General features: G+C 37.1%; 4 protein-coding genes and 7 long non-coding RNA genes across 13 annotated transcripts; 6 read left to right on the top strand and 5 right to left on the bottom strand.

Moving 5' to 3' along the window:
- Positions 1 to 6,628: 6,628 nt before the first annotated feature.
- Positions 6,629 to 13,267, bottom strand: LOC129752095 (uncharacterized). Its single transcript, XR_008738850.1, has 3 exons — positions 7,365 to 13,267; positions 7,064 to 7,226; positions 6,629 to 7,001 (listed from the first exon to the last, which is right to left on the bottom strand). It is a non-coding gene; the product is annotated as an uncharacterized LOC129752095 (long non-coding RNA).
- An 8,344-nt stretch (positions 13,268 to 21,611) lies between these two features.
- On the top strand, positions 21,612 to 25,162 carry LOC129737719 (uncharacterized). Its single transcript, XM_055728877.1, has 3 exons — positions 21,612 to 22,395; positions 23,165 to 25,038; positions 25,127 to 25,162. Exons 1-3 carry the CDS (start codon positions 21,612 to 21,614, stop codon positions 25,160 to 25,162), a joined length of 2,694 nt encoding a protein of 897 aa, XP_055584852.1.
- A 10,227-nt stretch (positions 25,163 to 35,389) lies between these two features.
- Positions 35,390 to 37,267, bottom strand: LOC129752064 (uncharacterized). The gene is made up of 2 exons (XR_008738845.1): positions 35,817 to 37,267; positions 35,390 to 35,752 (listed from the first exon to the last, which is right to left on the bottom strand). It is a non-coding gene; the product is annotated as an uncharacterized LOC129752064 (long non-coding RNA).
- On the top strand, positions 36,547 to 42,473 carry LOC129752043 (peptidyl-prolyl cis-trans isomerase-like). The gene is made up of 2 exons (XM_055747836.1): positions 36,547 to 36,774; positions 41,478 to 42,473. The coding sequence occupies exons 1-2, from the start codon at positions 36,562 to 36,564 to the stop codon at positions 41,901 to 41,903; spliced, it is 639 nt and encodes a 212-aa protein (XP_055603811.1). The 5' UTR covers positions 36,547 to 36,561; the 3' UTR covers positions 41,904 to 42,473.
- A 12,686-nt stretch (positions 42,474 to 55,159) lies between these two features.
- On the top strand, positions 55,160 to 55,531 carry LOC129737568 (uncharacterized). Its single transcript, XR_008735471.1, has 2 exons — positions 55,160 to 55,308; positions 55,370 to 55,531. It is a non-coding gene; the product is annotated as an uncharacterized LOC129737568 (long non-coding RNA).
- A 516-nt stretch (positions 55,532 to 56,047) lies between these two features.
- LOC129752176 (uncharacterized) lies at positions 56,048 to 62,205 on the top strand. Of its 2 annotated transcripts, XM_055747968.1 has the most exons (3): positions 56,048 to 56,833; positions 61,895 to 62,062; positions 62,117 to 62,205. In XM_055747968.1, exons 1-2 carry the CDS (start codon positions 56,386 to 56,388, stop codon positions 61,969 to 61,971), a joined length of 525 nt encoding a protein of 174 aa, XP_055603943.1. In that variant the 5' UTR covers positions 56,048 to 56,385; the 3' UTR covers positions 61,972 to 62,062; positions 62,117 to 62,205. The 2 variants fall into 2 exon arrangements, with proteins under 2 accessions (XP_055603943.1, XP_055603949.1); XM_055747974.1 differs by lacking the exons at positions 61,895 to 62,062; positions 62,117 to 62,205 and adding an exon at positions 56,942 to 57,336.
- Positions 62,206 to 62,864: 659 nt separating this feature from the next.
- Positions 62,865 to 63,889, top strand: LOC129737720 (uncharacterized). The gene is made up of 3 exons (XM_055728878.1): positions 62,865 to 62,873; positions 63,162 to 63,609; positions 63,717 to 63,889. Exons 1-3 carry the CDS (start codon positions 62,865 to 62,867, stop codon positions 63,791 to 63,793), a joined length of 534 nt encoding a protein of 177 aa, XP_055584853.1. The 3' UTR covers positions 63,794 to 63,889.
- A 2,593-nt stretch (positions 63,890 to 66,482) lies between these two features.
- On the bottom strand, positions 66,483 to 67,437 carry LOC129752209 (uncharacterized). The gene is made up of 3 exons (XR_008738859.1): positions 67,319 to 67,437; positions 67,014 to 67,265; positions 66,483 to 66,954 (listed from the first exon to the last, which is right to left on the bottom strand). It is a non-coding gene; the product is annotated as an uncharacterized LOC129752209 (long non-coding RNA).
- Positions 67,438 to 86,443: 19,006 nt separating this feature from the next.
- LOC129752193 (uncharacterized) lies at positions 86,444 to 90,538 on the bottom strand. 2 transcript variants are annotated; one of them, XR_008738857.1, is made up of 4 exons: positions 90,317 to 90,538; positions 89,927 to 90,151; positions 89,660 to 89,863; positions 86,444 to 86,728 (listed from the first exon to the last, which is right to left on the bottom strand). It is a non-coding gene; the product is annotated as an uncharacterized LOC129752193 (long non-coding RNA). The 2 variants fall into 2 exon arrangements; XR_008738856.1 differs by lacking the exon at positions 86,444 to 86,728 and having other exon boundaries at positions 89,476 to 89,863; positions 90,317 to 90,534.
- Positions 90,539 to 91,101: 563 nt separating this feature from the next.
- Positions 91,102 to 91,789, top strand: LOC129752190 (uncharacterized). The gene is made up of 2 exons (XR_008738855.1): positions 91,102 to 91,355; positions 91,414 to 91,789. It is a non-coding gene; the product is annotated as an uncharacterized LOC129752190 (long non-coding RNA).
- A 7,153-nt stretch (positions 91,790 to 98,942) lies between these two features.
- LOC129752202 (uncharacterized) lies at positions 98,943 to 99,735 on the bottom strand. The gene is made up of 3 exons (XR_008738858.1): positions 99,490 to 99,735; positions 99,240 to 99,428; positions 98,943 to 99,069 (listed from the first exon to the last, which is right to left on the bottom strand). It is a non-coding gene; the product is annotated as an uncharacterized LOC129752202 (long non-coding RNA).
- Between the last annotated feature and the right edge of the window lie 44,444 nt (positions 99,736 to 144,179).

Here is a 144,179-nt window from a genome sequence, read left to right on the forward strand (position 1 = left end):
TTTGTACTATACTAACCGTACTATATTTATTTTTATTTTACAAATCGCACACTTTTAACTTTTATTATGTTTCTGTTCAACTAGCTTTGTTGATTATGCTAACTAGCCTGTAAATAGTAGAAATAATAAATTGAAACTTTTACACCACATGTTTTCACCAAAATTAACGTACTCTAAAACGCGCGCACTTCCGACATCTAAAACGGTCACGAACAGAAAGAACCAACTCTGCAATGCCGATATGTATCAAGACGTCGGCAAAGATTGCGAGAATTGAGAAAAGGGCGCCGCTCTCCGGGTGGTAACACTTCCCCGTCACGCCAGTGGTTGAGCACGACGCCTATGGATAACCCAGAAAGAGAGTGGCTGTGAGATGACAGATAGGTGGGATGTTAGCCGTTCTATTACTGAGCTACTGTTGTGGTATTTTTCCTAAAGGACAGGGATGACTGGATTTTGTGGCGGAGCCACGCACAAAAATATGTAACATGCGGTTACACTGGTTATGTGAAGACTGTAGACACTAGTGAGAAGTTGAGTAATGCCACTTTGTATCGTAGTCTAGTTGGTGGACTGCTTTATCTGGCCGTAGCTGCCAGACCGGATTTGAGCGTTTGCACCGCTATTTTGGGTCGTAAGTTTGCCGAACCTTCGGAACGTGACTGGACCGCAGCCAAGCGGGTGTTGCGTTATGTGAAGATGACCCGAGAGTATTTCTTGCACCTTGGTGGAGAATCCGACCTTGTATTGTCTGGTTATTCGGATTCTGATTGGGGTGATGACATCGAAACGAGGCGTTCGACGTCTGGTTTTGTGTTTAAGTTTGGCGTCGGAGCTATATCTTGGGCTAGTCGACGTCAATCATGTGTTACCCTATCCTCGATGGAGGCTGAGTACGTGGCACTCAGCGAAGCCTGCCAAGAAGCGCTGTGGCTCCGGCAGCTGCTCAAAGATTTGGACGAGATTCAGCAGCAGCCGACCGTTATCGCCGAGGACAACCAAGGATGCATATCCTTCGTGAAGACGGGCCGAACTAGTCGTCGATCGAAACATATCGACACCAGAGAGAGGTTTGTTGAGGAGTTGTGCGTAAACAAACAATTAGACCTGGTGTACTGCCCGACTGATATGATGGTAGCCGATGCACTGACCAAACCCCTTGGTCCGTGCAAGCTTGAGCGATTCCGCGAGATTATGGGAGTCCGTAAGTAGACGCGAAGAGGCGCGACATTGAGGAGGAGTGTCGAAGTACAATGATTACGCCCTTCGCATACGTTAGTCCAGCTGGTGGTTTATCCCTCGCTGTAAAGTGACTAGAATACATTAAGAGTGTGTATCTTTTCTTACCGCGTTTTTCACACGACAAGTCGCCATCGTTTTGCGTCTTTATAATAAAGTTCTTTTATATTAAACTAACGCGAGTGTTTTCCCCGTATTAATCCGGAATATCCTTTTTCACCAACTTATCCCGCTGATAGTTGATGTGCGTGCGCTCTGCTAGTCGTTCCGCCCATCACCCAATACTAACCTTAGGACTGCTAGCTCCAATCAATGCAATACGTCCGGCGGTTTTGGCTCCTGTCAATTCATGTTGATACCACAGTGGTTCCCCACACACTTGGCCTTTTCGGATGACTTTCTGAGGTATTTTCGTACCCAACTTCCATCAGAAAAACCTGTTATGTATCGAAGACCAAGTTATGTATCGAAAATAGGCAAATTGATGGAAACTGAATTTTACTAACCTCATCTTGATGTTTACATTAGAATGCACCCGAGCATCCAAACGGTGTTCGGATCAGCTAGAGGCTAGAATTCTTATAATTAGCACCCGGAAGCTTTCTGTACGAAAAAAGCTAAAACTATTACGGTTTCGAAACAATCCTGGACGATTCCTACCAACTGCCATTGGCCGCACCCTTAAAAGCATCTTGATGCTTCTCTTCTTCCTTTGCTGGAAGAACCTGTAATACAAAGTTTTTATGGTAGGTAAATCCAAAAACTACAATAACTGTGCTTACCTGAGACAATTGCCTCCGGAGGAATACGTCAACTCCCGAGGAATGACCCTCCTTTCCGGAATAATCGAGAAAACGATTCGGAACTATGAATACACGTCGATCGCGTCCAAAAACAAACAAAATGGCTGGAGAAAAAGTACTCACGCAAAAGTTTTATTGAAAAAACTTTTGAGATGCATACAAAAAAAGAAACGAAAAGTATGCAAACAAAAGAAATTGTCAAAAAACTCTCGGTTGCGTAAAATTAACTTAGGCGGTGAGTTTTTGAATGTTTCCGTGCATAGACTACACAAGTACAAATTCGATGATTCCACGACGATTGTTTGATCTACACACAAAACTTTCGGGGCTCCACTTAGCAAAATTTCGCTGTTACTTCCCGTTAGCAAAAATATTTTTTTACTGTTGAGTTAGCAAAAATCTAAATTTACTTGATTTTAGTAATAAAAAAAGTCATTTTACTTGATTTTAGTAAAACGAAGGTTTTTCAGCCCGCATAAATGAGGATTGTAACCAAACGGTTTCCTTAATAGTAAAGCGATGATTTGATGAAGCGTAAAAAAACGTTTAGCAAACGATTATTCAAACAGTCAAATACCGTGAACGGCCCTAATTCTGCGCAGTTAAGGATTTTTCAAATGTTTTAAGTTATAAAAAATTTACCTTTCTGTGTGATATATATATTAAGCCTATTTGACTATTTGTCCGGTAGCGTGTATAAACAGGAGCTATGCCTTGGGGCGCATGAGTGCAAGTGAGTGTTTGTCTCTAAGTCAACGGTCATTGTACAGTCAACCTTGCTGAAGGTAAGTCTTGTGTCGCATAGAGTTGTTTTTGACATTTCTCACGCACATTAACTGGCGTCTCACTGGCGTGTACGGACGAGAACGGGACAATTAACCTCCAAAAATTCCAGTGCAAAAATCAAGCAGCCGGCCGACGAACACGGTCGTTTTTGAGGTTAATGTTCCCAAAATGAAAAAGTGTTAGTGAAACGCCCTGAATTGCGACACGAATACTACTAGCGGCAAATAGGACTATAGCCGTATGTTGGGTGATTCCACACAGAAAAAAAAATCTGAATCCTTAACGACACTGAAATTGAAAACCTTTATTATTACATGACATGGAACGCGATTTATTTATGTAAATTTACAAAATAAAAACTGTTGAATCCTTAACAGCACTGAATTCTAATGACACAAATATTACTTGACACGGAACGCGATTATTTGATGTAAATTTACATCACATATGATGTACATAAAAAGAAGCATCACATACGACGGAATTTTCAGTGCGAATTAAATATTACACGTCTTAATATTTTACATGTCTTTCAAATTTTACATGTCTGTTGAAGATTACAGACGTGTAATATTCAACTCGCACTGAAAATTCCATCATATGTGATGCTTCTTTTTCGTTACATCATATGTGATATAATTTTACAATTTTTTTTTTGGTCACACGAAATTCTCAACATCACTGAATTGGAAATTTCTCAAAATTACACGACATGAAATATTACAATACACTGAACGTGATAATGTAATGTAAAATTATAAACTGTGAAGAACAAGACCAGACAAATGTGACAAAAACTGTTAAGTCAAGTCGTGCGCCAAAATATTTTCCACGCGCGCGAGTAAGTTAATCGGTGTTGATGATTCCCGGAGATATCCGAAAAGCAGGGATGCGGTTCTGGAAGCGGATCCACGGTGTTCAACATTGAATCCGGTACTTCGCGGAAAAAATAAAAGAAATAAAATATAATGTGTGTTAAAAAAAATTTTGCCGCTTAATATTGCGGAAACTGCACCTATTTAGACTCCTGTGCAAATAATTTCCACGCAGAAATATTTTCGCACTGACGCACACATAGACAACCTGTGTCAGTTTTTCAAATCAGCCGTTGCTCGCTTCTGATTTTCGAATCACATTTCCAAACGGCTTAATCGTTATTGTTTTAGCGAAAATTATTATGAAATGCATCAACAAATGAAAAGAAACGAACAGAAAACAGAATGCATTATGTACATTCGGGTACAAGAATGTAAGTGGAACAAATAAATCATGCATTTCGGGCGTTTTTCGAATTACTGAAATAAGTCAAAAAATAATGGATTCACTGACAATTTTTATTGACACACCAGTCGCAATTGTTTTTAATTCATTTTTATCCACAGATGCAAAGATTATCGATATGTGTCATTGTCTATGTATAGGTCTGTGAGCAGATTTTACTGCGCGCAAATTATTTGCACGGGGGTCTAAATAGGTGCAATCTGCGCAGTTTGTTAAAGACGGCAACGGTGCGTATGAAAGTTGATTTTTCGTAGAAATAATTTGAAGTAACTGAACTCTGATGTCGGTCCTTTTTTCATATAGTCCCTTTTCAACTTTTAGCATATGATAGTTTATATAAACAATGTGATGGTGTTAGTGAGTGCGGAATTGTTATCTGTCAAATCATATTCTCTCAGTAGTCTAAAAATTCATGCAATTGACAATAAAATGAATCATATTAATTATAGATGAGTTTTATTTTTATTAAGAGACGTGAAAATTCCAGTATTGAATCATATTAACAATAAATAAAACAAAACAAATTCCAATTGGAAAGTTTTTCTTCCAACATTCAGTGATTTTATAATTTACATCATTTTTATTTTACACGTTGCTAAATTTTACATCATTTTTTATTTTACACGTTGCAAAATTTTACAGGCGGGTAATTTCCAACTAGCACTGAATATTCCGTCATATATGATGCTTCTTTTTATTTACATCATATGTGATGTAATTTTACAGATTTTTTTGGTAGTGTGCATGTAATTAGTAGAACCTCATACTTTCAATAAATTTTCTCAAAATTTCGTATACAGTTGGGTTAACTAACAAATTTAACGGCAAAAATAATGAGAGCTCAATTTCGGAGCAAAAATGTGGATTATTTACAACATTTGGAAAAAATGCAAGTGGCCCTTATTCTGCGCACTATTTTCTATTTGTTCCTAATTCTGCGCATATGTCCCATATTCTGCGAACCCAAATAAAACCAATATACCATTCCGTACTTGTAAGACAAACATTGAATCTAATTAAAAAGTTTTAAAAACATGTTTTACGCTTAGTAAAGTATTGCAAATTATGAAAAAGGGCCAATTCAAGCCTTGGATCTTTGAACCTTATGTGACACTTTCTTTCACTTTTTCTTACACTTCCTATATGTTGCTTGCAATGCTTTTTCCTGTAGCTCGCTTACCCAATATTTGTTGACCGATCACGTTCTTCGCCGGATCTGGTCAAACTAACTTGTTTCGTTGGTGTGCAGTGCAGACTATTCCGACATACAGAAGAAGTTCCGGCGGGCCACAAAATCGCCCCAGCTGGGGGAACTACGCGCTGCTTCATTTGGTTTAATATCATTCAGTATCAGTTAATCAACGAGTGCGAGTGAGCGGGTGAACCGAGAGAAGCTTCGCGTAGTTCCCCCAGCTGGGGCGATTTTGTGGCTTGCCGGAACTACTTCTATACGTCGGAACAGTCTGTACAGTTGGGACCCAACAATTAACACGCGAACACGAGAGAGAACGCAAATCAAGATTTTCTTTTTTTTTTTGTCAACAAAAGATATAGTTTCGAAGAGATTCCTAAGAAACTCCTAACAACTTTACGGATACACTATCTTCATAAAACTTATTAGAAAACTGTAATTGAAAGTCTTCTAACTTCCTGCATTCAATTCCTTGCAGCTTTAACATCAGTTCACTCCGGTGCTTTTCATTCTGCGCATTAGGAACATAAGTAAACAAATGGTGTCAAATTCTGCGCATTGGTAAAATCATTGTTTTGATTTGAAAAACCATTTTTTTTCTCAAATTTTTTGGCAGTCATGTTCAGAATGATTTTATCTTCCCCGTAGAGGCATTTCAAATGAGAAAATTCTGTTCAACACTGTTTCATTTGATCTTTTTGTTTTTCTAACACTTAAGCTGGACTGCTAACGGCGGCCATTTTTCAACGTTTGCTTCCTACATTTATTTTGATTTTTTCCATTTCTCGCGAACAACTCATCCGATTTCAAAATAATTGGAAGCATTTTGAAGATAAACAGTAACTGAAGAGTTTCAGCTTTTTTCATGGATATTTTGTTCATCACATCTTGAAATATTTCTGTTTGAAAATGAAAATGCGCAGAGTTTGGGACTGCGCAAAATTAGGGCCGGTCACGGTACATTAGTTTAATCGTGAATTCCAAATTCACAGTATTTTTAATATGTCGTTAGGTTATGTAATTGTTAATAACCGTTAAAACACTTGTATGGACGAACTGTTCTACATGCAGTCCATGTTAGGTTTAAAAACCGATTGCTGAAAATGTATTTAGATCATCGGATTGTCATCGTTATAGTTTTTTTCGAGGAGCTCTCATTCCTAAACGCTTACGTCAATGGTTGTGTAACGATTTGACTTTACTTTATTCCAACATTATTCAAACCGTTATAGGAATCGTTCATAAAAAGAGCACGCACACAAACGTAAAATTTTTAATGTACATGGAAGATTTTCGGATAAAAATGAAAAATGTTTTTTAATTGCAACATTTTATTGAATATCGTTTTTTAGCGCCGCTCTATATCGATACGTGGCGAAAAACAACTTGTCCTGGCGCAGCGTTGAAAACGCTGCCAATTACTGGAAGCTGATTCTCTCGCAAGAATTCCAGAGTCTTGTTTGCTCCCTCTTGGCAGTAGCGCGAAATTAATCGCTGATAGGTGACCCGATTCGGTTCAACGCTCTTGGCCTGCAAATCCGCCAGAAATTCCGTTGGCGAGAAGGAATTCTCATTATCCATATACACCCGAAGAAGGGCGTTGTAGTGGGAAATGTCCATTGCTGCGTTCAAGCTGTTTTTCCATTACTCCTGAACCAGAGCTGTACGCACCTCGGGAAGGCCTTCTGGAACTAGGTGGCCTGCAATGAGAATTTTAAAAATTTCTGTTAAGGTGATATTTAAGACACCGCGTTTAACATACCGTAACAACGAATATAACCAGTCAAGATTTAATACGGATTTCCTCCGGAACATCTTTCAGATCTCGGCTTAAAATTCTTCCAGAGCGTTTCACACCTTAATCCAGCCGCTTCAAAGATTGGTCTAGTCCCTGACTGGAACTAGCGGCAGATGTAGAATAACCGCTGGAAAGGAAAAAAATACACTTTTAAAAACAGTGCAATTAAACACTCAGTATAAAAATGAGCAGACAAATCTATTACAGATAAGTCTGTTACGTAAACATTCACTTGCACATAAATGGAAAATTTTCCCGAACTTACCTCACAGCAGTCGCAATGCTGAATAAACTTCGTTCCGTCTCCCGGACTGTGTTGAAAATTATGTTCCGCGCGAATCCGGCGAGATAGCGCACAAATTTGCTGAACCGAAGACCACCGAGAAGACCACACCGATTTTTTCGTGCTTCGCGTTTGACTACCAAAACAAAGTCTACATCAGTGGTGCCAGGTTCAATGTTTTATCAATATTTGTTTAGATATTGAGATGCAACATTTAAAGGTAAATATTTAATCTGATCAGGATGATTGTAGTATGTAATTTAAGAATGTTTTAGGGATCACAAATTAAATAAAATTGTAATTAAGTGCAGATGGATTTGCAAAGAATCACTCGTAATCGTACTTAATTTCATAAAGCTATTTTAAACGCATCGCGGAAAGCGTGAACTAAACCTCGTTTAGTACGATGTATGTGCCTCCAAGATAAATTATTGTCTTCGAAACTCTATAGAGTCGTATCAGAATATAAAAAAATATAAGAGATATTCTCATAACCACTGACTAGTGAACCTTCATATAAGAGAAGCGACATCTGATCCCTCTTAAAATGAAATATGTGGCAACATCGCCGAAATCTTGGACAAAAAAAATCCCAGCACTGTTTTCTGGCTCAATGTTCAAGCTCTAAAGTGAACGCTTTCAATCCAACAAAATAACATTAAACTCGATGACCGAAGGATCGCGATAAACGGTATGAATGACTTGAATTTCGTTAATAATCAGTTAGCTTTCTAACTAGAAACATGATTCACCAAAGCATTAAAAAAAATTGCACCTAATCATAAGTTCATATGACCAGCTAAAAAATTATCTGTTTGAACTATAACAAGAAACGCAATACCTTCCTTGGTTAAGTTTTCAATAAGAAAAGTAAAAGTTCTGCGACAAAATGCTCGGATCGATTGGAATCGATTTTGACAGTTCTTTTGCTCGATTGGAATTTTGTGTTTCAGATGTCACTTCTCTTATATACAGGTTCACTAGTGGAAATCAAGTGGATAAAAATTATATAGTTTTTCACGTAGCCGCTACGTGCAGATTATTTTGGGTGTAGGAATTAAGTTTTGATATATTCACAGACATATTTTCCAGTGTACAAAGTTCATCCCATGATGACTATGCACGGTAAACAAAGTTACTCTGCACAGCAAAAAATTTCTAAAAGTACACGGAATCTAAAACACGAGTGATCTATTTTTTCTTGAGTGTAATTACAAAAAGATGTAATTTTAAACTTCTTTCGATGTATTATTAGTCTATTTCCTAAAATTGAATAGAAATAAACTGTTTTGATTTAATTTTACACTGCATCATGCAAAAATCAACCGGTCAACGAAATTTATATCACAAACAGTGTAAAATTATATCTGTTTGATTTAAAATTGAATGCAAATATTTAAATTGTGCCTTTTTATATTTCAAGTTAGTTTGCGCGTCGGGCACAAAGTAAACAAGTCGGAAAATTATTCGGAAACGAGTCATTCAAAGGCGTAGCTACAGGAGCACTTAAAGAGTCTTTAAAGTAGTAAGTTTATGAGACGTGAAATAAAGAATATGGTTGAAACTGATAAGTTTTCTCTCCATTACAGCAAGGTCAGATTTTTCGCAGCGGCAGATATCCGGCCAGTGATTATCCGGAGAAACTTTTGTCAGAACAATTCGAGTGTGCAGGATGCTGACCGAAAAATTATGATTTCCGGAACCATTCGAGGATGCTGATCATGCTGATTCGAAAAACATCCCCGTGCTGGGAATCATCGGATGCAACAACAATATCAGCCTGACACTTTCCGAATGATTTTTATGTTCAGTTTTGTAAATAAATGTGAATTAAAAATGATACATGCGGCGTATTTATTCAAGACAAAAGCAAAAACCTTAATATTTAGAAAAAATATCATTATTTACGAAAATAAATTTTAAAATTTACTTCCCTGTTTATTTTTACACGACGGCTTTTGTGATCCAATCTCGTGCATTGATTTCGATCTAAATTTACACGCCTCAAAAATTACATCCTCGGAAAAAATACACCGTGATAGAATTTTACATCAAAATCGATGTTCCGTTTTCGTGCATCGTTTTCGATCTAAATTTACACGAATTTTTCTAGCTGTGTGTTCTGTATAAAAATCCATACAGATTAGAGAAAAGTGTCTCCACTTAGTTTTATGTTTGGGCGCTTTACACAGAGCGTGAGCAAAAAGCTTTTACACCAGGGAGGTGGCAATCTAGTTCTTCTTTCGAACAAGAATCTACTTCTTTTTTTCTATCCATCGGGAGAGACGTTTATGGTGTTTTCCTCTCAAAGCAGTACGAAGCCTAAAAAGTCAAAATTTCAACCAATGAGGAATCAGAATGATTGATGTGTTAGTGTGCTATCAACCATACTTCTCTAGCATTTGACATTTAGTTCGGGTCCTTGACAGCAAAATGTCAGGTTTGTTATGGGCCCACAAAATCGTGCACGGACAAAATATTTGACACATTAGTGTGTGAAATTTCACACATTTTGGAAATAAGTAGACCAACACATTAAATGTGTGAAGGTACCGCTGCACACTAATGGGAAAAACCGCTTAAGGAAACGAAATGTGAGCGTTTCACACATTATGCAAAAAGCGTTTAAAACGGTAAAATGTGTGAAAATTTCACTATGTTTCAATCAGGAAGGCTAGTTTAATTGGTTTTCAATTGTTTGGAAATAAAAACATCCAGATATGCAACTTAATTGGTTTTTATTGAAGCAAATATTATTATGTACGCATAGTTAAACGGAAATTGTTGAGCTAAGGGAAAAATGTATGATCTATGTACAAAATCCTAGTTCTCGATGTGCTGTAGGGGGAACAATTCCGTGAACTTTTTCTCCCAGCAAGAGGAGGCAGGATCTGAAATATAAATTGAGGCTTTAGTCGATTTGGTTTTTACATTCAAATACTATCGACTACTTACCATTATTTTTTCATACATTCCTTAAATTGAGACAGCAATTTAGCATGAGAATTTGCACGATGGATGGTTTCTACCACTGATGATTTCTACTTCGTCTCACACAAAGGTAAAGACAAATCTTACACAACGACTTTACTTTTCACACATTTTTTCCTTGATTCGCTAATTCGGATAATGTGTAAATTTGGAATTTGCATGGTGTGTAAAAAACTCACTTCAGCTTGACAGCTCCATATATTTGCTGATAATGTGTGAAACTATTTTGTAAAATGTGTGAAACGATTTATCAGTGTGGGCCCGTAATTTTGATGGTTGTCAAATTCAATGACAAAGGATAGGGATGCCATCTCCCTGTTTTACACATTCGAAAGCTTTCACCCAGTTAGTCAATTCTGTATATTTTGAAGGGATGCCAGCAATTAAGAAATTGTTTTCTCACGAATAAAATAAATTTCAGCAAATTAAAAATGATTTCTCTAAAAAATATTATTAACTCTAATTCTTTATTTATAAAAATACATTTTGAAAAATATAAAACTGCGCATACATACACTGTATCAAAAAATTGTCCGTACAGCACGAACCTTGAAATCCAAACAATCAAAAAGTGCACTTTTTTAGTCAATAAAAATACTACAATTACATCATTCGCTGCAGAAACTACCCGCATGAATCAGTATTATATAGTGACTATTCCCATTATCTTCTTCCCAAGACAACAAAAAGATTACTTCTATAGTTTTGGATTATTAAAGTAAGATAAGGCTTATCATTTTTTCATGACATGGAATCGTTTGGACGCACTTTACGATATATCGAACGGGTCGTTAAGTAGAGTTACCATTCAATTTTTTTGCTTTTTTCTACTCAATCTTCAACGAGTTGACCATACGTGTTATCGTTGTGTTATGATCCGCTCATAAAAAGATGACGTTACAACTTATCGTCAACCAACAATGAAAAGATTCAACCCCATGGTGAGATTTTATACATTTTATTAAATTTCAATTAATTTTCCGGAAAAAAAATATGAAAAGAAATTTGATTTACTAATTTATTTTATTTTACACGATTTTTATTACATGATTCATCATTAAAATACTAACCTTCCGCAATCTGCGGATACACCTTCCGGATGTTCCCAATCCTGCAGCACTTCGGTACCAACTGCGATGGCAGTTCCGATCCATCCTCTTTCGTGTTGCCGCAGCACTGCTGAACCTTCCTTGGCTTCCAGCTTCAGCACTTCAGCTCCGGAACGAAATGCACCATCATTCTTAGCCGTCGGTTTTTTTGTGAGACACTCGATTAAATAAATAAATAAGTCAGTGTACTCACCCTCGTAACACCGGAACCGTTTCTGTTGCCTACCGCACCCATGATGAATCTAGATTCATCAGAACCTGACCAAAATGGTAACACTTTTCCGGGAGATTAATTTTTTTTCACAATTTTTGCCACGCGGGTTATGCTGACAGCAGAAAAAATGTGAGGAGCGTTGCTAAAATATACGATTATTTTTTATGAATATCAACTGAATCATTCATGAATAATTTTGTATCTTATCGGTGCGTTGCCAAATTAATCAATTAATTTCTTGGAAGATTATACGTATCTTTTAACAATGGTTTTTAATTGGTTTCTAGCAAAGGCACATTAGCAATGACCCAAAAGCAATCGAAACTATTAATGTAATCAGAACCAAATGGTTCGCAAGATTCACAGTATGGTTCTTAGCTATGCGGGTAGTCCTTTTTGTAGATCAGTATTAAAAATGTTTATAAATTAAACCCTAAAAATTAGAGATGTACCGAATATTCGGTCGGCCGAATATTCGGCGCCGAATACCGCCGAAAAACCGTTAAGCCGAATATTCGGCTCACCGAATAGTTGAGCTAAGTATTCGGCCGAATAGGCCGAATAGGCCGAATATCTACTACAGACTTGTAAATTTTTCAATTTTTTTTGGATAATTTATAAAATATCCAAAAGTTATGTTGTAAAGGCCACACAATCATTGAAAACTTATGGTTTCAACAATTATTTACTAGGAAGAATGACCTTAAAGGGTTAAATTCCTATAAAAAAGGGAAAACATGGTTTCAGTAAAACATCTAAGGTGTATCCGCGTATCTTTCACTGAAGACCGTGCAGGAGAATACGCGTAATAAACCATACTTTCATTATGGTTTATTACAGATTTTCTGGATATATTCCGGCTTGCTCATCAATAGAGCATTTCCTGAGACAGATAGTGGTAGGGTAGCTTTTTGTTTTTGTTTTGAAAAATGTAAACACCTACTGGTCGCCATTTTGAACTTGGGAGGCTAGCACTGTTCAATTATTTCTTCAAAAGAAATTATTTTTTTCAAATTAACATTACATAACATCAACATTACCTTCAAAGTATTTCATGTCTATAATTATTTAGTTTAAGGTAGTTTAAAAAATTAAGAATTTTGCATAACCATTACTTTTGCACCGCCAATTTGGTTTCGTTACTATCCGACCATTGAACATGCGTAGTGTTGTTGTTATTTTTACCCTACCACCAGCTGCCGAAAATTGTAAACATGAGAAATCAGCTGTTCTGTTGACAAGTCGGGAAATACCTTATCCAGTAAAGAGATTCCAGATTAGTCAAATCTGGCCATTTCCGAGTTTTGCTCGGGTTTATTCAGATTATTTGCTAAATCAAATAAAAACTCAAATTCCTCTTAAAATTTTTTTAAATTTTGTGTTCAATAATGATTTTTCAAAAATTTCAAAATACACATACATTTTGCCCTTTTTAATTTTTTTTTTCAAAAAACGTTCTGAATGCCTGACGGTGTGGATACGTGTGGTTGAAAGTATGTTAAAGATCATCTATTTTTTCAACAACTATTTTGAAGATATCTTGTATATAGAAAGCATTTAAATAATAGCTTAAATTTTTTTTATTAATTCCTGAATAGAATATTCGACCGAATATTCGGCCGAATATTCGCTTGGCCGAATAGTTGAAAAAGTAAATATTCGGTATTCGGCCGTTCGCCGAATACCACTATTCGGTACATCTCTACTAAAAATAATCCAATTCATTTTGTATATAGAAAGTCCCAAAAACGAGGTCAAGAAATTGTCCGTACACTGACCCAAGCAACATTTTAAACTCATAATAGTTTTATAAAAAATATAGGTTGTTGTATAAGGAATTTATAAAGTATTATTTGCTGTGTAACGTAATTTATTAAGATCTCTATATAAATGCCCTTCAAGATAGTATTAGAACCACTATAAAATCTTTTAATAGAACTCTGGTAAATTTTTGCATTAGTTTTATAACCATTAATTTTTTTGGTTTAGTAGGGCACTAAAAAGCAATTATAAAACCTCTCTAGAAAACCAAAATGATTAGGTTTTGAAACCTGCTATAAAGCAATTTCAAAACCTTGCTATAAAATCAAACTTAAATGTCAAAAATGACATAAAAACATCAAGTGTCAACAATCAGCTGGTGACTTGATATGTAAACATTTGAAATTTTCGTGCTTGCCGTCCTGCCGTTGGTCCAGTTAAATTTCCCGGAGAACATGGTCCTTCTAAAGAAAGCCCCTTCCTAGGAACAGAATGAACAAGCTGATATTGTCGGATCTTCCTATATGAAGATGGCTAGTGCAATCTGTTTAGAATTGAAACAAAAGACGCTCAGCGATAAGCTTTTCAAGGCATAGAATTAAAGTTGCAAACTTATCAATGCACAATCAAACTTTTTTTATTATTTCACTCGTAATCATAATTTATTTTTTTCCAAAAAAAAGTGATAAAACTTATGAGTACAATAAACTTAAATATATCTCTTGTATCACCTCCTGCTCTTGGGTTCCTGTTTCGGAAAACATAGAAACCATTTTCAGCTGCTCCTGCTGCTACCGGACGCTATTCTCTGTTCCTTCTTCTGGCGGGATCCGGTTCTTGAAACTGATTCGCACCTCCGAGTTCCGACACATATGTGTTCCCAGTTGAGCTGAATCAGCTGTTGGCGACATTCCGTAGTCCGGAGGCGAAGTTCTAAAAAATTAAATTAATTTATAATTCGGCTAACACTTGAAACATTCAGGCATATTTACCTTTACATTCCATGATGATGAAATGGTTTTGTGCTCCGGTTCCGATCGGCAGTACCCTCCCGAACCATCAACTCAGGAATGCGCAGGGAAAAGAAGTCTTTTTGACAAAATTTTACGCAGGATTTTCTTTCTGCAAATTTTTGTTTTGTTTATTTTTTTACTGTCAACTGCACTGAAAAAATTAACACTTTGGAAGGTCCGTGATCAGATCTTTAGGTTTTGTAGCGGGCCAAACCGATGTTCATGAGAGAAATTGTTCTTTTAATGACTTTCTTCAAGAATACTTTTTCTTATAAATGTTTTTATCAAGTAAAAAAGATATTCCGTCTAAATCGCCATTTTCGAATGAAACAATGAAAAATTTAAAACATGTTCGCATGGAATATCTTTGTTTTTAGTGTCATTTACCAAAAACGGCTTCGAACAAAATACTTTAAACTCAATATTATATCAAATACTGACATGAAGGCCTCAAATATGTTTACTGAAATTAATTGTAACCATCACATTGTTGAGGCAGCCCATAGCCATGTGTCAATTTAGGATGACCATCAGAATTTGATGGCAACTCTGGGTAGAAGTAGAACAGACAAAATAAAAATATAGATCACATTCAACCGCTAAAAGCCAAGCTAGACAGACGTGTGAAGTAATCCAGTGGCCCGTTGAGTTCGGTTTCCGAATATTAGAAGTTCTTGAGAAAATGTGCTTTCTCTGAAATTATTTGAGTTGAGTCAAACAATCATTTGGTTTTTTTATATTTAAATTGGTTCCATTACCGTTTTTACTCCGTTTTTGTAACTACGAACCGTGAGTACTTACTATATTGAATAAGAATTAGTTTTAAGGTTGACATAAAATTAGATAAAAATTAGGTTAGGATTGAAATGACGCCATGATGAGTGGGAGGCAGTCTAATGAAGACCACGGTGGAGGAGACGACTCCGACGACTCCGACATTGAATTTACATTAGCAAATGATACACCGAATCTGAAACGACAAAGAAGTGATGAAAACATGAAGAATGAACAGAAAAAATCTAAAATGGAACACATGACGGAAGAATCAAGTACAAGCACACTAAACGAAGCAGATAATGAGAATAATAAGAGAAAAAATAAAAAAAATCGTAAGAATAATAAAACATCAGATTGGATAAGAAACCCTATTCATAAAACACTTTTTATTGAACCGAATACAGATAACGAAACTGAATCAAAAACAAATAACGAAATCAAACAAAATACAAATAATGAAACAAAGGATAATAACCAAAACAAATCTCCAACGCATTTCATCCACGTGATGGAAATAGCAAAAATTCTCCGAAATATAGAAATTAAAACATATAAAACACTTACACAGGCTGGAAAGGGAAGATTCAAAATAACATTTGAAAAACCCTCCCAAGCAGAACAACTATTGAATTCTAAACTACTTAAAGAAACATATAATTATAAAGTATACATCCCTAAAATGTTTCAATCGTCCTATGGAATCATCAAAGGAATTCCAAAATCTTTGACGGACCAAGAAATAAAAGATAATATCGAATGTAATAAGAAAATCGAAGAAGTCCAAAGAGTTACCAAAATCAAATTTGAAAACGGAAAACCAATTGGTGATCCGATACCAACCCTTGCCGTGAAAATAAAAGTAACCGGAGAAACACTTCCTGAAACGGTCAAAATCTACGGTATAAATGCCAAAGTAGAAGCATACATTTTCCCCCTTAAGCAATGCCAACAGTGTTGGAAATTTGGCCATAAAATCAAATCTTGCAAGAGCAAAATACGTTGTAAGAAATGTGGTCAAGAACATCATTTGAAAGATTGTAACGCTAACGACCAAAACTGTATACATTGTCAAGGCAACCACGAAGCAAACTTTAGAGAATGCCCTGAAAGAATAAGGCAACAAAATATTAACATCACAATGACAACTCAAAAACTCACTTATTCTGAAGCTATAAAATTACACCCTAAGAAATCTCAACAATTCAGACTTCAAATCAATTCCCAGCAAGATTTTCCCAACATTCAACCATCAACTTCAAACCAATTAATAAATCAAATCGCAGGTCCGAGTACAAGTAAAAAAAATATGACCACTTCGAACCCAATAGTAAATCAATCCGCAGGAGCAAGTACAAGTAAAAATAATATGATCATTTCAAACCCAAATAACAAAAATACGGAAATAGAAACATTAACTCATTACCTAAAAACAGAAATAATGAAAGAATTAAAAATGAACCGAGTGTACGATAAAATTAAAGCGATCCAATTAGAAATCAAAGAACAAACGAACAAAAAAACAGGAGACTGGAACTCAGATCTTCTACTTATTAAAATAAATGATGAACTAAATAGTTTGTTTAACCTACCAACACAGCATAATGATGTAGAATTACCGCCAGATAAACTCTTATAAAATTAAAACTATCAATATTTTACGAAATAATGATTTTTTTTTCTCACAATTAAGCTCTTTTGTTTTTATTCAATAAAATTTTCACAATGTTTCTTTTTATAGTTAAAAATGAATACTACAGCGAGAGATATGAAAATAATTCAATACAATATTAATAGTATTAGACCAACCGAGAAAAGAGCGCTATTAAGTCAATTTTTAAAAAATAATCACATAGACATAACTATATTATCAGAAATATGGTTAAAAAATCAAGAAACCTGTAATATACCGGGATATAAATTTCCTAGAGTGACCAGAACCAACGGTTATGGTGGAGTAGGGTTTTTAATCAAAAATGAAATCGCATTTACTGAGCTTACAATGCCAGATTTGACCCCCATAGAAGTTGCTGCAGTTAAATTAATAAATACAATAGAACCTATACAATTAATCTCAATCTATATTCCCCCAGCACCAATTAACAACAGCCAAATTAAAGAACCATTAATCAAACTTTTCAGACACATAGAAACGCAAAATATGAACACAATCTTAGCTGGTGATTTTAATGCACACAGTTCTTTGTGGAATTACGCAGATCATAATTGCTCTAGAGGAGAATTATTAGTGCATATGCTAGATAACACAGATCTGATAGTTATCAACGACGGTTCTGCAACACTCATTAAACCCCCCGATAAAATACCCTCGGCCATTGATCTCACGATGGTGTCCTCAGATATAGCACATAAAATAAATTGGAAAGTACTAGACTACGAAATCTCAGGTAATCACAAAATGATCGAAATAGAAATCATGAACTTTACACCTAACTTCAAGTATACAAACAAACAAATAAACAAAACGAAAGCCATCAAGAAGCTAAACGATAGGAGTTTCGACAAAATCGACACAGCTGACGAGTTGCAAGAATCATTTGAAAAAATAATCAGGGAATCGGAGTTCACTCCCAAAGCTAATAATAACACACCCAAACCATGGTGGACCAGCGAAATTAAAAATCAGCTAGAGGAAAAGAACGAAAAATTAAAAGCCTATTACAGGAATTTAACACTCGATAACTACATTGATTTTAAAAAAAGTAGAGCAAAACTAAAGTATATGATAAGAAAAGAAAAACGGAAATCTTACAAAGAATTGATTGATAAATTGACACCTGAATTACCTTCGAAACAATTGTGGAATTACGTAAAAATGCTGAGCGGAGGCTTTTCCAAAAAAGAAAACATACATCTGTTGAATAATAAAGAACTGACACAAAGTTTTATTGACCTAAATTTTCCAGAGATATCAGAAGACATAAAATATCAAATAAAACCTAAAAACAATACAATAACTATAAATTGGAAAGATGTCAAAAAAATACTGAATCAAAAAAAAGATAGCTCAGCTCCAGGATATGACAAAGTATCGTATCACATCCTAAAACAGCTTGACATTAAGATAATCATTAAAATAACAGAAATACTTAATAAAGTCTTCCAAGAGAATTCAATACCGAATTCATGGAGAACAGTAAAGATTGTCCCAATAAACAAACCAGGAAAAAGTCAATTTGAGCCAATCGGTTATAGACCAATATCGTTAATACAAGTTTTTCTTAAAACCATAAATATTATCATTAAAACCCCACTTGTTCAATTCATGGAAAAAAACAACATCATACCGAAATACTCTTTTGGATTTAAGAAGAAAACATCTGCAGTAAATTGCATCAATGCATTAATTTCCAGAATACAAACGACTAAGCGTAACAACGAAATTGCAGTAGTTACATTTATAGATTTGAGTAAAGCGTTCGATAATGTAGATGTAACTATGCTACTAGAAACGTTAGATGAATATAATTTCCCCGCAGAGATTTGCAACTGGCTATTTGAATACCTCAAACATAGAACTACAGTAGTAACACTAAATGATGGAACAGATATTTACAGGACAACGAACAAGGGATTACCACAAGGGTGCCCCCTGTCACCCATCCTGTTCAATATATATACCGCCAGAATTCACAAGATAATCCAAAATGAAGCTTACTGTTTCCAATACGCGGATGACTTTGCTATGCTGGTCATAGATAAAAGCCCCACTCTCGCGGCTGAAAAAATGAACAATGTGTTAAACAAAATCAAAGAAGCATTCACCCAATTGAAACTTACCATCAATCCAGACAAATCTGCCACAGTATGTTTTACAAATAAATTACAAACCCTAAACATAAATATAGATAACAATACGATTCCTACCGAACCACTCCAGAAATATTTAGGACTTTACATAGATCACAAATTATCTTTTAAAAGACACATAATGGAAACAATAAAGAAAATAAAGAATAAAACTAATATCTTAAAAATGCTTAGTCGTAAAACACATGGAGCACATCCAAAAACTTTACTACAAATAAACCAATCGCTCATAAGATCACAAATAGATTATGCCATAACCATTTATGCTACAGCTTGTGATACAGAAATGAAAAAAATACAAACAGCATACAACACTTCCTTAAAAATTGCAATGAGACTACTAAAATCTACCCCGAATCAGGTACTGCTTAGTGAAACAGGTGAACTACCCATCAAACAAAGAGCTAACTACTTAGCACTTAAAGAAATTAGCAAATCATTTTATTACAGAAATAGCCCAATATTAGATTCAATAATTCCATTAATAAACTCAAATATACATTTCAGGCAAACTTCGTTTTTGGAAAAAACTACAATAGATAACTACTACTTACTTAGTCAAATGTGTACGATAAATAGTACAATAGAAGACAGACCAGCTAATTTAGAAATACATACTAACATTGGAAAAATCAATAAAAAAAACTCCAACATATCAACTTTGAAACAGATAACATTAAACGTAATAAGAGATAAGTACAATGAATTTTATCTAATATATACGGACGGATCAAAAACCGAAGAACATACGGGTTACGGTTTTTACGATGATTACGAAAAGATCTCTAAAAGTTTTAAACTCAACCCAAATTTCACTATAACAAATGCCGAGCTACTAGCCATTCTAGAAGCAATTAAATATGCGGATAATAAAAAATTAAGTAACGTCTGTATTCTCACAGACTCAAAAAGTAGTTGTGAGCTGTTGGAAAACAATAAAACTGACAATTACATCATAAATGAAATAAACAACTTCACAGCAAATGCAAGTTTTCAGAAAGTAGCAATACAATGGATTCCTGGACATTCTAACATCTTAGGGAATGATAGAGCTGACATTGCTGCCAAAATGGCTAAAATGAAAAATTATGTTGAACCCTTCGGTCTTACCTTAGGAGATGCGCTTTTAACACAAAAAAACGAAATAATTAACGAATGGAATAAGAATTACAAAATAATATCCCAAGAAAAAGGAATAAAACACTTCACAATTATGCCTAACATTCATACCAAACCATGGTTTCATAATATGTTTTTCAACACCAACACGACAGTACAAATATCAAGGATAAGAACATTCCATACTGCAACAAAGGATCGTCTCCAAAACTGGGGTCTAATTAGCTCCAACCTGTGCGACCACTGTGGGGTGATCGAAGACCTCGATCATCTCCTTTTTGATTGCACAAAGTTCACCACTCACCGTACAGTCTACCATTTTCTTGAAAATAAAAATAGCTTCCTAAAAATGTTAGAAAGAAAACAATATAGTGAGTATAAACTCTTCGCAGATTATTTGGATGAAGTAAAGATAAATGTTTGAACCTGTAAAGTTAAGATTTTAATATGATTGTTTACTAAACTTCACTCAAATGATATTTTGACCGCGTAACGTATAATAATTATTGTCAATCGACATAAAACTCAACACCATTGGCTTTATGGAACACCCATGGTCCGTGCCAAAATTAAAAAAACGAAAAAAAAAAAAAAATATAGATAGTTTGAGAGCTTACAAATAACCACCTGGTTGAAACGGCTTGCGAGTTCAGAGTACAGTTGAAATCTTTTAACTTATTAGTGGCTTTGATTGTAAAGTGCTTTACCACAAAAAAGTATCATCCTTGGTTAGTAATAATCACTATAATTCATTTTATCACTATAATAATCACAGTAAACATACTTACGAATATAGGATACGATTGATAAGGTTAAACGAGGAGATTAAATTTGGCACGTTTAGGCAATTATTAGCCCAAGGCTGGAAAAGTCAAAATAAGGCAACTGTGAGTATGATACTAAATCAAACAACTAAAAATTACTTACCTAAATACTTACCTGAATACTTACCTGACACAGCTAACATAAATTGCACCAAATGCAATAACTCGCAAGTTAGTTTGATAAGAATATCAAACATAACCTCAAAGAGGTTATAATCATCCATCTATGCAAAATACCTTCTCCGCTGTGCATGATAGACACAATCATTGTAAGTTGTAACAAATCACTATTGAGAGAAGGAAACTAAATCTATAAATTTATACTAGGTTGATTATAAGGCAGTTTGGAGAAGAAGATCAAAAGGATTTGAATTAATTCCTGTCAGTAAAAGCCTAAGGAGAGAAGGTTAACTATAAAATTTGTAAGTAATCTTAGTTTAACAAATATTTAAAAAATTCTAAAACATGTAATACACTTTCAGTTGAGCTGATATATACTGCTACAAAAATTAGTAATCCGTCTCAAATAGATCCGAAATTACCGGAACAATCTCAAAAATTTTATATCGGATTAACGGATCAATACCTTTAAAATGGCATCAAGGCAGGATTTCACAATAACCGCCTGTGAAAAATGTGGCGAAACTTCTACGCAAGACGAAGGCATGGTAGGATGCAATGGTTGTGCTGGATGGTTCCACTATCGCTGCGTTGGAGTCACAGACGAAGTGAAAAAGCAAAAAAAGTGGTTCTGTCCGAGCGAAGCGTGCCAACAATTGTTCTACAAATTTCAAAGAAAGCAAGAAGCCGGGAGAAAGGGTGCTTTGAAGAAAACAGAAGGTTCTGACAAATCAAGCACAACTTCTGAACAAAGAATGAGTCTTTGGAGCGAAAATAAAGATGAAACGATCAGAATGCAGGACACTAATCAGTCTGTCAGAGAAGAAACACATGAGACTGAAAAACGACACGCTTTGGAAAAACAGGATATGGAAATCGAGGCAATGACAAGGCAGTATGAACTGGAAGCAGAATTACGGGAACGAAAGCTTAAGTTAGAGGAGCAGATGTTGAAAAAAGCTTTAAATGATAAACGGATGTATTTAGAGAAAGCCAAGAAAATGCGTGAATCCTATCAATCCCAAATGGATGCCATGGATAAGGAGTTAGCTGAGCTGAGTATCGGATCTAAGACCGGAATGGCGAAGGGCGGTTGTAGTAAAACTTCGACACCTGTCGGGAAATCTAATGTACACATCAGCAAAAATTCGTCTAAGCTTCCAAAGCGTGGAAGCTCCGATAAAGATACGTCATCGGATTTAGAAAGTAGCACGACTGATAGTATCATGGATAGCTCCTTCTCCGATTCAACAGATAGTGCTTCTGTTAGCTCTTTATGCAGTTCAAAAGATGCTTCACGATACCTTGGAACAAATCGAGACGGGCCAACAAAAACTCAGTTGACGGCAAGGAACGGGCTAACACGAAAATTACCGTCATTTTCTGGCAAGCCAGAAGAATGGCCTCTGTTTATGAGTAGCTACACATCTTCAACTGAAGCGTGTGGTTACAATAATATTGAAAACTTAATTCGTCTGCAGGAAAGTATAAAAGGTCCTGCATTAGAACAAGTACGGGGGATGCTTCTATATCCTAAAACCGTTCCAAAAGTGTTGAAGAAACTTCGACAGTTATATGGTCGTCCTGAATTATTATTACAACACTATGTTGACAAGATTCGTAGTTTAGAATCACCGAAGGCAGAAAGGTTGAATTCTTATATCCCTTTCGGAAATGCCGTGGAACAGCTTTGCGACCATTTGGAAGCCGCTGAATTGAAAACCCATTTAATGAACCCCACGTTGATCCAGGATCTCGTGGCAAGTCGATATTTGTTTCGCAGATTTCCGCCACGATTTTGGAAACGAATTTAGCAAAGGTGCGAAGATTGACTACAGACTTTCTCTTTTTGTAACGAGCCCATTCTCTTTTGTTGATGGCTGTAATGTAGGAGATTGTCAAGAGCGTCACCATTCCTTGCTACATTCATCAGATGGTCCAATCGTATCTTTAAATACACACTTTCCAAACTCTCCAAATATAATGTTTCGAATAATTCCCGTAAGTTTACGTTTTCGCGGAAAAGTCGTGAACACGCTTGCATTCCTTGATGAAGGAGCGTCAGTCACCCTGATCGAGAATTGTCTCGCAAAAAGACTAAACTTAGTTGGCCAGCTGGACCCACTCACCATCAAATGGACGGCAGATGTAACACGAACCGAGAAAGATTCTATTCGAGCAGATATGCAAATATCATCAAAGGCGAACAGTGACGGTTGGATGCTACGAGGTGTTCGAACGGTGTCTCAACTACTTCTACCAATGCAAACTTTGAACGCTGAGGAACTTAAAATGCATTATCCGTTCCTAACTGAAGTACCAGTTCAATCTTTCTCTGGAGAAAGGCCAGGACTCCTCATCGGACTGAATAATTTGGATGTGATCGCCCCCCTGGAGACTAAATTAGGAAACGTCGGTGACCCTATTGCAGTGCGGTCCAAATTAGGTTGGTCGATTTACGGCCCAATCGGAGAAGCTATAACATGTTCGACTAGTGGTTATGTAGGAATCCATGTAGAACCTACTAACCAAGAAATACATGATTTACTTAAATTGTATTACTCTGTAGATGAGTCTGTTGAGTCAATATCAGCTGAATCAAAAGAAGACCAGAGAGCGCGTCGTATATTGGAAACGACCACGATGAGAATCGGTGACCGTTTCGAAACCGGGCTTCTGTGGAATACAGATAGCCCCTGGTTTCCAAACAGTTACGGTATGGCGTTTGGTCGCATGCAGGAACTTGAACGGCGACTAATAAATAAGCCTCAATTGTACGGTAATGTTTGTTCACAAATCGAACAATACTTACAAAAGGGCTACGCCCACATAGCGACAGATGAAGAGCTGTCGGAAACCAACTCCCACCAAACGTGGTACTTACCGTTGAATGTGGTTTTGAATAAAAAGAAGCCCGATAAAGTTCGTTTAGTTTGGGACGCGGCAGCCTCGGTTAAAGGGGTTTCTCTGAATTCTCAACTATTGAAAGGTCCAGATATGACGGTGTCCTTGCCGGCTGTCATCAGTCGTTTCCGGGAGCGCCGAGTCGCCTTTGGAGCCGACCTTAAGGAGATGTATCATCAAATCCGAATAAGGACGGAAGATAGGCAAGTACAAAGGTTTCTTTTCCGCACAGATCGCTCCAAGCCTCCCACGACTTATGTGATGGATGTAGCCACCTTTGGAGCAACATGCTCCCCGTGTTCGGCTCAATATGTAAAAAACCTTAACGCTAGTGAATTCGCGACCGAGTATCCCAAGGCATCGGCTGCAATCGTGAATAATCATTATGTTGATGATTACTTTGACAGCGTAGACACTGTAGAACAAGCGATTGAATTAGCCACTCAGGTACGATATATTCATATCAAGGGCGGGTTTGAGATTCGGAACTGGGTCTCAAATTCAAGAGAGTTGCTTATCAAAATAGGCGAGCCAAATGCGATCCAAAGTATTCAAATCAGCCGAAACAAAGAGACCAACAATGAACGAGTCTTAGGAATCATCTGGAACCCGCACGATGATATGTTTTCTTTTTCCACTACTCATAGAGACGAAGTTAGCAAATACTTACATGGAGATTCACGACCGACTAAACGTATCGTCCTCAGTTGCGTCATGGGATTTTTTGATCCGTTGGGCTTACTCTCACCATTCACTGTCTTGGGAAAGATGCTTATTCAGGACCTGTGGCGCACTGGCTGCGAATGGGACGAACAAATAGATGATGATTCATATGCCAAGTGGAAAAAATGGATCAGCATGATGTCCCAAGTTGAAAATGTTCGAATCGACCGTTGTTATCTTGGTAGTTTACATTCTAAAGATATCGAATCTCTGCAGTTGCATGTGTTTACGGACGCCAGTGAACACGCGTACGGCTGCGCAGTCTACCTTCGGGTAAAATGGTCTACTGGCATAAAGGTTTCTCTGGTGATGTCGAGCGCAAAAGTTGCTCCATTAAAACGTATATCTGTACCACGACTAGAGCTCATGGCAGCTGTTCGTGGAGCTAAAGTTTTGAAATCCGTTTTACAAAATCACACTCTGAATGCTGAAAAATGTTTTCTGTGGACCGACTCTAGGACAGTTCTTAGCTGGATCCGATCCGAGGCACGGAACTATCAACAGTTCGTATCTTTTCGTATTGCTGAAATACAAGAGCTTACAAATGTATCGGACTGGCGATGGGTTCCCACTAAGCAAAATATCGCTGATATACTTACAAAATGGGGCACTGGATTCTCCTTGGAGACCGATTGCTCTTCGTATCGAGGGCCTACTTTCTTATACGACCAGGAAAATCAATGGCCAGAACAAGTCAATCCGCCACTAAACATTTCCGAAGAAATTAAACCGTGTTTTTTGCTCTATCATGATAGCGATGTAAGATACCCACTTATCCCCGTGAACAACATGTCCACTTGGAACAAAATATTACGTGTAACCGCCACAGTTTATAGATATGTTCACAATTTAAAAAGAAAGAAGTTTGGAGAACCTTTGCGTTGCGCGAAAGTTGACATAACACTCAAAGAAAAATATCAGGTAAATTTTAGTCGTGTTCAATGCCCGCTTCAGACCGACGAAATACGAAAGGCGGAATCAATCTTATGGAAGCAGGCTCAGTATGATGCGTTTTCTGATGAGATACGTATTTTGGAGAAAATTCCAGGATGTCACAACGGTGAAATCAAATATCGCTTACCGACATCAAGTAAATTATTCAAGTTAACACCAACACTCGATGAAGAAGGTGTCTTGCGCGTAAAGGGAAGGATGGAAAAAGCAAAACACTTAAGCTTTGATACACGTTTTCCGATCATATTACCTCGTGATCATGTTATTACTCTGCGACTCTTACAACAATATCATGAGAAATTTGGACATGCCAATCGTGAAACTATATTTAACGAAATCCAACAAAAATTCTGCATCTCAGGTCTACGTCGTGCTATTCGACTGATCGCCAAGAGCTGCATGTGGTGTAAAGTTCACCGCTGCATTCCCCAGACACCAATAATGGCACCGTTACCAATACAGCGCGTATCCCCCCAGATTGGACCGTTTCAAGCCGTTGGAGTGGACTATCTCGGTCCTATTGAAGTCACGGTCGGACGACGTACTGAAAAAAGATGGGTGGCAGTTTTCACTTGCCTATCGGTGAGAGCGATACACTTGGAACTGGTCTATGGTCTTTCAACCCAATCGTGTCTCATGGCAATTCGCAGATTCATCTGCAAACAAGGTATTCCGACTGATTTCTTTTCCGACAATGGGACCAATTTCACGGGAGCCTGGAATGAGATGCAAAAGGAAATCAACTATAGATGTGCTGAAGCATTCTCGAGCTCTCGAACAAAATGGCATTTCAATCCTCCTGGTACCCCTCATATGGGAGGCATCTGGGAAAGGATGGTGCGCTCAGTAAAGGAATCAATGAAAGTACTAAATGGTGGAAGAAAGCTCACCGATGAGATTTTGTGGACAACACTATCTGAGGTACAGGACATGATTAATCTTCGACCTCTGACGTACAAAACACAAGAAGTGTTGGAAGAAGAAGCATTAACTCCTAATCATTTTTTGAGAACAGTCAAAGCGGACGATTTCAAAGCCGAACATGAGACTGAACTAGCAGATGCATTGAGGAGCATTTTTCGGAGGTCGCAGTACTTGGCAGATAAAGCATGGCAACGTTGGTTAAAGGAATATCTTCCAACGATAAATCGGCGTACGAAGTGGTTTCAGGAACAGAGGGCGATTAAGAAAAACGATCTCGTGTATGTCGTGTCTGGTAAGGATAGGAAGCAGTGGACCCGAGGAATCGTGGAGGACTTAATTGAGGGACCGGATGGAAAAACTCGACAGGCTCTCATTAGAACTGCAAGTGGCGTAAACCGTCGGAGCGTAGTGAACCTAGCTGTGCTGGAGTTAGAAGGATAAGGTAAAACCGGACCGGGGGTTGGCCGGAGTTACGGGTGGGGGGTGTTGAGGCAGCCCATAGCCATGTGTCAATTTAGGATGACCATCAGAATTTGATGGCAACTCTGGGTAGAAGTAGAACAGACAAAATAAAAATATAGATAGTTTGAGAGCTTACAAATAACCACCTGGTTGAAACGGCTTGCGAGTTCAGAGTACAGTTGAAATCTTTTAACTTATTAGTGGCTTTGATTGTAAAGTGCTTTACCACAAAAAAGTATCATCCACGGTTAGTAATAATCACTATAATTCATTTTATCACTATAATAATCACAGTAAACATACTTACGAATATAGGATACGATTGATAAGGTTAAACGAGGAGATTAAATTTGGCACGTTTAGGCAATTATTACACACTCATTTGGGGGAACACTTGAACAGTTGTAAAATTGACCCATTATTGCGAACCTCCAGGATCTGTCAAATAAGGGGTCATTTTTTTACTTCAATATTACACATTTTTTGGAAAAGCCCGAGTACGCTTCAAGACGGGTAGTTTTCAATCTTGTGAAAATATCGCCGTCACCTGAGAAGCAAATGTTGTTGGCAACGTCGGATTGTAGTAAGTGTTATTTTTTAATGTTTTGTGTTCTGATTTAATAAAATAAGTTTTCATTTACAGGGCCGGACATGGAAATATGGCAGAAACTTTCGAACGTTCATTGCTGGCAAGAGGAAAGTGGAAATGATGCAAAAAAAATGGCAATTTAAGATCTCCTGAAAAAATACGATTCATCTAATTGGTTTGAATTTCTTGCAGATTTCACCATCCTGTTGCCTGCGATGTTTTGCTGCTGCAGTTTAAATTTCATCTTTAAAAAAGTGTTTAAAAGTGTTTAAATATTTGTGATTATTGAATAAAATATTTTATATTTGATAAATCCAACTTGCTCTCGATTTTACTTTTTTGCATGCAACATTTCATGTCACACAAAAAACTGCTCACATCCCCACCGAGTGGACGCGTTTGAAATAATGTGTAAATTTGACACGACGATATGACGTACAGCCCATGTACCCTATAAAGGGTACAAGGCCTGTACACCAAAAAGGAGTTAACCCAGTCTTATCCGATAACGGGTCAAAACTACACTATAAGGGGTTGCGCCAGATGAGTGTGTAGCCCAAGGCTGGAAAAGTCAAAATAAGGCAACTGTGAGTAGGATACTAAATCAAACAACTAAAAATTACTTACCTAAATACTTACCTGAATACTTACCTGACACAGCTAACATAAATTGCACCAAATGCAATAACTCGCAAGTTAGTTTGATAAGAATATCAAACATAACCTCAAAGAGGTTATAATCATCCATCTATGCAAAATACCTTCTCCGCTGTGCATGATAGACACAATCATTGTAAGTTGTAACAAATCACTATTGAGAGAAGGAAACTAAATCTATAAATTTATACTAGGTTGATTATAAGGCAGTTTGGAGAAGAAGATCAAAAGGATTTGAATTAATTCCTGTCAGTAAAAGCCTAAGGAGAGAAGGTTAACTATAAAATTTGTAAGTAATCTTACCCAAGCAACATTTTAAACTCCTGATGGTTTTATAGACAAGTTTGAGAGTTTTATAATGAGATTGCAAAAGTCTTGATAGCTGTGAAGCGTATTTCGACAAGACCATTACAAAAACTATCCTTAGGGTATCTATACAACGATTATAAAACCTATTTAAAAACCCCCAATCAATTTTGAGAATATTTTTATCTTCCGTGTATATAGCGGTTTTGAAAACCGCTATAAAGCAATTTCAAAACCTCGCTATAAAACCCTGTCAAAATGCCATGAAACGTCAAGTGTCAACAGATCGAGAAACAGAAGAAGAACAAGAAGAAGAAAAAGGAAAATATCAACAAATTATGTTTCTCAGAAGGCAACGAAAATTTTGTGTCCGGTTTTTACAATCAAAAGGTACTTTTCGTATTGCTCGATAATCCTTCTATGTTGTATCTAATCTTTATTTTTTCAGCTGCAGGTAGTATCCACAATTCAGCGGAAGTGTCCCGATGCTTGACGTGAGTAACACAAGTGGAAAACCATCCTGTATATACCGTCCGAGCTGCTTCATGGCGGTGGCTGAGGGAGTGTTTACCGGAAGGATGGTTTTTCCTCGAGCGATATACCCGGAAGAACCGTCGTATAAGGTGTTGGAGTTGCTGCGTTGCTGTGACAAAGGAAGTCGAAATGATCCGCCAACGAATCCCCAGAGTGATTTTGTGATTGTGATTTTTCTGTTCGAATCCGGTTTAACAAGTGTTTGTGTTGTGTGGTGTAGGTGTAGTGAGTCAAATGAATTATATAACAATAAAAAGTAAATTGCAATCTGCTTTTTCTTTTATATGGAATCATGAATTTTTAAAAGAAAATTTGCTTTGATTACTATGTTTTAAGACAAACTTCCTATAATAGCATTTTTCAAGACAAGCTTGACGTGTTAAATAGTTTCTACAAGTCAAATAGGTGTTTAAGATGGAACGCCATATTTTTTTATAAAAATCGAGCATTTTATTTTGTAAAAAATCGCATGAAAACCAAAAATTAACACTTTATTTGTATTAAAATTCTATTAAATTATCATATATACACAACATGGGCATCTATAGAGGAATCTTAATATGTTTTTGGATGATTTTTATCGTAAATTCATGCATTTAAATCTTTTATTATGCAAAACTATACTGGCGCACGTATTTTTGACAAGTTTCTCGAGAAATCAACCGATAAAATTCGATGCGCATCAAATTTATGCCAGTAAATATCGAAATACATCAAAGTTGTTAATATTTTCTTGAATATTTTACTATTCATGACCAAATGGCACCATCTTATCACGCGAGTAGTTCGACCAGAATATTTTTTCTTGAACTTTTCAATTTTAAAACCACTGCTCGGAAAATAAACATTCACGCCGAAATTTTTTCACTCGAAGTAAAACTTGACAACTCAAAGAAACCCTCAATAAGGTTGTATAAAGTACTTGAAATTTGTTCTTCAGAACCTCCTGTAGGTGGGCCTTTTCACTCTGATAAGTGTTTTGTAAATGTTTTAATGTGGTTTATATAGCTCGCAACTGTTTTATAACGAAGTTTCATAGCGGGCTTGCAGATAAGTATAAAACTAAAATTGTTACTTGGGTTAGTTTAACAAATATTTAAAAAATTCTAAAACATGTAATACACTTTCAGTTGAGCTGATATATACTGCTACAAAAATTAGTAATCCGTCTCAAATAGATCCGAAATTACCGGAACACACATATTTCAAATTTTATTTATTAAACTTTTCTATTTCTCGAAATTATCCGGGCGCTCGATTTATTTGAGAGTTTTTTGAAAAATAAATCGATAAAATTTCAAGCGCAGCAATTTTATCCATGAGGTAAGCGAAAACTCGATAATAATTTTCAAGGGAATCACAGGTCATTTTTAAGTCTTGGTCGAAAAAAAGAAGGCTCAGTTAGATTTCAACGAAGTCAGATTATTTTATTTTAATAAATACTTTTTAGAACCTTTTTCGGATAATAATATTTCATGAACAATTTTGTTTTCTGCAACAAGAATTGGTTCTCTAGAACGAGCTCTCGGAAAAGCACTTTTCAGTGAAAATGGTTTTATAAGATCCTTGTAAGATTCACTTCAGAACCTCCTGTAGGTGGGCCTTTTTACTCTTATAGCTGTTATATAAATGTTTTAATGGGGTTTATATAACTAAACGTTGTTTTATAACATGGTTTTGAAGTGCCCTTCCAGATCCTTTTAAAACTCAAATTGTTACTTGGGTGAGGCCTTTGTCGAATATTAGTCAAGCAAACAGTTATATGTCAGTCTGTCAATCGCAGAAACGTGAATTGAGTCTCAGCAAAGACAATTTCCAGTGGTCTGAGCGATAAATACAGTAAAATGAACTTTATTTAGCATAAATCAATAGATTTCAACAATTTGTGGGTTAAATTAACAGGAAAAATGTCTGCTCCTCAAAAAAAAATACCCGTTGACATCCGGAAACTAATTGTTGACCTGAAGAATGACGGTAAAAGCTTGTCCGAAATTCATTTATTTACTTGTCTTCGAATTACGCATAGAATAGTAAAACGGACATGATCGTCGGTTCAGTATGTCCTTCAGAACTTAAAGAAGACTAACTGCCTGGAGACTAATCGTATAAGCTGATGGTTGGTTTGATCGTATTTTCGGGTCAGAACCAAACAATCATATTTATATTCCTGTAGACGCGTAACATGACTGATAAATCTTTATATTTTTCTCCATGAATGAATGTTAAGTTTCCGGTGCCATCTGCGCTGAAAGCATACCACACCATAACATGGTCACCACCGTGCTTAACTGTCAGTCACAAATGTTTCGGATCCAATTCAGTATTTGAATTACGCCATACTCTTACATGTCCGTCAGACCCAAAAATATTAAATTAGCTTTCGTCAGTGAATATGACGTTCTGCCAGAACTCTTCCGGTTCCAGGACATATTTTTGAGCGTATTCCAGCCGCTTTTTCTTATTTTTAGCAGATATAAACGGCTTCTTCAGAGCAACACTACCTCGGTATTTTTTCTCATGAAGTATGTTCCGTACCGTTTGAGGATTAACCTGTATGTTTTCAAAATTCTTCAGACTGTCTGCTAGTTTCGGGGCACTGATTTTAGGATTCTGACTGATTTCTCTGACAATGATGCGATGGTGACGATCCGTAAGCTTCTGTTTGCGGCCTCTTCCTGGAGTGGTCTCCAGGGAGTTAATCTTCTTAAAATTCTGAAGGACATACTGAACCGACTACGTGGCCGTTTTACAATACCTGCAATTTCGGACAAGCTTTTACCGTCATTCTTCAGGTCAGCAATCAGTTTCCTGATCTCAACGGTATTTTTTGTGAGGAGCAGACATTTTCTTGTTAATTTTTGTGGATTTAATTAAAAGAAAAATGTCTTCTTTTCACAAAAAAAATACCCGTTGACATCCGGAAACACGAAAACCTACTGATTTATGCTAGATAAAGTTCATTTTACCGTATTTATCGCTCAGACCACTGGAAATTGTCTTTTCTGAGATTCAACTCACGTTTCTGTGTTCGACAGACTGACATATAACCACAGAGAACAGAGTTCGAGCTGGAGCTCAACACGTGTGTTTGAATACCAACCTAAGTTTCAAACCAAATGCGTAAGTGGACTAACATACATAAGATGTCGCTACCGGTACACCTATTTTTGTTTTCATTTTTTCGACACGCTTAGAAATTAATACTCATAGCTTATCTCAAAGGAGGCAAGTGCAATGTATTTGTATTTGTATTTTGTATTTTACTTCATCTGACAGTATTGTCTACATGAATTTAGGAACTAGTTGTAACTCTACGTTATATAAAACAATATTCATTTATTAAAAAGTCGCAAGACGACTTAGCTGGCTGTACAACAGTAACACAAATTTTGGTGCAATAAATTTTAAAACATCATGATTTAAAAAAAATGCAAATCATATTTCAATCACAATTGAACGCTGTCATATGCCCCATATTGTTCAAACAATTTTGGCGCTGAAATGAAAGTTGAATTCCAAGTGTTAAAGTATGTGTTGGGATTTTACTATCAGTTAACAGTTTTCTAGAACAGAAAATGTGAACATAAATGTTATAATTGTAAACTATGGCTCGATATTCTGGTTGATGTTACCTGAGATCGATAGATGAGAACTTGTAACTCAGGGTTAGTAATCAGTAGAAATGATTAAAGTTATTAACCCTCATCCGCATTAGTTTTCATTACCCTAATCAGCACTAGGAGTGTCAATTTGACACTACAAGCTCGAATCGTTATAACTTTTGGCGTGTTCAACCGATTTAAACAAAACTTATATCAATAGAAACCTTGTAACGTCAGTAAAATATGTTTAGAACATTATATATAGCTAAAGTTACTAGTTTTCTCGTTATTCAGCATGAAAGAAAAAAAATCCGAAAAAACATGCCTCACGAAAACTGCTGTAGTTCATATGTTACACGTCCAAAAAAATATTTGCCTTATGCATATGAAAGCTGAAGTTAATGCCTACATTATGAAGACAAGAAATATTTTTTTAAATTTTTTTTAATGAAATGGTCACAAAAAGTTCAAAAAAGTGGTCTAAAAAACCTACTTTTCATTCGATTGCTAGTAAACACTGTTTGAGCGATGGTAGAGTTTTGAAAAAAAATATGAATACAAAATCTATTAAAATTCCAACATTTTGCTGTCTTTAGATTTTTGATGCTACAAAAATTGAATTTACTGGAATTTTTCAAAGTTCACTACTTTGCGCGATTTTTTTACAAATTGAAATTTCATCTGTTCTTGTGGTCCACCGTCAGGTTGTACCCGGATTATCAGTGCTTTTACTTTGTTTGGACCAATCAAGAGTATATTCATTGGAAAGCAAATTTAATCTACATTCTAGTAAGGTGCTACAATTCACGCTGTGAGATTTCACAAAAATATGAAAATTATAAACGTAAAATCATTCCTGAATTTCTAGAACTACAAGCAGCGGTCCAGCGAAACGTGTTTGTTTGCTCTCCGAGTAGGTACGGTGGGTGGTGATTTGGTCAGAGAGCCAAGCCGACAGACGAAGAAATGCACGACACGCATCATTATTTCGACTCTCGGCTTGGCTCTCTGCCCGAATCACCACCCACCGTACCTACTCGGAGAGCAAACAAACACGTTTCGCTGGACCGCTGCTTTTAGTTCTAGAAATTCGGGAATGATTTTACGTTTATAATTTTCATATTTTTGTGAAATCTCACAGCGTGAATTGTAGCACCTTACTAGAATGTAGATTAAATTTGATTTCCAATGAATATACTCTTGATTGGTCCAAACAAAGTAAAAGCACTGATAATCCGGGTACAACCTGACAGTGGACCACGAAAACAGATGAAATTTCATTTTAAAAAAAAATCGCGCAAAGTAGTGAACTTTGAAGAATTCCAGTAAATTCAATTTTTGTTGCATCAAAAATCTAAAGACAGCAAAATGTTGGAATTTTAATAGATTTTGTATTCATGTTTTTTTCAAAACTCTACCATCGCTCAAACAGTATTTACTAGCAATCGAATGAAAAGTAGGTTTTTTAGACCACTTTTTTGAACTTTTTGTGACCATTTCATTAAAAAAAATTTAATAAAATATTTCTTGTCTTCATGATGTAGGCATTAACTTCAGCTTTCATATGCATAAGGCAAATATTTTTTTGGACGTGTAACATATGAACTACAGCAGTTTTCGTGAGGCATGTTTTTTCGGATTTTTTTTCTTTCATGCTGAATAACGAGAAAACTTGTAACTTTAGCTGTATATAAAGTTCTAAACATATTTTACTGACATTACAAGGTTTCTATTGATATAAGTTTTATATGAAGTTCATAATAATTCAAACGACTTAAATAGATTTTACTTTTGGAGTGTCAAAATGACACTCTAAGTCGGAAAAGGGAGTTTTTTTGTCCAGGCTTCCAGGGTTCGTCCATAAATAAAGTAAAGATGCAATATTGAAGAAATTTTGAATTCATTTAGGGTCCCCGAAGAAATTTTTGTATTTTGAAGCTTCTGAAAAAAGTTACAAGCCTTCAAACTTGCAATAGTGTCAAAATGACACTCTAATGCGGATGAGGGTTAATAAACATGAGTTAAAAGATAACATCAACCGGAATACCGACCCATAATTAACAATTATAACATTTATGTTCACATTCTCTGTTCTAGAAATCTATTTACTGACAGACATACTTTAAAACTTGGAATTCATCTTTCAATTTAGCGCCAATATTGATTGAACAATATGGGGCATATGTTGGGACATATGACAGCGATTAAAGGATTATTGAAATATGATTTGCATTTTTTTAAATCAAGATGTTCTTAAAATTTATTACACAAAAAGTTGTGTTACTCTCATACATTGCAATGGCCTCATTTGAGATAAGCTATGAGTATTAATTTCTAAGCGTGTCGAAAAAATGGAAAAATATGTGTACTGGTAGCGACATCTTATGGATGTTAGTCCACTTACGAATTTGGTTTGAAACTTAGGTGGGTATTCTCACACACGATTTCAACAAATTTTTGTTCGGGGCCCGATGTCTGTTCTCTGTGATATAACTGTTTACTTGACTATTATTTGACAAAGGCCTCAGTGTACGGACAATTTCTTGACGTCGTTTTTGGGACTTTCTATACAAAATGAATTGGATTATTTTTAAGGTTTAATTTAAAAACATTTTTAATACTGATCTACAAAAAGGACTAGTTTCTGCAGCGAATGATGTAATTGTAGTATTTTTATTGACTAAAAAAGTGCACTTTTTGATTGTTTGGATTTCGAAGTACGTGCTGTACGGACAATTTTTTGATACAGTGTAATACCTGTCAAGAATCTTTAGAAGAACTCGATAGTGTCGTTTTGTTCTACCGTGGCTTGTTTGGTACCGAGCATAAGAGACCACAGTCCAATTCCGAACAAAAATAAAAGGAAGCTTGCCGGATCTATTTTTTACTTTCTCTCCAGGCAGCGTCCACTCTTGCTCCTTCATACTTGATAATCTAAACCGTTTGAGGTTGGTATCACCTGGAAGTGGATTTTTTAAAAGATTTTTAAATCTTATGGTAAACTAAAAACAAAACAAAAATACCTTGATCGGACCGGTACTTCGTCCAGAGACACGGGGACTGCAATTTTTCTGCTGGTGAAAGTTCGTCCAGCTTTGCTTGGTGACATGCTAGGTTCGTTTGTCCGGAGCCTTATGCTCCGTCCATCCGCTGACCACCGACGGAACCACCATCGTATCGTAGGAATAGCACCAGGAGCTGCTCCACTGGCTGCTCCCATTGGAGCAGCACCTGGAGGTCCACATCCGGATGGAGGTACACTGAAATAGATGCCCTCCGTCGACCACCAGACCAGCAATTTGTTCTTGTCAGGCTTTGACTGGCATCCCTTTTGACTATACCATTCCAGCAACAACAACTTTTTATACAGAAATGTGTAAACGATGTCAATTATTTAGTCATTTCTGTATTTTGGCAACCCAAATTTGATTTGGGGTTATACATATTTTGAGCATCAGAGGGTTAGTTACAACCAAGGTGTAATTACAATACATTTTATGAGTTGCTGAGTTTTTCCGTGTGGGCGATGGGCGCGCTCGCAGTCCCGGTATACGATTTCTCGTGTGATAAACCGAGAGAGAAATAGCCTTCACTCCGATTTCACTCCGATTAGCTGTCATTCTTATGGAAATCTGTGTAAGAGTAAAGAGCAAGCTTTATTCTTTTTAGCAGGCCCAATCCCAATAGATTCATCATGGTTCATCCTATCGATATGCGTTCATTTTCAGAGTTTGCGTTTCTAAAGTTTGCGATTGGCTGCTTCCTCAAATGGCTCTCGGATTCATCACTCGCTTACCGGCAGTCTTCGCTAGCAGGAGCATCGTCAGCCATTGCAGTGCATATCGGACAGTTCCGTCGTTTTCCGGAGGTTATTTAGTGCAGCAAGTGTGCAATTACGCCAAAAAAGTTAACATGGGTCTGCCGCGTTGTTTCTTCGATCTGACTGCTGATGGAAGTCCACTTGGAAGGGTTGTAATCGAGGTAAGTCTTTAGAGTTAATCATGCCTGGAATGGAAAATTCTAGAAATCGGTTTATTTGTATTTGCGTTACGTGTCTTAAAGTTTCTTAAAAATGATTTTCAATTTCGAATTATTCTTATGCCGGTTGAATTAATCATCGACCTTGCCCCTAAGAACTTGATGAAAGGTCAAATATTGCACAGTGCTTCTTCGCTGGAAGACGGGGTGAAAAATCGATAAATTTTGCTTCTGTATTTTTCACTGTTAGTACACCTTTTTAATTTGATCCTTGCTCCCAATATTAGAGACTTTTACCGATCCAAGCTCAGATTCGTAGTTCCAAATTCTAAGACTAGAAACTCACACCCACAGCTGGACTAAAGCAAAGCTCTAAATTTGTCGAATATGTATTAACTTATTTGGCAACTGCGTCTAGTACATAAATAAAATTTTAAAGAAACCATCATAAATCTTTCTTATTTTTCGCAAAATGGCTTGCATAAAAATTTTCTAATAAACGTTATGAATTGATTAGATTTATTTGAATATTCCGAGCCCCGATAAATGGATGCCGCTGTGGTAGTTGGATAAATTGTCTGTGGATTGTGTTGTCCTCAGTTTTTGCACATGAGTTAGTGTGAGTAAGATTTGCTCTTCGAAACATGCGCATGGGTACATGTATTCCCTGTATTCCGTATACATTCTTGATTAGATCTCACTCGGGAGCAATTTTATCGGTTCGCTGGCTGGAGCGCAGAGATGTGCTGCTTCAGTTATAAGCAGTAGTTTTTACAAACGGTCATGATATGAGTTAGCCATTCCTATAACCAGGTAACAAGTTTTACTTAATTATATTAATTGATTTAATCGCGATTGGAACCGCAAATTATCAAAAATAATGAATTTAATTCTTTCAAAAAAATCATTTTTAGGTATTACGAGGGTTTAATGCGCAAAATACAGGGAAAACTTGAAATCTTCTAGAAAAAATTTCAATCAACCATGGCGAATTCTCAGTTTCGGAAAATTTGGTGGTTAAAAAACTAAACTCAAAAACTTTTAGTATTCTACTACTATTCCGCTTATTTATTTGTACTGTTGAAATAGTTTTTAATCATAATGTGTGTAGATATTCAGATAGCCTGGTCTTAAAACCTTTTAAAATTTTGTGATCGATTTTGGACATTAATGTTGAGTAAACTGACGTTACGAACAAAAAAAATGTTTTAATGCTTTGGCTCTTGCTGGTCAGCTTATTCCCTCCCAACCACAGTGTACAAAGAGTGATCGGTTGACTAATAAGGTCAAAAGAGGATTGAATCATAAACAAATGTAAACTGGGTTTAGTCTGTGGTCGCCTATTGTTTTATGAGAAGGTCAGTAATTTAAAGGTAATTCAAAGGACTTTCTAAATTGTTGTTTCGTTTGTTATGATAATAATATTTTTTCAGGTTTTATTTCCGACACATTATCAGCATGATGGCATTCGTGTTTAGGTAATAATGTATTGAATCAATCAAGTTTTCTTTACCCTGGGTAATAGAGTTTGATGATTTGAAGTCTTAATGTGCTGTACCTGTTCTGTAGGTATGTATGTTCAGTACTTAAAAGCTATCCGGCAAACTACGACATCAAGGAAAAGTGTCCTAATCAACGGCGCTTCATGCTGGAACTCCCTGCCTTTATCGAGAAGGCAGGCTAGTTCACTGGCTGCTTCCAAAACGGCCTTGAACCGAGTTTAGCTGATAAGTTTGTTTTTCTTTTAGTTATTAAAACAAAAAGTAAGATATTTTTAAGAATAATTAAAAATAACAATATAACAATTGTTGTTTCCCATAACCTGACTATAAAGTTAATTGAAACTAACAGGCTGCGTTGAAGTTGATAATCAATAAATTACAAATTTCAAATGTAGAAAAGAAGCAATTTAGTAACGGTATTCAAGCGGGTTTTTGTTTTCTTCAAATTTCAACTCCGGTGTCAAGTTCTAATGTTCAGATTGTATGTCTTGTTAATATCAACATGACTGTTAGTAAATGTGCGATACTTAACACTAAACATACCGACACTTTGTATATACCTATTCATACCGCGAGCGGTCAAATGACGGCAAACACCGTTTTCGCTAAAACTCCCTTGTTTCTCAACCGATTTCTACCAAATTTATAGTTTTGAAAAGCTTATAATTCGACTCAAATATGTTTCTCAGACAATTTTCAGCTACAATCAATAACTTGAAGGTTATTTACAGTACAAGAAAAATGTTATGAAAAAACATGCTTCAGGACAAAGGTTGTAAATCAGTTATTAAGGGCTCGAAAAAAATTTCACTTAGTGCCTGAGAAAGCTGAAGTTAGAAGCTTTATGTTGCACATATGGAAAAAAAAATTTAAAAATTTTCTAAGATCATGGCCACAAAAAATGTAAAAAAGTTGTGTAAAACCCGTACTTTTCAATCAATCAACTGCCAAAGCTGTTCCTGTTACAGTAGAAAATTTTGAAAAAGTGAATTGAAAAGTAGACGTAATTTGTCACATTTTGGCATCTTTAGATTTTTAAAATACTAAATACATAATTTTTGACGGCTTTTCAAAGGTAGTTATTTTGCGAACTTTTTATGAATCTGGATTTTCTGAGACAATCCCTACACCCAAATTCAGCTTTGCACTGGATTTTGAGTACGTTAACGTATAGTTTAGGCAATAAAACTATATGCAAAAGAAAGCAAATTTCATGCCGGTTCTAGTGATGTAACTGCATTGGCGGTGCAATGCTTTACAAAAATATAATAAATATATTTCTGAAAGTAAAACTATAAAATTTGAGCTAATGCTTGTTTGTTTTTTCGTTTCTTTTCATCCGTCTTCGTGTGCAAAATAGCTTTGAGATATTACCACCCACTGCGCCCGTCTGCCAAGCAAGAATTTTTGCTGTCTTCTCAAAATTCAGAAACTAGTTCACTGTTTTATTTGTCATATTTTTGCCAAGCATTGCACCGCCAATGCAGTTACACCACTAAAACCAGTATGAAATAAGCTTTCTTTTGCATATAGTTTTATTGCCTAAACCTTACGTTAACGTACTCAAAATCCAGTGCAAAGCTGAGCTTAGGTGTAGGAATTGTCTTAGAAATTCCAAATTGATAAAAAGTTCGAAAAACAGCTACCTTTGAAAAGTCGTCATAAATTATGTACTTCGTATTTCAAAAAATCTAAAGATGCCAAAATGTGACAAATTACGTCTACTTTTCAATTCACTTTTTCAAAATTTTCTACTGTAACAGGAACAGCTTTGGCGGTTGATTGATTGAAAAGTACGGGTTTTACACAACTTTTTTACATTTTTTGTAGCCATGATCTTAGAAAATTTTCAAAAAAATTTTCCATATGTGTAACGACAACGAATTTTTACTGCCATACTTATCAGCAGCGGCTGTTAAGGCACAGGTTCCATGCCGGGTGGCCGATAAATATTGGAAAATAAGGTAATGGTTGAAAGCCGCAGTCACGAGAGCTGATCCGAATCCGAATCCGGATTGGAAAAACTGACAATCTACACCGAAGCGGTCGAAACTGTTCTTTTGATGGTCCACTGAGAAGCCGCCGGTGTGGTTGCTCAAAATTTCACCCGCTGAGAGGAAGAGGGAAGATTTGAAATAAAATTTGAAATAAAAATATGCTTAAAAATTCTTTATCAAAAGTATGTTTTTTTCTCAGTTCCCAAAAAAAACTATTCTAAACCACTTATATTTCTTAACCGTCTAGCTTCACAATCTTTTTTCTGTAATTGCTCGTATTCGTCAGTCGATAAAAGGAATACGATCGAAAAAAACGAGAATGCAAAATTCCCGGCCATTCAGTTTGTGTTTTAAAGCACAACAATTTACAACAAAGTTGAACTCCCAACAATTTAGTTATTTTGAAATAATTTTGTTTTCTACAACCGGCATTAAGCTTCAATAATTGCTTTAAACGTTCATGGTTCGCACCATCAGGCTTGCGTTCGACAGTCCATAGAAAAAATACGTTCGATCGAAAACGGGAATGCAATGTTTTGTTCGTACGAACGATGTTCGAAAGATCGAACTGTTTTCATTCGTTCGAACGAAAACAAGAATACGAAATTGCCTAACTTTCGAACGAATGTCATTCGATCGAAAACAAGAATAAGGGTGATAGCTTCTAACTTCAGCTTTCTCAGGCACTAAGTGAAATTTTTTTCGAGCACTTAATAACTGATTTACAACTTTTTTCCTGAAGCATGTTTTTTTCATAAAATTTTTCTTGTACTGTAAATAACTTTAAAGTTATTGATTGTAGCTGAAAATTGTCTGAGAAACATATTTGAGTCGAATTATAAGCTTTTCAAAACTATAAATTTGGTAGAAATCGGTTGAGAAACAAGGGAGTTTTAGCGAAAACGGTGTTTGCCGTCATTTGACCGCTCGCGGTATGAATAGGTATACCACATACGTTATTCGAAAACCGTAACACTTAAAAAAAATTTAAAAACGCAAAAATACTTGCATTTCAAAAACAAAAATAGTCCTGTCGTTAAATTTGCGAAAAAACAATTAAATAAGGCGTAATCATCGTTTAAAGTTCAAAAACCGTCATTTGACCGCCTCCGGTACGTTTAGTGTTAATGAAGAGTTGCAGCAACAGCAAACACTGAAACATATCCTTTGAAAAAGCGATAATATTTATGCTTATCTTAATTTTCAGCTTCGTTCCGATGTGACTCCGAAGACGTGCGAAAACTTTCGTGCTTTGTGCACCGGAGAGAAGGGATTCGGCTACAAGGGCTCCACATTCCACCGTGTGATTCCCAATTTCATGTGCCAGGGAGGTGATTTCCAAAACCACAACGGAACCGGAGGAAAGTCCATTTATGGCAATAAGTTCGAGGATGAGAACTTCACCCTAAAGCACACGGGACCCGGTATTATGTCGATGGCTAATGCTGGCCCCAATACAAACGGTTCTCAATTCTTTATCACCACTGTGAAAACTTCGTGGTTGGATGACCGCCACGTTGTTTTCGGAAGCGTTGTTGAGGGAATGGATGTCATTCGAAAGGTTGAGTCCTGTGGAAACCAATCGGGCAAGACCAGCAAGCAGATTGTTGTTGCTAACTGTGGACAGCTGTAATTTTTTAACCCCACTAATAGTTAAAATGAAATTCCCTTGCACATGATCATGAAAAATTGTAATTTTCATCCATTCGATTTTTGATTTTCCTTTGTTACGTATTTAACAAGAGTTAAATTTTGTTTATTATGAATAGGCAGGACACTAATTGCAAACTCGTACAATCTAAATGCATTTCGTTTTTTGAATTGATAAAAAATAATTCACCGGAAATTCCCATGTAACTGTTAGCGTGCTGCAAAACAAAAAAATAACGAAACCAATCGTTCCAAAAATAAATGTGTAAGACTGCGTTCTCTATCGCGGTTGTTCTATTTTATAATTGAACAAGAAAGTCCCGTATTTTCTATCACCATTGGATTACTTTGCCCTCTTCAATAGTGGTGTGTAAGAAAGAACTGACAGGATGCTACTCGCTGTAGGGTTGAGATGTGGTGACGTAAGATTTTAGACTGTTCTTTGGAAAATCGTTCGTATCCAAGCGTGAATCTACTAAGCTTTTAGCTCTAAATGGTAACAATTTAGCAATAAAACAAGAAAAAGTCCAATAAACTATCGTTTAAACCAAAAGCGTTAATGATTTGAAGAGAAATGTCTTATTGCCAGTGCCCTTGGTCACTATCTGCGAAATCCAGAAATCGTCGAAAGAAACCCAAATCAAGAAATCTCATTTAAGCTACCATAGAATAAAGACAAACTTTGGCCATTATCTCGCGTCGCGCATGAGGTGATGAAAGTCGAGTCACTCTAGTCACTGGTTTCCAGCTGGGGGAGGAAGACTGAAATTTGCTGTAAGGTACACCGGGGTAAGTAGGGACGCGGGGTAAGTGGAGACGGTGGCTATTAAAACAATACTGTGAACTACTTTTTCAAACTTTTAATGCAGAATGTTAAATTTACTTGTAATCTATCCAATAACTGTAAAATAGATACTGTTTCGACAATTGCGGATGTTTACGGTGACTTTTTGTAAATTTTCTACTTTTAACTACGATGTGGAGTTGATGTGCATCGCAAATTTCTCGTAAACTAGCTGGCTCTTGACGAAAAACTCTACATTGAAACAATCCTTACATTCGTAACAACCAGTTAGGAAAAGAAACGACGGTTAAAAATTTAGAAAAAAGGGTTTATTTACAAAAATCTAAAATTTTGCTTGATGTTTACACATTTTTTTCAATTTTCTCTCCTTCATTCAATACAATTTAGCTTTATTTAGCACTAGCTGATTTTACCCGGCCTTGCTCGGGTTCACATAAAACATAAATCAAAATGAGTCATTTGACTTTTTGAAATTTTGTAAGCTTTTTGTTCATCATCATAACCAATTAGACCATGTTTGGCCATGTAAGCTATGTGAGTTTTGTTAGTCTTCTTAAAGTTTTAATTGGGATTATTAGAAAAAATTATCGTTTTCATATTATTGAACTAATAGTTTTTAGGTTTGCTAATGGAAATTTGAACTAATTTCCCTTGAATGCTTATCCTTTCTATCACAAAAAAACATTTCAATCTAAGGTTTCCAGGTTGCCCGGATTTATCCGGTCCGGCCTGGTTTCCCGGATTTTGTTGCAAAAAGCCCGGAAACGTAACTTAAACTGAGATTTAATTATTAAAATTTTTCATTTTTACGTTCAAATAGAAGTTTTAAATGGCAAGTTTTAGAAATAATCATAACTTGTGTTTGGAAGCTTGATATACAATTTAAAATCTGCTGATGTGGTTTGTTGAAAAAAAAGTATTGCAAGTATATTTCTCGTTATTTTAACTGAATAATTCCGCGGTTTGACCAAGTTTGCCTTGATATTTGAACATTTTGAAATCAAATGCTGGATTTTGCCAGGTTTTTCGATAAAATTGGCTGGATATGTCCGGATACGATACGTTCGGAAAAAAATTCTGGCAACCTTATTTTCCACCCACCATTTTAGGAAGCTTGAATTGCATTACCCTTTTTTTAATCATCAAATGATAAATTTTTTTTTAATCTTTTCTATGTGTTATCTAGTGAAAATCCAAAGTATTAAGCTTGTAAAAAAATGTAAACACCTCTTTTCAAGATCTCCCCGTAGAATGGAAAACCTATTTAAGCTTTATTTCTAAATAGATTTCCGCTGAAACCTTATAAAATACTTCCTCTGCATGTTTTCAATGTGTTTTTTTAGTTTTCTTATAATTGGATGGTAGAATCGAACACATCGATGATCGGTTTTTTTAGTTTTCTTATAATTGGATGGTAGAATCGAACATCATCGATGATCGATGATCGTACGTGTTAAGCATGTAGTCGATTGTTGTGTCACCCGATCAAGCCGCAAAATAATTTATGTTTTATACGCGTTTCTCTTGGGACAATACATTCGTTTCTTGTACTACCCGAACCGTCGAGCTGTGGCGCGACCGTGGAAAGCGGATTTCCGGCCGTATATCAGAGATCTCTGCGGAATTTTCCTGTTTGGTGCAAACAAATCTCCTGATCCTTCTTTCCCGCTTCTTCAAGCTTCAGTAACGCAGTCGGCAGTGGTCCCAGTTTGCCAGACTATCATACTTAACTAAAAACAACTTGGATCGTCTGTTGTACCTTGGTGCATTGACAGACGGTCTGGCCCGAGGTAAAAGCACCAATTTCGCAAGCAATCAGTTTAGTACCTTAGCGCCTTTAACTGCAGTGTGGGCCCAGGTCAAAGCGCAAATTACCCAGCACCGTTGGTGGCTGAAGAGTTGTTCCCTGGCAAACTGGTTATACTTTCTATGACCATTCACTAATTATACAACGTCAGTTAGTGTAGCTACGTATATGTATCATGAGTAACGAAGATATCTGCCAAGTCTGCAGTCAGACAAATCCACCCTCAAAAGGAAAACGTTCATCTAAAACAAGCAAAGTCAATTGGATCTGTTGTGATAGTTGCTTGAAGTGGTTCCACTACCAATGTGTTGGAATCAAAGAATCCATGGTTGATGCAATTCAAAATTTCTGGTTCTTCTGCAAACCATGTTCGATTCAAGGAAACTTGATTGCCAAGCCTTCTGTCGATATCGTTACCCAGACCGACTGTTCATCTGATGACATCAAGCACCTCCAAACTAAAATCGACGAAATTAACGTTAGTTTGGCGAAGCTCCAGACTGAGGTTGAAACCACTAAACTGACCAACATAAAACAAGTGGACTCTCTCAGAAACAAAGTCAACAAAGTGAAGCAAATCGACGAACAACTGAACGAACATCGAAAATATGTTAGCGATATAGGCAACAAAATCGAAATGATCGAGGTCGGAGCCAAACTGCTTAACACTTATTCGCACGACATCAACTCGCACAGACTGGCACTCAACAAAATCCCTTACCAACAGGGAGAAAATGTGCACACCATCGTTGGACAAGTCCTAAATTTCCTAGACGCCACGCAAGAGGCGTCTCACGTAACTAGCTGCTTTCGAATAAAAGTAAATACATCCAAATGGTCTGACAGAACTCTGACACCGACGATAGTTATCGTGTTCAACAGCAGAGAGTCGAGGAAAAATGTGTTACGGAAATACTTTGAAAAATTCCACAGTGCTCGCCTCAGTCAACTCAATGTAGGCATATCACTAGAGTATCGTTTCACCTTAAATGAGATGCTTTCTGTCGGTACCTTTCGTATTAGAAACCTAGCGCTACGACTAAAGCAACAGAAAAACCTACGCTCAGTTTTTGTAAGAGACGACAAAGTATCTGTTCTCCTTCCAAACCACACCAAGTATACACCTGTGGAAAATATACCATCTCTCTTAGAACTCGTTAGGAACGACACCTGCTTGGACGAATCCATATTTTACGACGCAAGATCATCCAATGAGTCTACATCTTCGTTTGTTTAATAATCCTGCTGCACTACTACTACTGACGTTTCCCATTATACCATGCCACAAGTACAGAATAACCTACGTATAGGCAGGGAAGCAAATCCAACTGATCTGATACTGATAACTGATTTATCCCTAGTGTTACAATTAGCGATAAATATGAGAAAGCGATTGCTTCTCATCTGTTTCCATTGACGATAAAGATAACTCGCTACACGTTATTTTGTCTCCGACGGTCCACCAACAGATGAAAAAATTTCGAAATGCTCCCACTGAAGCAAACCGGCTGAATCGATTATAACATCAGCAGAAAAGGCTAACTGAAATAGTTAAATAGATATGTGGTAAATTTTGAAATCTCGGGCGTAACGTCTAAAGAAGGCGCTCGTCGCGATGATTAATCAATGTTTGAAGGTTCTGGTAACTAGTAATAGTTAAAACAAATTAGTGATGATTAACGGCACGAGTACCGCGAGAAATGAGTTTCGCTCCGATTAAGACTTGCGAACCCTCTAGTGAAAGGGTTTGACTTGTAGATGACGGAAAAAAAGCGTCGCAAGAGCGCTAGTACAAGCTACTAGTGTTAGTACCGCGAGAAATCACTTTAGCTCCGATTTCAACTTTCGACCGGTCAAGTGAAAGGGTTTGACTTGTAGGTGACGGAAAAAAGCGTCGCGAGATCGCTAGTACAAGCTACTAGTGTTAGTACCGCGAGAAATCACTTTAGCTCCGATTTCAATTTTCGACCGGTCAAGTGGAAGGGTTTGACTTGTAGATGACGAAAAAAAGTGTCGCGAGATCGCTAGTACAAGCTACTAGTGTTAGTACCGCGAGCAATCAGTTTAGCTCCGATTTCAACTTTCGACCGGTCAAGTAAAAGGGTTTGACTTGTAGGTGACGAAAAAAAGTGTCGCGAGTTCGCTAGTACAAGATACTAGTGTTAGTACCGCGAGAAATTAGTTTAGCTCCGATTTCAATTTTCGACCGGTCAAGTGGAAGGGTTTGACTTGTAAATGGCGAGAAATAGTTATGCGAGTTCGCTAGTACAAGCTACTAGTGTTAGTACCACGAGAAGTTTCTCGTTGTAATCGGAGTTAGTTTAAACTAGTTAGTTTAGCTCCGATTTCAACTTTCAACCGGTCAAGTGAAAGGCTTTGACTTCTAGGTGACGAAAATTTGAAACGCGAGTTCGATTGACCAAGATACTAGTGTCATTACTAGTAGGAATAATCTACTAGTACTAGTTGTACAAGCTTGTATCAAGAAACTGCTCAAATAAATTCTCATCAATTTCTTCCCTTTTAATAATCGGGTCGCAACTATCGTCGAGCTAACCTATTTTCTGTCGGTTTTAACTCTAGTAGCTTGTACTAGCGGATTCACGACACTAGATGTCGTCCCTACAAGTCAAATCCTTTCACGAGAGGGGTCGAAAGTTGAGATCGGAGCTAAACTGATTTCTCGCGGTACTAACACTAGTAGCTTGTACTAGCGATCTCGCGACACTTTTTTTCGTCATCTACAAGTCAAACCCTTTCACTAGAGGGGTCGCAAGTTGAAATCGGAGTTAAACTAATTTCTCGCGGTACTAACACTAGTAGCTTGTACTAGAGATCTCGTGACACTTTTTTTCGTCATCTACAAGTCAAACCCTTTCACTAGAGGGGTCGCAAGTTGAAATCGGAGCTAAACTAATTTCTCGCGGTACTAACACTAGTAGCTTGTACTAGCGATCTCGCGACACCTTTTTTCGTCATCTACAAGTCAAACCCTTCCACTTGACCGGTCGAAAATTGAAATCGGAGCTAAACTAATTTCTCGCGGTACTAACACTAGTAGCTTGTACTAGCGATCTCGTGACACTTTTTTTCGTCATCTACAAGTCAAACCCTTTCACTTGACCGGTTGAAAGTTGAAATCGGAGCTAAACTAATTTCTCGCGGTACTAACACTAGTAGCTTGTACTAGAGATCTCGTGACACTTTTTTTCGTCATCTACAAGTCAAACCCTTCCACTAGAGGGGTCGCAAGTTGAAATCGGAGCTAAACTAATTTCTCGCGGTACTAACACTAGGAGCTTGTACTAGCGATCTCGCGACACTTTTTTTCGTCATCTACAAGTCAAACCCTTCCACTTGACCGGTCGAAAATTGAAATCGGAGCTAAACTTATTTCTCGCGGTACTAACACTAGTAGCTTGTACTAGCGATCTCGCGACACTTTTTTTCGTCATCTACAAGTCAAACCCTTTCACTTGACTGGTCGCATGTTGAATTCGGAGCTAAACTGATTGCTCGCGGTACTAACACTAGTAGCTTGTACTAGCGATCTCGCGACACTTTTTTTCGTCATCTACAAGTCAAACCCTTTCACTAGAGGGGTCGCAAGTTGAAATCGGAGCTAAACTAATTTCTCGCGGTACTAACACTAGTAGCTTGTACTAGCGATCTCGCGACACCTTTTTTCGTCATCTACAAGTCAAACCCTTCCACTTGACCGGTCGAAAATTGAAATCGGAGCTAAACTAATTTCTCGCGGTACTAACACTAGTAGCTTGTACTAGCGATCTCGTGACACTTCGGTATCAAATTTTGAATACGGCGAATGCGCCAAGACCTTTGTTTTGAGAAAAACGCATTCCAAGTTTCAGAAAATAAAATCAATTTCCTATTTAGCTGCGTACAATCATTTTCCTAAAGAAGTCGCTAAAATGCTTTCAAATTGGTTTAATTTCAACACTCGATCGATAAATATAGCTTTTCCGTACTAATTACCACAAAAAATTAATAAATATAACTGTGGGCCCTTTTACCACAGACTGGTGCTCTCATTTTGTTCATTCGCCAAATTGGAGTGCCCTTTTGAATTGCAGAATGACTATTCGCCTTTTGGATCACTCTTTAAAGAAGCAATATTCAAGCAAATTTCGGCTTGAAAGCGGGTCCAAATGATCACGTTAACACATTAGCACATTCAACGATCTTATAAATACTGATGTGTGCATCTCCTCGTCCTGGAAATTTTTTTTTCGAAAACTTCAATGCCCTTTTTCCATCTCGAAATAACTATTGGCCCTTTTGTTCGCGACGAAATTTTGAGGGGAAATGGGCGAATGAACTGTGGGATTACACACTCATAAAAAAAGCTATTCGCCTTATTTAAAAAATTAAATTTAACTTCACTAAAATAAGAAAAATTGATAGGAGATCATATTTTCGGATGTAAAATGAATAGTTTAACGCATTTATGTGATTATCTGGATTTGTTTACAGTTGGCGCATTCGCCGTATTCAAAATTCGATACCGACTTTTTTTCGTCATCTACAAGTCAAACCCTTCCACTTGACTGGTCGCAAGTTGAATTCGGAGCTAAACTAATTTCTCGCGGTACTAACACTAGTAGCTTGTACTAGCGATCTCGCGACACTTTTTTTCGTCACCTACAAGTCAAACCCTTTTACTAGACGGGTCGCAAATTACAGTCGGAGGTTTAATGAACGAAACCATCTATTGAATTAAACAAATAAATCTGAATGCAAAAAATGACCAATCTTTTCTTGTTACTACTTGCGAGGAAGGGAGAACCCGCATAAATAAGAATTGTAACCATACGATTTGTGAAATAATCAAACGACGATTTGATTAAGCGTAAAAAAATTTTTAGCAAACGATTATTCAAACTGTGGAAAACATTGGTTGAAGTGTGAATTCCGAATTCACAGTCTTTTTAATATGTCGTTAGGTTATGTAATTGTTAAAAACCGTTCAAACACTTATATGGAGAAACTGTTCTACAAACAGTTGAGATAATGTAAACAAGCCGCGACCAGAAACGTTTTTTCTGCATTGAACTGTTATTTCTATAGTTTTCCTTAAAGTTCTCTTGTATCTAAACATTTATAGTTAAAGTTATGAAAAGATTTCACAAATCGTTCTTCCAACGTTACAAAAACGGTATTCGGAACCGTGTGTGAATAAATCACTCACACATATACAAATGTTTTTAGAGTTTAAGAATTCCAATAAATAAAAAAACTTCTTTTCTCTATTTACAAATATTTTATTCACATTTTTCAGCTTATTACATAGTCGAATGCCACAAGAAGATCTCTCAAATGGTGTTTCCGTAACATTTGTGGCAGCAAAGATGAAAAAAAAAAATGAAATTATTGGTGCTTCCGCCCACGCTTCCAGGGCCGAGATACCTACCTTGTAGGCACCGTCGTACTGGGTCGCTTCCTCGCCTAGCAGGAACACCTTCTCGTCCCGCTCCATCTCTTCGTCCAGGGCCGAGTTGAGGGCATCGCGGACGGTGAGCTGCTGAGCCGAAAGGACTTTCGAGGTCGAGATCGAACGACGCCCGATTCCTCGCAGAACACTGGAAGCCAGCATCATTTTCACCGATCCAAAGAGATTTTACAGAACAAACCACACGACACGGCGACAGAAAACTGCTAAAAAGTGCGCTCTCCGAAACTACCATAAGCACAAGTGCCTTATCACGAAAAGGGAATACCGCAAACTGAACTCTGCTTATAAGAAAGCCAGCAAACGTTGCTACCTAACTTATCTGAACCGGTTACAGCGAAATTTCAAAAGCAGACCGAAGTCGTTCTGGAAGTATGTCAAAAACCAGCGAAAAGAATCCGGACTCCCGTCCCACATGTACCTGGACGACGATATTGCTAGCACTGACTCTGGAATCTGTAATCTGTTCGCTGAGAAATTTTCGAACATTTTCACAAGCGGGTCCATCTCTGCAGAACAACTGACCAGGGCTGTGAGTAATGTCTCACCTCTAGGCTCTTCTCTAAATGGTATTCTCGTCGACGATGCAGCTATCTTAAAAGCAACCGCCAAACTCAAAAACTCTACTTCTAAGGGCCCGGATGGAATACCAGCCACTTTTTTGAAACGGTTTATGCCGCATCTGCTAATACCTATCAGGCAAATATTTCAAGCATCGCTGGACGGCGCAATCTTCCCCGCTTTGTGGAAAGAAGCATATATGTTTCCTGTTTACAAAAAGGGAGATAAGAAGGATATTAACAACTACCGTGGTATCTCAGCTCTGTGTGCTACTGCAAAACTGTTTGAGCTGGTTGTGTTGGATCCCATTTTTTCATTCTGCAAGCACCACTTTTCAAACGATCAGCACGGTTTCATGCCTAAACGATCAACTACCACAAATTTACTGACGTTCACATCTTTTGTACAAGAAAGCTATGCCAGGAAGACCCAAACCCATGCTATTTATACAGATCTGTCTGCTGCATTTGATAAAGTAAACCACGAGATTGCTCTAGCAAAGCTAGGTCGCTTGGGCTTCTGTGGACCATTACTGGAGTGGTTTCGGAGTTACTTAACGGGACGAAAGTTGTCCGTTCATACTGGAGAATCCTTCTCGAGACAGTTTCTTGGCTCTTCCGGAGTGCCGCAAGGAAGCCATTTAGGACCAATAATTTTTGTCATCTATTTTAATGATGTTCTGTCGCTTCTCGATGGCCCAAAACTCGCTTATGCAGATGATTTGAAACTGTATCACACCATCAATGATAGAGACGACATCGATTTCCTGCAACGGCAGTTCACCATTTTTGCTGACTGGTGCGACAACAACTGTCTACCGCTAAATCGCAGTAAATGCTCGATCATCACTTTTTCTCGCAAGCGACACCCTCTTTATGCTGAGTACATTCTCGGGGATGAAACAATTTCTCGGGTTGACCAAATCAATGATCTGGGTATTATTCTCGATCAACGGCTTGAGTTTAAGACTCACACGAACTACGTTGTAGACAAAGCCTCCAGAAATCTTGGTTTCTTGTTTCGCGTGGCTAAAGAATTTAAAGATGTGTACTGCTTAAAAAGCTTATATTGCAGCATAGTCCGTTCCGTTCTTGAGTATGCCTCAGCTGTCTGGTGCCCTTACTACCAGAATGGAGTTGAACGATTCGAGGCTGTCCAGCGGCGCTTCATATGCCCTTCGACACCTGAACTGGCAAGATCCTTTTCGTTTGCCCAGTTATGAGAATCGTTGCCGCCTGATAGACTTAGACACGCTTCAAGTCCGAAGAAACGCTACACGTGCTTTGGTCGTTGCGGATCTCCTTACATCGAGGATTGACTGTCCCTCGCTGCTGGAAGCTATTCCTCTCAACGTGCTGTTACATTCGATTTTTACTGTAACGTTTTATTTGATATGATATCAGCAATATTGGCAACTTTGTTTAAAAACCCATCCCCACGCAGAGAAAAATGAGCGTGAATGAAGATTCACCCATTCAAACGCAAAAATAACAAGCGTGTATTAAAAAATGAGGGGAGTAAAATCAGCTAACCGTGGGAGAAGCTGTCACCGCAATTTCCGGGGAATTTTTCGAGGCGAGAGCGCGCGAGTAAGGTGCGGTGCAGCATCACGATCAGTTTTTTGTCTGGACCAGGAAAAAGGGTCCCTTCGTGTGTGCAGTTCCGGTATTTTAAAAAAACGCGAGTTTTCACCCAAACACTTCCGACCGATTCTTTAACTTTAATCCCCGATGAAGAGATGTCCGTCATCAAGGAGACGATGGAACTGAGGACGGCCGCTATCAAGAGCGGAGTCAGCACCGATGGCTCTTTGGTCCGTTCAAAGTTGACCAACCGGTTGGTGTGGCGAAACCGCGAGGTGGACGAGAACGACATCGGCTCCTCATACCTGAGCATGATGGGTGGTATTGGTGATGGCGGTCTCGCGATGGTCAACCCGGAACCCGTTCCGATTCCGGAGAAAGACGTTCGATTCTCGGCGCGCTCCAGAGCAGCGAAATGCCGGAACTCGTCGAACCAGCAGCAAAGCAACAACAACAACAGCAACAACATCCCGCACGGCAAGATCGTGCGTTGCACGACAACAACATCTCCAGCAACAACATCCGACCCGCGACAACATCTGCCATGGGAAGTGCTGCACCAACAGCAGGAAAACAACAACATCGGGCGCTATCCTGGCGTGGCTGGGAAATCCCAATGTAAGTACACGCACATGGGCGGGGAAGTGTGGGTTTTAATCAAACTGTTGCCCCAATGTAAACTCTACCAAACTTAATGATAAATATTTTATTTTGGGCTACCAAAAGCCACAAACCCATTATAATAAATGGCGCCCAACTAAATCGAACCATTTTAGCTTATTAGTTCGATTGAGTTTTAAGGACTTTTCAATTGTCCAGTTATAATTATTATTGATTATGAATCAATAATTGTATGTAATCATTTTTTATCGCTTTTTAATAGATATCATATCATGTTGCTGCTTCGTTTTAGTATCGTTTGTTCTTTCGATACTAGCTATCTAAATACTGGTTTGGGATCCGAAATATACGAAATAATGTTATGTCAACAAACACATCATGAATGCCAAGCATCCAACATTGAAAGTTCAGCTATGTCCACTACCCAAGGTAGTCAACAAGGTCGTCTCCGGCACAAAAACACGCAAAGCGTTATCACCACGATCCACTGCGAGGCGAAGCGACTCCTGCAGAGCCGTCCAGGGGACATTCGTTAGCCTCAGCAGTTCACATTCGAATCAAGACCGAACTAAAAATGATTTTTGACAACTTTACCGATTATGACTTACCCGATCATGTCTACCGATTTTGACACCACCGATTTTGAATATCCCGATTGCGACAACACCGATTTTGACGACACTGATTTTGACTTCTACCGATTTTGACTTTCCCGATCATGTCTACCGATTTTGACACCACCGATTTTGAATATCCCGATTGTGACAACACCGATTTTGTCGACACTGATTTTGACTTCTACCAATTTTGACCACTACCGATTATGTTTACGGATCATGCACAATTGTAAGGGGATTACCAAGAAAAAAAAAATCCAAAGGAACGCGATCTGGAGGCGCGGTAAAACCTCTATTCCGGGCTCTTGGTAGTTTAGAGGACTAAATCCCTCTTTACCCTGATCTTCTGTGTCAAACTCCAAACCAGATAAAACAAATTACTAAAATTAAAATTGTAATAGTTCTGCTTTGTTAGATCTTTTCATTATTTATTGAATGATAATAGATCTTGATTTTCGTTTGCTGCTTTTGAAATATTTGTTAATTTCAGGATTCGAAGGAGTTTCTTTCTGCCATTATGATGGTGAAGATCGACACCTTTGCCAAAATTCGTTGGCGTATAGTTTTGTTGATTAGTTTAAGTTTCTGTATGGATTTTTGCCAAGATTCGTTGGCGTTGAGATCTAGTTTATTGTTATGATTATTTTGTGGTTTATTTTAGATATATTCACCCGTGCACGGTGAAACATTATCGAGGTCTGCTCGATACATCCGTCGATCAATCTCCTTCGAACTCCTTGTGGCGTTTTAGGAATTTTTCATGGATCCTTATTCATGATCCATGAAAAATTCTACCAAAGCAGCAATGCCCGCATACTAAAAAACTATATCTCAAACAGTTTATACGATACATCTACGATTTCAGAAATAGTGATTGTCCATGTAAACGCAGATGTTCTGTTGAACTTTACTTCGACAACGATAAGAACTAAACATGAACGTTCATGATAAAAGGTGATGGTATCTGGAAAGGTGATAGATTGGTATGAACGATTTCCTGCAATTTACCTTTAATCGTAGAAATGATCTTGAACCTTTATCCATACCGTCCATTCTTTCTGTCATACACACATAAAAACGAACAAAACGCCGGTCAAAGATGCCAGATGGTTTTACACGGATATCAGTACACATTTAAGATTTCTGTTATATTCTGATACGAGTCTAACTCATTTGTTCGTTATTCGTTGCTTATGTTTTTTTAGTAGTCACAGGCTCGCAAGGCCCGCAGCTAACCCCACTATCTCGCAGGAGGACCGTCGTGATGTTGCTGTTTTGGGTCCCGAACACCACCAGGACGTTGTTGCACTCCGCACGCCGCCCCTAACATGGAGAACAGACGCGTACGAGTCTAACTCAATAGAGTATATGTACTATAGTTTCAATGATACTCATTAAACTTTGAAGCTACATATTTTAACAACGGCTTAAGTGACTTCATATAAGATAAATATGAGCGTAAATAAAAACGTTTTTTGTTTTAAGCAAGGACTATGGTAGTTTTTTTATGAGGTCACCATATAGATGCAAACATGCGACATAGAAACAGTTCGCGTTTGCGTTGTGTATAACACCATCGATTCAAAACTTTCATTGGAATTAAACGAAATTTCTAAATTGAATTATTAGTATATTTTCATTTTCATAACATTCATTAGTTACTATTCTTTTCTTGAACAAACAAAACTGCTTCTGTAATTTATTTATTAATAATTTTGTTTCTCAATATCTGTGCAAAATATTGATAAAACATTGAACTTGGCACCACTGTCACATACTCGTTTGTTTTGTTTGCTACGCCGGAAAATTTTCACCTCAGCCTCGCTCGCCGCGATCGATTTTCTTTTAGGAAATCGAGGAGATGCAATCGGCACGACGGTACCGGGACATTATAGGAATTAAAATTCCAATGACATTGTACCAGGTATGTAGAAATTATAATAATTTTCAAAACAAATCCTAAGATCCCGTTTCTCATGTTTTAGGTAGCGCTGCCGGAACCCCCAGTTTTACTCCGCGCATGGATTGCTTGCCCCGGAAAGTGCTGCTGAGCGAAATGAGGAGGAGGATGCAGCATAAGAATGTAAATCTTGGGCAAGTTAGTTTGTGATATTAATAAGTGATTCAATAAATTAATGAAATTGAAATGTTTCTCCAATCTTATCCGAAAAATTCCCATATGCATGAAACAAAATTTTGCGTTTGTGTGCGTGCTCTCTCAGCGAACAGTTCCTAAAACGGTTTGCTTAGCGTTGGAATAAAGTAAAGTCAAATTATTACGGAACTTTCAACTTAAACGTTTAGGTTTGCCAGCTTCTCAAAATAACCATAACGGTTACAGCTTGATGATCTCAAAACGTTTTGCACAATTGGTTCTTGAACCTTAACCGAACTGTTTGTACGACAGTTCTTCCATACAAGTGTTTTAACAGTTTTTAACAATTACATAACCTAACGACATATTAAAAATACTGTGAATTTGAAATTCACGTTTCAACTAATGCATTTCACAGCTCGAATAATCGTTTGGTAAACGTTTTTTTACGCTTCATCAAATCGTCGTTTGACTATTTAAGAAATCGTGTGGTTACAATCCTCATCTATGCGGGTGTTGTGTTACATTCGATTTTTACTGTAACGTTTTATTTGATATGATATCAGCGATATTGGCAACTTTGTTTAAAAACCCATCCCCACGCAGAGAAAAATGAGCGTGAATGAAGATTCACCCATTCAAACGCAAAAATAACAAGCGTGTATTAAAAAATACTCTGAGGGGAGTAAAATCAGCTAACCGTGGGAGAAGCTGTCACCGCAATTTCCGGGGAATTTTTCGAGGCGAGAGCGCGCGAGTAAGGTGCGGTGCAGCATCACGATCAGTTTTTTGTCTGGACCAGGAAAAAGGGTCCCTTCGTGTGTGCAGTTCCGGTATTTAAAAAAAACGCGAGTTTTCACCCAAACACTTCCGACCGATTCTTTAACTTTAATCCCCGATGAAGAGATGTCCGTCATCAAGGAGACGATGGAACTGAGGACGGCCGCTATCAAGAGCGGAGTTAGCACCGATGGCTCTTTGGTCCGTTCAAAGTTGACCAACCGGTTGGTGTGGCGAAACCGCGAGGTGGACGAGAACGACATCGGCTCCTCATACCTGAGCATGATGGGTGGTATTGGTGATGGCGGTCTCGCGATGGTCAACCCGGAACCCGTTCCGATTCCGGAGAAAGACGTTCGATTCTCGGCGCGCTCCAGAGCAGCGAAATGCCGGAACTCGTCGAACCAGCAGCAAAGCAACAACAACAACAGCAACAACATCCCGCACGGCAAGATCGTGCGTTGCACGACAACAACATCCGACCCGCGACAACATCTGCCATGGGAAGTGCTGCACCAACAGCAGGAAAACAACAACATCGGGCGCTATCCTGGCGTGGCTGGGAAATCCCAATGTAAGTACACGCACATGGGCGGGGAAGTGTGGGTTTTAATCAAACTGTTGCCCCAATGTAAACTCTACCAAACTTAATGATAAATATTTTATTTCGGGCTACCAAAAGCCACAAACCCATTATAATAGTGCGACCGCGAGGATTGAGAAACCAGAATCTGCAACTCTATGTTCCCGTTCGGCTGAATAATTATGGGGCTAACAGCGCTCTTATAGGCATCCTAAAAACCTTCAACCGTTTTTCGGAGTACTTTGACTTCGGCGTTCCCAGAAATGTTTTCCGTAGAAAAATATTGGACAAGTCAAGATTTACTTAGATGTTCTTAGATTTTATGTCAATTTATATATGTAACCTATAATTAAGTTATCATTAGGATCTAAATTTGATCCGTTGATTTTTATACAATAAACAACAAAATGATAAGACACAAGACACAACGCGGAACGGAGGCACCGGCGATGAAGATGAGCTCCGGGGCCCAAAGGGCCAGTTTGAGGCCATATTTGCGGGTTTCTGTAAAGAAAAAATAAAGTTATTACTTATTGTAGTAGAAAATTTATGTTTTTCAAAATAACTTACTGCTTTAAGTCCCGATTTATCGTGAGTTTTCCCGGCGCGGCGTATTCTTTTTCTTTTTCTTCACTTTTATTTGACAGATTTTGGCAGCGGTGCCAAACATTCTGGTTTTTTATGTTCGCGCTATATTTTTTTTTAACAACTTTGAATTTTATAGTTTTAGGTGGTTTTAGTATGAAAATTGCTGTGAAAATATAGGAGTTTTATTTATTTCAGCCTGAGATTCTACTGGCTTTGAATTTGAAATTAGAATCAATTTCACCGACATCAGTTTAAATACTGTTTGTTATTAATTGAGTGAACAGAAAAATCTAATAAAAACATTTTCATAAATGAATGCTTATTTTCTTCATGTTAAATCATCTGGCATCTCTAACCATCATTTCAGTCATTTTTTGACGTGAGTAAGGCAGAAGGCATGAACGCTTAGGATAACGGTTTGAGATCAATTTTACGATTCTGATAAATTTGAAATAAATCGTTCGTATTATTCATTCACCTTTTCAGATACCGTCACTTTTATACATGAACGTTCATGTTTCGTTCTTATCGTTGTCGAAGTAAAGTTCAGTATTATAGCTACGTTTACTGAGATAATCACCTTTTCTGGGTCCGTAGATGTATCGTATGGACTGTTTGTGATACAGTTTTTTACTATGCGGGAACTTATCCTTAACGTTACACTTACCGATAAGTTTGAATCGGAATGCAAAACTAATCGAGAGCAAATTTGTTAATGATGAGTATGAGTACAGTACACTGGTTGATGAAAATCTCCTTCACGGGTGTTTTCATCGGCAAGTTCTAAGGCCGATGACATAGTGAATACGATGCGATGCGATGCGGTGAATGCGGTTCAATGCGGTGAACCACATTTGATGAAAATGTATGTGAATCGCTTAAACCTGACATACTCAACGCGGCGAAGGAGATATCAATTTGTTCCGCCGCTCGAGTTCGCATAGGCTGCGTCCGTAAATTTTCCGCCAATTCGCATCGCATCGCATTCACTATGTCATCGGCCTAACGAAAGATAACGATTTTTTTATTCCCTGCGTATAGGTCACCTTAATGTAAGAGGACTGGAACATAACATAGACGGCGTTAAACTGATTCTAGAAAAAACCCAATACCATTTTTTTTGCTGTGACCGAAACTAAATTGAAGCAATCGTCCCCCTCTGGACCTTTGAGAATCCCATCATACGATTTTATAAAGCACTCTCTGCCTGCAGAGAGAGGCCGTAGAAGCAGAACATGTGGCGGAGTCGGCTTATATGTGAAAAAAGGATTGAAAGCGTCTCCAGTTCTTAAATCGGAATTCGATCCCAACCTTCCTATTGCATCAAGAATAGAATTCCTCGTAGTACGTGCTCAAATCAATACCATCCAGATCGGAGTAGTAGTTTTCTATAACCCATCGAGCTGCAATCAACATTTCGGCAAATGCTACGAAGAGCTACTTTTGAAGACAGCAGATTTTGGCTTTGATCGTCTCTACATTGCAGGAGATTTTAACATCAATGTCGAATCACTCCAGCCTTCCACCAATCTGTCTGCTCTAAATCGGATCAATTCGTGCTTCAACCTTACTATACTTCCGACAGAACCCACCAGAGTGACTGACACTTCTTCAACCACCATCGACTTGCTAATAACTGATACGCCACAACATGTCTTCAAATCGAAGACAATCGTTTGCACTGTCTCCGATCACAATATAGATCTTCTGTCAGACATTAGAATGCCGCAACTCGTGCCGCAAGTGATACGTGTGAGAAACTTCCATAACATCGACCAGTCCCGGCTCCAAGCAGACTTTGAAATGTTAGATTTGGCTCCAATAATAGCTGCACCTGATCCGGATACCAAAACTTCGTCATTAGCCTCCTATCTTCAAGCACTTTTGGATCGTCACGCACCGGAAAGAACCATGGTTGTTCGCGACAAGCGTATAACGAGAGCCCCGACACACTTCCGTTTCGTTAGCGGATGGCTTAAGCGCCACTTCCTTACGGAAGACCACCCACCTAGTCTTGGTTTGCCCAGCTGAATGAGACTCGGACGTGAGTTCCTTTTTTGGTTCCCTATTTTGGGAAAGAAGCAGAAGGGTCTCTGAAAAGGGATCCGTACTTCGGCTTCGAATTCGAATCCGCCCCGAAAACGAGAACAGCCCGCAAAATCACGGAAAGGGGGATTATTCGTTGTTCGCTAAAAAGTTGAACTAGAGAAGTCTGAAAACTAACGGACGAATTCCCACCCTCTTAACTTGATCAGGAATGAGAAAAGACCAGGTTGGATTCGCAGCCAATCACCGCAGTAAACGAATAAAAAGCAACAACGAATAACCTGTGACCCCCTTCCCAATGCCCCAATTATGTCATCATCCCTCTAGTGTTTCCGGTCCAAAATACCTGAGACGATTTAGTTAGGTACATTCATTGGATCCTTTTTATTTCGGACTCTACTGTCGTGTGTTCGTTTACAATATTGTGTGTCTGTTTCGATTTTCTGCTGTTAGTGCTGGTGGAGACGCTTGGTTTTTCATTCCTTTACGGTGCGCTCGATCGTCGAAATTTTCCCCATACAAATGGTTTGAATTTTCTTTGCGGGGGTGGAAATAGGCTACTTTTCCGGCTCGCCAGTCCAAATTGCATCGATTGCGCGTAAAATTATCGTCATAGGACGAAGTTTGCAAATTGCAACTTAAGCGGCTATAGTTGCATGCCGTTCATAAAAAATGTACATGTACATGAGCGAACCATCGCTAATAAACAAAGTTGGCCATAGGTGAGTACTCACGTTATTTCCTTATACTCACGGGGGTTTTTGGTTTCCCCGGTTCTGCTGCCAAGTGCGATGAACCTACGATGAGCTCTCCAGGCAGGTGTGCTGGTGACGAGCTATCGATGAAAATGATGAATCCATATGATTATGGCTGAACGCGTGGTTGGATCTAATGTGATCCCATGCGTTCAGCAAAACTTTTTGCCGAGGTCTCCCAGCTTCCACAGCTGGTCGAAGATTTCGTCGTATTGCAAATTTCTGCGGGGGCGACGCGATCGCTGCTGAACGAAATTCTGTCAGGAATATTCGTTTCCAAAAAAGGGAAAGTCCCGCTGAATTACCTGTAGCACTTCTGCGCGCGAGCTCCAGGAATGACGTTTCGTCCCGGTGGTTTGCAGATGGCTTTAGAAGTTTTCGGGTGCCTTGGCGTGTTACTGGTTCGTCACGGTGCGACCAACGGTCGATGTAGCGGCTGCTGGAGGAAGCTGTAGTGGGTTTCTCGAACCTGTCGCAAGAAACAAACGGGGTTTCACGAGTCGTTCGGCGAACTAGCGTTTCACACCTTACCTGACTGAGTCAGCACTTTTCATACGCTTTTTAGCACTACACTTCCCTGCGCTATTTTAACTTTAACTGCGAGCTAAGCGGAAAACACAAAAAGGGCTAATTAATAACCAGAACACTGGTTCACGGATCACAGGTGGAAAAAATTATCACGCGAATTTTACGATCTTCACCCAACTGAACTTCAAGATTAAGTGGTTCAGGAAGTCGCATTTGAAAACAGCCTTCTTGATCTACACTCAGGCAAATTCTTATTATAATTTTCATAAGATGCGTCTTATGAACCGCTTTTTAGAGTGTAAAATTGTTTTTCATAAGAGTCTTATGAAATTCTTTCAGTTTTCATAATAATATCGTATGAAAAATAGAAGAAACGGCATTGTGAAAAAATAATGAACACATTCACTCATTCTATCAGTAATTTTGCCATCGTCGCGTCGTACGGAGTTATTGAGTTTTTTTTTTTGATAGTTAGAAGTGATTTTCTAAATGGTAAGTTTGAGTAATAGTTTATTTTTTATGACGCTGAAAATTTGTGAATTAAAATACTTTTTCATTCACTTACTTTTCAGAAAATCACCGGCAAAATGCACAAGGTCAAAGGACCGGATGAGGAAGAAGAATGGTGTTGGATGGAACCGGGTGATTATGTGCGTATGTGTGTGACCATGGTATAGTTTCGATCAAATATGCCGAAAAAATAAAATAAAAGTTTTATCTATCAAATTTCTTGAACTATTTTCATTAAACATGACATTTCCTTTTATAAGGATGGTAAAGTGTCGTTAATAAAACTTAAAAAAAAATGACATTTCCTGTTTTCATAAGACTCTCTTATGAAAAACAACAAAAGCTCATTGGAGAAGGTGTTCATCTGAAGAATTCATTCGCGTCGTAAGACAATCTTATGAATTTCAATGATTTCTCTTATGGCGCCACTTCATAAGAGAATCTTATGGCATACTTAATAGTATTTTTCTGAGTGTAGTTCAACTTCGTACCGGAACTACCCGATACGAAGACCTAATCGAGAAGTTAAACAAACAACTCTCTTTTCCGCGATTTTACAATGCAGCCTTGTCTTCCCCTTCCAAACCCGAGTCCAAATACCAAACTTTTTCCCTTCCAAACCTAGGTGCACAAAGGCATCCCGAAAGAGGTCATTCACCTGGCGCACATCAAGCTTGCAGTCGGTGGTCATCTGGAAGATGACTCTCTAAACCAGGGGTGAGCAACCTTTTGAAGCAACGGGCCACTTTTAATTTAAAATTCTTTCGGCGGGCCGCATTAACATAAAATTAAGGTAAAATTAAGGTAATGTCGTGAGACGGAATACTATGTAAATAAATAAAATAAGGTAATAATAGTTTGCAGTGCTTTACGTAATGTTTTTAAACGGCAAATATTGACAAACAACTTAAAAGGGATAAATAGAACGAATTAATGTACTTGCATAAACATTTTTTAGATTAAAGGTGATTAAACCAGCCGAAATTTAATAGGTTTATTACCAAATCATGATAATTTTTCAATTATTCAAATGTTTTAATAGATTTGAAATGTTTAGCGAATATTCTTTTTTACAAAAAGGAAACATCATTTACTTCCCTTTTATTTATTGAAAACGTAAAATTTTGAAAGCCTTTCTACACGGAGAAAAAAGACGACAGTTGTTACAATTATTTCAGCTTGTTATACCAATAATCGAAATGCAGTTGATTTTTTCGCATTCAACTACTTATATATAATAGATTCAACGACAAACTTCTAATTGTTCTTACGCAATCAACTATCAATATAATGCATTCAACTGTATGATTTATTTTATGCATTCAACTATAAATACAATAGATTCAACAATAAGCTGCTAATTGACCTTATGCAAACAACTATGAATATAATAGATTCAACTGTAATGGTATAATTGTTTCAATTGTAATGGTATAATTGATTCAACTGTAGATATGATAGATTTAACTACAATTGTATAACTGATTTTAGGCATTCAACTATAAATATAATAGATTCAAATGTAGCGGTATAATTTATTTAACTGTAAATATGATAGATTCAACTGTAGTGGTATAATTGATTCAATTGCAAATATGATAGATGTAAGTACAATTGTATAATTGATTTTAGGCACTCAACAATAAATATTATTCCAATTATTTGATTTTTTTGCATTCAACTATATAAGCAAAATAGATTCAACTACAAACAAAAATTGGCAAATTTTTATTTAAAATTTTTTTAATCATCGAGATTTTAACAAACATTTTAACTTCCGTGTTTATGCGTGTGTACATTTGGCAAAAAAAAAAATAAAAACGGAAAACAATTAGCGATTTCGTCGAAGGAAAAAACTAATTCCTGTACGGTTGCTAGTATTTCGCCAGCAGTCCAGCAGTGGTAAAAAGAACAACCGGTTTTCCTCAAAACGGTTCCTGGCGGCGATCAATGGTGGAAGTGCTGTTGCTGGAGTCCCGCAAGCAATTCCTGGAATCGCACCGGTCAATGCGCTTTTCAGCAAACCAAAAAGCCGTTTCCTGTACTTGTTCCTGTCTGCGGTCGTAGTGCTGATGCTCGACCAGAAGTTCCTGACATCTTTCTTAGCCGCTATTCGGCTGCCGGCAAAACTGTTTCCGGCATCGAAATCGATAAGAGAACCGATGGGGGAACGCAAGTCTTCCATATTTTCCTCAATAACAGCGGCTTTAGTGCCTGTGGCGTGCATCCTGGGAAATTCATTTTCATCGGAAAAAAACGACGAAGGCCCGATGGGAAGACGAAACTCACCGGCCGAGCTGCGAAATGCTAAGAATTCCCATAGGAAACTCAAAAGAATTGGTAAGTTTTTCTTGCCATTTTGAAAAGCATTTTGTTCTAAAAAAAAAGTTTTTGCTTTAAGCATCGAAATAACGAAAAATGTATGTACTGTGTGTTTGTTCTTCCAGGGAATTTTTTCCAAAGTGTTCCAAAGCTGAATCTACAACAGCGGAAGGCTATGCTTGCTGTTGGTTCGGAAAATTAGCGGCAGATTAGCGGCTGGAAGAAAGAATTGCTTTGAACAAGCTGTGGTAACCTACGCAACACAAAATACCGATCATCATGTCCTTTTACGAAATGGTAAGTTCCACAAATGATTTAACTTCCAATTATAATTATAAATTTGTATGCTTCATTTGATTAGATGTTATAGGCTATTAATTTCATTTTCTGACCTCCTCTCCCAGGTCAATTTCCAGCGGATGCAGCAGCTTACCAATGTTTTAAATGGAATCCTCAGGACGCCTTCAGTTAACAGCGGTACGGTACCAATCAGCAGAAGCTTGAAAGGATAACAATCTGTTAGGCAGACCTATAAGAACAGCATGAATTGGACAGGTAATCAAAATTTAACGACAGCACCGGGTTGGATAATATTTGTGATTTTAAAATTTCAGGATCGTGGCGGCTTCAAAGAATCACACAGGCTGATCCGAAACCGATGGCCAACTTTAAGCTGCTGGACGAAACTAAAATATAATTCGAAATATCGAAAGTATTGGAATTGGTTGTGAGAATGTGATTTTTTTAAATAAAGTATAAGAATGAAACAAAATGGAAAAAGCTTATTAGGAAAATAGAAGAATAAAATTAAATATATGAGGAGAATCTAAAATATATATAGTTGAGCTCATTTATTGAATCATAGGAATAAAATTGAATCTATAATATTTATTGTAGAATCAATCATATTGTTCTAGTTGAATCTATCATATTTACAATTGAATCAATTATACCATTACAATTGAATCTACTATATTCATAGTTGATTGCGTAAGGTCAATCAGCAATTTGTAGTTGAATTTATTATATTTATAGTTGAGTGCACAAAATCAATCATACAGCTATATTTGAATGTATCATCTTTATATTTGAGCACACAAAATCAATCAGATTATCTATTATATCTATAGTTCAAAGTTTAATATTTATAGTTAGCCGAGAATTAATCAGAAATATGATTGAATATAAGTGGGTTATTGTTGAATATACTATACTTTATTCTCCGTGTATGGTTTGTATCTTTTTGATCCGTTTTCTGAGAAAAACTCTTTTTTGTTCGAACTGATGCGATGGTATTTTTCGCCATCACTTCCATTTAATAGTTTCATCACGTTTCATGCAGCTTAACCAAAGCGATTTTTTTTGCCCATTTTCAAAAAGTTTTCTCACAATTCATTCAAATTTTGTCGTAAAGCCTCAATTTTTTTTTAAACGGTGATTTTTTTAATCATTGCATTGAGACGTTGAGCAAGGTCATGAACAATTCATAATTTCACAAATTTTTAATCAGATTTGTTACTGTTACTGTTACTGTTTTCAGTGTACTGTTCACATTTTTGATTCGATTTTTTTTACAGATTTCATAAATTTTATTAATTCAATTAAGATACCTCTGGCATAGGCTTTCTAAGGCTGAATCAAGCAAATTGTATGGCTTTGGTAATGTGGATTGCTTATTTTGAAGTAAAATTAATCATTTAAATCAATGTTTGACATAGTTTGCCTATGAAATTTCTTTAAATAGCATCACACATACACAGCAAGAAAAAATCGTGTAAATTTAGATCGAAAACGATGCACGAAAACGGAACATCAATTTTGATATAAAATTCTACCACGGTGTATTTTTCTCAACAATGTAATTTTTGAGGCGTGTAAATTTAGATCGAAAACAATGCACGAAAACGGATGACATAAACCGTCGTGTAAAAATACACAATGATGTAAATTTCAAAACATACAGTGAGGGGCAAAATAAAGTGTCCAAACTATTTTTTTTCAATTTCTTTTATTTTTCTGGTTAAAATTCAACGAAAACACATAGTAATCATTTTTAAAATATTGTTTATTATGTTCTTTTCAATTTTTGTTAATGTTGCGCTGGAAAAAAAAAGAAAGTTTTTCTGATAGATAAAAAACAGTTAGTATTCCAAAAAAACAGGGGCAAAATAAAGTGTCCAGATCAGTACAGCTTCAAAAAATTCAAACTGAAGGCAAACAGGAACGATTTAATAATGGGTATGGCCTCCTTCAGCCTTCAACACCTCCTACAAGTGCTTCGGTACACACTTAGAAAAATCCGTGTATTTTTACATGCAAGAGCATGGGTAGAAGGGAATCGGGTATTTACATGTAATGATACAGCTCATCATATGCAATGGAACAGCTTATCGCATGTAATACTACTAGATACAAAGTTAGAAAACATCCGCGTAACTTTACATGTCAAAGCATGGGTAGAAAAGAATCGCGTATTTACTTGTAATGACACTGGACAAAAAATGTAATTATACTTGAAATGTATGAATACCTTTTATGCGTTTTCAGAGAAGCGCATGTCGAGTTTGTTTATATGAAATTTACATTTTCAGCCTCAATTCACATGCAAATCAATTTGAAGTCATTTTTGGAACCGTCAACCCAGATAGATGAGTGCAACAACAACAACAACCGTGAAACCGCGAAAAATAGGATTCTGAAAAAAAAACATTCAACTGACCTTTGTGACTTTCATTAAAAATAGTTCAGGCTCAGCATTCGAGACACCATACAATGGATTGAAGGATTCATCATCGAATAAAAAACTGCATTTAAACATAAACATCCAATTTATTTAACGTGGTTAATTTTCTTTTTCAAACATCATTTCATCACTTAACATGCATTGAAATTAAAAATTAATTCTACATTATTCAGATTCTCAATAGTTTATTTTTTCTTTTCGTTGACGACGTTCTTTTTTCATGATTATTTATAGTCAATAGGACGTGCAAAGGGAACGGTAAAATAAGTGGATGAATTAACAAGATAAAGGGTTTTCATTCATGCAAAATTATTACTCAATGGACCAAAAATACATTCTCAATTGTATTAAAAGTTGAAAGAAAAAAATCATGAACATCCACAAAAATAACACAAATAAAAAAATTAAAATCAAAACACTCACAAGAAGGGACTAAGAATAAGTAGTACTGCTGTCCCCAACTGAGCCAGTAGACATTCCGGTGGCAAACTGTATTTTGAACAGAAAAATGCCGGCGCTTTACCGTATCAATAATAAACTCAATAAGCCGTTCACGATGGATGCGTATCTTCCGGTCTTCGGTAATCATATTCCAGATGGTAGATAGATTCGGAATAAACCTATTGAGAAAATCGAAATATTAGTTGTTTAAATATGAGATTAGTTGTAGTACACTTACTGCTGTTTAAATTGTTGTCTTCTATGGTTTGCGGATCAGAAAAAGGGCCGAACAATGACGGCCTCCATGACTGCGGGAATTTAAGTCCTGGATGTATCTTTCGAGCATAACCAATTCACAGCAAGTGAGTTCGGGATCAACCACCAACCCTCTGATTTCACCACCGCCGTTGAGCATACCACTGGCACTTATGATAAAACTCATTCTCGAACTGGCCACCGGGGAGTACACAATCTAATGAAATGAGTTTTTCTGCAAATAGAAGAACAATTAAAACAAATTCAAGTGAACACTTTAAAACTCACTTTTGCCGATGTCCGCGAGTTCGAGCCCAAGAGTAAACATCGAACACAGTTGTACCGGATAGTTTTTCAATAACGATCCGCCAACTGCAACGTTGATAAAGTCGCGAATGCCATAAAGATGGTAAAACGACTATAATCGAAAAAAAAAAAAAAAAGAAAACTTTAAAACTCACCGAAAACAAAACCTCGACTAGTTAGCTATCGAAACACCTCCCGGTTATCAGCACAGCACTAGTACCTATATGTATTCCAAAATAGCTTTATTTTATCTAGCTAAACACTTTGTTTTTCTTTCCAATGTTATTTGGTCGATTTCTTTTTTTCTTTTTTCTCTGCATTTTAAACCAGGTAGGTTTATTCCATTTATAGCGTTTATAGTCATCTTAAATCTTCTCGAATCATTATATACCACAGGGATGCAAAGTGCCACAGATTTTCAAATTTTAACAAAAGTTTTTTTTTTATTATGAAGCAAATAGTTCGTAGATACAATTTCTTTCTACTTGAAAAATTACATAGGTCTTACAGAGTTTCCGAGCTGAATAGAATTATTTTTTTCAATATTAAATAGAAATTAAATAATGTTTCCATTTTCTAATTTCTTTCTAGTTCAAACTCAAGATGGTTGGAATTTTCATTCTCATCATTTTTATCGATTTAGAGCTTCAAATTTTTGGAAAACAATTTATGATGGAAATCTCGTAAAACAAAAACTACACTACATAAACACTTAAAAACAATTAATTCTACATATTATACACTTGACGACCTCTGGCTCTGAGTCTCAAGTTATTGTCGATAGTTTAAACCGTTGTTTTATTCTATAAACTAGATACTTACTTACTTACATTCTTACTTCCGATAATATCCGTAATCCGTAATTTTGTCTTGGTCAGGGATAAGTGCGAAGGTTGCAGTTTCGAACCTTCGCAGAGTCTGCGACTCCGGCATATTTGAATTGTAGTTAGCCAAAATTAGTAAACTCAAGTTGGAACATATTGGTCTTAGCCGTCCCATTGCGGACAAGCAAATAAAAAAAGACAAACTGACATTTAGCGGCGCTTCGCTTTTATCTGCTTTTATCATTCTCTTCGTCACCATGCATATTCGCAAGAAGTTGAGAGGGTGGGTCAGGAAGGTTAGTCGAAAATGCCTGAAAAGGCCAACAAAAAGCTTAGCAATAATCTTTTTCTACCATATATTACGTATTTAATAGTTAAGGATTTTAAAAAGGAGGAATAAAGAACGTTGTGTTCGTTGGCTTGCAAAAAGAATACGAACATTTTTACTAGTGATTATCGATATGTGGAAATTCTTGAGTTGACCCAAATGAGGTAACAATTTCGACCTTGGGAGGAATACCGATTCATTCTGTTTTAGCGTTATCGTTTTCCCTTTCTTCCTTAAATACAAAAATTGCTTGTTATGCAAGTAAGTAAAGCAAATTGACATTTTAATACTTTTTAAAATCGTGTGTTAAATGTGAGATATTCATAGTTTTCTTTCGAAACTGCCAAAACGTTTGTGAAAATTGAATTAGATAAAAAAGGCTGCAGGTTGAATTTGTCAAACCAATTTGGAGTAGATATTTATATTTTTCCATTTTTCATTGCAGTTCTATTACAGAATCTATTTGAAAACATCTAGGTACTATGAATATTTTTTGCAGTATTGCTATTCTGTAATCTCATTATCAAAAATCAATCACACTCACCATTTCACCCTGTAACAGCGGATATAACTTAAGTTGTTGTAATCGGTAATCAACATTGTCGATAGAAGAATAAGTAGTGCCGATCATTGCTGCAATTTTATCATCTTATAGAATTCGATTTTTCCCAAGGAAAGTGGAATAGCCTCTATAAATTTTATATCAATTCGTTCTGCGAAATGTAAAATTTGATGTTTTCTGAAAAAATTACTTCAACAACAAACACTCCAATTATTTCAACTTGATCAACCAAACCCCTAAAAAAAATAGAATTTGGTTAAACAACGTGATGCAGACATTTATCAATCAAACTCGACAAATAAACCAAAATACCTATTTAGTCCAGAGACATTAAAAATATCCATCTTTGGAGAAAATTGCAAACGTTAGACTGAATTCATTTTCACTCATATGATTTTGTTAACTTATTTTTACATCTTCGAAGACAAAGTTTCATGTCATTCAAAACATAGATTTTTATTGACGACTTAGTTTCAGCTTACTGGTATTAAAAATGTTTTGAATTAGTGGTGTATGTTAGTGGGTTTGCTGTTTTAATATAAAACGATATGAATATAATTCTTGTTATGGTCTGAAATGCTATTAGGTCTTTTAAAAACACTCGTTTACATTTAGTACTTTTTTTGCGTCTAGCTCGTTTGAATTTAGAAATTTGTTGGTGTGTCATTATCACTTAGATAACCACTGATTGAAATTAATCAATATTTACCAAAAATTTGTCAGATTTCAAATTCAACGTGGAATTCCAAATGGATATTTGAAAAACTTTTTTTTAACTTACTTTGTATGGGGAAGGGTTATGGTAGACTACAACACTATATTTTTTCTTGATTCAGGACAATAGAAGGATTTGTTTTTTTACTAAACCCTGGAGACAAAAGTCTAATTTTAAGAAAGAAGTAACTTACTCTTTTTCACTGCTAACCAAACAAACTGCGATGTTCTTGTTTCACATTTAAAAAATTGTGCTTTTATGATTTTCTTCGGGGACTTCACTGCAAAATGTTGCTGAAAATTATTGGACTGCACTTTAGCCCAAATGAATAGTATATTATATTAACAGAAAACTCTTCTACCTTCTTCTTCGATATGAAGTTAAACATACGGTCGATTTTTTTTTGTAAATAGAAGGTTCCGGATGAATTTTCAAATTTCATTCATTCGATTCCAAAAATATTTTTTCACAACAGATACCAGTTTTCGCAATTCAACCAAACAACTTTGAATTGAGCAAGAATTGCACTTTCAAATACACTTCGAAGTATTTATTCACAGAGTAAAACTGCCTCATGATTCGATAACAAATGACTGATTTTGTCAAATCAAGGCTTTTAATGGTTTGACATGTAATTTTTTTATGTAATGGCGTGTAAATAAGCTTGCATGTAATGGAATATCATATAGCTTTTAGTTAATTGTAATCGTACTTGCCTACGCATGTGTCCAGTGTGGATCAAGAAAATTTACATGATTTTGCTAGAAATGCTCGTAAGATGCACAAAAAATGTAAACTCACGTGTAAAGTACTATTACTTTTTCTTAACTGTGTAGATTTACATTACACAACAAAACAAATATGAACGGAGGTTTACATGAGACAAACTTAAAAATTACATGAAAACACCCGATTCCTTTCTACCCATGTTCTTACATGTGAGGCTACATGGATTTTCGAAACTGGAAATGTTTGTTCGTGTTTTTTACATGTCTTTGCGAGCGACTTTTATTTCAGAGTTGAAAAATGCAAAATTCCTTGCAACGTAACATTACATTTTTTTTTCTGTGTATACTTTCAACAAGGTTGTGCAAGTGTTGTGGGTCGAGTTCCTCCCACGCATGCTCCATGGCATCAAAATAAGTATTTTTGATTTGTCACACCAGTCTTATCAATCAGAGCATCGAGGATGGCCCACAGATTTTCGATGGGGTTCAGATCAGGGCCCTTATTCTGCGCCTCGAGTGACGTGACGATAGTAGAGTCACCCAAGTCACTCTACACACAACGAAAAAAATCTGTAAAATCACATCACATGTGATGTAAATAAAAAGAAGCATCATATATGCCGGAGTTTTCAGTGCTAGTTGGAAATTACACGCCAGTGAAATGTTGCAACGTGTAAAATAAAAAATGATGTAAAATATGGCAACATGTAAAATAAAAATGATGTAAATTATAAAACCACTGAATATTGGAAGAAAAACTTTCCAATTGGAATCTGTTTTGTTTTATTTATTGGTATTTTTGATTCAATAATGGAATTATCTCATGTCATAAAAAAAATAAAACCTTTTTGTAATTAATTTAGTTTATTTCATTTGGTGACAATGATTTTTATAATCTCACATTTTTTTATATTAGGAGTCACATTCACACTTTTATTTTTTCTCGAAGATCGGATCCAAAGTTGAATAACTTGGAGCTGCTTCCAGAACCGCTTCCTGCTTCACGAAGATCTCTGGGAACTTTAATCACGGGAAAACTGCTTAAAAAATACTTTTTGGTGCACGACTTTGACTTGACACTTTGTTTAAATTTGTCTGATCCTATTAAATTGAAATTCAATGTCCTCATCACATTCCATGTCGTGTAATTTTAAGAAATTTCTATTTCCATTACATCACATCTGATGTAACAAAAACGAAGCATCACATATGATGGGATTTTCAGTGCGAATTGAATATTCCACGTCTGTAAACTTCAAAAGACGTGTAAAATTTAAAGACATGTAAAATATTAAAGACGTGTAATAAATTCGCACTGAAAATTCCGTCGTATGTGATGCTTCTTTTTATTTACATCATATGTGATGTAAATTTACATCAAATAATCGCGTTCCGTGTCAAGTAATATTTGTGTCATACGAATTCAGTGCTGTTAAGGATTCAACTTTTTTTAATTTGTAAATTTACATCAATAAATCGAGTTCCACGTCATGTAATGATACAGGTTTTCAATTTCAGTGTTGTTAAGGATTCAGATTTTTTTTCTGTGAGGCATTCAACTTTGTGAGGCAGGTAAGGTATACCTACCAAAACCAAAAAAATCTGTAAAATTACATCACATATGATGTAAATAAAAAGAAGCATCATATATGACGGAATTTTCAGTGCGAGTTGAAAATTACACGTCGTTTAAAATTAAAACAAATGTATTATTTGACTCGCATGGAAAATTCAGACAAACATGACGCGTTGTTTCATTACATCATATCTGATGTAATTTTATAGATTTATTTCTCTATACACACTACCAAAAAAATCTGTAAAATCACATCACATGTGATGTAAATAAAAAGAAGCATCATATATGACAGAATTTTCAGTGGTAGTTGGAAATTACACGCCAGCAAAATTTTGCAACGTGTAAAATTAAAATGATGTAAAATTTTGCAACGTGTAAAATAAAAAGGATGTAAATTATAAAATCACTGAATATTGGAAGAAAAACTTTCCAATTGGAATTTGTTTTGTTTTATTTATTGTTAATATGATTCAATAAGGGAATTTTCTCATATCTTAATAAAAATGAAATTTTTCTATATTTAATATAATTCATTTTATTTCCCAAATTTCATTAGGAGTCACATTCATATACTGTTATTTTCTTCCCCATAGTACCGGATCCAAAGTTAAGTTACGTGGAGCCGCTTCCAGAACCGCATCCGTGCTTCTCAGAGATCTCCGGGATCGACAAAATCGATAAACTTATTCGCCGGGAATCTGCTTAAACGAAATACTTTGGTGCACGATTAGACTAACACTTTGTTTACATTTGTCTGTTCCTGTTTTTGACAGTCTTTAATTTTACATGACATTATCACGTTCAGTGTATTGTAATATTGATTAAATTCAAATTCAATGTCCTTATCACATTCCATGTCGTGTAATTTTAAGAAATTTCTATTTCAGTGTTGTTTAGAGTTCTGTGTGACCGAAAATATCAGTATAATTACATCACATATGATGTAACGAAAAAGAAGCATCACATATGATGGGATTTTCAGTTCGAGTTGAATATTCCACGTCTGTAAACTTCGAAAGACGTGTAAAATTTGAAGACATGTAAAATATTAAAGACGTGTAATATTTAATTCGCACTGAAAGTTCCATCATATGTGATGCTTCTTTTTATTTACATCTTATGTGATGTAAATTTACATTAAATAATCGCGTTCCGTGTCAAGTAATATTTGTGTCATACGAATTCAGTGCTGTTAAGGATTCAACTTTTTTTTAATTCGTAAATTTACATTAATAAATCGCGTTCCACGTCATGTAATAATAAAGGTTTTCAATTTCAGTGTTGTTAAGGATTCAGATTTTTTTTCTGTGTACACACAACGAAAAAAATCTGTAAAATCACATCACATGTGATGTAAATAAAAAGAAGCATCATATATGACGGAATTTTCAGTGCTAGTTGGAAATTACTCGCCAGTAAAATTTTGCAACGTGTAAAATAAAAGTGATGTAAAATTTTGCAACGTGTAAAATCAAAATGATGTAAATTATAAAATCACTGAATACTGGAATAAAAACTTTCCAATTGGAATTTGTTTTATTTAATTTATCGTTAATATGATTCAATAATGGAATTTTCTCATTTCCTAATAAAAAATAAAATCTTTCTATAATTAATATAATTCATTTTATTAAACGGCAAAATTTTTTATCTCACAAATTTTGTTTGTCTTTAGGAGTTACATCCATACTTTTCTTTTCTTCCCTGAAGTACCAGATCCTAAATTTAATAACGTGGAGCCACTTCCAGATCCGCATCAAAGATCTCCAGCAACCAGCAAGATCGATAAACTCACTCGCGGGAAAACTGCTGGTGCACGACTTGACTTAACACTTTGTTGACATTTGTGTGTGCCTGTTTTTGACAGTCTGTATTTTTACATGACATTAACGCGTTCAGTGTTTTAAAATATTCATTGGATATTAATTCAATGTCCTATAACATTCCATGTCGTGTAATTTTAAGAAATTTCTATCTCAGTGCTGTTAAGAATTCTGTGTGACCAGAAAAAAGTTGTAAAATTACATCACATATGATGTAAATAAAAAAAAACATCACATATGACGGAATTTTCTGTACGAGTTGAATATTACACGCCTGTAAACATCTACAGGCGTGTGGAATTTGAAAGACATGTAAAATATTAAAGACGTGTAATATTCAATTCGCACTGAAAATTCCATCATATGTGATGCTTCTTTTTATTTACATCATATGTGATGTAAATTTCCATCAAATAATCGCGTTCCGTGTCAAGTAATATTTATGCCATTGAAATTCAGTGCTGTTAAGGATTCAATCTTGTTTTAGTCTGTAAATTTACATTAATAAATCGCGTTCTATGTCATGTAACATTCAAGATTTCCAATTTCAGTGTTGTTAAGGATTCAGAATTTTTTTCTGTGTATTCCAGTAGTCGGTTTAGGTGAGGATTGTCACTTAAGATGAACTTTGTGAGTTCTTACCCTATTCTCGTAGTCACCGTGGGTGAGAATCGTCGCATTCGGGTGACAATTTTAGGTGACAATTGTCGGTACCTTTTCAGGTGGTGACGGGATAAAAATTTAAAGGAAAATTTATGCAAAACGAAATAATTAGGCTCTAAACGTTTAATTACACTAAAGTGTGATAGTTTAAGAATCAATCATAACAAAAATCACTTCAATTTTTGATTTTTTCAATCATTTGTGCAACAACAAAAAATTACTAGGTAGAAGTTGGAAATAAATTGAAACATATAAAATTGAAAAAGGTTATAATTTCATTTTATACAACTTTATTTACATGCAACGAGTTTAAAATAACACATTTTTTGCACTTCACTTCATCTTATCCAATTCCCGTCGCGGGGGGATTTTTCACTTTCACCCGGTAATGTTGTTTTCGAACAAATTAATGTTACAGCTTTGAAGTCCTGTACTGAACCATTGTTTATCGACGTCGAGGTGTCGTATCCCATGTGTTGATCTGTATGCAAAGGACCAGTTTATTGGGGCAGCAGCCGTCGATTTCCGCTATCTTGTTGGATGTTTTTTTCCAAGCCGCTCCAGGAACCAAACATATTAGACCAAATTCTGTCCGATTCGCTATATTCGCAGCTCCAAAAGTTATTCCAGCTGCTTGCTTAAACCTTGCAATCCGTTAGTGACCGTTTGCGTACCGAAATTTGGACATTTTGATTTTAAATTTAATTTTAACATTTGGAATCGCGAACGAAATAAAATAAACCGAGCAAATTTGACACATGAGTTCATTCGGTCGCTCACCTAGAGTGAACCTCTGTCACTTTAACCGGATCGACTCCGGGAATAAGGTGACAAATCTCACGGTGACTCCGAGGTGAGGTGACAATCATCACGTCACGCGCGGCGCAGAATAAGGGCCCAGGGCTTTGTGGGGGCCATTCAAGGGGTTTGATGCGGCGGGAACGGAAAAATGACTTCGTTAGATTCGCCGTATGCTTCGGATCGTTATCCTGCTGTAAAACGAAGCGCTCTTCGAGGCCTGTCTTGATGAGGAATACCTCGAGGTTTTTCCGCAGGATATTGCAATATGACTCAGCTGTCATAATTCCGTAAATTTTTACCAAATTGCCCACCCCACCCTAAGAAAAGCACCCCCACACCATCACGTTACTTCCTCCGTTGCTCCGTGCTCGATATCAATCGAAAACGCTTACTGAAGAAGATAGTAAGTTGCTATCGAAATACCGGTATCTGAACTTTTCATTTACCGTGGTTGAATTAAAAGGAATCTTTCGATTGCTTTGAAACATTGTTGTGGGCCGACGAATCCAAATTTGAGCTATTCAACCGGAAGAAGCAGGATCATATGTGGCGCAAGTCGGGTAAGGAGCTCCAAGACCGCCATATCCAAGGAACAGTCAAGCACGGAGGAAGTAACGTGATGGTGTGAGGGTGCTTTTCTTGGGGTGGGGTGGGCAATTTGGTAAAAATTTACGGAATTATGACAGCTGAGTCATATTGCAATATCCTGCGGAAAAACCTCGAGGTATCCCTCATCAAGACAGGCCTCGAAGAGCGCTTCGTTTTACAGCAGGATAACGATCCGAAGCATACGGCGAATCTAACGAAGTCATTTTTCCGTTCCCGCCGCATCAAACCCCTTGAATGGCCCCCACAAAGCCCTGATCTGAACCCCATCGAAAATCTGTGGGCCATCCTCGATGCTCTGATTGATAAGACTGGTGTGACAAATTAAAAATACTTATTTTGATGCCATGGAGCATGCGTGGGAGGAACTCGACCCACAACACTTGCACAACCTTGTTGAAAGTATACCGAAGCACTTGTAGGAGGTGTTGAAGGCTGAAGGAGGCCATACCCATTATTAAATCGTTCTTGTTTGCCTTCAGTTTGAATTTTTTGAAGCTGTACTGATCTGGACACTTTATTTTGCCCCTGTTTTTTTGGAATACCAACTGTTTTTTATCTATCAGAAAAACTTTCTTTTTTTTTTTCAGCGCAACATTAACAAAAATTGAAAAGAACATAATAAACAATATTTTAAAAATGATTACGATGTGTTTTCGTTGAATTTTAACCAGAAAAATAAAAGAAATTGAAAAAAAATAATTTGGACACTTTATTTTGCCCCTCACTGTATTAGCGTTTATTATACAAATCTTTTTAAAATAATCAGACTTTGGGAATTGTTTATGAATAAATACGCCACATGTGTCATTTTATTTAACATGTATTGCCGATACACTGCAAACTCAAAAAACGCACACCATCACTGGCAGCTGGAATTGTGGTTGTGTCCGATGATCCCCTACAGGGCGATGTTTTGCCGATCAGCGTCAGGCAGCATTCTTGAATCCTTCCGGAACAGCATAGTAATCGGAATCCCCTAAACATTAGAAACATTCAACATTGATTCGGCTTTTGATCCATTTATAAAACAGCAATTCCTGCAATCGAAAGAGAATTTGAAGTTCCATTTTTTTCATTTCGTCTATAACTATAACCTACCATTTTTTAATTCAATTCTAGAAGGAATTTGGTTCGGTTTTTATACTAAATTAACTGCGGAAGCGATTTTTTTTCTTGTCGCACAATAAACCACCATCTCGGATAAAAACATAACAATTTATGCCGCGAAAAAAAGGAAAACAATGGATCTGTCGTGTTTTACATTGTTTTCGATGTAATTTTATATTACTTACTTACTTAATGATCCCGCGCCGATCCTCCGGTGCATAGGGCCGTGGTAAAAGACCTCCACTGTTGACGATCCGGAGCCAGCGTCTTCACCTGGTCCCAGTCAAGATTCTCGTCGACAGTTCGGATTTCAGCGGCTAGGCTTCGCCGCCACGAATTTCTGGGTCTGCCTCTTCTTCGATGACCTTCTGGATTCCAATCTAGCGCCTTTCTGCAAATCTCGTTTTCATCTTTTCGCAGCGTGTGCCCAATCCATCTCCACTTACGTTCCCGAATCTCGATTTCTAGCGCCCTTTGATGACACCGGCGATGTAATTCCTCATTCGAGATCCAGTTGCCAGGCCACCAAGCGCGGATGATATTCCGCAGGCAGCGGTTTACAAATACTTGCAGTTTTCGCGTCGTCACCGCATATGTGCACCAAGTTTCGCACCCGTACAGCAATACGGATTTGACGTTTGAGTTGAAGATTCGGATTTTAGTTCGTAGAGAGATCTGGCGTGACCGCCAGATGTTTCGGAGACTCGCAAACGCAAATCGGGCCTTTCTGATCCGGGTTTCGATGTCTTTCCTGGTACCACCATCAGGCGTTATCTGGCTACCAAGATACTGGAAGCACTCCACTTTCTCAACTTGTTGCCCAGCTACCATGAAACTGGAGGGATTTTCTGTGTTGATCTCCATCGACTTGGTCTTTCCAACATTGACTTTGAGACCTGCTGCCTTGGAACTTTCGGTGAGGTCGTCGAGTTTGCTCTGCATATCTGGTTGTGTTTGGGCTAGCAAAACAATATCGTCAGCCAGGTCAAGGTCGTTCAGTTGCTCCATTGTTGAAGGATTCCACGGCAATCCTCGGTTCGGTGCACAGTCAATCGATCCAATCAGAATCTCATCCATTACGATTAGAAAAAGTAGCGGTGATAGAATACATCCTTGTCTCACTCCAGCAGTTACCGGGATTGGTTCGGACAAGACACCGTCGTGCAAGACCTTGCACGAAAATGCCTCATACTGTGCTTCGATGAGATGGACTAGTTTCTCTGGGACCCCTCGTCGCCTTAGAGCCGCCCAGATGTTTTCATGGTTAAGTCGGTCGAATGCTTTTTCGAAATCAACGAACACCAGCAGAAGAGAGTCCTGGAATTCGTTGATTTGTTCCAGTATGATTCGTAGCGTTGTGATGTGGTCCACACATGATCGTCCGGATCGGAATCCAGCTTGTTGCCGTCGGAGTGTAGCATCTATTTTCTCCTGGATCCTGTTCAGAATCACTTTGCAGAGTACTTTGAGGGTTGTACAGATCAACGTTATGCCTCGCCAGTTACCGCACTCTGTCAGGTCTCCTTTCTTCGGGACCTTTACAAGGATACCCTGCATCCAGTCGGCCGGGAATGTTGCAGTATCCCAGATGTCAGCGAAAAGACGGTGCAACATTTGTGCTGATAGGGCAGGGTCGGCTTTCAGCATTTCAGCAGGGATGCAATCGATCCCAGGTGCTTTGTTGGATTTCATGTTTTTGATTTATAATTTTATATTGAGATATATTTTTTAGATCAGGGCGTGTAAATATAGATCATACAAATTTAAGTTTATACCAATGATTCAAAAATAGATCAAAAAGAGTGTAAAATTACATAAGTTTTGAATTACACTGGTCAAAAAGTAGATCACTCGTATTTTAGATTGCGTATACTTTTAGAAATTTTTTGCTGTGTAACACAAGACAACAACATTCAAAATTTTTCGAGGTTCAAGGAATATCATAACTGCAGTTATTAGCAGTCAAAATCATGATTTTGACTTAATCAGGGGTGCTGAATCCAAATATTTTATTAGTTTTTTTGTCAGCGTTTCGAGAAAATGTTTGAAAATAATTAAAAATTAGTTATTCAATTTGTGATTTTTGAAAAAAAAAAACTGTGAAATTCAAATACTCATTGACTCAATGATCAACTTTCCCAAAGACTGTGAGTAATTTCGAATTCTGAGAAAAAAGTTATGGAAAAATTAAACAATATTGAATCTTTGATATTTTTAAAACCGTGAGTCAAATCGTCTCGTAGTCTTCAACAAAGTTGTTGAATGAATTTAAAAATTTTCACATGCCATATCACGGATACTAGAAGTGAATGACGAAATCTGTAAAATGTTTTGAATTCAGGACGCCAAAATCTTACCAAATCAGTTATTGAAACAGAGATACCAAAAGTGATGTTCTCCTGTGATTGAATCACAGAATTACAGATATTGTTATTGTCGAGAAATCAAAGTTTCGCTGAGTCATGTCGATAAGAAATCTATAATCATTCACCCAGTCTTTATTATAAAACGTTCCCTATTTTCTGTCATTAATCAAGAACAACAATATTTGACTTCATAATGCAATTTTAACAACTTTGCTTAAAACGAAAAATAATTACTTAACTTACTCCGTTTTTCCAATAAATAATATTTCATCTATGCCTTCGAAAGAACTCAATAAAAAGCTTAAATCCTACAAAAAGTCAACAATCTGAATGATTATGGGACAAACAAGTGACGTGCATATCAAGTTATTGATACATATACATATCATTATTTGGTTTATTAGGGACTGCTATTTTATGATAATTAATAATCTAAAGTAGAAAAAAAAATTCGTTAAATAAATTTAATTTGAAATAAGCTTCGCGGGCCGCACGAACATGTCTCGAGGGCCGCGTGTTGCTCACCCCTGCTCTAAACCATACTTTCTACTCCAAAAATGTGTCGGGTGATCGAATACATCTACAGGCGCGCTTTGATTTTAATGATGCTCAAGTTAATGATTGTTTTAGGGTGGTACCTGGCGGGAGGATTTATTCACTCAACTTTCTTCGTTGATTTTACTCTTTGAAATCTTTATTTGAATTTTATGTTCTAAGTGGAGGTATTTAATGAATAATTATTTTTATTCTTATTGTTTCAGTTTATTTAGTTTCTAATTGGCTCTCAAATAATTAATTTAAATGTTATAAAGGAATTTCTGTTGTTGGTTCTACTAATTGATAGTGTACCCGTTACAAGCGTACGCCGTGGATAACACATGAAATTTTAAGAGCAGTCAAAACCCGTGACATGGCATACTCACTTTACTCGAGGAATCCAAATCGTATACGAGGAAATGCAGAATGGGCCGACTTTGTAAGGAAACGCGACAAAGCCAAATCTCTCATAACAGCAGCCAAAAACAGGTATTCAGAACAATTTTTCGACCCAAGCCTCCCGGCGAAAAAACTATGGAGCAATCTCAAACGAGAGGGTATTCATAACACCACTAAGAATACCTGTAACAGCAATGAACTGCATGCCAACCAACTCAACACATTCTTTGCACATGGTCATCAACAACTCTCCAATACTTCTAACGATCCTCTACCATTGCAACAGCATACTGAGGGAGACATAAGGCTCCCTCAGTAGGTAGTAGAGTAGGCTTTCGCCTACTTCTGTGGATGAAATTTGCAGAAAAATATTTGAAATTGATTCGAATGCCACTGGTTGCGACAGAATACCTATTTCATTTATTAAGATGCTCTGCCCGTTCATACTCAGCATACTGCATCACATCTTCAACAGCATAATTGAGGCCAATACTTTTCCAGCGTCATGGAAAAAAGCTATTGTCACACCAATTGCCAAGGTTCCCAACCCAACACAGCCGAAAGATTTTAGACCAATAAGCGTCCTACCTGCCGTTTCAAAGGTGTTAGAAAAGATTATGATGTCACAAATCACGCAACATCTGTGCAACAACGAACACTCCTTGCTTGCTTCCTGTCAATCAGGCTACCGTAAGAACTACAGTACCACCACGGCCCTATGTAAAGTTACTCACGACATATATAGCAAGTTCGATGATAACAACTGTACAGTGATGGTTCTAGTGGACTTTTTACTAGCATTCAGCTGTGTAGACCATCATAAACTAGAGCAGAAGCTGATGAACGAATTTCTTTTCTCACAACCTGCATGTGACCTCATCCAGTCTTTTCTTGGCCAACGAAGTCAGGTGGTACACTGCAATGGTAGTTTGTCCACCGAATGCCAACTTAACGATGGTACTCCACAAGGGTCATGTCTAAGCGCTCTCCTGTTCAGTCTCTACATCAACAGTCTGCCCTCGTCTTTGAAATGCCACTACCAACTGTATGCAGACGATCTTCAAATCTACATTTCCGGACCAGTAACTGAAGTAGATAGTCTGGTAAATACTATTAACGAAGACCTACAATCAATTAAGGTATGGGCAAATACGAACAAGTTGTATCCCAACCCGAAAAAAAACCCAAGCAATCATCTTCTGCAAAACCGGACAAATAAGCCCAAACAGTTCCATGCCATTACAGCAAAACGGTTATGGAATGGTACGCAACGAACGGGGTCAGCGTAATACCGAAGGACCTCAACCCCCCCAACTGCCCCCAGTTCCGGCCGGTAGAGAAATACTGGGCAATCACGAAGCGGAGGCTTAAGGCAAAGGGAAAACTTGTTAGGAACATGACTCAAATGAAGAACTGGTGGAATCAAATCGCCAAAACGGTGGACGGAAAGGGTGTGCGCCGCCTAATGTGCCGTATTACGGGGAAAGTACGAGAATTTCTTCGAAACAGCAATGAATAATTTTTTTAATTTTTTTTTATGAAAGAGTAAAGAAAATGCTACATTTGTATGAAAAACAAATTATGAATTCGTTAATAAATGACTGAAATACACGCAATTGTTTGTGTTCCAATATTAAATGAAGCAGACTTTAGACAACATCTTAAAAATCTCTTTTGCAACGTTTGTTTTTCATGCCACTAATATTTCATTTAAAGTTTTAAACTGTTTATAAACAATGATCCTAAATCATGACTAAAAGATTATGTATGAAGAAAACTGAAATGAAATTGATTCAGTGTTGAAAGCAAAATATGCAAAATATGAGTTGAAATCAACTGTAGGAATCTGTGAAACGCATTAAACATCGGTCCTGTTCACACTCAGACAACAACGAAATAAGAATGGGACTGATGTTTAATGCGTTTCACAGATTCCTACAGTTGATTTCTACCGATGGCACTCGAATCAATCCTTCCTAAGACAAAATAAATACACGCCAAACAAGTATAAAGACCGGAAGAGCCCCTCAGACCAGCGTGTCCTTACGAGACTTCGTATAGGGCACACCAGGCTCACTCACTCACACTTGTTTGACAAAAGTCCTGCACCGATTTGTCAATTCTGTGGTGTACAAATCACAGTTCAACACATCTCAACTGATTGCTACGGATACAAGGAGGCTCGAGAGGAACACAACATAAAAGGAACTGTTTTCGAAATTTAAAAAAACGAAGAATCCAGCGAAAAATCTCTTCTAGACTTTTTGAAAAAATGTAACATTTACAAAACTCTGTAAAGTCCATACACAGTAAACGAAAATTACCGAGTTCGGTAATATTTTTACCGAAATCCTAACATGTGTAAATCGTTAAACCGTTCGGTAATTTTTTTTCATGTCAGAGGAGTGACAGCTGTCAAATATTACAGACCTTTTTCGGTGAAAAAATACCGAAACTCGATTGATCATATCTAAGATCATCTGTCAAATTTTTGACAGTTGTCAACGTGATAGCTCATTATATTACCGAACAACGGTGTTGTACAACCGAAATACCTGTTATTATTGCCGAAAGGCCGGTAATGTTTAACCAGAAAACTATGAAGCTCGGTAGTATATACACAGTAAACGAAAATTACCGAGTTCGGTAATTATTTTACCGAAATCCTAACATGTGGAGATCGTTAAACTGTTCGGTAATTTTCTATGGCTGAGAAGTGACAGCTGTCAAATATTACGGACCTTTTTCGGTAAAAAATAACCAAAACTCGGCTGATCATCTGTCAAAATATTGACAGTTGTCAACATGACAGCTCGTTATATAACCGACCAATCGGTATTGTTGAACCGAAAGGACTTTAATTAATACCGAAAGGCTGGTTATTTTTAACTGAAAAACTAAAAAGCTCGGTTATATAAACCGAACAACTGGTAGACTTAACCGTAAAACCTGTAATGATTACCGAAATACCTAAAACTATTACCGAAATACTTGAAATTTTTTACCGAAACACCTGTAATTATTATCGAAATACTGATAATTTTTACCGAAAAAACTGTAAAAGTTCGGTAATATTTACCGAACAATCGGAAGAGTTTACCGAAGTATCTGTAATTTAAACCAAAAAACCGGTCAGTTTTACCAGATAAATTCAAAAAGTTCGGTAATGTTTACCGAAAAACTGGTAACTTTCACAAAATTGCTCCAATTTTTACCGAAAATTCGGTAGTTTTCACCGAAAAATTGATTTTTTTCGCCGAAATATCTGTTATTACCGCAATGCCGATAATATTTACCAAAAACTAAATTTTTCACTAATTTTTACCGAAAACCGCAAAACGTTCCGTAGATTGGTGTACGTAATCAGCATACTACACGAGATGATTTGAGTCTCGAATATCATCTCATGTAATATGCTGTGCATCATAAGCTGAAACTAGCAAACGTTTTGCGGTTTTCGTTAAAAATTACCGAAAAAAATATTTTTTGCTAAATACTATCGCATTTCTAGAGGACGCCTTAATAGCAGAGGCTCAATCTACAAATAAAAATGAGGAGCTGGATCAAATTATTTTAACTTTATTTTCTGTGTTATGGCAACATGGTACCGTCTCGTGGCTTTTCAAGGATCCCCTCCTCCACATTCTGTGGACAATGGCCATCTGCCACAGGTGACTGGAGGAAGGTTGTCACAGCCACGGGACCTGGAAGTAAAATTAATTTTTTACTAAAGTGCGGAAAATAAACTCATCTGATGTACCTTTACTGGAGCTGCGATCAAATTAGCAATCCATTCCATGCGAAGCGCCGCGGTGCTGGCGATGTCCCAAATCCGATCGTCTATGTGCGTTCAAGTGCATGCATGGAGGCCATCGAAGCAAAAATAAAAACTGCTGCTTCATTGCTCAAAGCACGCGAAACCGAAAATGCCGAGCAATGGCGACGACTGGCCGGTTAAAAGACACCCATCACACTCGAGCACACGAAAGTAGTCGAAACGATTAATTTCGGTTGCAAGAATGAGAAGGAAGACCCGGAGTGCGAAAAATGACAATCGAATTTTGACGTTCGTCTTGTTTGCAGTTTGATTTCGGTGATTTTTTACCGAAAATTGATGGCATTGAGATTTGTTTACATTAAAATATAAGAACTTCGGTAAGTCAAGAGCCGATTTACTGAACTCGGTAAAAACTAAACGTCAAATTGATCAATTACCGAAAATTTTCTAATTACAGAGCTAGTTCTGTAAAATAAATTACCGAACTCGGTAATTTTAGTTTACTGTGTACGGAACAACCGATAGAATTAACCGAAATACCTTTATAAATTACCGAAAACCTGAAATTATTACCGAAACACCTGTAATTATTACCGAATGATCTAAAACTATTACCGAAATACCGTTATTTTTTTTTTACCGAAAAACTGTAAAAGTTCGGTATTATTTACGAACGACCGGTATAACCCAACAAACATTTTTTGCTGAACAACCGCTGAAACATTGTTTAGTTCTAATTTTAAATCAGCTATCTTGCTGAAAGAAGGCAACCCAAATTTAGAGAGAAGCTGCTGTTCAGCCCTTAAACATCGAGATCTGGAGAAATTAATCAGCCAAGATGACATGAAACCACATGAAACGTCAATTGACGGAGCAACAAAAAAAAAAACAAAAAGAATGTTGACCGATGTATGTCCGATGTTTGCCAGCTACTTTTCCCCTCACGTGTTATTTTTTCTTCATTTAAACTCGTCTCGAACTTTGAACCTACGACTTGTTAGTCTCATGCCGCAGAAGGCAGAACCAACCATGCATTCTGCGAAGGAACAGAAAACTGTCGCTCTTAAGCGACCAAAATATTTCTCAACCAAGGTCAATTTCAAATGAAGAAATTGAAATTGCTTTGAGAATATAATGTAAATTTCCCGGCAAGGCCATTTTATCATGCCAAATGAGAAATTCCGAATCATTAGACGATTCAAAAGATAATTATTTTGATTCGTCATGACATGAATAACAACAATAACAAGTTTGATATTGCTGAAAGACGCTTTCGAAGCTACCCTTATACAGCTGACGGCTGTCAAATTTGAAGGTGTCAAAAATGGTTGGACAAAGGCTGAACGAGTTATTCTTCAGCCAATTTTCCCCTACTTTCTATTGGCTGAAATAAAACTTCCTTATACGCTGAAACAGCGCTGAAATATTTCTTTCTTCAGCCAGAAAGCTGAAACAGCAATCAGCACTTCAAAACAGCATACAATCAGAGAATTGGCGTTTTTAATCAGCAAAAATGTTTGTTGGGAATTTACCGAAATACCTGTAACTATTACCGAAATGCCGGTAAACATTCTCTAAATGCCGGTAAATATTACCGAAATTTCGGTAATTTTTTTCCGAAATTTCGGTAATTATTACCGAAATACCGGTAATATTTACCGAAAACTGAAAATTTCCGGTTATTTTTACAGAAACCCGTAAAACGTTCGGCAATTTCAGCTTATGATGCACAGCACATTACATGAGATGATTCGAGTCTCCATAAAACACATTCAATCGAGACATTTTAATTCTGAAGAACACATAAGGACCAGGCTCCATTCGATCGATGTTTTCACCTCAAACAAAAGTGTCATCTCGAAATTTTCGACTCGTGTACTTCATGCCGTCCGACAAGAAATGACACAAGTCGAAAATTTTGTTTCAGAAGACATCTCCGCTTTATGCGAAAACATCAATTTGACATAGCCTCTATGTGTTCCTTAGAATTGAAATTTTCTCGCTTGAAGTATCTTCTGGGGACTTGAATCATCTCAAATTATGCGATGTGCATCCTTAGCTGAAATTACTGAACGTTTTCCAGGGTTCGGTAAAAAATCCCGAACATTTTAAATACAGCTACTCATCGTTTGTTTTTTGTTATTCAGGATTTCAGCATTTAATGGAACTTCTTTCAAGAAGGTCGATAACGTTCGCGTAACATTCTATAACGCACCATTAAGATACCATACTTCTTTTATATTTATTGGTTATATAAATTAATGGAATGGAATTGGATATAATAAATACTAATGCGCAACTATTATTCACTATTTTTCAATACTTTGGTATGAAGTTTTATTATGCAATAATAAAAAAGTTCGGCAAACATCAATACGACTGGCGTTTACAAAACAGTACTGAATGTGCCTGTACCCGAGTGGCGCATTGGTAGTAAAACAAAATGAACTTCGTCAATCAAAACAACAATTTTGTTATTTAATGTTTGAATGTTTGAACGAATCCACCAGATTTAAGGTGAACCATAGAGCGTGTTGATAAATCCTTCCGCTTTGAGACACACGGGTTTTTACCTATAAATATTTAAAATAACTTTGATTAGCATAGCAAAAAAAATGTATGAAGAGTTCTACCTGAAGCTCGTCAAACTCGAAACCCCCGAATTCATAACATTTTTACCATCTTCGGAGCAATTCATTCATGAAATTTCATGAAACTTTCCATCTGTAGCAACGCGAATTTCTCCATCAAATAGGAAATATACCATCTTCTAGTCAAAATCTATAACTAAGTACTAGGCCGTGTAAAATTCGAACTGAAAAATTTCCTTGGTAGGCCAGTCAAACGAACTCAGGTGCTGATGTTAAGAATTTCTGATTCAGATTTTATTCCAGTCGATTCACCAGAAGTGTAAGCATCTGGATTCCTAAAATTGGTAGACACATAAACCCAAGCTGGGTTTCAAATTCATCTTGTGATAGTAAGACGTGTAAAAGTGTTTTTTTTTCGGGTGGAACTCTTTCTACACCGGCCATGCTGTTTGAGGAAGTCTGTTGGAAATGGAATTACAATAAGTATGCGATGAGTACCTAAAATTATCAGAACATATTTAATTCATTGATTTTTCAGATGATTGTTTTGTTTATTTAAGACTAGAATATTTGGTTTTGGGTGAAGCTCGGCGGTTTTTTTTTAGAATAATTCAATTTTTAAAAATATTAAATTTTTGTTGATTCAACAACTTACCGAGTAAGTCTGACTTCATATCCTTAAGTGCGACAGCCGACAACATAGTGCAGAGGATGTGCGAAGACGCCAACACTTGGCGCGTGGTCAGCGATGGGTTCACCCGGATCATGACTGCCCTGCAGAGGAGTTGGAACCAGCACCAGTCCGCGATCGGTGTAGGGTGACTCCTTCGTCGGGGAGCACCTGAGTAGTGTGCGTCCGACCCTGGCAGTAAAGCATACAAAGATAAGACTATACCTTCTGCGTATGCCGAGCTGCTAGGTACGTCGCGCGTCTGTGTGTAGGATACCTCCAACGTTATCGTCGTGGAGTATCCGAGTCGAACGCGCCCTCTACGATGGAGGCTGTGGGGATAAGACTATACCTTCTTCGCAGTCGAATTCGTAGGGGGAAGAGTATTCACGTCGCGGAATACTCTCGGGTAGAGTGGTCTCACGTCGCCGCCGGATGAGCCACTCGAGTCGGGTAGGATGACATCACCGTCGGGATTCATCTGAGTCGTAAGCGTCTAAGACCCGTACGTGTGCTGTGACAGGCGCGAGTCCAGGATAAGCTGCTCTCGATTCGGCACACGGACGGGCAAAGAGGAGAGGGCCTCGAGCCAAGCCAGGCGGAGCCAAGACCTCAAGTCGTTAGAGGCGAGGTCGTTGGTCTCTTGCAGTGGTCTCGAACAGAGGCGGAGCGCACGTTTTTTCGTGGGAACCAAGCTAGTCTCGATTTGCGAGTAAAGGCCGGATCTCAAGTCGTTAGAGGCGAGGTCCTTAGTCTTGAATCGTAATAAGAGGCAGGGTATATATGCTGGAGTTTGACTCGAACTGGAGTTTGCCGAAGAGCGCTTAAGCGCGGACTTGGTCTCCCATCTTGGGTACAGCCTTCGTTGCAGGCCCGGATGGGAATTATGGCCAGAGGCCCCAGGTGGACTTTATGGCGTAGGGGTACATAGTATCATGAGTCGTCCAATTGCACCCATGGACCCAGAGTAGCATACTGGGGGGACTCGGTCGCTCGCCGTGCCTTGGAATGCAATCCGTAAAAAGGATTTACCACCTGGGTGATCAACTAATAAAAAAAAAAATATCCTTAAGTGTGGTCCAATTTCTCTATTTATTCCAAGTGTTCGATCTGCGATTTGTTTGAGAAAAGGTTGATGATGATAGTAGTTGAGAGAGACAGACACATGAGATGTGCTTACATAAGGGGATTCAGCAATTTTTCACTTTCTCAGCCGGATGTATCATAGTCCGCTTACTAAGGTTTCTTCGTTCTGTTGTTTTTGTTTCCGGATGACTATGATGTACTGATTCTGCATATTGATAGCTTAGTTTTCCCGTTCGATCTGGTTCTCCATCTCATTTCATATTTCACCAGGTTTCTAAGTTTTCTATGATTTTGGTTCCGAAGTATGTGCCGAAATTTCAGCAATCGTATGCCCCAGTGTTGTTACGGTCACTAGAAAAAGATTGACGCATATTAATAATCACTTTTCGGTATAAGAAACGGCCGATGACCTACGAATATGATCAATGTCGGGTGATATCCTTACAGATTCTTGTTTTTTCAATACTTCCGTTCGCTGATCTGAAATTAATAAGATAAGATATTTTTCACAAGACGGAAAAACTAAAGCAAATACTCACAACACAGCCGCCGCCACGGAACAACCGTCCGACACCTAAAATAACTGGTGCAGGCCATCGAGCATCGAACGATTCTTCGACGCTGCCTTTTAAAAACCGGAGCTGCTTTTCCCGACGGGTCTTAGCTGTTTCCTACGGCCGATAGGCCGCCTTGACGACGGTTACAGATTTTGTACTGATTCACTCCGTAAAGCCTAGTCCACACTAGGAGACGGCTCGTCTCGAGACGGTCTCAGCGTCTCCCATTTTCTTCGGGAGACACTGAGACCGTCTCAGGTTTCCAACAACAACAACAGACAACAAAGTTCGTCTCATAACAAAAATCGCAGTTCATGTTGCCTAGTGTGGACTAGGCTTAACAAAACAGAACCGATCCGAAAAAAAAACAAAACAATAATAAAAATAAACAATCTGTTCTTCTGACGTTCCTCAACTGGGATGCCAGTACACTTGAGTTACGCTATTGAAAATTATTGGACGGCACAAAATTTAGCAACACATAATTTATTTTCGACCTAGAAAATTACAGTAAATATCATGCTTCATTTTGTTACACGACATTTGCTGTAATATTCTATGATGTTCTGTTTCCTTTCCGAAAAATCAATTGAAAATTACCTGTATTTTGGATTACAGGTTGTTTTGTTTTACAGGCAATCGATTTCAATGACATGTAATAGTCATTATTTTTTTCTGTGTAGCCGTAAACGAGCCCTGATTTCATTTCCAGTAAATCTAAAAGAATCGTATCCGGGCTCCATCACAAAAACGAAAAAAGTCGCTGCTTTCCACTTCCGGGACCATCTGCAGGTGATTTTGGCCCTGGAAAGAATCATTTATACTATTTAAAAACACTTCAACCATAATAAAATACTTAAAACTTACATGTTTCCGCACACTTTGGCAAAACCAAAACACACATTTATTCGGGAAGAATAAACGGAAAATACGAACGCCGCCCAATCACTTCCAAATCAGTTCACCAATGAAGCTGGTACTGAGATATTTCTGTTATTGATGATGGTGGTGTGGTGATGATTGCCCGAATGATAATGCATGTTGCGGCCGCAACTATTTTAATTCCCATTCCGGTAGTAGTGTCGTTCTGCTCTGGAAGAAACGGAAATGCAAGTTGATTAAAGGAAAAAAAGTGCGGATGTTTGGTGATTCAGACTGTGCACTTTGCTCCAGCTGGACGAATCCTATTGCGCAAGTGTGACGGCTTTGCTGATTTTAGTGAGGGTGATGAGGCACCATTAACCATTTCATACTTACCATTAATTTGACGCTAAAATAAATAAACAAAACGCAAAACATTTAAACGCACACGCGAACCGACGAACATGGCGACCCTTGCTTGCTAAATAATTTGGCGGAAGGCTTCTCGAGCAAACGATTGAACACGGTTGCAAAAGCGAGAAGGGGAATGAGAAAAACTGCCATCGAATTTTGACGTTTGTCTCGAAAGAGAGGGTAGTTTCAGTTTTACTTTACAGTTTTCGGCGTTTTTTACCGAAAATATATTGCGAAATGATTTGTTTACATATAAATTATCGAGCTTCGGCAATTCTAGATGTGGATTAATGAAGATCTGTAAAAATAGACGTCAGTTCATTCAATTACCGAAAATTTTCGTATTACAGAACTGTTTCTGTAAAATAAATTACCGAACTCGGTAATTTTCGTTTACTGTGTAACATTAAGATACGAATGCCATACAGATGGTAAAGTGTCTCAAATAAAATTATAATAATACAGTTGATTTCAACTCATATTTTGCTTCCAACACTCAATTTCATTTTAGTTTTCTTCATACATAATCTTTTAGTCATGATTTAGGAAGACTATTTGTTTTCTTTATATTTCTCATTCACTATACACCTACCACCATCTGTCTCAGAAAATACTCTATTGACCTCGACCGATTTTTACCAGGTCGAAACGAATCCTGCTGCCGAGCTGGATTGGTTTCGACTAGTTTCTACTTGCTTCATTGAACAACAATCTGACTAGTCCCGCAGGCCCTTTTAAAACCTTGAGCAAACGATTCCGCGCGTAGGGTTGGGTTTGAGCGAAAAATTTTGCGCGTAGGGCTGCGTTATATACCAAAAATTGAGGTCTCAAAAGTTAACGTGCATCTGCAAGCCAGCTGATTGCACCGATAGCACACATACGCGAGCACAAAATAATAAACAAATAATTCCTCCGTCTATACAACACACGGTTGAGGCAGGCCTGGAATAATTTCTAAGTTTCCAACGGCCATTTTGCTACCAGCCTTTTCGACAGCAGCATCGTGCAAAAGCTGTTGAAGGTAATTTTTTAGTTATTGCTGATAAATATTATTTATTAAACCTCATTTTCTATTTCAGTTTCCGAAAAATCATGCAGAGCAAATGCTGATGCACGCCCCGAAACGAAAATTGGTGGCAAAGGAGGCTTTGGCGAAGAATTTTTCCATGTGTCGATCTGGTGCGGAAGAGTACGAGGAGCTGGAATTTAGCGGCAACAATTTCCGCTACGATACGTTCAACCGAATACCTCTACTATGGAAAAGAACCGAAGGTTCGGACGGAAGCGGCATGCAGTTCAAGCATCAACCGTTCCTCGCTAGCGGTGTGCTTAAATGTGCTGGGATATTCAATTTTTTTCATTGTGACAAAATATATGGAAACTGTGCACAGGGAAATGATTATATTGTATAAAGTTGATGAAAAAGTTTTGAAATAAATAAAAGATGTTCAGAAATTCTAATTTTTTTTTTTTGAAAATCATATTTTAATTAAACCGTGTCAAAATAGCACGCACACACATACACGAATGCACTAACACATACGCAAGTAGAAATCACACCAATACAATCGAACCATGACAGATGTCAACGAGAGCTGTCATTTTGAACCGGGACAACCATTTCAAGTAGAATCGGTTTAATGCTTGAATTCAATGGGAGGAATGCTTGAAGAATGCTTCGAATCCAAGCATTCTTCCTAGCATTCCAAGCATTCATTTTGTTAAGCGGGGTCCAAAACATTGGCTCGTTGAACATCTACCAGTTGACAGAAACCAGTTGAAACGGTTGAAACCGATTTTTACCAACCGTTGAACGAAGGTCTTGTTCATCTGTAAGACACTGTTGAACGCAATGAAATGGCAAAAGATTGGTTGAAAAATGTGTGTTTCATGTCGTCAATAAAAGCTCTTAGCGTTTGCTTTTAATTTTCGGCATGTGCGGTGACGATTGGCCAGGATGCTCCGAGCAATAGAGCACCAACCGAGGCGAGTGAAATTCTGTGCAAATAATGATTTCAGTCAGAATCAGGTACAATCTCCCGACAAACCAAGGTCCAAGGAAAGCGCAACAGACTCCTAGATGAACTGAAAACAATTTTTTTCTGGTGTAAAGGATATTTCTCTTTCGTTGTCGGATGCTGACTTCGGCTCACTGGTCAAAGAACATGCGCAGCATATTCGCGAGATCTCTTCCTTTTTTCTAGCAAACGAGTGAAAATGAGTTACCAAACGAAAGCGAGAGTGATGCTGGATGCTGCTGTTTATTTCTTTGTCTATAAGATGCCAGCTTCTAAATTCGTATTCCAGGTTGAATGTTCATGGTCAAATGGCATGGTCAAATGTTTCCCTGGAAACGAAACTATTGGTTTGAACACAATTTGTAGGTGTTTTATAAAAGAAACAATAAAATTTAAATCCTTATGCACATAATAGTGCTAAGAGAAATATAAGGTTAACCAAATATAGAAGTTCCTTTCTGAAAACCAACCAGATGGACAGAAAAGAGACCGTAAAATTGAAACTAGACATACTTATGCACCTTTGGGAATCCATTATATGTGCAGCGTTTTGTCTTATTGTGTATCCAGTTCAGGATTCTTGATTTTCAGTCCAAATAATCAAAAGAAATCAGAAATGAAAAGCTGCTTTGAAATCCTGGTTCAAATTTGGTTTTACATTTCATAAGTATCAAATTTAAATCATGTTTTTCGAGATCATATGTATTTTCAATATTTTGATAATAGTTTTTCGAATATAAAAAAAAAGACATTTGGTTCTATATTCAAATTCGAAGTTCTTAAACTTAATTCTTTCACAAAATTCAAAAATTTAAAGCTTTGAAATGGCAATCCAAAATTGAAAAATTAGATTCAGATCTTTGTAAATTTATATTTTAATTTTGATTCACAATCAGGTTCAAAATTTAGAACCGAAATGCAGATTCAAAATTCAGAAAAAAGTTTAACTATTAAATATATTTTACAATTAACATAAATTGTTGGGAAATTGAAAAGATCGCATGAACTTCCCGTTGTTAAGCAACTTAACAATGAAAAAATCCACTTTTTTCCATGCATTCTGAAACACAAAACCATGAAATGTATTGCTTTAATATCGTTTAAATTTTTCAAGGAAAACTGTGGAATTCATTGTTTTTCAAGGGATTTTCATTGTTTCAACAACAATGAACATAATTGTAAATTCATAGAGCATAAAAATATTTGGGATTTTGAATTTTCATGGTTTTATAGTGTTAATTATTTCTATCAAGAGTATAAATTCAATTAAAACACATTTTTTGTGTTTAGTTTACTTTATTAAAAAAAACATTATTATAAACAAACGATTTTACATTAATCTATATAAGGCTATGATCATTTAGTATCCGGGCAATTTCAAACCTCTGTATTTTAAAAACTATTGATTTGATCGAAAAACTTTCTATGAAGGAAATTAAGGTGTTATTATGATATTTAATGTAAAAATATTGAAAAAATAATTTATCGTTGATGACAAGAAATACTCTTACTTTATGATAAAATTTAATTTTTATCTTTGCACACTTTTTTCAGCCATGTATTGATCTATTATTTTTACCACAGAAGCTAAACCTTTTCAAAATCATGATATTTTACACAAATTTATCTATAAAAATCAATTGGAATCTGGTTGGAACCTTTTCATGAGTAGGCATCTCGAAGAATATGACCTCTTAAATTCGGGTTTAACATAAATTTCTTGGCCCATCAGAACACATCTGTCACATTGCGTAAAACCCGGTTGCACAGATTGCGATCCATGGAACTGCTAATTTTTAGTTAATTCCCGGGTGTCCACTTGACAGGCAACACTTTTTGCCTGTCGGAAACGGATTTACTGCATAGTTAAGAGGTCTGCATTCAGTTGTCCCCAATAACCATAAATTTGTTCCTATAGTTGAGATCAAGAGTTCCACTCTGATGCTTGGTGTGAATTTCGTAAGCATCCTAGACTAGCTCCTTACTCGCTAAATTTGAAATACTCAGAGCCCGGCTACCTTTTACTCAGACGTCGCCACATGTATGAAGCAGCCGACGGCTGATCTTAATGAACTCAGAAATCAGCGGAAAGATTACTCAGACGGCAGGAAATTCGCCACTCAGAGAACTCGAGTGCTTGAAGGCGACAACTGAGTAAATGTTGAACAGTTTGTGCGAGGCGGTTGAACTTGGTTGGTTTTGTGCAGCAAAAACTTGAAATTTTACATGGTGAATATATTGATTTTAAAGGTAATTTGTAGATGTTGATACGGTTTTATTTATATTACAGAATTCTGCGACGAAGTGATGATGGTCCAAATAGATTTGCCATCTAGTACGGCATAATGGGTCCCGGCCCGGGAGACGAAACCCGACGGGCAAAAAAAATTCAAAAAGTTTGCGGGTTTTTTTTAAATAAAGGAATGAACAATATTTTGACTTTTATTATTCATCAATCAACAAATCCATCATTTGTCTGAATAATAATACAGGTTTTAGTTATTCTAGCATGAAAAAAGCGGCCAAAAACCGCTTCAGAATTATTCGCGCATTCTGAGTAACCATGACTCAGTTGTCGCGAAAAGGGCTATTAGTCAGTTCTGAGTAAAGGCCGTTTAGTCAGAACTGAGTAGGTGCGGTTTTGGCGACAACTGAGTAACCGCCACTCTGAACTGAGTAGCTGAAAGTTAGCGAGTATACTTCTCAACCATCTGGACCAAAAAAAAATTCAGAAAAAGAAACAGTTTATGAGTATTCAAGTCAAAAAGAATGAACTTCCGAGGCACAAAGTGCGTAAAAGGAGCAAATTTGTGCAAAATTATTTTTACTATGGCTTTTTGCACCGAAAATATCTCAAACACACGTTAACGTAAAAATTTGAAAAAAATAGTCAAGATAGTCCTTTTCATAACCATCACAACGCTGCTAAAGTTTTGCATATCCGAGCTCTATATAGTAACCTAGCTAGCACCGAAATGAAGTGCCCGGATACTAAATGATCATAGCCTTATATAAAAAGCAATTATCTGTATGTTTGTTTGTTTGTTTGTTTGTTTGTCCTCTATAGACTCAGCCGCCTTAAGAGCTAGAGATCTGAAATTTGGCATGGATGCTCATTAGGACCAGGAATGATGAAAAATGTTTTTAGATTTTTGGACGACCCCTTCTGAAGGGGGTCGTCTATACGAGACAAATATTGTTTTCACGTTATTGACGTTATTTTCCGTCGGATTGTGATGAAAATTTGCACATGAGTGTTTTGAGAGACGAGCAACCGGTTACAGTTATGAAATTTAGTGTCAGGGGTCGGCCAAAGGGGTCGTCCTTATTCACTGATTAATGTTTTTGCGATATTGACGTTATTATACATCGGATTGTGATGAAAATTTGCACATGAGTGTTTTGGGAGACGAGCAATCCATTACAGTTATCAAATTTAGGGTTAGGGGTCGGCAAAAGGGGTCGTCCATATCCACTGATTAATGTTTTTGCGATATTGGCTTTATTTTACACTGGATTGTGATGAAAATTTGCACATGAGTGTTTTGAGAGACGAGCAATCGATTTTAGGGTCAGGGGTCGGCAAAAGGGGTCGTCCATATCCACTGATTAATGTTTTTGCGATATTGGCGTTTTTATAGATCGTATTGTGATGAAAATTAGCACATGAGTGTTTTGAGGGAAGAGCAATCGATTTCAAGTTTCGAATTGCGGATCAGAAGTCGGCTGAAGGAGTCGTCCATACCCAACTTTAATGTTTTTGCGATTTTGACGTTATTCTACATTGGATTGAGATCAAAATATCCGCATAGGAGTTTTGAGGGACGCTCTTTTGCTTTCAGGTTTCAAATCTTGACTCAGATGTCGGCAAAAGGGGTTATTATCTGTTCACTGTTTTTACGATATTCTCTTGATTGAGCATAGAATTGTAATCAAAATTGACACATGGGAGTTTAACAGAAAAGATAACTGATTTCAGGAGTCAAGTTTTGAATCGTGGTAAAAAAATGCCGTCCATGTTAGTTGTTCACTGTTTTAGCGATATTGTCGTGATCATGCATCGGATTGAGATGAAAATGTTCAGATGAGGTTTATAAACTATGAGCAGTTGACTCCAGGTAGCATGTTCCGTGTCAAGGGTCGGCGAAAGGGGCGTCTATATTCACTGTTCACTGTTTGCAAGTTCCTGACGTTATTTCACATATAATTTGAAAAAAAAAATGGCACAAGGGAGTTGTGAGGAACGTAAAATTGGTTTTAATTATCGAATTTCGAGCCACGGGACAGAAAAAGAGGGTTTCATTGAAAGTTCAGTGTTTTGTGCAATAATTTTGTTCGAGGCAGTTAATTGATACCAATTTAAGTGTGAAGATCAAGCAAAAGAGTCGTGCACATAAACAAATAGGACATGTTTCTGCCATAATGTCTAGATTTTGCAACCGATCGAGAAGAAAACACTCTCACATAAATTTTAATAAAAATCCAATCAACCGTTTAATTTGAATTTCAAGTAATTGTAATAATAGCGACTTTAAACACTGTTGATTTTTTTCCCAAAAATTGTTGAAAGAATGTTTCGAACTCATTTTCTAAACTCATTTTGACGTACCAATGATTTAAAGCGAAACGAAGTTCGTACGGGATCAGCTAGTCTATATATATAAAAAGCAATTTCTGTATGTTTGTTTGTCCTCTATAGACTCAGCCGTTTTAAGAGTTAGAGGTCTGAAATTTGGCATGGGTGGTCATTAGGGCCAGGAATGATAAAACTGTTTTCAGATTTTCGGATGACCCCAATTGATTTCAGGTGTCAAATTTTGTGTAAGGGGTCAGCCAAAGGGGTCGTCCATACTAAATGTTCGCTTTTTTGCGATATTGTCGTTATTATACATCGGATTCAGACGAAAATTTGTACACGAGAGTTTTGAGAGACGAGCAATGGACTTCAGGTATTAAATTCAGTGTGAGGGGCCGGCAAAGGGGGTCGTCCATATAACCCTTCCATTATTTTTGCAATATCGGATTCGTTTCAGTCCAGCTGTACTGCTGCCAGCTGTGAAATTTACAAACAGAGTGAGCTCAAGTGTACACAAAGTGAGCATATTTATGAGGTTTTTCAAACAGTTATTTCAATAGTTTAAAAAGGTTTTTTTGGTACGTTTCTTCTACAAGTTCGTTGTTTAACGTAAGTAGATTCAAATTTCGTATAGTTTGTAAAATTTTTTCCAACGATCTAGTTACAGATGATTAAAATAAAATGCATGTTTAATTCATCGCTTTATGGAACCCCACAGAAAACATTATTTTATGGGGAATTTTTGCTTAGACCCTCCCCGTTTTTTTCACTAAAAGTTAATAGAGATATAACTAGTTGCAAAACGATTTTTGGTAGAATTTTGAAATTTGAAACTACCTATTTTTTTTTACATATAAAAATCACTGATTTTATTGACCAAAACAAGCATATTAGAACAAAACGAATTCTCTAGCGGAACCGCTTTGATCGTTCTGGAATGTAAATAAAGATCAAACGACCTAGAGTGTAATCTAATTTATTTACTTTAACAGTTTTGCAGAAGCCAAAAAATTCAATAAAGTGTTTTTAAGCTCAAAGATACATGCAGTTCGAGTAAGCGAATAACGACTATCTGCAAACGGAAGGCTACAGTTTGTGTTGTCTATGCACTAAGTTCATTCGGTTACAATTTGGTTATTTCATAAGATCTCATTTCCGAACACTTAATAAGTTTAAAAAAAGTTATAATAGTTATCAGGAATGAATGGAAAAAAAGTTCAGAAATTAAACATACTTTTATTTGAGAACGTTATTTTATCACATCTGATAATCAATTTAACAAGGCCTCACAATATGTTGGGCAAAAAAATTATGAAAAAAAAAATCAAACTATCGGTTCAATATTAAATTACTCATAAATGAGATTCGTTTTTAAATTTGACATCAAGTATAACAAATAAGCATGTCTAAGATTTGTTGATATTATTGTTTTAAAATTATTTAATAATTTAGACATGAAAAGTACATTGTTTGAGTGAAGTATATAGTTTAATATTAAAGTAATAATAATTTTGTATGATGAATGCTGATTTTTTTTATTAATTAACTTACCTTTGTGCATTTTTTCAATTGAATCAATCCAAAAATAACAAAGAAAACCAAAAAAAATTAGTCAACTTTCAAGTCGATTTGCCATACCTTGACGGCTTAACACAACCAAAACTCGCTCATATGTGATTATTCAACTATTTTTTATGAATGTTAAGTTGAAAAAAATTTAACACTGACCATTTTTCATTGATAAATTCACTTTTAAAAAAGCTTGTTTTTCAATACCATTTGAAAGCACTGACTTCAATCACATAATACTCACCTTGAGAACACATTTCAAAAAATAAAAAAGCAAAAAAAGAATCTTGAATAGTTTCTCGATCTTTCCCTTTCACCAGTTTTTGTGCAAATTCGGCAGGTGTTTCAAAATTTCACATTTAAAAGTGTTGATTCCATGCATCATTTGTTTACAATTTCCTTCACTCTGTTCAGCTGTCAAAATCCAGTGCGTCCGACCCCATGAGCTAGATGTAGAGGTGTGGATGAACTCGGTTTGCCGTGGTATAGGTGATCGAAAAAACGTAAACATTGTGTGTATTACAGTGATGACGTCATAACATCATCGGGGCTGCAGTGCGTAATACAGTTTACTGAAAAAGTTGTCAAATTAACATGATTAAAGTACTATAATACTGAAGATAGTGAACGCTCGTATAAAAGGTGAAACATATATCCTTGTTGAGTGAATTTCCCATCTCAAAATGAGTATTGAATGGCTTTTTTCAGCGTGATTCGGTTGTTACAGAACGTTTTTTTTTACCGTGGATTGTTCCGTCGTCGTTGAATAACCATCTTAGAAGATCCTTTATTGTAATCGAGGGCGATGACTTCAACTGATCCCCAAGTTTGCATTTCTCTGTAGAAGTTCTTCGACCACTTGCTTCCGGTTCCTCACTTAAGCTCTGATGGATCGAGCAGACTCAGTTGGAGGGCACGAACGGATGGCAAGCTGAGAGAAAAAACGAAACATAAAGAATATTGCGATAATGGCCTAAGTTAGAAATACTTACCAGATTTTATAAGAACCCTCTTTGCGTTTTCCATATAAACATTGACAAACTCCGTCAATTCGGAATGCTGGGAGCACACGTATATGCCGGATCCATCCTTACGGCCACAGAACGCGAGCCATTTTTTGCGTACCGCGGGTTCCTTCGGTAGCTGATGAAAACTCACTGCTCTATTTTGCTTCTTAGCGTCGACCTGCGAAATTTTGCAGGATTTTATGCAGCACTTGGTCATTTTTTCATTAAACAAAAGTTATCTAAATCAAAAACTCTTCCGTAATTGCAACCCAAACAACTCTTATGACGTCATCAATGCGAATCAGACCGCATTGCACGCACACCAGTCTGAAGATACTGATGTATTTGTGACAGCATCAAAATATCTCCGCACCTTATGTAAAGCTCATGGCGCCCGACACCCATTGGAATGAAAATTTGCACACGGTAGTTTTCAGGGACGGACAATCGATTTCAGATGTCAAATGTTTTGCAAGGGGTTGACGAAAGATGTCGTCCTAATAATTTAATTTTTCACTGTTTTTAGCAATATTGACGTAATAATACAATGGATTGCTTTGAAAATTTGCACACGGGAGTATTGAGGGAAGAGCAATCGGTGGTCGTCCAATACTTTTGCAATTATAAATTAACAATGAATTAGGAAGTGCATCTGGAAAATGCTTGGCAATCGACTTTTATACAAACTGTTCATGACATATTAAAAGTTGAAAGCGAAACGGAGTTCGTATGGGATCAGCTAGTTATAAATAAAAAATTAATAGGAAAAAGATGTTTAACACTATTTTTTTGATCCATGTCAGTGGATATCATCTAAAACTTACCTGCTTTTTGGTCAGTTCCAGAAGCTGGAGGCATGATTATCGGAGGCCGTATTTTCTCGAGGTGAAATTTCATGCCAATGTTTTTACGTAATACCTGAAAGGGGATATTGTTTTTCTTCATTACTTGCCGTTTGATTTTAAAATAAATTAATTTAAAACCTGAGACATTGCTAGGCAATGGTTGATCAACGGGGGCTATTTCCTCCAGCCAGGAGGATCGACACTTTACCTGCTGGTTCAAACCCGGCCAGTTGAATTCCACTTGAATTCACGGATTTCTCCGGTTCCGCTCCTCTGTTCTGTTTTTGTTTTGTTCTTCCGAACAAAATGGCGCGCTCGCATAGTAACTATACGAAAAATTGTAATTGCGTAAAAAGAGCAGAAATTAACCAATGGTCGATATGGTTCAGATTTTAATTTTACCATAAAGTACATAGTAACAAAAATAATCACAAGAAAATTATTGAAATACCGTGCGTCTGATATTTTCGAGCACCATGAAGTATTTTGAAATAACGATATACTCCACGGTGACTTAAAAAACTATGGTGGTTTCAAAATTTAATGTAGTTGACAGAGATTTAGATATTACAATGAATTTTATTGTAAAGGTGAAAATCATTGTTCGGTTATATTAATACCATGGTCTTTGCTATTCGGGTTAACACATTGCGAACCAAATACGAGATATTTCGTTTTTTCTATTGCCAACAGTGTGTTACACTTCGAAGTATAACTCGAATGGACTGGATTTGAGTGTTAAACTTTATTGGACAAAATTGAACACAGCGTTTGCCTTAACTTGAAAATTCTAAGGTTTCTGAGATATAGAATGCCGAATTTTGGTGTTTCTGGTCATAGATTTCATGGCGGTCTTTAATGTGTTAAGGTTGCTTGTCGGATCAATTTCCAGTTTTAAATTTCTTAACCCTCATCCGCATTAGAGTGTCATTTTGACACTAATGCAAATTTGAAGGCTTGTAACTTTTTTCAGAAGCTTCAGAATACAAAAATTTCTTCGGGGATCCTAAATGAATTCAAAAGTTCTTTAATATTGCATCTTTACTTTTTTTATGGACGAACCCTGGAAGCCTGGACAAAAAACTCCCTTTTCCGACTTAGAGTGTCAATTTGACACTCCAAAAGTAAAATCTATCTAAGTCGTTTGAATTATAATTAATTTCATATAAATCATATGTCAATAGAAACCTTGTAATGTCAGTAAAATATGTTTAGAACATTATATATAGCTAAAGCTTCTAGTTTTCTCGTTATTCAGCATGAAAGAATAAAAAATCCGAAAAAACATGCCTCAGGAAAACTGCTGTTGTTTATATATCACACGTCCAAAAAAAATATTTGTTTTATGCATATGAAAGCTGAAGTTAATGTCTACATCATGAAGCCAAGAAATATTTTAAAAATTTTTTTTTTAATGAAATGGTCACAAAAAGTTCAAAAAAGTGGTCTGAAAAAACCTACTTATCATTCGATTGCTATTAAAAACTGTTTGAGCGCTGGTAGAGCTTTTGTAAAAATATCATTACAAATTTTATTCTAATTCTGATATTTTGTTGTCTTTAGATTTTTGATGCAACAAAAATTGAATTTACTGGAATTTTGCAAAGTTGACTACTTTGCGCGATTTTTTCACAAGTTGAAATTTCATCTGTGTTTGTGGTCCACCGTCAGGTTGTACCCGGATTTTCAGTGCTTTTGCTTTGTTTGGACCAATCAAAAGTATATTCATTGGAAAGCAAATTTTTTTAATTTCGCTGGACGTTCTGCTTGTGGTTCTAGAAATTCAGGAATTATTTTACGTTTATAATTTTCATATTTTTCTGAAATCTCACAGCGTGAATTGTCGCACCTCACTAGAATGTAGATTAAATTTGCTTTCCAATGAATATACTTTTGATTGGTCCAAACAAAGTAAAAGCACTGAAAATCCGGGTACAACCTGACGGTGGACCACAAACACAGATGAAATTTCAACTTGTGAAAAAATCGCGCAAAGCAGTCAACTTTTCATAATTCCAGAAAACTCAATTTTTGTTGCATCAAAAATCTAAAGACAACAAAATGTCAGAATTAGAATAAAATTTGTAATGATATTTTTACAAAAGCTCTACCACCGCTCAAACAGTTTTTACTAGCAACCCAAGCAACCAAAAGTCACATATTTACTTGAATGAAGGCATTGAAAGTTACATATTGGCTGACAAAGCGAATCAACTGCCCAATTCCCTTAAGTGAAATTTATGTACTCATTAATGAACTTGAAAGTTGCAAAAGTGATTAATATGTACGTTGTATGTGATTTGTTTTGCCCAATTCTCATTAGTGAACTATATGTGCTCATTAACGAACTTGAAAGCTGCAAAAGTTATCTATACGTACGTTATACGGGACTTAAGTCACATAAAAGGCACAAAAGTGCCCAATACGGGATTTGGTCAGTCACATAAAGGGCACAAAAGTGCTCAAACGGGATTTGATAAGTCACAAAAAGTGCATTGATGTGCTTTCAAAATCAAATCACCTCTTCGAGTTTTAGTTTCAGTTAGAACAACATCTAGGCGTGGTCTCGTGGTAGCGTGTTCGATTCTCAACACGAAGGTCGGGGTTCGATCCCCAAGCAGGGCAAGTTTTTTTTTCAATAAGTAATTTTGTACATGAGTGACCATTCTGATGCGATATATGTGGGAAATGTAGGAAAGAAGCAATTGAACAATTTGTCGAGTTTGGAATCCAGCGCGTGGCATCATGGCGGTACCGGTTCAGAACACAGTAAATAATCAAAAGAAGGTGATATGAACCGAAGCCAACGGTTCAGTTGAGATAGAGAGAAATTTTTTTGCTCATTTTGCGATTTTTTGGAAGCTGAATTAAGAGGCTGCTGGAAGCTGAATAGAAGATCATTAAACTTGTTTTGGAACTTGAAAGTATCAATAAGAACTTAATTTTTGAGCTGCATAGAACGTACTTCATATCAATGATGGGGCTGAGTAAGCGTTTTTGTACCTGTTTTATGAGACTTTTGGTTACTTGGGAATCTAATGAAAAGTAGGTTTTCAGACCACTTTTTTGAACTTTTTGTGACCCTTTCATTAAAAAAAAATTAAAAACAAATTTCTTGGCTCCATGATGTAGACATTACTTTAGATTTCATATGCATAAGCCACATTTTTTTTTGGACCTGTAGTATATGAACAACAGCAGTTTTCCTGAGGCATATTTTTCGGATTTTTTTTCTTTCATGCTGAATAACGAGAAAACTAGTAGCTCAAGCTATATAAGTTACGGTGGGACCTGACGCGCACCGAAGGAAGCGCACCCGAATTTCTGATTCAGCTGGGACACGCCAGACCCCGCGAGGCACTCAGGTGTCAACCACCAACGTGTGTAAAAATGGATAGTTTTCTGTTGTATCAAAAAGCAAGTGAAATAAAGTTAGTTCTACTCTAGGTTTGTAACGAGCTTGTTGTTCCTTTTTTAAAAACACCGAAATCCCCACCCGGACATAACTGGCACCCGAAAGTCGGGACCTCTGCTGCCGCAACAGGATAAGTCTCTAATTTTAGCACTAATTATCTGCCCTTTATTTTAGATAGACGAAGCTGTTTTAGTCACCCATCAATTGGAACAAAATTGATGCGGGATGTGTTCAACGAAAGTCTTGTCACCGGTAGATTCCCTGATTGTCTAAAAATAGCCAAAGTTGTGCCAATACACAAAACAGGGTCTAAATTCGACGTAAACGTTAAGATCTACAATCTTTTAGTACATTACGATGTGTTTTGAAATCGCTGAAGCGCTGTAGAAAGCATTTAGTAAAATATATTAACGATTTTCAAAGAGAAGTTTATCAAATTGCGCAAATTTTCGCACTATCAGCCAATGTGGATTTTATTTTTGGTATTCAGAGAAATCATTACCATATAAAACTAGCGTGGAACTCGGTGGAACTCGGAGCAGTTTTAAGATTTAAAATCTAGTATTTTTTTCACAAATATCACTTTTTTAGACACTTGTTTTTACAACATTTGCTTCGGTCAGGAGTAAATGGTGTATATCAACGTGTTGACAGCTCTGGTTTCAAAATGGTCATAGATCCTTTACTCAAATTGAGTTTGTAATCCAACGAAAACTTATTATCTCAAGTTTTTTTTTTGTTAAATAGAGCAAAAATTGGCCTGCCACCAGCTACTGAAAGCTGAAAGCTACTTTACTTTTCGAGTTAAATCACTTTCACGTGTTACAGATATCATTTATATAATAATGTACTAGAACCGATTCTATTGATAAATTCGAAACGGAAAACCGGTTAAATAATCTAATTATTTCTTACTAGCTGATTTTACCCGGCCTTGCTCGGGTTCACATATATTAATCGAAATGACTCGTTTGACTTTTTGAAATTTTGAAAGCTTTTTGTTCATCATCATAACAAATTGGACCATGTTTGGCCATGTGAGCTTTGTAAGTTTTGTTAGTCGTCTTATAGTTTTAATTGGGATTATTAGCAAAGTTTATGCTTATTCATTCTATCACGAAAAACATTTCAATCTAAGGTTACCAGGTTGCCCGGATTTATTCGGATTTGCTAGAACATTTGAATCAAAACTTGAAGAAAGTCCGGTCTGGCCCGGTTTCCCGGATTTTGTTGCAAAAAGCCCGGATTTATTCACATCATTTTTAAAACGTAACATAAACTGAGATTTTATAATTATTATAATTTTTCCATTTTTACGTTCAAAAAGAAATTTTAAATGGCAAGTTTTAGAAATAATCATGACTCGTGTTTGGAAGTTTGCTATACAATTTAAAATCAGCTGATGCGGTTTGTTGAAAACAAATATTGCAAGTATATTTTTCGTCATTTTTAATGAATAATTCCGCGGTTTCCGATCAATTTGGCTGGCTGGATTTGTCCGGTCCCGATACGGCAATTCTGGCAACCTTATTTTACACCCACCATTTTTTAGGAAGCTTGAATTGAATTACCTTTTTTTCATCAAATGATAACATTTTTTGTATCTTTTCCATGGATTATCTAGTGAAAATCCAATGTATTAAGCTTGTAAACAAATGTTAACGACCTCTTTTCAAGATCTTCCCGTAGAATGGAATACCTATTTCAGTTTTATTTTGAACTTAGAAATTTCTAAATAGATTTCCGCTGAAACCTCATAAAAGACTTCCTCTGCATGTTTTCAATGAGCTTTTGAAGTTCTTATAATTAGATGGTGGAATTGAACACATCGATGATTAATAATAAATTAAAATTAAAAAAATTACAAATGAAATTGTACAAAACTAAAAATTTCAGATAAAATTATTAAAAGTCTCGTGCGTTGGATTTCGTTTTAATTTTTTGCATAAAATGAACGTTTAATTGTCTAATTCTATTGTAAATTAAATTCCTACACGGCAATCGAAGTGTTGAGATCGCAACCTTGAACTTACAACCTTCAGTTTTATTAATTGTTTCCCTATGAGAAGTTCCGAAAATACGAAAATGATTGGTTCCCAAAAGCTGGAACATTAGTTATCAGCCCAAATAGTTATTCAACTGAAGAAGTCAATTCATAATGAACACGAACTAATGTATCCATACTTTACACACTGCATATTCTCGTAGATTCTCAACCACTGTTCTTCTCAATATTTATCTAACAGGCGAGTAGTTTTTTCTATCCTAAATGAAGGCTCATTATTGCAATCAAATGCCTCGCATCGGTACCACGTGCTTTGAACAGGAGAAGGAAAAAACACCCGCCAAAATTTCTCCTTTCAAATTTTTTATGCTCAGCAAGCTTTGATTTGCTTTCCAGTATACGTGAACTTTGGATGGTCGTTTCTAATGCCTGGCCCATGGTGATGGTGAAAACAATCCCGCCAAAGGAAACGAAAATCGGTTGACAAATGGGTGCCATGACTTTCGGTTCGTGGGAATAAAAATGTAAGTTGTATGGGAGGGTCCCTTTTCTTACGTGGGAGGGGCTCAAAACTATTACCTCGACCTTTCTCATATCCGTTTTCATCACTGTACCAAATTTCAAGCTGATCGGTTAAGCGGTGTGGATTTGTATAAGGTGCATATATAAGCTAAGAATTCATGGATCAGGGAATTCTTTTTAAAAAAGGAGAACTCGACTGCACGACTTGGAGATTAAACTAGAACTAACTTTATTCCTATTCTCTACAGAGTTTAGAACCTCAATCTAATGCGCACTATTACTGGGATTCCGGGAAGTCCGATCTGCTGGGAATAGAGATGTTGTTGAAATTGTCACGTCGCTCGGTATCGTGTTATGCTGGAACGGTGGGAACATAATTGTTGATGTTGGGTCCTCGGCTATGGCTTGGTTGCTAACTACTCCATCCCCTAAAGAAGCACGGCCCGTGCGTCCTTTAATGAATGCTGTTATCGCGTTACGCTGTCGATAGACTAAAACAGTTATGATTATCGAGACAAAAATGATGAATGCTGCAGTTGATGAGAAATGCTGTAATTTTAGTGATTCCAGGTGTTGTCGGTTTTGGATGTGCATTTCATGTAAATATGAAGTGTTGTAATATCGCTCCAGGTGAGTTTCATCTATTTGATATGTTTCGAGTGGTGAAATGACTGGATGCTTGAAGGTTAGTTCAAGGTTTTCGAACAGCCTGTCTTGAATAATCACTGAACAATTGTGAAAGATTATCAAATAGTTTCCTTTTAGTTCTTTATGGTTTATACCGCAAGTGCTACTCATAACCACATTTTGTAGTGTGGCTTTGACTACTAGTGTTCCGTAAGTCAAGAGTTTTAATTCTGTAGCAGGCGGCGTTTCTTTGAAGGGACATTTTCCACTTCGTCCGCGAACTAAAGGTGCAATGCACAAATCGTTAGTAATATTCGAAAGTTCATTTCTTTTGTAAATATAGACTTTGGCTATTGGTTCGAGTTCAGTCAGTATAGCAAATGTAATATTTGCATTAATGAGAACTGTATGGTATCCGATGTTAACAGTTTTGTTCTGAATAGGCAATTGTTCGATAATCATTCGCTCGTATATGATGGGAGATACTCTGGGGATGTCAATACTGATGATAAGATGATGTCCATGGTAGAATGCTGTCACGGAGAGGTAATTGTACGCATCTTCTAAACTATCCAATCTAACATCTACCTGTTTTAATTGATCTGCAATAATTTTTAATTCATTAATTGATAAAAGTTGTCGGTTAACAATATTAAGTTTGGCAAGTGCTATTCCATTTTCTATAGTTCTTAAAGTTTGCAATACAAGATCTAACTGGAAAAGAATCGAAATTTTAGCATTTTCTGTTACTAGATAGCCTTTTTGCGTGTTGATCTTGTGGATAAGATTCTGATGTTTTTTAACTTCATCACTTAATTTTTTCAGAGAATTTTGAAACTCTAAGTTAATTATGATCTGTTTATTGTTTTCACTCATTAATTTGGTTTCAGATCGTTTAATAGCATCAATATTATAATCGATTTGTCGCAAGTCATCTGCGTCTAAATTACCTGTGAGGAATTTTATAGCACTGCCTAGTGTTTCAATTGATCGTTTATTTCTGTATGCATCCGGGAGAAGGGTTTTATAAACATTTTTAACTTCCTTAAGTCTAATATGAATGATTTGAGAAAAATCTCCTGTCGAACTATTAATTTTGAGTATAACTTGATCCAAAATGTCAATGGTAGCTCCTAACTCTTTAAGATCAACTGTATGAAATAGTCGGTTATATCCTTCCAGAATTCTACCTTCTCCTGCACTGAGAGTCAGTGCTCCTGGGTTGTTAGTTATATCGTGTAGTTGTATGAATTTGGGAAAGGATAAGGGCAGGAAAATCATAATGATGATGATGAGTAGGGTAAGTGAGCCCTATTTTGGCATGGTCCTTTTCTTGGCATGCCAACATGTCTATTAATGTTTTTCAGGTCCAAATTGAGCTTAAAAAATTTTAAATATATTTTCATGGCGAAGAGAATAATTTATTTCAAATCTGTGCATACCGAATTTTTTGATTGTTTGTACTTTGATAAAGAAGTTAATTTTTTTCGATCTGCATCCGACGAAATTATGTTGGAAATCACCGTATGAAGATCAGATGAACTCACCTTTCTAGTGCAACTGTTAAATTCACATGCGATTGCAAACGCGGACATTCATTTGAAAAATTTGCAATAAATACTCATGCTTACAGTTAAACTCGGCAAAAAATAAAAAAATACTAGAAAGACTTAAGAGTAAATATTTATTTAGGTTTTGAATAAAAATTTAAAACTAATTTTGTTCCTTTTCTTGGCATGCAATTTCAATCGAAATACACCACCAGTGTTGGAAGCTGGAAAAAATACCTGTTCATTAAAGAGGTATTTTTGGGCTGATGTTTTCCCTAAAACTTTATTGAAAACTACGCACAAATGATTTCATACTAATTGGGTTGTATGATAAGACCGTTGCTATCAACTTAAGCTTCGAAATAAGTTGGAGAACATAAGTGATTCGACTAACTAAATGTCATATCCGTGCATTGAAAATGCAAAAATCACTATTTGGGAACCATGAGTCGAAGGTACATTGGTATGCGTGCGAACAGCATTTGCATTGCAGTCTGCCGAGCAAAAGCCACGTGGTCTCCTACAGAACACAGTGGTTCGAAACATTAAAAAAACTAAATTAAATTAAGCATCTCACAAAATTGTTAGATCGATGGCAATTTATGACTTTAGTATATAAAATACATAATTAATTGAGTTTTGGAATCGTTTTCTATTGCTGCTATACCTACTCAGATTTAATTTTTTGCATTTTTGTTCTAATTTTATTCATGGAAACAGAAGTTGGAAGTTCAGGAAAATATCGTTTGCTTTCCAATTATTCCTTAAAATATTTGATGTGAGTCGAATTTGAAAAAAAAGATTTAGCAAGGTTTACATTCTAACATCTATTTGGCGTGTCAAACCACTGCGCAACGCGCCGGGCATTCGAGATGGCTCTTGCTAGAAGCTCATAATCTATGCTAACAAATTCAAAAGGGCAAAATTTTAAAATACCATTCAAGGAATTTTTCAATTTCTTACTTTATGAATCCAAGCTCCACAATATGAAGACAGTTGTTTGGTAGTGAAAATAACCCTATGTGTCGCAATCGCATTGCGGAATTTCTGGACTTGCGACTTTTTGAAATGAAAGCTTATTTTGTGCTTCCCTTTTATCCAAATTTCATCAATGTTTTCAAAAGCCTTTTCGTTGTATGAGTGAAGCCCGGTGTTCCATCGTCGCATAGAACTTTACGCTCAGCTGACGTCATTCTGTCAGTAGCCTTATATTCAGAATAGCCAACGATTCTGTTAACTGTCAGTTGAGCATTGTTGGTAAAGACCTATTGCACATTGCTGGTGGCCAAGAATGGGCTTATAGAAACGGCAAACAAATGGTACGGCGGCCAAGTAATTGGAGCACCTCAGTAAGTATTTTACATGCATTTTGCTCACATTCATGAAAGTTCCATAGTGAAAACATATTTTTTTCGAACTTTAAGCAAGTTAGCAAGTAAATTCTTCAAAGGATGTTATATGGTGCACTCAACAGGAAGGTTGGAATGATGAAAAAAAGGGTAAACCATGCCTTAGGTGCCAAGGTCGGGTACATTTACCCTAGTTCCATCCTGAAAATAAAAATCTATTAGTTTATAGTCTTTTAATATTTTCTTTATGGATCTCCCGTCCAGACCTATCGAGGATTGCTCTTCCTTTATCTTCAATAGCTTTGGTCGGTTGATACTTTTCTTTAGTCTTTTGCTTGATTCCTTGAATCTTTTTAAAGACTATGTCATCAATATCTATGTGAGGTTTCCCTTCTCTACCCTTGTTATGGTAGTCTAAATTTTTCTTTTGTGTTTTTTCATTTGCCAAAATTACCTCGTCATAGAATTTGTGTCGTTCCTCTAGCATTTCATTAATGTTAAGAGGCCGTTCGTGCCCATCTTTGATTCCATAAAAGATTTCGCGGGGTTTCAGTCCAGTTGCTGAATGAATCGTATTGTTGTATAGCGTAGAAGCTATCCGGAAAATTTCTTTGTTAGTTAGATCCGCATATTGGGGTTTTATGCATCGAAAAATTTCAGCCAGTGTTGAATGAAATCTTTCGACCATACCATTGCTTTCACTATGGTTTGCAGGCACGAAATGCATCTCGACATTCATATTATTTGCTAGACCTCTTATTTCAACTGAGCGTAAAGCGGGTTCATTGTCACAAACGATTAATCCGGGTGTTCCATATATCGAGAAAAGTTTAAGTAACCCTTTTCTTATATCAGTAATAGTTCTGGATTTGATAGGAATTATTATGCCAAATCTTGAAAATTTATCTATTGCTGTTAGAAATATCAAAGGTTGACTCAAAAAGATGTCGATATGAATTATTTCGAACGGCTTTTTAGTATTTGGTGTCGTTCCGAAATAAATTTTGTAAGGATGGCGGTCATATTTATTTTTATTGCAAACTTCACAAAGTTTTATAAATTGTCTAATTCTAAATTTCATTCTTGGGAAAAAGAATCTATTAGAAATTTGTTTATTATTCTCCCAAATCCCTCTATGAGAAGATTCGTGTGTTTGTTCAATTATTGTGTTTTGTTCTTCGGCGGTTTGTAAGTCGATTAACATTTTTTGTGAAATGTAAATTTTGAATTCTTTAGCCCTATTGAAATGATTTTTGTAAACTATCTGAATAAGGCCTAATAGTTTCTCAGGGCAATAATTACAATTAGTCTTTCTTAGATCCATATGGTTTTTAAACATAGAGAAAATTACGGGAACACCAAAGACAAGTCTGGTAATTGTCCTTCTGTAGACCCGGGGAAAAATTTCCTCATAGTCATCTGGTGCATCTGGGCCTATCTTCAACACGATTTGGTTATTGAAAGTGTTTACTGCCCGCTCTGTACAGGGAATAAATTCCGAATCATCAGTATCTGCTGAGTGTACAGTTGCATCGTCAGATGATATTACCTCATTGGCATTAAGTTCGTGGTTTACTCGCGACAGACTATCTGCAACGACGTTTTGTTTACCAGGTCGATAGCGGATTTCATAGTCAAATTCGCCTAGAGCAAGTCGCCAATGAACTAGCCGGTTGTTTGTATCTTTCAGATTAAGCCCGTATGTAAGTGGCTTATGATCTGTATACAAAATAAATTTACGGCCGTACAAATACGGGCGAAAGTATTTGCATGCCCATACAACAGCCAGTAGTTCTTTCTCTATGGCTGAGTATTTTTCTTCACTTTTGTTTAGGGTCCTTGAAGCAAAAGCGATGGGTTTATCGTTGCCAATGGTCCCTTGAGAGAGCACAGCGCCAATTGCAAAATTGGAAGCGTCTGTGGTCAGAATAAATTGCTTAGTGAAGTCGGGGTATTGCAGAATGTTGCTGCTTGAAAGAATATTTTTGCATCGCTCGAAGGCGTCAACGAAATCTTTTGAATGTTTGATTTCCTCGCCTTTCCTTAGAGCGTTAGTAAGAGGCTTCGCTATCTTGGCGGAATCTCTTATAAATTTACGGTAGTATCCTAGTATGCCTAGGAAACCACGTAATTGCTTTTCATTTGAGGGCAATGGCCACTCTTTGATGATTTGAATTTTATCCGGGTTTGGCCTAACACCGTCGGAGGTGACGATGTGCCCTAAAAACGCAACTTCCTTTTTAAGGAATTCGCTTTTATCTAACTGAATTTTCAAATTATATTTTTCAAGTGTAGCAAAGATTTTTGCTAGGTTGTCTATGTGTTCAGTTAGACTGGTTGAAAAGATGATGATGTCATCCATGTACACCAAGCAGATGACACCAATATGCTCCCTAAGCACATTGTCCATAACGCGTTGGAAAGTGGAAGGGGCATTTTTTAACCCAAAAGGCATTCTAAGAAATTCATAGTGTCCATTCTCGACACTGAATGCGGTTTTTGGAATGTCTTTTTTCTCAATTTCCACCTGATGAAAGCCAGAGGCTAAGTCCAGTGTAGTAAAATACATACACCTTCCTAGCTTATCCAGAATATCGGTGATATTGGGAATTGGATATCGATCGTCTACCGTCTTCTCATTCAATTTACGGTAGTCGATCACCAAACGCCACTTTTTAATTCCAGAAGCATCCAATTTCTTAGGAACAATCCACACAGGGGACGTCCATGGGCTACTAGAATGTTGTATGATGCCTTGCTCGAGCATTTTCGAAATCTGACGCTGCACCTCTTCTCGGTGATAAAAGGGGTAGCGGTACGATTTCGTATGAATCGGCAACTCATCTTTTGTTATGATGTTATGTTTAATCGCACTTGTGAAGGTCAATTTATCGCCTTCCAAGAAGAAAACATCTTCATGCTGATGAATCAGTTTTAAGAGCTTGTTTCGTTCATCACTATTCAAATGTGATATTCGAATTTGCTCATAAAGAGATTTTGGTAATCGTGATTTTTTATCACCAGGTGTACTTGTTTCAAAATTATTAATTTCAGGTATCACTAGTTGTTGATCTAAATTTATTTTACAACACTCATCAGAGTAATTAGTAATTACTACACGAGCTTGGTTGTCTTTAGCATTGTACAGTCCAGAATGAATAATGACGTTCTACTGCACAAATAAATCATTTTCAAGATAAAAATCGCCATCATTTGTTTCTATAGAAAGACCAATAATTTTAGTTTCATGGGAATTTAAAATAACATTTTTTATATCTGGATACTTTCGATACATCTTAATCCTTGTATTGAAAATTTCTAATTCATTTGATTCCGTTAAAATGTTAGCTTGATAAGTTTTTAATGTTTCGTATCCAATTAAGCCATCAAAAAACGGATGGAAATTGAATACATAGAATGTAGATTTTTCAATTTGATCAAGTTGAGGAAACGGGTTAAATTTCACATATCTGTCTATTTTGTGTTTTCCACTGATGTTCCGAACATTTAATGGGGTTGTAACTTTGCAATTATCGTAATTCACGTGTTTTGGATCTATGTAATTTTTGTTGGCTCCCGTGTCGATTAAAAATCGGAGAGGGCCTTTGGTTGTCTCAATTAGAACGTATGGAACAAAGTTGTTTACGTTTGTTGCGATGCAAACGCGACCGTCTGAAAATTTAAATCTTCAATCTCGTCACTGTTAGTAGTGGCTGAGGCTGATGCATGTGAGGCTTCTTCTGTAGGTTGTTTGGTAATTTGATCAGATTTGTGGTTGTTGATTTGTTTGTGTATAATCGTCCAATGTAGGATAGCCGTAACAATAATCAGGGTAAAATTGCTGAGGGTAGTACATTTCTTCACATTCTTCTATTTGATAATGCGGCCTGTTTATGTAATTTATTGCGCGCGATCTCAACGATGGATCAATGTCCATAGGTGTTGGCTTAGGTTGGGGAGTAAACTTTGGAGCAAAAACGTTTTTATTTCCGAATTGGTTACCGGTTGATTGGAATGTATTTTGAGGTTTTTGGAAATTGAATGAATTGGATGTTGGTTTGAATTGGAATGGTTTGAACTGGTACGGTTGTGGTTTGGGTGCAAAGTTTTGGAAATAGTTAAAATTTTGTCTTGGAGGGTTTTGAGGAAAGTGTAGACGCTGTGGAAAAGCGTTTCGGTTTTGAATGGGTGGAAATGTTGGAAAAGATTTGGGGCTATGAATTGGAAGTGTTGGGAAATTTCGTGGGGATTTATGCGGGATTGGTGGTGGATCGGATTTGTCTGTGGGTTTCACATAATGATAATTGGATTCTTCTATGCACATTCTCAAGGCTTCCTTTAAGGTGCTCGGAGTTTGCGCTCTTATTATGTGTCCTAAAGGTTCCTTTAGTTTAGATAAAAAGACTTTGAGTCCCATTTGCTGAAATAACAAATTCTTTGCGGTTTTTACCTGGGCATTTTGCTCTGTTATGTTAAGGAGGTTTACCAGTGACGAAATGATGTAGGAAATATCACTGTAGAATGTTTCTACATCAGATGTTTGTTTGGTTGCGAACAGATCCCTAAGCAAAGAACATTCATCCCTGCGGTCACTATAATGGGTAATCAAATTGGATTTAATTTCATACCAACTCAAGGACGTGCCATAGAGTTCGAGAACATTATCAGCGTCACCTATGATTTTAGTGCTAATGGCTTGGATCCAGACTGTATGAATTGGTGTACCACGCACTTTGTCAATCATTGGCATTAGATTATCGATTGATCGAATGAAGGAATTCAATTTGATTTTGTTTCCGTCAAAACAGGGCAAATCTCGAATAATTTGCGGGGTTTGTAATGTTTTGAGGATAGATTCTGCGGGATTTACTGATCCAAAATGATTGTTATTACTAGCGGTTGCTGCTTGTTCAGATGCAGCCTGATCAGCTGCTGCCTGGGCTGCGACTGCTGCCTCGGCGGCTGCTGCTTGGGCTTCCGCAACTGCTGCTTGAACAGCGGCATTTTCGCGTGCCTGTTGCTCTGCCGTAATTTGGGCTAACTCGGCTCGTGCGTTTTGCACAGCTTCAGCGGCACCTTGCGCTTCGACTTTGAGCTGATGAATTTGCTCATTTTTAGAGGCTAATTCTTGCTTTAGGTACGCAAGTTGCTGTTGGAACTGTTCCATCTTTTTTTTTTATTATCACTATCACTTTTTTAAACAAAAAATCACTTGTTAGTATTTTTTACACTTTGTCATCAAAATTGTTAATTAGGGGTAAAAATAAAATTACTTACGTTACGTCCAAGCTTGTTGAAACTGCCGATGTCCACTCGGTTTTCCTAATTTCCCTAACAAACGATTTTCACTCTTAACTAATTTCGCGATTTACGTTCACGGAAACGATTTATGGTTCAACGGAATTTTTCTCGGTTTAAAACACAAGTCCACGATATGCGCTCGCGGATGCTCGATTGCGGTTAAAAACACTTAGAAAAATATCCGGACGACTGCGCCAGCTAAGAATTCATGGATCAGGGAATTCTTTTTAAAAAAGGAGAACTCGACTGCACGACTTGGAGATTAAACTAGAACTAACTTTATTCCTATTCTCTACAGAGTTTAGAACCTCAATCTAATGCGCACTATTACTGGGATTCCGGGAAGTCCGATCTGCTGGGAATAGAGATGTTGTTGAAATTGTCACGTCGCTCGGTATCGTGTTATGCTGGAACGGTGGGAACATAATTGTTGATGTTGGGTCCTCGGCTATGGCTTGGTTGCTAACTTATATATATATATATATATACAATAGACTAGTTCACTTTTCGGCTTTTTTCGCTGATCACAACGCCACTTACAGGGTTTGATCCTCATTCATTTTCAAGTACTCTGGCCAAATTTGAGCTCATTTGAGTAAGTTTCCAGCGTGCGCTAGGAGTTTTATTGAAAAAAGTTCATTTTTCTGGAAAATTTCCGTAGATGTGTTCTAGCAAGCTGTTGTTAATATAAAGTGATAATTTTATAGTGCTCGGTGATTGGTATGACAAGCATTCGTATGGACCTGTGTTAGATAATTGACTAAATCAAACTGAAAAAAATTAAAAATTCATAAACTACCAACTTTTACAGAAAATTTACTTACAAGTTAAGAGCTTATAATCAGTAGTAAATAGAAAAAAAAAATTATTTCGATATAAACTTTTCATAAAAAGATAGCCTTATTTATAACCTTTAATTTGATGTATAACACTTAATTATCGCGGAAATTTTCCAGAAAAATGAACTTTTTTCAATAAAACTCCTAGCGCACGCTGGAAACTTACTCAAATGAGCTCAAATTTGGCCAGAGTACTTGAAAATGAATGAGGATCAAACCCTGTAAGTGGCGTTGTGATCAGCGAAAAAAGCCGAAAAGTGAACTAGTCTAATATACAAACATATATAGCCCAACTCATCTTTATATATTAGATTCTCAAATTCTGCAAGTTCATTGCATCAAATAAACTCAGAAACTAATAAAGTGTCTAAAAAAAGTGATACAGACCCCGTTCGATTTTGGTAACACGCCCGTACATTTTGTGTTGCCAAAATCGAATGTTGCCAAAATCGAACGGTTTTTTTTTTATCAACTTTTTTTCAGTTATTTTTACAAAATAGCTATTATTATTATTATCAAAAACGATATTTTTAGTCAATTTCCAACCATTTGAAGACATTTCCAACTTTTTTCATCATGTTTTTGATGCATTTAACACTTTTCTTATTTTGTTTATAATGCTTGTTTTCATTTGTTATATTAGCTGTTTTTGCCATTCTTCATCATTTTTTAGTTGTTTTTTATCATTTTTAGTCTTTTGTTTGAATTTGTTTTTCAACTTTTTGAATTTTTCATATTTTTGTCATTTTTGAGTACTTTATAATTTTTTTTGAAAACTTTTGTTTTTATTGTTGCATTTTATCACCATTTCAGAACATAAAAACGTATTTATGGTGTTTGTCTATATTAACTTGGTCCTGTTATAACGAAAACTAAAAGGTAAGGTTGTTTCTAAAAACCGTTCGATTTTGGCACATGTGCCAAAATCGGATGTTGCCAAAATCGAATGTTGCCAAAATCGAATGTTGCCAAAAACGAACGGGGTCTGTATTTGTGAAAAAAATACTAGATTTTGAATCTTAAAAATGCTTCGAGTTCCACCGAGTTCCACGCTAGTTTTATATTATAATGATTCCTCTTAACACCAAAAATAAAATCCACATTGACTGATGGTTCGAAAATTTGCGCAATTTGATAAACTTCTCTTTGAAAATCGTTAATATATTTCACTAAATTCTGTCTACAACGCTTCAGCAATTTCAAAACACATCGTAATGTACTAAAAGATTGTAGATCTTAACTTTTTTCAACCTTGTTTCGAAGACTGAAAATGGTTTTGCCTTACCTACAACGATCCAGATTTAAAAAAAACTGTTTTTTCAAGGGTTTGTTTTTAATTTCATTATAGCTCCTTAGAATGAAATTGTAGATCTTTGACTTGTTCAGCAAAGTTATGTATTTTGTTAAGATAAACAACTTTGTAGAAGAAACCAAAGCTCTAAAATGCTTAACAAAAAAGTTAGCATTTTTATCTTGCTATTGATGGACCCCTCGACTCTATATTTTATTTCATAGTATGCGCCTTATAAAATTATGCAATATTGTCGAAGACATCAAAAGTCTATCTGTTCATCCCTAGGCGCTATTAATGGAGAAGGAACATGAAAAAAGTTCCACTCCCGCGGGCTTTCCCTGCTCATGTATAAAAAAAAAACCGAGGATCCGGACCTAGAGCCATTGGTTATTAATTAACTGACTTGCGATCCACGGAGGCGAAAAACATGTGGCAAAGAAAGAGGACTTAGACGAACTCACAACCCAAGGAGCATCCCAAATGATAAAATACCTGCGTAAGTAATTACCTCGCAAAACCTGAAAGAACTCAAAACTTTAAAACACAAAAAAAATACTTATTCAGAGGTCACTTGGCACATCTAAACCCCGCCAGTACCTTTAATATCACAAAATCCGAAAAGATTTTGTAAAAATTTTAAACCAAATTCGTTAGCACAGGCATTTAACTACTGTGTTAAATATCTCAACCTCGACGCTAGAAACGCTCCGGTAAAATCAGACCCGTGGAGAAACAATCCAACTCCAACTCTTTCACCAATTTATCTTCTTACACCACCTCCGAGGAATTATAAACCAATTCCTCAACCTAGATTAAACCAAAATATTCCACAGGCCAGATTTAACTAGACATTTCCCCAAAGATTGAACACACCCCCGGCCCCACAGGCCAGATTTAACCAACCAGCAAGGCGGCCAATTCCAAACGCCTTTGCCCCAAACAGAACATTTTTTAACGCACAGCCACATCCAACACCCATGGAAGTGGAAGAATCTATCAGATCCCGACAAATTTATTATCAGAATAGAGCAAAACTAGCTAGACATGCGACAGATTCCATGCAAGCGCATAATCCGCAAGCAAAAAGATTTGCGTACGTCACAGAGGAAATTCCTCAAGAGGAAACATATTATTACGATACACTATGAGAACAAGAATTCCATGAAAGTTATAATGACAAATTTAATGATTTTCAACCACATAATCAAAGTAAAGAAAATAATTCAGCAGAACGGAATTTTTTAGAAAACAAAGAATGGAAAAGCAATTGGGTCGAATGACGACCGCAGCTCTTCCATACATCCATGTTCCCACATCCAGAGGAGAAATAAAACTTCTCATCGATAGTGGCGCAAACATAAACATTATAAACAAAAAATGGGCATTATCGTCCGGCAAAGAAATTAAAAAAACTCAACTTAAAAACGTGAAAGGAATCACTGGAGATAAATCCTCCACTGGAATTGTGAGACTAAAGATATTTGAACCATTGGTAGAAACAAACTTCGAGTTTCTTATTTTAGATTTTCATCCCTTTTTCGATGGAATTATTGGAACCGATATAATATTCGACAACCAATTTAACTTAATATCAAACAAAAGAGTTTTGCAAATTTTCTCAAACAATCATAAAACATTTGAAGTACCACTGGATTTCTATCACCCCAATCTATCAATAAATCATTCTGAAAATCTAAATGAAAAAATCAGAACAGAGCATCTCAACTCTTCAGAAAAGAATGCGCTTATCACAATCCTATAGGAACAAAAAACCATATTCTACAATCCCGATTTAAAATTAACTTGCACATCCAACATTGAACGTGAAATAAGGACCACAGATGAGGTTCCTGTTTTTCAAAAAACTTATCCCTACCCTTACGCTTATAAAGAAGAAATTGATAAGCAAATCAACAAGATGCTCAGAGATAACATAATTAGACCATCTCGTTCCCCATGGAATTTACTCATCTAACTCGTCTAACGAAAAAAAAAATTAGATTAGTGATCGATTATCGTAAACTCAATGAGAAGACGATATCCGATCGCTATCCAATGCCAGAAATTGCAAACATTTTAGATCAGTTAGGTAGAAACAAATACTTTACGACACTGCTGGACATGGCTTCCGGATTACATTAAATTCAAATGAAACAGTCAGACATTGAAAAAACTGCCTTCTCAGTGAACAATGCGAAATTTGAATTCTGTAGAATGCCATATGGCTTACGCAATGCAAGTTCCATAAATCAACGTTGCATGGATGATATTCTAAGAGAGCACATTGGAAAAAGGTGCTATGTTTACATTGACGATTTGATAGTTTTCGGAAAGAGTTTAGAAGAACATCTAGAAAATCTAAAAATCATCCTCAAAACTTTATCAGAAGCCAACCTAAAAGTTCAGTTAGACAAATCAGAATTCCTACATAAATCTATTGAATTCCTAGGTTACGTCATAACTAATGAAGAGATCAACCCACAACAAAAAAAATTGAAACTATAACAAAGTACCCAGAACCCAAATCCACCAAAGAAATTAAAGGATTTCTTGGTCTAATGGGTTATTACAGAAGGTTTGTCCAGGATTTTGCTAAACTCGCAAAACCCCTAACAAACACTCTCAGAGGGGAGGGGAATGCCTCCTCAAACAAAAAAAAATAAACCTTAATGAAGATCAAAGAAAATGTTTTGAAGAAATGAAACAAATTCTTTCAGATCAGCAATTCTTAATTTCCCAGACTTTTCGAAACCTTTCCTACTAACGACAGACCCTTCCAACCTTGCAATCGGAGCCGTTCTAAGTCAAGGAGAAATAGGAAACGACATTTTGCCTCAAGAACTCTCAATCGTACCGAAGAATCATATTCGGCTACCGAAAAAGAGCTCCTAGCAATTATTTGGGCCCTAAAATTATTCAGAAACTACCTATACGGACAGAAAGTTATAATAATTACTGACCTTCAACCGCTAACATTCAATTTATCCCACAAGAGCTGCAACGCCAAACTTATGAGATGGAAATCGTTTCTTGAAGAACACGATCATGAAATTGCTTACAAGCCAGGGAAGACAAATGTCGTTGCTGACGCCCTGAGCAGAATACAAATATGTACCCTCACACAATCACAACACTCCGCTGATAATGATGACAACAATTATATTATATCTACAGAAGCACCGCTGAATGTCTTTCGAAGCCAAATCATTATTGAAAAAGTCAACACCCAGCCTGACACAATTATCTCCCATCCATTTGAAGGATTTCGACGAGTGATAATCAGAAGAACTAAATTCGATGAACAAATCCTCACTACTTTGCTTAAAGAGTATTTCGACCCTTCAAAAATAAACGGTCTATACACAACTGAAGAAATTTTAGGACAACTGCAAGAAATTCACAAAAAATACTTCAGCAGAGCAGGAATCCTAAAAATAAGATTCACTCAGATCTTTTTAACAGATATCCCTGATCAAGACCAACAAGGTAGAATCATCAAGGACACTCATGAAAGAGCTCACAGAGGAATTTCGGAAAATAAGGCTCAAATCCTAAGAGAATTCTACTTTCCAAAATTATCAGCCAGGATAAAAAATTACATTCGTACATGCGACACTTGCAATGTTTCCAAATATGATCGCCAACCTCTTGTCATTCCCATTCAAGAGACTCCCACAGCTCAATACCCTTTTCAAATACTTCACATTGATATTTTCCAAATTGAAAAACAATATTTTCTATCCTGCATTGACAAATTCAGTAAGTATGGCAGAATATACGGTGCAACACACGTAGAACCAGCATTATGGAATGCTGTAACTTCCTTTGTAGTGCCTGACACTATTGTAACGGACAACGAAATGTCGTTCCAGACTCCAAACATGCGTGGAAAGTTAATGGATCTGAATGTCCACGTATACCTTACGCCAAGTAACAAATCAGAAATAAACGGTTTCACTCTACTATCGTTGAGCTTTATCGAATTCAAAAACTCATATCTCCGAACAGACGACTCCGTGACATTATCAACATAATTGTTGAAAAATACAACAACACAATACACTCCTCTACTTCAAAAACTCCCAAAGAAATTGATTTGGCAAAACTCATTCACCAGACGCTTCGCCTCCACACTCCGTTCTCCTGTACGCCGGCAAATATGGTTCTTAACACTCGTCGCTCGAATACCTCGAGTGTACGCAGGTCCTCCGCGAGCAATATCCATGCCTCGTACCCGTAGAGAACAACCGGTCTAATGAGCGTCATATACAGGTTACACTTCGTGCGAGGGCTAAGTCTTCTCGACCGCAATTGCTTGTGGAGTCCATAGTAGGCACGACTTCCGCTGATAATTCGCCTCCGGATCTCAAGGCTGGTGTAATTGTCTGCGATCACCAGTGAGCCGAGATAGACAAAATCTTCGACTATCTCCAGCTCGTCGCCGTCGATCGTGTCCTTGTTATTACTGGACAAGCGGGTTCGGTCGGTCTCGGATCCACAGGCCAGCATGTTCTTCGTCTTGGACGTATTAATCATCAACCCAAAAGTTTGCGGTAGATCTCCTCCACCGCCGCAGATGATCTGCCGACTATATCAATGTCATCGGCAAAGCAGATAAGTTGACTGGATCTGTTGAAAATCGTGCCTCGCATTTCGCCCACCGCTCGTCGAATAACACCTTCTAGAGCCACGTTGAACATCATGCAGGATAGACCATCACCTTGTCGAAGCCCCCTGCGCGATTCGAATGAACTCGACAACTCACCCGAGATCCGCACACAGCACTGCGTTCCATTCATCTTCGCCTTGATCAGTCTGATCAGCTTTCCGGAAAAGCCGTTCTCGTCCATGAATTTCCATAGCTCGTTACGGTCGATCGTGTCGTATGCGGCTTTAAAGTCGATGAATAGGTTGCTCTGTTTGCTCGTGGCGTTAGGCGGCGGAGTAGAATTCGGGGCAACACTTTGTAGGCGGCATTGAGGACAGTAATCGCTCGGTAGTTATCACGGTCCAATTTGTCGCCCTTCTTGTAGATGGGGCATATAACCCCTTCCTTCCACTCCTCCGGTAGCTGTTCTATGTCCCAGATCCGGACTATCAACCGGTGTAGGCAATCGGCCAACTTGTCCGAGCCCATTTTGATGAGTTCAGCTGCGATGCCATCCTCCCCAGCCGACTTGTTTCTATTCAGCTGGCGAATGGCTTCCTTAACTTCACTCATCGTTGGGAGTGGCTCCTCTACGTCGTTGGCTACGCCGACGATGTACCTTCCCCACCGTTTTGATCTCCTGCATGTGCGCCGTTCAGGTGTTTGTCGAAGTGCTGCTTCCACCTTTTGATCACCTTACGATTGTCCGTCAGGAAGCCTTCGTCCTTATCCCGGCACATTTCGGCTTGCGGCACGAAGCCTTTGCGGGATGCGTTGAGTTTCTGATAGAACTTTCGTGTTTCTTTGGAACGATGCAGCTGCTTCAGCTCCTCGAGCTCCTCCTCCTCCAGGCGGCGCTTTTTCCCCTGGAAAATTCGGACTCGTTGCCTCTTCCGCTGTCGGTGATTTTCCACATTTCGACGGGTGCCTCTTTGCACTACTGGCGCCCGCGCGGCATTCTCTTCGTCCATCACCCTCCTACACTCTTACACACCGTTCCGTCGAGTTCGCTCCACATAACCGATGACGTTCTCCGCAGCACTGTTGATGGCTGTCTTGATGGTATCCCAACAGTCCTTGAGAGGGGCTTCATCAAGCCCGCCCTCTGCCGGCAGCGCTGCTTCGACCGATTGCGCGTAGTCTGCCGCGACCTCAGGTTGCTTCAGTCGCGCGATATTTAACCGAGGCGGGCGCCGGTTGCGTGTGTTGTTCACTACGGAGAGTTTTGGCCGCATCTTCACCATCACCAGATAGTGGTCTGACTCGATGTTGGCGCCTCGACAGGATCTGACGTCGATGATGTCCGAGAAGTGCCGGCTGTCAATCAAAACGTGGTCGATCTGTGATTGAGTTTGGTACGGTGATCTCCAGGTGTACTTGTGTGGGAGGCGGTGCTGGAAAAAGGTACTACGTACGGCCATTCGTTTGGAAGCGGCGAAATCTATCAGTCGGAGGCCGTTTTCGTTGGTCAGCTGGTGCGCACTGAACCTTCGAATTGTCGGTTTCAATTCCTCCTCCTGGCCGACCTGAGCGTTAAAATCCCCGATGACGATCTTGATATCATGTTTTGGGCAACGGTCGTATTCACGCTCCAGCTGCGCGTAAAATTCGTCTTTGTCGTCACCGGTACCTCCGAGGTGAGGGCTGTGCATGTTGATGATGCTGATGTTGAAGAACCGGCCCTTGATTCTCAACCGGCACATTCGTGAGTTGATCGGTCACCACCCGATCACGCGCTTTTGCATCTTCCCCATCACTATAAAAGCTGTTCCAAGCTCGTGTGTGTTGCCGCAGCTCTGGTAGGTGGCACTACCATCTGGGTACGTTCGTACCGTGGAGCCCTTCCAGCATACCTCCTGCATCGCTACGATGTCGATGCGGCTCTTCAATTCGTTGGAGAGCACGTGGGTTTTTGCCCACAAAATTTAGAGATCGGCAGTTCTATGTTCCAAGTTTCCAATCGCTAGTCCCTTTTCGTCGCGTGGGTCTTTGCCGATTTTCATCCGAAATTTGTTGTTCGTGGCTTATGTTTTTTGTAGTCACGGGCTCGCAAGCTAACCCCACTATCTCGCAGGAGGACCGTCGTGATGTTGGTGTTTTGGGGATTGTATCCCATTTACCCGAAAACCATTGCCCAGAATGATTTTTTCCCAGAATGACAAATACCCGAAATCAAACCCCAGAATGAACCATTTCCCAGAAAAAAATTTCCCAGAATGCACCATTTACCAGAAATTTTTTTCCCAGAATGGGCCATTTCCCAGATTTTTTTTCCCCAGAATAGAACATTTACCAGAATGGCACAAATCCCAGATTTTTTCCCCTAGTATTTTTATTTGTTTTTTTTTCTAATGAATTCTTGAATATTTCATATGATTCGATATTAATTTTTTCAGAAAAGATTTTTTAAATGAAACTACGACTTTGAAATTTTCCAACTAAATTTATATTAGAACCAATATTGTGCTTTGTTTATGGTTTGGGTACTTTAATTGATTCAATGCTTACCATGGTCCTTTAAAAACCGTTTTGGTATCCGACTCCTCACGCTGCGCGTTCGAACTTGAAAGACGTTTTGTCCTTCACGCTGTCGCGTGGCGGACGGGGCTAAGGGATCACCCCTAGCTTTCACGCAGACCTAGGAAGCCCCGGCAGACCTAGACCAATGTCTTAGGGCCGCCGCTTCCGACGGCGGGTCGGCGGCCTCCTCGGATTTGGGAGCTTCGGCGGCTTCGTGCCGCCTCAGCCCCTTCATCCTCGTTGGTTGCGGCCTTGCCGCAAAAGAATAAAGTTATGAAACCCCATTTTTTATGTAACAATTCCTTTTTTTATAAGAATTTCTAGTAAGGATAAATGTTTTCAATTTTCTGGGAAATGGTCCTTCTGGCGAAAAAATTTCTGGTACATGGTTCATTCTGGTGAAAAAATTTCTGGGAAATGGTACATTCTGGCGAAAATTTTTCTGGGGAATGGTTCGTCTGGGGAAAAAAATTCTGGGGAATGGTTCTTTCTGGCGATTGGAATTCTGGGGATTTTTCATTCTGGGCAATGGTTTTCGGGTAAATGGAGTACAACCGTTTTGGGTCCCGAACACCACCAGGACGTTGTTGCACTCCGCACGCCGCCCCTGACATGGAGAACAGACGCGTACGAAGCCCCCTGACTCAGTCTGCATGCGACCAAAGCATCCACCGGGATTGGGTACCCGATCTCCGCTAAGGTTGCTCGCACCCCAGCTAGCACCACGGGGAAGTAGAGAATCGGAGTTGCAGACAAGAGGTGATATGACCACTACCCGAAGGTTGGGTGTATGAGGTCTCGAGTTGCACATTGTCTACCGTTCGCTAACCTAAACACTTACTCTTAAACTTGACGAATTGAAATCAAACATTGATCAACTGAAACCTAGAACAAGGACTAAGAGATGGGACGCACTAGGCAGAACCTGGAAATGGATGTCCGGCTCACCTGATACCGATGACTTACGAATGATCAGCAAAGGCATAAATGATGTAGTAGACAATAATAACATACAGATTAAAATTAACGACAATCTCAATGAAAACCTTAATAACATTACGAAATCAGTTAGGTTGTTAGCAAATACAGATCATGAAAACTCTAAAATCATGGAAAATAATTTAAATTTGATAAACATTATTTTGAACATTAATATTGTAAATGACGAGATAAACACCATTCAAAATTCTATACTTCTCTCTCAACTAAAAGTTGTCTATCATAAACAATTAAGATTATCAGAAATTAAAATGATCAACAGTATTCTCAGAAGCCAGCACATATTATCAGAATCTCTTCAGGAAGCACTCACTTTTGCAACAGCAACCATAGGCACCAACGGAGAAGCAATCTTATACATCGTAAACGTCCCAATGGTTGGAAATTCAACTTTCGATCTCCTCAAAATAGAACCTATTGTCTCGGAATCACATCGGATCAAACTTGAAAGTAAAGAGTACTTATACGGAGAAAGGAAACTGTTCTTAAAAACACATGAATGCAAGAATGTGAACAATCTGTCACTCAGTAGATCTAACAGATGCTTCTGATGATCAATGCATCTCTAAAATAATCCATGGGCATTGTGTAGCCGATGATAAGCTTAGATACAAACATTCATTCATAGACGCAGCCGCAGACGACACAACTGAACTGCAGGCAACACTATCAGCAATCGCGAGTCGACAAAGGTCGACAAAGCTTCCGACAATTTGGCGCGATCACATTCGGGCCTCATTCGGTAGGCAACAGTGAAAGTGTTTGGATAGTAGTGCTCGCTGCGCTGGGTGATTATCCACGACGCGGACCAAGCTCTCCACAATGGCGCACCGTGACAGAAGCACCAAGCGGTGTTTCTTCTTTTCTTTTCAATGTCAAGGAAATCACCCAGCGCATTTTTCTTCTGTTGCTTTGCATAGTGGATAAAAGTGATTTTTTTTCGAAATAGCTGGAGTGGAAAAGCTCGGATGTGTATGTGTTGACGGTTCAGCTAGAGTTTCCATCATTGATTGGTTTGCATTGGGCCTCAACCCCGGGGGGCTCAGTTTTTCCAGCGGTACGTAAGCTGAAAGCAATATTTCTGCATCATCACTTTTATAGGAGATTGGCTTACAACTCCATGTTTGCTTGTAGCTTTTCGAAAAATGAATCAATAAAATTAGGAAAGAACTTTCTCTTCATTAGAATAGAGCTTAAAAAAATTACGACAGGAAGTATTTAAATAAAATTGTTCCCGAAGTGGCGTAAGCTGTAATACCACAGAAAATTGGGCATTTAATCGCGGAAAGCCTTCATAAAATACCTGTTTGTCAATGATGATAGAACATTTGATTTAGGATATTGATATCTGTTAAATGCAAGAATGATCGTTTGTGTTGAACATATGAATTGTGAAGTAAGAATTATGCCGAATAAAAGACTATTGTACCTGTGCCTGCATGTAAAAAAGTGAATGGTAACTGTATTTTTTATATTATGGAACGCAATAAGTAATGATGAAATGACAATTTAAGACAAGTTTCGAAAAATATTTGCGAGATCCAGTTGGAAGTGTTTATTTTGATGGTTGGGCAACGGAAACTTTATTTTCTATAAACAAAATAAACATGACATTATGAGGTAGGTGTATCAAGCAACAGGAATTGAGCTAAGTGATGATAAAAATAGTTTTATTGTGCAAAAAAAATTTTTTTCAAAATTGTTGTTTCGAAGATGTTTTAAGATTTTTTTTTAAGATTAAAATGAGAAGTCATTTCTCGAAAAAGTCTTATAATGATGGAATCACTTAGATAAGAAAAGGTTCTTGACATTAAATAATTGTTAAGGAAAGCATTCAAATAAAAATATTAGTTTGAAAAATTGGAATATTATTCTGTTTTCCAGGAATCAAAGAAACATATTTGAAAGTTTCCTCAAATAAAACGGATTGATTGTTCATTGTACTGCAAGAAGATGTAAATAGTGATTATGCGATAATTAAATTTTGTAATACCTCCTGTAATGTATCTTCTCATAACAAAATTTTATTAAATAATTTGTTAAAAAAGTACTTCACAGAGCTTTCTCTTAAATTATATGCCTGATAACAGTTTGTTCCGTAACTCTTCCATAAAGGCTGTGGTGGCTGCTATTTATTCAATAATTCCCATTGTTGTTGTAGGACGGCCAGCTTTATTAATGAACTGTGATTGTCATTGAAAATTGTTGAATGTTTAGTTGAGCTGCGACACCAGCAAGAATTTAATAGTTGAACTGGGATAGTCAACTATCACTTTGAACGGTCATTAAGTTTGAGAGTTTTTATTGATCTATTTAATAGAGCTGGAAAGACCAACATGAAGAGTGCTCTGAAGGTTCACATTATAAGTTTACGTTGGATCGGGAGGACCAACATGAAGAGTGCCCTGAAGGGTCACTTTATAAGCTTACGTTGGATCGGGAGGACCAACATGAAGAGTGTTCTGAAGGTTCACTTTATAAGCTTACGTTGGATCGGGAGGACCAACATGAAGAGTGTTCTGAAGGTTCACTTTATAAGCTTACGTTGGATCGGGAGGACCAACATGAAGAGTGTTCTGAAGGTTCACTTTATAAGCTTGCGTTGGATCGGGAGGACCAACATGAAGAGTGTTCTGAAGGTTCACTTTATAAGCTTACGTTGGATCGGGAGGACTAACATGAAGAGTGTTCTGAAGGTTCACTTTATAAGCTTGCGTTGGATCGGGATTACCAACACGAAGAGTGTTCTGAAGGTTCACTTTATAAGCTTACGTTGGATCGGGAGGACCAACATGAAGAGTGTTCTGAAGGTTCACTGTATAAATTTACGTTGGATCGGGAAGGCCATAATAATAGAGAACGTTCTATATACGTTGGCCCGAGATAGCCAACATGAAAAAGTCTCTGATGGTTACCTTGATACCATGTATTGATAAGCCACGAATTTGTCTAAAACAGGATGTGGTTTCGGAAAAACGTAATTAAAGTAGGAGGAACGTTAGTTCAGAATCACCAGCTCAAACAAAAGTCAAAAATCGGTTTCAATAACCTGTCTTGTCATTTGGTTTAGAAGGACTCTTCAGAAGTGCACAGATCAAGAAAAGATGGACTTTATATACCTCTCCTGTTGCATCGGGTTGACTTATATGAATAGTTTTCTAGAGGCTTCACTAAAAGAATTCACTAAGTAAAGATACAGTGTTCCCTGAATTTCTAGCGTGTTGTCCAATACCCAAGGAAGATTTGAGATACCTCCGAGTCAAGAGGTAACGAATCTTGAAGATAAAATCGTTCAAACAAATGACTTTGTCGGAAGTACACAATGACTGAGACGGCAGATCTGGTAGCTAAATTCATTGGATTGTAGGAAAGAAGTTTTTGTCTCTTTTAAATCTTATTAAAAAATAGAGATTTAGAAACTTCACTCTTCTAAAAGTTCCCAATGAAAATGTCTATTTGAAATTTAATAAGGTAACATCTAGTCAAGGTTTTGTTTGGTAGTAAAATGTTCAATGGCAAAACGATTGAGATGCATTGTGATCCAAGCACAGTCTTCCGGTTATGAAAGAGGTCTAACTGAAGTTTGATTGTGATAGAAGTTGCAGTTAAATGTTGCGATGTAGTCTGTTGACCTCGTTGAACTTGACATAAAATAATACAACAATTTCTTCTTAGACTTAACTCAACATACATTGAATAATTGTTTTAAAATGGAGAAGTTGTTCAGATTTTTTTTTCAACCTTATTTTCATTAAATAACAAACATAAATGAATCGCCAGATAATAATCACCAACCTATATTGCTTTGCTTTCCAGAAGTGAGAAAGACAGGAGTTGTCTGATTATTCACAGAAACACCTTTAGGAGAAATGCCGAGGAGGAAAGGCAATTTATGAGGGTGGCGTTTATTAGATTCTTTGATTTCCTTTTTTCCTTTTTTGGTGTAAGGGGGAGATGTGTAGCCGATGATAAGCTTAGATACAAACATTCATTCATAGACGCAGCCGCAGACGACACAACTGAACTGCAGGCAACACTATCAACAATCGCGAGTCGACAAAGGTCGACAAAGCTTCCGACAATTTGGCGCGATCACATTCGGGCCTCATTCGGTAGGCAACAGTGAAAGCAACGTTGCCACATCTAAATCTGTACCGCTCATCGAAAAAATCTTTTTCATCTGTACCGAAAACTCAAAAATCTGTACCAAAATCTGTACCGAAGAAAACAAAGTTCTGCATTCAATTTGTTGATATGTGAAGATTTTGCTTCCTTATTTTTGATCCTAAAAAAGATAAATACTTCATTGCACAAAGTACAGATTTTTAGTTAAACACTTTTTGTGAAACTCATTTAACCATTTTTATTTTCTCTCTTTAAAAACCTGCCTTTAAAAAATATATTTCATAACAATCACTTGCTAATGTTCATGATATTTATACAAAATTTTGTTAAAACGATTTTTGAGCGTCACATTTAATAAGACATTTTTTGATCCGCCGTTTTATCTTAAATAACTTTTCGTTCTAAGGATTGCGTCCAATGTGTCAACACTCAGACGATTACGAACTTTGGTTTTATTGGCATTTACTTGCTAGAAAATGCGCTCAACCACTGCTGACGAGTGGGGGATTATAATCAGATATTTAATTATTAGTAGCAAATTTGGATATCTAATTGTTCCATCGTGTAATTCCCATGTAAAGAACTCCTACCGTCAGAGTAATAAAGGATAACTTTTGACTTATTTTATATAAAGTTTTCAATAAACTCAATAAAAACAAAATGTGAAAACTTTTTTTCAGTTTTTAAAAGTCAAAAATCTGTACAAATTTGTACCAAATTTTGAAAATCTGTCATCTGTACGTACAGATTCTGTACCAAAAATGAGCTAAATAATCTGTACCGGTCTAGATAAATCTGTACATGTGGCAACCATGAGTGAAAGTGTTTGGATAGTAGTGCTCGCTGCGCTGGGTGATTATCCACGACGCGGACCAAGCTCTCCACAGGCATGATGGAAATTGCTCACACGAAATCGTAATAAACCACAACCCGATAATTGAAATGAGTCCCAACATCCTACTCTTCAACAACATCCACGAAACCATGAAAACCATGGAATCGCAGATAGAAGACTTATAGGATCATTTCTAATCAATTACGAGAACTGCTCAATCATCACTGCAAAAAGAAGCTTTACAAGCAAACTACTAGAAACCAAACATACACCAATATTCGCACCCACAACCAATATCAAAATCACGAAAACTGCAATAGAATTGCCGACAGATCCAAAATCACTTCAACAATTGCATAAAATTCATCTGAACCATTTGGAACATCTCAAGATTCAATCTTCGCAACAGCAATGTGTCGTGATTTTACGAATCTCACTTCAGAGATTCACCTAAACACGTCTGTCGCTCGCAAGAATAGATCAATGACTGACTTTGTTTTGTTTGTTTGTCAAGTGCTGCCAAAATAGCAAATGTTCTCATAGAAATTTATTTTATTCAATTCATCTACAGTGTTGCCGAATACATTATTATTTTATTTTATTCGTAATTAAATTTGATTTATTTTCTGTATATTCTTCATCTCATCCCTACATTCCTTCTCACCTCTATTCTTAATTAAAACTTTTCACACGTCAACATTTGTTTTTTTTTTCTTTAGTGCAAAATTTTATTTACCAAATATTCTCAATTTTTATTCCATATTCCACATCTTTATTCTCCATCCTACAAATTTTATTTAATTTCTGCTTATCCTTCATCACATTTCAACATTCCTTCAACTCTATTCTCAATAGAATCTTTAATTTGCCGACTTTTGTTTTTTTTTTAAATAAAAAATTTTATATCCCAAATATTCCTCATCTCAATTCTACATTCCATTCTCTGCAAAAGCTTTTCAAATCTTTTTTTTTGGAATATTCTTCATTTCATTCGAAAATATTCTTCACAAAAACCTTCCCAATTTGTGCTTTCTCTGTCGCTCTGCTTTTATTTACCAGAGCCGGAACAATCCGCAAAAAAACATTCTTAGCAACAGCTTTCTCAAACTGTGCTTTCCTTGTTACTCTGTCTCTGTTTACAACAGCCGGAATAAATCGATAGTATTCTAAGAAACAGCCTGCCCAACCAGAAGGCTTATTCAAAACAAACAATCAGCAGCAGCAGCCTTAAATATCTGCGCTTTTAACGGCAATTCCGTCTTATTTCCATCGGAAAGCAGCCTTAAATATCTGCGTTTTTCAGGGGCAATTCCGTCTTATTTCCACCGGAAGGCCAAATCAAATCAATCATCAGCAGCAGCCTTAAATATCTGCGCTTTTCAGGGGCAATTCCGTCTTATTTCCACCAGAAGGCCAAATCAAAACAATCAGCAGCAGCAGCCTTAAATATCTGCGCTTTTCAGGGGCAATTCCGTCTTATTTCCACCGGAAGGCCAGATCAAAACAATCAGCAGAAGCAGCCTTAAATATCTGCGCTTTTCAGGGGCAATTCCGTCTTATTTCCACCGGAAGGCCAAATCAAAACAATCAGCAGCAGCAGCCTTAAATATCTGCGCATTTCAGGGGCAATTCCGTCTTATTTCCACCGGAAGGCCAAATGAAAACAATCAGCAGCAGCAGCCTTAAATATCTGCGTTTTTCAGGGGCAATTCCGTCTTATTTCCACCAGAAGGCCAAATCAAATCAATCATCAGCAGCAGCCTTAATATCTGCGCTTTTCAGGGGCAATTCCGTCTTATTTCCACCGGAAGACCAGATCAAAACAATCAGCAGCAGCAGCCTTAAATATCTGCGCTTTTCAGGGGCAATTCCGTCTTATTTCCACCGGAAGGCCAAATCAAAACAATCAGCAGCAGCAGCCTTAAATATCTGCGCTTTTCAGGGGCAATTCCGTCTTATTTCCACCGGAAGGCCAGATCAAAAAAATCAGCAGAAGCAGCCTTAAATATCTGCGCTTTTCAGGGGCAATTCCGTCTTTTTTACACCGGAAGGCCAAATCAAAACAATCAGCAGCAGCAGCCTTAAATATCTGCGCTATTCAGGGGCAATTCCGTCTTATTTCCACCGGAAGGCCAAATCAAAACAATCAGCAGCAGCAGCCTTAAATATCTGCGTTTTTCAGGGGCAATTCCGTCTTATTTCCACCGGAAGGCCAAATCAAATCAATCATCAGCAGCAGCCTTAAATATCTGCGCTTTTCAGGGGCAATTCCGTCTTATTTCCACCGGAAGGCCAAATCAAAACAATCAGCAGCAGCAGCCTTAAATATCTGCGCTTTTCAGGGGCAATTCCGTCTTATTTCCACCGGAAGGCCAAATCAAAACAATCAGCAGCAGCAGCCTTAAATATCTGCGTTTTTCAGGGGCAATTCCGTCTTATTTCCACCGGAAGGCCAAATCAAAACAATCAGCAGCAGCAGCCTTAAATATCTGCGTTTTTCAGGGGCAATTCCGTCTTATTTCCACCGGAAGGCCAAATCAAATCAATCATCAGCAGCAGCCTTAAATATCTGCGCTTTTCAGGGGCAATTCCGTCTTATTTCCACCAGAAGGCCAAATCAAAACAATCAGCAGCAGCAGCCTTAAATATCTGCGCTTTTCAGGGGCAATTCCGTCTTATTTCCACCGGAAGGCCAAATCAAATCAATCATCAGCAGCAGCCTTAATATCTGCGCTTTTCAGGGGCAATTCCGTCTTATTTCCACCGGAAGGCCAAATCAAAACAATCAGCAGCAGCAGCCTTAAATATCTGCGCTATTTTTGCTTACTCTACCAACCACGCCATTGTCGTGATTTTACGAATCTCACTTCAGAGATTCACCTAAACACGTCTGTCGCTCGCAAGAATAGATCAATGACTGACTTTGTTTTGTTTGTTTGTCAAGTGCTGCCAAAATAGCAAATGTTCTCATAGAAATTTATTTTATTCAATTCATCTACAGTGTTGCCGAATACATTATTATTTTATTTTATTCGTAATTAAATTTGATTTATTTTCTGTATATTCTTCATCTCATCCCTACACAATGGACCCTAATTGGAGGATTCTCCATTTCATCCACCGTAATTATTACGCTTACTCTTTTCATATTTTTCAAGAGGTCAAAATACTTAGCTACCATCAAAGTTTTTCAACCGAGAATTCCAAAGAAGCCGAATCAGCTGGAACGTTTTTACAACCCACCATCTTCCAATGAATTCACATCAAACCAGGAGGTTCGAATCTGAAGGAGGAGCAGTTACGGTCGGACCCGACGCGCACCGGAAAAAGCCCACCCGAATTGCTGATTCAGCTGGGACACGCCAGACACCGCGAGGCACTCAAGTCTCAACCATCAGCGTGTGCAAAAATGGATCGTTTTCTGTTGAATCAAAAAGCAAGTGAAATAAAGTTAGTTCTACTTTAGGTTTGTAACGAGCAGGTTATTCCTTTTTAAAAACACCGAAACCCCCACCCGGACATAACTTATATAATGTTCTAAACATATTTTATTGATATTAGTTTTGTTTAGATCGGTTGAACACGCCAAAAGTTTTAACGATTTGAGCTTGTAGTGTCAAATTGACACTCCTAGTGCTGATTAGGGTAACGAAATATAATGCGGATGAGGGTTAAACAAAATAAATTTGTAACGCTTAATTGAAAATCACAAATAAAAGGTAGAATTTGAGTTCTTTGTTTTATCCGAAAAACCCAAATTTTATTAAAAAAAATCGTCCACAGGATTTTCATTATGCAATTGATTCTTTATGAAAAATATTTGCTGTTTAGAAACATCTTCAACAACTCAGTGACAACTCAGCATAAGCCTACTAGATGTTATTGTTGCTTGTTACTAAAATGAGTGGCAAGGATGCTGCTCCTGATGGAGCAGCATCAATACATAACCTGACGCAACCATTGGGAAATGCTGAATCATCGGACAGGATGGAGGACGAAAACATGTAATTAGCGACAACAACCAAAGAAGGACCTGGAAAGACTACCGAAAAAATATACAAAAACTATAATTACCTGAATGGAGACTGACGACCATATCGGGTAATAGTGGAAAACACGGATATAGAAAGGAGGAAAGTGATGAACAGGCTGCAATTAGGTATTTTACTTCACCAAAACGGGTTCGATAAATCCATCGACGACATCCGGAAGACTGCAAGGAACAGTATATGTAGGAAACATCAAAGACGCAAACAGACTAGCTAATTGCCAAAACTTAAATCTGCAAGGATATAAATCGTACATTCCTAAGCAATTTGTAACGGTGACAGGAGTAATTTCCGGAATCCCACTGGAATTACAAGAAGATGAAGTCAAAAATTTTATAAAGGCTAAGGTTGAAATAGATTCCGTATTTAGAATGTATCGAATGAAAGACAAGAAAAAGGAACCTACTTATAAAATGGGTGTAGTGTTTCGAAGCAATACTTTACCGACTGACGTCAGCATTTATTCTGTGATACATAGGGTACAACCTTACATAAGAAAACCGATTATTTGTTTTAAATGTTTGCGTTATAACCACTTGTCCAAAAACTGCAAAGAAAAAAAAGAAAAATGTATGAATTGTGCTACAGAACACTCGCAAGAAAATCTATGTAATATTTTAAAGTGTATGTACTGTTTTAATGCTAATCATAAGACTACTGACAAAGAATGTCCACGATGGAAAAAAGAGAATGACATTCAAGCGATAATGGCAAAGAAATGTTTAACATATCAAGAGGCGAAACAATATTTTGAAATCCCAACTGAAAACTTTTTTGATGTTTTAAGAACGACAGAAGATTATCCAACTCCAGCAGAAGCATACTCTAAAGTAGCAGCAAATGGTCAAAACTTTCCTCAGCACTTACAACAAAAACGCAAGGAGTGGAGCTATGATGACAAGAGAAATAGAACACGAAAAGAAAACAGAACACCATACCAATCACATGTAGATGTAGAAATAGTACCTGGGGTAGCCAGTATTTTGGGACTAAACCAGAAGGAATTTACAAAGAAGAGGAAGATGGAAGAAGAAAAAGAGGAGCCAAGAGGTATAGGGTTGTTCAGGGCAGGAGAGTTAGAAAGATTTAAAAAAGAAATAGAGGAATCTGTTAAAAAACAATTATTCGAAGAATGGAAACAAATAATATCATCAATAAACATAAAATTAGAAGCTATCGCAAAATCGCACAGAGAAACAGGAGGAGATATATCGGCTTGTATCATGGGTGAGCTAAATAATCTGGTAGGAACCCCCGGGAGACAAATAACTTTACCGGCGATTTCAGAACATTACAAGCAAACATCCAAAGTCTATACAGGAATAAAAATGAACTAACACATGAACTTTACACCCAAAACTACGACGCAGCACTACTTTCCGAAATATGGGTAAAGCCAGATCAACTTTTAACAGAACGATGGAACATACAGGGTTACCATCGTCTTCTTGCTCCTCGTGCCGATGGCTTTGGGGGCGTGGGAATTTTCCTAAAGGAAGAATTCCAGTTTGACCACATTCAGCTGTCAACATCAGACAACTTTACGAAAACAAACAACAAGAGGAAAAATATTCTTAATCTTTCAGGGAATGCATATTTGATTAAGGAAACTCGACAATTTGGATGAAAGAAAAGACCATACAAAATTTATTCATGAAATTTTTCAATCCACTTTTCTTTGTGAGTTTTGTTTCTCGATTATTTTTTTTAATTGTATAAAGAGAATATGGTAAGTTTTCGGGTTTTAATTTTGCACTTGCGCTTTTATTTGGTATCTCTATGATCACGTTGCGGCCGTTTCTCGGTGGTCGACTCGTTGGGGGACGTCTACTGGAACAACATAACGGGATCGGGCGATTACAGGAACAGGACGGAATATGAAATTGCTCTTTGGGCAATTCTCGCAACAACTCGGCCTTTTGAGCGTAGGCCTACCGTTTCACTTCGGCCCGGGGAGCTTTTGTGTGCACGGTAACCACACGAGTGTCTCACTCTATCGAGGGGCTAGTAACGGATTTGGTCGGCACTAGAACACCCAGAGGGAATTCCCACCAGACCTCACCACAGCGCGGAGTGCCCCTAAGGGGGTTGTAATAGGGGCGGGGCACTAGTCACAGGCACGACCTAAAGCACTCGCGGGACACCGGTGTGTTTGCGTAAAGTCTGATGGTGATTCACGGAACTGGGGGAAGATACTTGTTCTGGGGTTCTCTACACTTTGCCACCTCGACCGACCAGCCGGGAAATGGAGTCGTGAAGCTTCCAGCTGACCGTTGAAAATTCTTCAGACCACTACCGGAACTGATAATAACAGGTGTGTGACGCGCTGTTGCTGAGTTGCTCAGACCGAAAATACTTAAAACAGCCTCGAGCCTCTCGAGCTCTTCCTATTTATAGGTTTTCTTGTCCTTTCATCGCCATGTTCCCAGTTTCCGTGAAGCATGTTCTGTCCCCTTCGAAGACTGTCGACTACAGCAACATAACAGAAGTAATACAGGAACTGACATATAAAGGGCTGGCGTCTTTTCGAACAAAACATTTTATGGCGTGCATTCCATAACCAAATATATTAAACTAACAAAACTAAACCTAACAAATAACAAACTAAATGAATAATAAATGATTAACGCAAAAATAAATAAATTAATAAATAAATAACGAAAAATTTAACAAATAAATAAATAAACAAAAACTAAAACCCTAAGTGACACCAGCCAATTGCTATTAAAATTAGGACAAGACACCACACATGTAGATAAGACCGCTGCAAAAAATGACTTTTTGCTCCCATATGTTTTTTCGATGCCTTTTGGGTCACCAAGCATCAGTGTAAAATTTGAGATGATTTGGTTGATTCCTGAGTTAGCGCAACGCGTTTTAATCTATCTATATATATAAAAATGAATTTCTGTCTGTCTGTCTGTCTGTCTGTCTGTCTGTCTGTCTGTTCCCTATAGACTCGGAAACTACTGAACCGATTTGCGTGAAACTTGGCAGGTGGGGGTATTGGAGGCAGGGGAATGTTCCTATTGTGGTTTGAGACCCCTCCCTCTCTCATGAAGGGGGGGAGGGGCCTCCCAAACAAAAGACAATTTTTTGCATAACTCGAGAACCCATCAAGCAAATGGAATCATATTTGGCATGGGGTGGTATTTGGGAACGAGGAATATTTCTATGAATATTTGGTACCCCTCCCTCCTTTCAGTGGCGTGATAGGAAGGGGGGTGGGGGGCTACCTTACAATTTTTCATATAACTCGAGAACTAATCAAGATATTGGATCCAAATTTGGCATGTGAAGGTATTTGAATACGAAAAATATTTCAATGATTATTTGAGACCCCTCCCTCTTTCCAGTTGAAAGGGGGAGGGGCCTCTTTCATATTTTTTTATACAGTTCAAAAAATAATAAAGCAATTTGAACCAAATTTGGCATGGGAGGGTATTTGGATACGAAAAATATTTCTTTGATAATTTGAGACCCCTCCCTCTTTCCAGTAGGGAGATTTAAAGGGGGAGGGGTCTCTTTTATAATTTTCAACATAACTAAGAAAGTAAATAAGCAAATGGAACCAAACTTGGCATGGGCGGGTATTTGGGAACGTGACATGTTTTAATGATTGCTTCTTACAGCGGGGAGGAAGGAAAGAGGGAGGGGAGTTTCATACAATTTTTACTGCATAACTCAAGAACTAAAACAGCAAATGAAACCAAATTTGGCATGGAACGATATTTGGGTACGAGAAATGCTTCTATGAATATTTGGTATCCCTCACTCTTTCGAAGAGGTGGATGAAAAGGGGGAGGCGAGATCTTCCTTACAATTTTCAGTATAACTGGAGAGCTGATCAAGCAAATTGAACAATATTTGACATGTGAGTGTATTTGGATACGAGAAATGTTTCTATTATAAATTGAAGCCGTACCTTTTAAGCGGTAAGATATAAAGGAAGAAGAAGGGGGGGGGGGGGGGGTTCCATTTTTTTCTATAACTCGAGAATTAATCGAGCAAATGAAACCAAATTTGGCATCAAAAAGTGTTTGAGTACGAAAAATACTTTTATGAATATTAAGTTATCACCCCTCTATTGAAACAAGAGAACGGAAAGGCGGATGGTACTCCCTTTCAAGTTTATACAAAACTCAAAAATTTACTACGTAAATAAAACCAAATTTGGCATGGCATGGAATATAGGAAGGGAAGAGGGAAGCTTACATTTAACTTTTATTTTACAAAATCCGAGGAATGGACAATACTTAACATGGAAAATCATTTTGGTATGACTCTATGATTATTTGACACATCATCCTCCTTTCAGTGAGAAGGTACATGGGAGGAGGGAGGTGAGCCCAATACAATTTTGTTAGCATATGTTCTCAATTTATGCTTACGAAGCCAACAAATGGAAACAAAAATGGCATGGAAAGGTACTTGGTTACGAGATATGTTTCTACGATTGTTATAGACTCTTATGCTTTACAGTGTAGAGAGGGAAAGAAAGAAAGGGGCTCCATACAATTTTTGTTGTAAAGCTTAAATATTTATCAACCAATGGAACTATATTTGATACAAGAGGATTTTTGGGAACGAAAAAAATATTTATTAAAGATTACAACCTCCATTCAGCAGGGGGTGAAGGGAAGGACAGGGGGGCTCTCTAATCAGTTTTTTAGCATAAATCCAGAACATATCAAGCAAAAACAACTATACTTTATAAGTTAGGTTATTTATGAACGATTAATTTGGGACCCTTCTTTTTTAGGGCGAAACTTAAGGAAACAAACGAAAATTATCAGATCTTTAAAACAAATTTATAAATCAAGATTCAGAATATAAGTTATGGTTTGTGTTGCAATTTGAAACTCCAGCTGAAGCTCTCATTTTATAGTGGTTGCTTATTAATTTCGTCATAATTTGATTTAAAATAATACCAAAAACAATAAATTTGAATGATTTTTGAAAATATCATTTGATTCTGAAAGGTGTAGCAAAGCACACCGGGTCAGCTAGTTTTGTATGAAAATTTGTATGGAAGAAGAAATTTTTGCACATTAAATCATCCAGAAAATTCAAATAAGCTTGAAATAAAGTCGGTCTTTAATTTTTGGTTTTGACTATTCTTAAGCTTCATTTTTTGCTCACATGACAAGCAGCTAAGAATTTCATGAAAAAAGTTATAACCATTTTAAAATAAAAAATCTGAATCCATTGAAAAGTATTCAAAAATGGCAGACTTTGGTTGTTAGAGCTGTTAATAATTGCATGAAATGTTTTTGCAAAGGCTTTATAAATCAATAAATTCTCTGGCAATGCAAAGCAGTTTTTTGAGATATTTTATTTCCATCCTACTATTACACAGCTTTCAAACAAGCAGTCAAAACCGATATAATTTAATAAATGAATTTTGAAAACAAAATATTTATATAACATTAAATATCTTTTCTGGGGTACAATTAAGGTTGGTGCTTTGTTCACATGAAATGTACTGCAAGAATCAAGGAACATTTTTCATCCAAAGTTATATTTTTTGAAACTTTCAGAACATCTCTGGCGATTTTTGAATGAAAAATTTTGTTTTCCCATACAAATTTCCCTACAAAACTAAAACTTGTTGCGCTTATTCAGGACTGAATGAATCGCTTCCAAAAATTTTATTGCTATTTCTGGCATCAAAACCAACCAAAAAAAGTTATGGAAGGTGTAAAAATTTAAGAATTTGAAATTTCCATACAAAGCTTGCAGCGGTCCTTTTATTTACAATATTAACAACGTTTTCGTCCAAACTGGCCGATCACGTTTTTTATTGTAACCATTAAATGAATAATGGAACGAGAATCAGGTCGGGCACAAACAATTAAATATGCAATTATTGGTCCCAATGCATTAACACCTTATTCAAGAAAAAAATAACACATTTTTACAATAGGAAGCTACAAAACTTAAAAAGTTTAATTTTGACCGCGACGAAGCGAAAAAAAACATGTGCGATACCAAAACACCACCGTCTAGTCCCTAGTGACTCCAGAGAGAAGATTAGACGGTAAAGAAATTACAAGGAACATGAGTACTTACTTTAAAGCTTGGATGATTTGATCTAGATTCAAATTTATCAACAACCAATGCATGATGAAGGGTAGAAATTTTTGCTCCGGTATTTTTTAATTACCTTATGGAAATTCTTCCTGCTCAGGACATATCGTGTGAGATCTTTAAATTAACCGTTACGCCACCGTCCAACCACTCTCAGCAATGATGGTACGCGGTAGCACTCATCGGAATATCGAGCGAGAACCACAGAACAAACTGTTAATCATCGTCTTCGGGTCCCTTGTGTTATCATCGGGCTCGCAGTGATAACTCTCTCGCTCGTGCTCTTGCAGGAAGTGCTAGAAAAGTGTACTTGTCGGATTCTTCCTGGTGGCTCTGGAAACTGCATGTCAGTACATTGATAAGATTGCTCCGAGATTGACTCGTTCTACGGGAAGTTCTGTGGAATCGCGCTGGGCCACTGACTTGAACAAGGAGTAACAATATTTTATCTATTCAGTACCGGATGTTGTATGTTTCATATATTGTAAATGGATGTTAAGTTTTCTTGTCTATAAAGTGTCCATGTACAAGCGAGTGTAGCGTGTCCTGTTGCATCTGTATTGCCGTTTGGGTGATTTTCTAACTCGGTGCAACAGCTTCTTCGCGACCAGGTTCAACCAGTGGAGGATTACCAGTGCTGAATTATGTGTGAGTGTGTAGATAGTGGGCTTCTATTTTCATTTACTGTTTTTCCAGCAAATTTTCTCCTTAGATAAGGTGATACTGCAATCAATGGAGCGAAAATCCAATGGCAGAAAAGTGGGAAATGCGTATGCTCTTTTGAATGACGATGCGAGTTGAATCTATTCGAGATTATTCGTGGAACCCGGATGTGGAAGTTATTCACTGTACTGGCCAGGGGACACGGAGTGCTAATAGGATTATTCTGATTGTGCTCGAATGTTTGCTCCCACGGGACTTCTTTATGAGAAAAGTGGAACATTACTAATAACGCAGGAGTTGGGAGTGCAAAAGTGGCCTCAAAAAAGTTTAAATTGCTTTTAGTGAGTGGATAATGAAGTTCTACGCAGCGGATGTTAAACAATTCGAGTTAAATACTGCAAAGCAAACTTTAGCAGGCACCGGAAAAACCAAATCAAATGGTAGCTGATATCAGAAGCACTGGTGTGGAATGAAAAAATATGGGATACCTATAAAGACAAATGTACTGACAAATGTAGAGGAATCACAGTTCCATTGGGAGAAGAACAAATTTCGATTTGAAAGCTATCGTTCATAGTTATAAAAGGCTCCTTTTGTAGCCGCAAAAAAAACCTTGATGTTGCGTGTTTAATGCCCTCATGAGAGCAATAAAGTTAACCCAGCTCGCATGGCTCATAATATTTAGCTTTAATATGGCAGTTTTTGTTCAAAAGCTGCTTTTCGATGCTTCTTCCCTGAACTAATTGCTTGAAAATTACTTAAAATATTCTCAGATCTTACATTTTTATTTAAATCAGGAATTATTCCAATGCTTTTTTTAAATAAAAAATGATTTTAAAATGTAATACCTCTTGAAAATAAACATAAAACAAAATTCATTTAGAAAATTTTTTTAAAATTTTTATTTTTATTTTTTATTGTATTTTCAATGAAACAGTCTCTACGGGAGTGTCTCTCATTTTTTACTAGATCTCAAAATAAGATGGTAAGAATGGCTTTTCTCTGAAATTTTCTGGACCGAAAAAAAACCGTCAGAAGTCTATGCATTTTTTCAAGTGTCAAGGAAATCATTTAAAAACAAAATAATGATTTTTAATAACGAACGAAATAAAGGTTTTTATAAGAAGAGCAATGAATCAATTCATGATGAACTAGAACTAGAAATAAGATTTGGATCGAAAAAACCTTGAAACAAAATTATTCTTAATATTCTGATTCAGAGCCAAGGAATGTCAAAGATCAGAATTGAGCATCTACACCTTTATCAGTACCGGGATTGTCAGTTTGACTCTACTCTTTACATCTCTCCTAAAGCTCATCCGATTTGGACAAAATTCATAGTTTTAAAATCTTGTGATTGTTTTAAAATGATAAATTTCTGCTAAGGTAATTTTTTCGGTAATTCGATGCTGGGGAGAAAAAGGTTCGAACATGCATGCTGAAGAAAAAGGGGCCTCATTTATTTATTTATTTAGTTATTTATTTATTTATTTATTAAGTCAAACTTTGTAGACTACAATACTAAAAACTATTTAAAACTAATGTAAGCTATTGTTTTGTTGTTGTATGAAGTTATTTTTCAATGCCTTTTTAAATTGTTTCATTCATTGTTACGTCTATAACTTCACTTTGTGAATTGCATTTGCACATTATTTGATTAATAGGCTGATGTTTTGCATAGTCTTTGTCATAAAGTGTAATGTAGAATAAATGTTCATTTCTCAATGGACGGGAGGGTGCGTAAAAATTTAGTTTTGAAAGTAATTCAGGACTGTCTATTCTTTGGGTAACAACATCATTTACAAATGCAATTTAGGAAAATTCTCTGCGTTTACTGAGAGGTTCCATATCAATAAGCTTACAACGAGATTCATACGATGGGAGAGGAAAAGTGGTCCAATTGATTTTACGTAGCGCATACAATAATTGTTTTTGAAAAGATTCGAGACGTTGCTCGTGAATATTTGAATAAGGATTCCATATGATGCTGCAATACTCCAATATCGAACGAACATAGGATATATAAAGTGACTTTATGGTGTATGGGTCTTGAAAGTGTTTGCTGAAACGTTTTATAAATCCTAGCATGCAATTTGCTTTATTGATGGTATTGTTCAGATGTTCTACAAACGTGAGTTTCGAATCCAGTATGACGCCGAAATCTCTTACAATTTTGCTTTTTAAAACTGGTTGACTGCCTAATTTTGTTTCAATGATAGGGTAACTTTGTTTTCTGCTAAATGATATAGAGTTGCATTTTTTAACATTCAACTGAAGTAAACTTTCGTTGCACCATTCAAAAAAACATTGAATTCGTTTTGAAATGTTTCAACATCTTCGGCTGTTTTTATTTTTAGAAATAGTTCAAAATCATCGGCGTATACAGACCCCGTTCGTTTTTGGCAACATTCGATTTTGGCAACATTCGATTTTGGCAACATTCGATTTTGGCAACATCCGATTTTGGCACATGTGCCAAAATCGAACGGTTTTTATAAACAACATTACCTTTTAGTTTTCGTTATAATAGGATCAATTTAATTTAGAAAAATACCATAAATACGTTTTAATGTTCTGAAATGGTGATAAAATGCAACAATAAAAAAAAAGTTTTTAAAAAAAATTATAAAGTACTCAAAAATGACAAAAAGATGAAAAATTAAAAAAGTTAAAAAACAAATTCAAACAAAACACTGAAAATGACAAAAAACAACTAAAAAATGATGAAGAGTGACAAAAACAGCAAATATGACAAATTAAAACAAACATTATAAACATATTAAGAAAATTGCAAAATGCATCAAAAACATGATCAAAAAAAATTAAAAATGACTACAAATGATCAAAAATTTACTAAAAATAACGTTTTTAATAATAATAATAGTTACTTTTGAAATATAATTTTAAAAAAAAGTTAAGAAAAAAACCGTTCGATTTTGGCAACATTCGATTTTGGCAACACAAAATGTACGGGCGTGCTGCCAAAATCGAACGGGGTC

Source organism: Uranotaenia lowii, chromosome 1, assembly GCF_029784155.1.
Source record: "Uranotaenia lowii strain MFRU-FL chromosome 1, ASM2978415v1, whole genome shotgun sequence".
In the NCBI taxonomy this organism is placed as follows: Eukaryota; Metazoa; Arthropoda; class Insecta; order Diptera; family Culicidae; genus Uranotaenia; species Uranotaenia lowii.

Bases quoted from the DNA above. Each gene is read 5' to 3' on its own strand.
- LOC129752176 (XM_055747968.1), top strand. From the start codon at position 56,386: ATGTCCGTCATCAAGGAGACGATGGAACTGAGGACGGCCGCTATCAAG. The intron at 56,834-61,894 runs GTAAGTACACGC...TTCCAAACCTAG, and splicing joins CGTGGCTGGGAAATCCCAAT to GTGCACAAAGGCATCCCGAA.
- LOC129737720 (XM_055728878.1), top strand. The intron at 63,610-63,716 runs GTAAGTTTTTCT...TTGTTCTTCCAG, and splicing joins TAGGAAACTCAAAAGAATTG to GGAATTTTTTCCAAAGTGTT.
- LOC129752043 (XM_055747836.1), top strand. From the start codon at position 36,562: ATGGCTCTCGGATTCATCACTCGCTTACCGGCAGTCTTCGCTAGCAGG. The intron at 36,775-41,477 runs GTAAGTCTTTAG...CTTAATTTTCAG, and splicing joins TTGGAAGGGTTGTAATCGAG to CTTCGTTCCGATGTGACTCC.
- LOC129737719 (XM_055728877.1), top strand. From the start codon at position 21,612: ATGGCATCAAGGCAGGATTTCACAATAACCGCCTGTGAAAAATGTGGC. The intron at 22,396-23,164 runs GTGCTTCTGTTA...TTCGCGGAAAAG, and splicing joins CTTCTCCGATTCAACAGATA to TCGTGAACACGCTTGCATTC. The intron at 25,039-25,126 runs GTAAAATGGTCT...TACCACGACTAG, and splicing joins GCTGCGCAGTCTACCTTCGG to AGCTCATGGCAGCTGTTCGT.